Below are 131,176 nucleotides of genomic sequence, written 5' to 3' on the forward strand. Positions count from 1 at the left end.
AACTGAATGCATAAGTTGAATTAACTGAGCTTAGAATCGAAGATCATCACGAAGAAGGGGATGGGTATAAATAAATTTTTGAGCCTTTATCCTTTGTTTCTTAAACCGTGAACCAAGCCACGTTACAACCCTCGAAAGTCCTAACTGAAGCATGGTTAGTTCGAAAGCATACTGCCGCCAAAAAGGTATCCTGACTCCTTAAGGTTTACCAAAAATGCTGAGTTGATATTTCATTTTCTACAAACGTCACGCTGTTACAAATATCATGTTTTTACAAATATCGCACTTTTACACCTCCTGTGTAATGTTTTTCAAAAACTCAAGACAGACATATGCACTGCATCTCATGAATTCATTATTAAACATATTCTGCTACATAATTTCGAATGATAGCATCAGAAAGAACTTGCACAGGTTATAACTAATGACTAACAGTTATCCCGACAGACAAGATCACTCTAGAAGCAATGTCTCCTGCGTATACAAGGGGCATGACACGTTTTGCTCAATCAATCTGGGGCAATCCAGTCAAGATTCAAAGAATCTCTCAAAATGCCAAACAGTCAAAGGCCTACATCTCAAATGGGTTTCAAATATTTCCCAATCAATCTGGGGCAATCAAGTCAAGATTCCGAGAATCTTTCAAGGATGCCAAAAGCAGCCAGGGCCATGCATCCAAATAGATCTGAAACTACTTCCCAACCAACATGGGATAATGTCTTTGGCCTATGATTACTAGGGGCATGTCGCCCGTAGTGCACATCTCATAAAGTCCTCGCGAGGCGAATCTCTCCAAAGTCCCTACTAACTGGGGCAAATCTATGCAAGTCCAGTTTGACATCTTCATCAACATTCAGTGGCATCACTGGCATGTCCTAATTAAAATCCAGGAATGGTAGGTACTATAATACTGGGGGCAACATTCAAGACATCCACGTCTTCCCACAAAGCTGATTTCGCAAGAACATATCCCCACAGAGTAATCACTAAGAAGATACCTTCAAATGCTCCCGACAAGGACATGGCTCCCCAACAAAGTCTACATCTTCAACACTACCGGTTCTCCAAACTTTTCTCTTCTCCAAATCCCCAATCAGGGTGCATCAAGTTATTGATCATCCCCAAACAGAAATTATAAATCCCCAGCTGAGCATCTTCAAGACGAAATCAAACATCAAAATCACAGAGACCTGGAGATTTATTCTCTCGACTAAAATCATATTTGCATATCATATGACACAAACATATTCATACATCGCATACATCACTGCATAACAAATCCATAACATACAAAGTTTCTCATTTATTTTGAGATACTCATTACATAAACACATGCATCATAACATAAGAAAACTAACATCTACTTTTCAGGATACTACTATCTCTATTTACAAGAGTTAAGTCGACACCTTCGACGGTTCCTTAACAACACACTTCAGATATAAGTCGACACCTTTGACGGTTCCTTATACAATCTATCTACATATCTGAGTCGATACCTTTGACGGTGCCTCAATGATATGCTTCAAAGTTAAGTCGATACCTTTGACGGTTCCTTAACAACACACATCAAGAGTTAAGTCGACACCTTTGACGGTTCCTTAACAACACACATCAAGAGTTAAGTCGACACCTTTGACGGTTCCTTAACAACACACTTCAGATATAAGTCGATACCTTTGACGGTTCCTTATACAATCTATCTACATATCTGAGTCGATACCTTTGACGGTGCCTCAATGATATGCTTCAGAGTTAAGTCGACACCTTTGACGGTTCCTTAACAACCCACATCAAGAGTTAAGTCGACACCTTTGACGGTTCCTTAACGACATACTTCAGGTATGAGTCGACACCTTTGACGGTTCCTTATACAGTCTATCCGCATATCTGAGTCGATACCTTTGACGGTGCCTCAACCATATGCTTCAAATTTAAGTCGATACCTTTGACGGTTCCTTAAATAACCCAATACAGATTTGAGTCGATACCTTTGACGGTTCCTCAACATTCGAACAAAGGAAAACAGCAAAAGCAGAGATTTCGTAACAATCCATACTCCAACAACTACCAGATGGCATCTACAAGCCCATCTCCGACAAAAGTCCCTACTTCAAATAGGGCAAATTTCTTGGTATTCTTGTGTTCAATCATCTCCAACCTTCAGATACCGACTGGCATACAGACCACTCTACATCTTCAGGTTTAAGATAATTGAACAGGGGCAGCTGTCATACCCCAAAATTTGCCCATGTTATTTTCCATACATAAAATCAAAACAAAAGACAAAGCTCCAAAACACACTCTCCTAAACAACAACCCTCAAACCAGGGTTTTGATTTTTTCAAAGAGAAATCAACTTCTGATGCCTCAACTGGATTCCATGGTCTATCATATGATTCAAATAATCCTCATGCCAAATTTCAAACCTATAAGGAGCCCATTAGTCATATAAAATTTATTTCATGATTTTATATTATTTATGTTTGATTTTTATTTAAATTCAAATTAAATCATATAAAATCACATTTAAGTGAAATAATTTTTATAAGTTATGCTTAGTCAATCCAAACATATCCGTGACCACAAATCAAAACACCATTCTCATATTTTGGGACTTTAATTTATATTTATTTGGATTATTATTCAATTAAAATTTAAATAAGACAAATCAAGATATAAAAGAATGGTGCAAGGATTAAAGATTAAAGACTTGGATTCATGCCATATTGGGGGCCCACGAGAACACAAAGATGAATGGCAGATCATGCACACGGATGAAGAGGAAATTGGAGTCACTTTTAGAAGTTTTTGATATTGATTCCAATCAAGATCCCAATCATGGATTTAGTAGGATTCGATTAAGTTTTGTTGACCTAATACTCTGGACTATAAAGTGCAGAAGGCATTCATAAGGTTAGAGGAGGAATTCGGTGGCAGGACCCGATCTCAAAACTCAAACAAATCGTGAATATGGCATACAAAATTCTGGTTCGATTCACCTAAAACAAAGGATCCCAATCAATTTCCCGAGGCTTCACGGACGATTCCAACAACATTCATCAACCGAAGCACAAAGAAATTCATCCCCATCACAACGGTTTGCCAACGGTTTGCCAACGGTTTGCCATTAAAGTTTTTCATTCATTCATTCGCGGTTAATTAAATTTGACTGTGTATTCTGGTTTATAACAATGAATGGAATGTTTCTGGTATGTTTAATTTGAGATTTGGTTCGTATATAGAGAGATGCCATTGCTAGGTTTCAAGTTCTTCAGATAAGGGGTTCTCATGTAGAAGCAGTTACAGGCCAAATTAGCGGATCCATTAGGTTCGCGGGATGGCACATATTCGACCTGAACTGTTCGTTGGTATGGATCGGTTATGATTTGCAGGTTTTGTGATCGGAGGCCTATAGCCACGAGTAAAAACCGTGGCCTAAAAGGGTCCTGCGTTTCTTTTGACGAAGAGGAAGACGAAGCGTGATGGCGCGCGTTTGCCTCATTTAAAGATCCTATTTTTTGTTTTTTTTATATCTTGTTGGGTCACATTATCAGTTAACGCAGCTGGCACAGGTGGTAACGAGGTATTGAGACTTAGCAAGAGTTCCTGGGTTCGATACCCAGGAAAGACATCATATTTTTGAACTTTACTTCTACTGGATCCCATGTACGCAGTCAATGTGAATCCACGATGGATCTTCACGCGCCAGCCTTCAGATCAGGCAGATGCCATATCCAACGTACTCTAGGATTATGGCACACCATGGGCCTCACTAAAACATACCACACCATATTCCAGCTAAGTTCCTTTTCCTAAAATTTTTTATTCATTTATTCTATTCATAATTCTGTTGGTTATTTATTCATTTATTTATTTATTTAATTAATTAGTTTATTATTTACTCGACATTCCCTTTAATAATAGTAAAATTCTTTTTACAAAAAAAATGTTTTCATATTATCAAAGATTCGACTTTTCCTTCATAGCATTAAAAATAATTCTTTTATAAGAAAAAGTGCTTTTTTAGCTAATAATTATTTTAGCCTAATAATTTAATGTTAGGCTAATTTTCTTTTATGCCTTAAAATCTTTTAGCATGACAACTAATCACTGTGGTTGGTAGGCGTTATCCACTAACCATATTTTAGCCTTGCAAGCCTTGTAGGCCACAATAAGTTTTCTTTTTAGGGTTTATAGATCTTTGATCAATTGAGGTTTGTAGATCATTCATGCCCTAAAAACCTCTTCTCTTCTTTGTTCAAATTTTCAGGGTTAATCATGACCTTCCGCCCACGCGCTCCACTAATCAAAAGCTAAGTTTTTTTGTTCTTTTCTTATTTAAATATTATTTTATTTTATTATTTTCTGCCTTTTTGCCCAAATAAGGTTTGGCTCGAATAGTCAATACACTAACCGCTATTTATTTTCTGTTCAATTCTTCAATGGTCAGGGTCAATACTTCGTGCTTCAAGGCGAACCTCTGCCCATCAACCTTCATCAATCGAAGCTGAAGGTTTGTCAAGTCGCCAAAGCTACGAATGTTGGTAAACCTAAACCCTACTTTTATTACTTATGTCAAACCCTATTAAGGGATCCGCTGGTTTCATTGCCCCCTTCCCCATATTATTATGTAACTGTTTACTGGTGTATTGATTGGCCTTGAAGGCACTTAATCTGTGATATTATTTTTTTACTGCGTGGTTAGTAATTTAGGGAGTGCAAACCATGAACTGAACATAGATCACCTAACTACAAGATAAATGTAATCAAAGTTAACCACGTGAATGTTGCACCCACACACCTTTAGGGTAATCCCTCTGGATGCCTTTGTTGCCTGTTGCCTTGTTGCCTTTAATTGTATTAAATAGTCAAGTCCCTCGATTCCGAGGATACCTAAAGCAAAACAAACGTTGCCCTAAGTTCATTATCATTAATTCTGTCCCTCGAAGTTGCCTCGGTAAAAACATGATGATTGTCCCAATTGCTAAGGTATCCTCGCATGATGCCTTGAAAAGACTATTATATCCTTCCCTTAGATTACCTGCCCTCTTTATGGCATGGGACAATCTTATGGCGAACGATTACTCGATGACCCTTAAACATCCAATTGAAAGACTTCCTGCCCTTCATGGTATGGATAGATCCTTTCGCCCGAAAAGTTAAAAGAACAAATTTTCGAACTTAGGGTAGTTGCTATTAAATTGCTAGCTCTAATTCAAATTTCTTTTTACACCTCTTTTTCAAATCAAATTCAAAAAGACTACGCTTATTTACAAGCTAAAGTTCTTCTTCGAAAATCTTTTCAAACAATTCAGACATTTCAAACATTTCAAACAAAGTGAGCTAAGCAATTAAGAGCCCATGGATAACCATGGATGCAAAGGGTGCCTTACACCTTCCCTTTGTATAACTTACCCCCCGAACTCAAAATCTTTTCAAAAAGGTCTTTCCTGTTCTTTTAGCCTTTCCTAATTGGATAAAATAAAAGTCGGTGGCGACTCTTGCTATCCGCACATTTCAAATAAAAGTCAGTTCACCGTATTACAGAACTGGCGACTCTGCTGGGGACGCTTTCGATTAAAAGAGGGGTTACCTTAGAGCTAGGATCACTTTAAATTTGTTTGACTTGTTTGCTTTATCTTTAAAGGTTGTTTTGGGTATTCTGCTGTGAAAGATCCTACACCCGGATCTAGTGTACCTTAGGTATGTGGCATGAGACCAGGGAGGCTGTACGACATGTATCGTTATGGTTGAACTGGTGGCCACCGTTAGTGCGACGCTTTGGTTTGTCCTGATGGCCCTTGAATATGATCGAGGAGACATTTGGCTACCGCGTGGTGTCATAAGCACTAATTCGCCCTTAGAACCTTAGTTGAACTTGACTTTGGCCTATAGGAAGTAGCGAGATAACTGGCTTTGGGTTACTGACTGAAGCCGGTTGATACTCGATGCTACACTCATTGAGATTGGACTCTAGGGATGCTTTTGGCTGGCCGATCGAGTGCCATGTTGAGACAATGCCCGCGAGAAAGATCAAGGATATGAGCACCATAGAACCCGATTACTGTTCTAGGACAGGTTGAACCAACTTAACCTCAGTGGGAAGGGTATTTACCTACGAACTTCAAGCAAGCCTCTAAACCTAAGGGCACTTGTGTGACTTGTTTGTGTTTGCTACTAACCTCTGTTTCCTTGCAGGTTTTTGTTAAAGTACTTGTTTGCCCTCACCATTCTATGTCGTGCCTAATGAGCTACATTCACATAACATACTAATTGTTGTTTCCTTGCAGGTTTTGTTAAAGGACGGGTTTACCCTTACTATCTCACACTATGTCTAATGAACTGCATTCGCATAACATCATGACATCATAAGCATAACATGATTAACTAACCCTTTCAAGGATCTTAGGAATTTAGGAAGCACAATTTCAGGTGCCTTTATCAAGGACTGAATTCCTATCTAGGGGCAAGAGGATTTATTTTCCTCTGGCCACATACCTTCCAATTCAGAGACGCTGTACCTATCAAGGGGCAAGAGGATTTATTTTCCTCTAGCCATGTACCTTCAAATTCAGAAGTTCTCGAATCAGAGGCGATGACCCACTCGATATGGTAAGCTTGATTCTCAAAGAAAGACGTTCAAAGACAAAGTTCAGATTTCTTCAGACAAAGACACGACCAAATCATTTTCTAATGTTGCTAACTAAAAGCCTAAAGATCCTTGAAAAGATTGCATTTGCATTCATAACATCACATAAAAACTAATCTCACCTTTCAGGTCGACCAACCGGTCATGCAACTATCATCAACAAAATTAAATGCATCCTAAAGTATGGCTCTTTCAGATATGGTCTAATGTATGACTCGTTCTGACACTCCTCTACAGATATGGTCTAAAGCATGACCCGTTCTGGTCTTCTCAATCAGATACACATTCCGGAAGCTCGAACCCCGGATACTCTGAATCTCTACACCAAGTCCCACAACAACGAAGAAAGCCAGACGTACCTAAGCGTCAATTCACCGAGATCAATATGTCATTGGCTCAAGCATTACAACATCCATTGAAGATCGAATTGATTACTCTGAGGGACCCTCCTAAGAATGCTAACACCTCCACTCCCGACTATAAACTCAATGTGAGGTGCGCGTACCATTCCAACAAGTCTTGGACATTACACAAACAATTGCTAGACATTAAGGAATAAAGATTCAAGATCTAATCAATAACGGGGAAGTCAAATTCAACACTCCCGAAACTCCTGTGGTGATCACCGCTCCTATGCCTAGTCATGACAAGACTGATTGACGTCTAGACGGACGAACTTTGGATCATTAGATCTACTTGCATTTGCATGTTTCTTTTCTGTGTGTTTAAACAGTCGTCTTATGATAGACATTATCGGTTTTAATAATCATCATCAGTGCACTGCATATGTTTGTCTTGAATAAATTATTTCGCTATCACTCATTTTAAAATATGTCTTTACTTTGCATGTGTTCTGTGATATTCAACTCTTGCTAAGCTGTAAGCCTTTTGAGGGAGGATGACGAAAACGATACCGCAACCTCATACAGTATGCTTTTGAGCGGACTATGCTGACGATGTACAGGCATTGTTTCAATTCCTAAACAGTGGAGATATAAGGATGATAATCCCTCGTCAACCCCTTTGAGCCTAAGAAGTAGAAGTTTATTTCTTGTACTAATTCAAAACCCTCGATCATAACCTGGGGCAGGGTAGTTCTCAGTTAATCTAGCTGTGCATTCTGTTTTAAGAGAACCTTTCAACAAAAGTTTCAATCACAATCGTTCATCCGCACACATCAAAGAAGTGTTGGAGACATCAATCAAAAGCCAACGATGGCTCATCAATCATTAAGCAAGGCAGTCAGTATCTTTCAAAAAAAATGAAAAAACATATATACAAAGAAAAGCCTGCTAAGTCAAAAATCAATAGACGACTTAGGCAAAAATCAAGGCATCCCGCTGACTGTAATCTCAGAAATAAACAGTTCAGGCAAAAGTTAGGGATATAAAAAGATGAAAAAAGAAGTCAATAAATTCCTGAACAACACAGCGTTGTGACTACCAAAAGGAAGAAATGACTGCCGTCTCAAAAAGTCCTCTCTGCTTGTGAACCATCATCATTATCAAAGGTGCAAATTCAAAAGTCTTCTGGAAACTGAATGCATAAGTTGAATTAACTGAGCTTAGAATCGAAGATCATCACGAAGAAGGGGATGGGTATAAATAAATTTTTGAGCCTTTATCCTTTGTTTCTTAAACCGTGAACCAAGCCACGTTACAACCCTCGAAAGTCCTAACTGAAGCATGGTTAGTTCGAAAGCATACTGCCGCCAAAAAGGTATCCTGACTCCTTAAGGTTTACCAAAAATGCTGAGTTGATATTTCATTTTCTACAAACGTCACGCTGTTACAAATATCATGTTTTTACAAATATCGCACTTTTACACCTCCTGTGTAATGTTTTTCAAAAACTCAAGACAGACATATGCACTGCATCTCATGAATTCATTATTAAACATATTCTGCTACATAATTTCGAATGATAGCATCAGAAAGAACTTGCACAGGTTATAACTAATGACTAACAGTTATCCCGACAGACAAGATCACTCTAGAAGCAATGTCTCCTGCGTATACAAGGGGCATGACACGTTTTGCTCAATCAATCTGGGGCAATCCAGTCAAGATTCAAAGAATCTCTCAAAATGCCAAACAGTCAAAGGCCTACATCTCAAATGGGTTTCAAATATTTCCCAATCAATCTGGGGCAATCAAGTCAAGATTCCGAGAATCTTTCAAGGATGCCAAAAGCAACCAGGGCCATGCATCCAAATAGATCTGAAACTACTTCCCAACCAACATGGGATAATGTCTTTGGCCTATGATTACTAGGGGCATGTCGCCCGTAGTGCACATCTCATAAAGTCCTCGCGAGGCGAATCTCTCCAAAGTCCCTACTAACTGGGGCAAATCTATGCAAGTCCAGTTTGACATCTTCATCAACATTCAGTGGCATCACTGGCATGTCCTAATTAAAATCCAGGAATGGTAGGTACTATAATACTGGGGGCAACATTCAAGACATCCACGTCTTCCCACAAAGCTGTTTTCGCAAGAACATATCCCCACAGAGTAATCACTAAGAAGATACCTTCAAATGCTCCCGACAAGGACATGGCTCCCCAACAAAGTCTACATCTTCAACACTACCGGTTCTCCAAACTTTTCTCTTCTCCAAATCCCCAATCAGGGTGCATCAAGTTATTGATCATCCCCAAACAGAAATTATAAATCCCCAGCTGAGCATCTTCAAGACGAAATCAAACATCAAAATCACAGAGACCTGGAGATTTATTCTCTCGACTAAAATCATATTTGCATATCATATGACACAAACATATTCATACATCGCATACATCACTGCATAACAAATCCATAACATACAAAGTTTCTCATTTATTTTGAGATACTCATTACATAAACACATGCATCATAACATAAGAAAACTAACATCTACTTTTCAGGATACTACTATCTCTATTTATAAGAGTTAAGTCGACACCTTCGACGGTTCCTTAACAACACACTTCAGATATAAGTCGACACCTTTGACGGTTCCTTATACAATCTATCTACATATCTGAGTCGATACCTTTGACGGTGCCTCAATGATATGCTTCAAAGTTAAGTCGATACCTTTGACAGTTCCTTAACAACACACATCAAGAGTTAAGTCGACACCTTTGACGGTTCCTTAACAACACACATCAAGAGTTAAGTCGACACCTTTGACGGTTCCTTAACAACACACTTCAGATATAAGTCGATACCTTTGACGGTTCCTTATACAATCTATCTACATATCTGAGTCGATACCTTTGACGGCGCCTCAATGATATGCTTCAGAATTAAGTCGACACCTTTGACGGTTCCTTAACAACCCACATCAAGAGTTAAGTCGACACCTTTGACGGTTCCTTAACGACATACTTCAGGTATAAGTCGACACCTTTGACGGTTCCTTATACAGTCTATCCGCATATCTGAGTCGATACCTTTGACGGTGCCTCAACCATATGCTTCAAATTTAAGTCGATACCTTTGACGGTTCCTTAAATAACCCAATACAGATTTGAGTCGATACCTTGGACTATCATATGCAATTTCTGGAAATTCTTTCCCTTCTAAAAAAAATGTACTATCATATGCAATTTATGAAATTTCTTTCCCTTCTCCGAAAACGTGGACTATCATATGCAGTTTCTGAAATTTCTTTCTCTTTTCCAAAAACGTGGACTATCATATGCAATTTCTAGAATTTCTTTCTATTCTCCTAAAACATGGATTATCATAAGCGATTTCTGAAATTTCTTTCCCTTCTCCAAAAACGTGGACTATCGTATACAATTTCTGGAGTTTCTTACTCTTCTCCAAAAACGTGGACTATCATATGCAATTTCTAAAATTTCTTTATCTTCTCCAAAAACGTGGACGTTCATATACAATTTCTGGAATTTCTTTTTGTTCTCCAAAAACGTGGACTATCATATGCAGTTTATGGAATTTCTTTCTTTTCTCCAAAAACGTGGACTATCATATGCAGTTTATGGAATTTCTTTCTTTTCTCCAAAAACGTGGATTATCATATGCAATTTCTGGAATTTTTTCCCTTCTAAAAAAACGTGGACTATCATATGCAATTTATGAAATTTCTTTCCCTTCTCCAAAAACGTGGACTATCATATGCAATTTCTGGAATTTCTTTATCTTCTCCAAAAACGTGAACTATCATATGCAATTTCTAGAATTTCTTTCTCTTCTGCAAATATATAGACTATCATATGCATTTATTGGAATTTGTTTCTCTTCTCCAAAAACATGGACTTTCATATGCAATTTTGGAATTTCTTTCCATTTTCCAAAAACGTGGACTATTATATGTAATTTATGAAATTTCTTTCTCTTTTCCAAAAACGTGGACTATCAAGTGCAATTTTTGGAATTGCTTCCCTTCTCCAAAAACATGAACTATCATATTAAATTTCTAGAATTTCTTTATCTACCTCAAAAACATGGACTATTATATGCAATTTCTGAAATTTTATTCCCTTCTCCATAAACGTGGACTATCATATGCAATTTCTAGAATTTATTTCTCTTCTCCCAAAACATGGATTATCGTAAGCAATTTCTGAAATTTCTTTCCCTTCTCCAAAAACGTGGACTATCATATACAGTTTCTGGAATTTCTTTCTCTTCTCCAAAAACGTGGACCATCATATGCAATTTCTGGAATTTTTTTCTCTTCTCCAAAAACAAGGACTATCATATGCAATGTCTAAAATTTCTTTATCTTCTCCAAAAACGTGGACTTTCATATACAATTTCAGGAATTTCTTTATCTTCTCCAAAAACGTGGACTATCATATGCAGTGTCTAGAATTTCTTTCTTTTCTCCAAAAACATGGATTATCATATGCAATTTCTGGAATTTCTTTCCCTTCTCAAAAAACGTGGACTATCATATGCAATTTATGAAATTTCTTTCCCTTCTCCAAAAACATGGACTATCATATGCAATTTCTGGAATTTCTTTATCTTCCCCAAAAACGTGAACTATCATATGCAATTTCTAGAATTTCTTTCTTTTCTACAAAAACATAAACTATCATATGCATTTATTGGAATTTCTTTATCTTCTCCAAAAATGTGGATTATCATATGCAATTTCTAGAATTTGTTTCTCTTCTCCAAAAACATGGACTTTCATATGCAATTTTTGAATTTCTTTCCATTTCCCAAAACCGTGGACTATTGTATGTAATTTATGAAATTTCTTTCTCTTTTCCAAAAACGTGGACTATCAAGTGCAATTTTTGGAATTGTTTCCCTTCTCCAAAAACATGAACTATCATATTAAATTTCTAGAATTTCTTTCTCTACCTCAAAAACATGGACTATTATATGCAATTTCTGAATTTTCTTTCCCTTCTCCATAAACGTGGACTATCATATGCAATTTATGAAACTTCTTTCACTTCTCCTAAAACGTGCACTATCATATGCATTTTCTAAAAACAATTTCTTTTCTCCAAAAACGTGGACTATTTATATGCAATTTCTGGAATTTCTTTCTCTTCTCCAAATACGTGGACTATCATATGCAATTTCTGGAATTACTTTCGCTTCTCAAAAAACGTAGACTATCATATGCAATTTATGAAATTTCTTTCCCTTCTCCAACAACGTGTACTATCGTATGCAATTTCTGGAATTTCTTTCTATTTTACAAAAACATCGACTATCATATGCTATTTCTAGAATTTCTTTCTCTTCTCCAAAAACATGAATTATCATATGCAATTTCTGAAATTTCTTTCCCTTCTCCAAAAATGTGGACTATCATATGCAGTTTCTGGAATTTCTTTCGCTTCTCCAAAAACGTGGACTATCATATGCAATATCTATAATTTTGTTCTCATCTCCAAAAACGTGGAATATCATATGCAGTTTCTGGATTTTCTTTCTCTTCTCCAAATATGTGGACTATCATATGCAATTTCTGGAAATTCTTTCCCTTCTAAAAAAAATGGATGATCATATGCAATTTATGAAATTTCTTCCCCTTCTCCGAAAACGTGGACTATCATATGCAGTTTCTAGAATTTCATTCTCTTTTCCAAAAACGTGGACTATCATATGCAATTTGTAGAATTTCTTTCTCTTCTCCAAAAACATGGATTATCATAAGCAATTTCTAAAATTTCTTTCTGTTCTCCAAAAACGTGGACTATCATATACAGTTTCTGGAATTTCTTTCTCTTCTCCAAAAACGTGGACTTTCATATACAATTTCTGGAATTTCTTACTCTTCTCCAAAAACATGGACTATCAAATGCAATTTCCAAAATTTCTTTATCTTCTCCAAAAATGTGGAATTTCATATGCAATTTCTGGAATTTCTTTATCTTCTCCAAAAATGTGGACTATCATATGCAGTTTCTAGAATTTCTTTCTTTTCTCCAAAAATGTGGATTATCATATGCAATTTCTGGAATTTCTTTCCCTTCTCAAAAAACGTGGACTATCATATGCAATTTATGAAATTTCTTTCCTTTCTCCAAAAACGTGGACTATCATATGCAATTTCTGGAATTTCTTTATCTTCTCCAAAAACGTGGCCTACCATATGCAATTTCTAGAATTTCTTTCTCTTCTTCTAAAACATAAACTATCATATGAATTTAATGGAATTTCTTTATCTTCTCCGAAAATGTGGACTATTATATGCAATTTCTATGAATTGTTTCTCTTCTCCAAAAATATGGACTTTCATATGAAATTTCTGGAATTTCTTTCAATTTTCCAAAAACGTGGAATATCATATGCAATTTATGAAATTTATTTCTCTTCTCCGAAAACGTGGAGTATCATGTGAAATTTTTGGAATTGTTTCCCTTCTCCAAAAACATGGACTATCATATGAAATTTAAAGAATTTCTTTCTGTTCTCCAAAAACATGGACTATTATTTGCAATTTTTGAAATTTCTTTCCCTTCTCCAAAAACGTGGACTATCATATGCAATTTCTGGAATTACTTTCGCTTCTCAAAAAACGTGGACTATCATATGCAATTTATGAAATTTCTTTCCCTTCTCCAAAAACGTGGACTATCATATGCAATTTCTGGAATTTCTTTATCTTCTCCAAAAACGTGAACTATCATATGCAATTTCTAGAATTTCTTTCTCTTCTGCAAATATATAGACTATCATATGCATTTATTGGAATTTGTTTCTCTTCTCCAAAAACATGGACTTTCATATGCAATTTTGGAATTTCTTTCCATTTTCCAAAAACGTGGACTATTATATGTAATTTATGAAATTTCTTTCTCTTTTCCAAAAACGTGGACTATCAAGTGCAATTTTTGGAATTGCTTCCCTTCTCCAAAAACATGAACTATCATATTAAATTTCTAGAATTTCTTTATCTACCTCAAAAACATGGACTATTATATGCAATTTCTGAAATTTTATTCCCTTCTCCATAAACGTGGACTATCATATGCAATTTCTAGAATTTATTTCTCTTCTCCCAAAACATGGATTATCGTAAGCAATTTCTGAAATTTCTTTCCCTTCTCCAAAAACGTGGACTATCATATACAGTTTCTGGAATTTCTTTCTCTTCTCCAAAAACGTGGACCATCATATGCAATTTCTGGAATTTTTTTCTCTTCTCCAAAAACAAGGACTATCATATGCAATGTCTAAAATTTCTTTATCTTCTCCAAAAACGTGGACTTTCATATACAATTTCAGGAATTTCTTTATCTTCTCCAAAAACGTGGACTATCATATGCAGTGTCTAGAATTTCTTTCTTTTCTCCAAAAACATGGATTATCATATGCAATTTCTGGAATTTCTTTCCCTTCTCAAAAAACGTGGACTATCATATGCAATTTATGAAATTTCTTTCCCTTCTCCAAAAACATGGACTATCATATGCAATTTCTGGAATTTCTTTATCTTCCCCAAAAACGTGAACTATCATATGCAATTTCTAGAATTTCTTTCTTTTCTACAAAAACATAAACTATCATATGCATTTATTGGAATTTCTTTATCTTCTCCAAAAATGTGGATTATCATATGCAATTTCTAGAATTTGTTTCTCTTCTCCAAAAACATGGACTTTCATATGCAATTTTTGAATTTCTTTCCATTTCCCAAAACCGTGGACTATTGTATGTAATTTATGAAATTTCTTTCTCTTTTCCAAAAACGTGGACTATCAAGTGCAATTTTTGGAATTGTTTCCCTTCTCCAAAAACATGAACTATCATATTAAATTTCTAGAATTTCTTTCTCTACCTCAAAAACATGGACTATTATAAGCAATTTCTGAATTTTCTTTCCCTTCTCCATAAACGTGGACTATCATATGCAATTTATGAAACTTCTTTCACTTCTCCTAAAACGTGCACTATCATATGCATTTTCTAAAAACAATTTCTTTTCTCCAAAAACGTGGACTATTTATATGCAATTTCTGGAATTTCTTTCTCTTCTCCAAATACGTGGACTATCATATGCAATTTCTGGAATTACTTTCGCTTCTCAAAAAACGTAGACTATCATATGCAATTTATGAAATTTCTTTCCCTTCTCCAACAACGTGTACTATCGTATGCAATTTCTGGAATTTCTTTCTATTTTACAAAAACATCGACTATCATATGCTATTTCTAGAATTTCTTTCTCTTCTCCAAAAACATGAATTATCATATGCAATTTCTGAAATTTCTTTCCCTTCTCCAAAAATGTGGACTATCATATGCAGTTTCTGGAATTTCTTTCGCTTCTCCAAAAACGTGGACTATCATATGCAATATCTATAATTTTGTTCTCATCTCCAAAAACGTGGAATATCATATGCAGTTTCTGGATTTTCTTTCTCTTCTCCAAATATGTGGACTATCATATGCAATTTCTGGAAATTCTTTCCCTTCTAAAAAAAATGGATGATCATATGCAATTTATGAAATTTCTTCCCCTTCTACAAAAACGTGGACTATCATATGCAGTTTCTAGAATTTCATTCTCTTTTCCAAAAACGTGGACTATCATATGCAATTTGTAGAATTTCTTTCTCTTCTCCAAAAACATGGATTATCATAAGCAATTTCTAAAATTTCTTTCTGTTCTCCAAAAACGTGGACTATCATATACAGTTTCTGGAATTTCTTTCTCTTCTCCAAAAACGTGGACTTTCATATACAATTTCTGGAATTTCTTACTCTTCTCCAAAAACGTGGACTATCAAATGCAATTTCCAAAATTTCTTTATCTTCTCCAAAAATGTGGAATTTCATATGCAATTTCTGGAATTTCTTTATCTTCTCCAAAAATGTGGACTATCATATGCAGTTTCTAGAATTTCTTTCTTTTCTCCAAAAATGTGGATTATCATATGCAATTTCTGGAATTTCTTTCCCTTCTCAAAAAACGTGGACTATCATATGCAATTTATGAAATTTCTTTCCTTTCTCCAAAAACGTGGACTATCATATGCAATTTCTGGAATTTCTTTATCTTCTCCAAAAACGTGGCCTACCATATGCAATTTCTAGAATTTCTTTCTCTTCTTCTAAAACATAAACTATCATATGAATTTAATGGAATTTCTTTATCTTCTCCGAAAATGTGGACTATTATATGCAATTTCTATGAATTGTTTCTCTTCTCCAAAAATATGGACTTTCATATGCAATTTCTGGAATTTCTTTCAATTTTCCAAAAACGTGGAATATCATATGCAATTTATGAAATTTATTTCTCTTCTCCGAAAACGTGGAGTATCATGTGAAATTTTTGGAATTGTTTCCCTTCTCCAAAAACATGGACTATCATATGAAATTTAAAGAATTTCTTTCTGTTCTCCAAAAACATGGACTATTATATGCAATTTTTGAAATTTCTTTCCCTTCTCCAAAAACGTGGACTATCATATGCAATTTCTGGAATTACTTTCGCTTCTCAAAAAACGTGGACTATCATATGCAATTTATGAAATTTCTTTCCCTTCTCCAACAACGTGTACTATCGTATGCAATTTCTGGAATTTATTTCTATTTTCCAAAAACATGGACTATCATATGCAATTTCTAGAATTTCTTTCTCTTTCTTTAAAAAGATGAATTATCATATGCAATTTATGAAATTTCTTTCCGTTCTCCAAAAACGTGGACTATCATATGCAGTTTCTGGATTTTCTTTCTCTTCTCCAAAAACGTGGACTATCATATGCAATTTCTATAATTTTTTTCTCATCTCCAAAAATGTGGAATATCATATGCAGTTTCTGGAATTTCTTTCTCTTCTCCAAATATGTGGACTATCATATGCAATTTCTGGAAATTCTTTCCCTTCTAAAAAAAATGTACTATCATATGCAATTTATGAAATTTCTTTCCCTTCTCCGAAAACGTGGACTATCATATGCAGTTTCTGAAATTTCTTTCTCTTTTCCAAAAACGTGGACTATCATATGCAATTTCTAGAATTTCTTTCTTTTCTCCTAAAACATGGATTATCATAAGCGATTTCTGAAATTTCTTTCCCTTCTCCAAAAACGTGGACTATCGTATACAATTTCTGGAGTTTCTTACTCTTCTCCAAAAACGTGGACTATCATATGCAATTTCTAAAATTTCTTTATCTTCTCCAAAAACGTGGACGTTCATATACAATTTCTGGAATTTCTTTATCTTCTCCAAAAACGTGGACTATCATATGCAGTTTATGGAATTTCTTTCTTTTCTCCAAAAACGTGGACTATCATTTGCAGTTTATGGAATTTCTTTCTTTTCTCCAAAAACGTGGATTATCATATGCAATTTCTGGAATTTTTTCCCTTGTAAAAAAACGTGGACTATCATATGCAATTTATGAAATTTCTTTCCCTTCTCCAAAAACGTGGACTCTTTTATGCAATTTCTGGAATTTCTTTATCTTCTCCAAAAACGTGAACTATCATATGCAATTTCTAGAATTTCTTTCTCTTCTGCAAATATATAGACTATCATATGCATTTATTGGAATTTGTTTCTCTTCTCCAAAAACATGGACTTTCATATGCAATTTTGGAATTTCTTTCCATTTTCCAAAAACGTGGACTATTATATGTAATTTATGAAATTTCTTTCTCTTTTCCAAAAACGTGGACTATCAAGTGCAATTTTTGGAATTGCTTCCCTTCCCCAAAAACATGAACTATCATATGCAATTTCTAGAATTTCTTTATCTACCTCAAAAACATGGACTATTATATGCAATTTCTGAAATTTTATTCCCTTCTCCATAAACGTGGACTATCATATGCAATTTCTAGAATTTCTTTCTCTTCTCCAAAAACATGGATTATCATAAGCGATTTCTGAAATTTCTTTCCCTTCTCCAAAAACGTGGACTATCATATACAGTTTCTGGAATTTCTTTCTCTTCTCCAAAAACGTGGACTTTCATATATAATTTCTGGAATTGCTTACTCTTCTCCAATAACGTGGACTATCATATGCAATTTCCAAAATTTCTTTATCTTCTCCAAAAACGTGGAATTTCATATGCAATTTCTGGAATTTCTTTATCTTCTGCAAAAATGTGGACTATTATATGCAGTTTCTAGAAGTTCTTTCTTTTCTTCAAAAACGTGGATTATCATATGCAATTTTTGGAATTTCTTTCCCTTCTCAAAAAACGTGGACTATCATATGCAATTTATGAAATTTCTTTCCCTTCTCCAAAAACGTGGACTATCATATGCAATTTCTGGAAATTCTTTATCTTCTCCAAAAACGTGGGCTACCATATGCAATTTCTAGAATTTCTTTCTCTTCTCCAAAAACATAGACTATCATATAAATTTACTGGAATTTCTTTATCTTCTCCAAAAATGTGGACTATCTTATGCAATTTCTAGAATTTGTTTCTCTTCTCCAAAAATATGGACTTTCATATGCAATTTCTAGAATTTCTTTCAATATTCCAAAAACGTGGACTATCATATGCAATTTATGAAATTTAATCCTCTTCTCAGAAAACGTGGACTATCATGTGAAATTTTTGCAATAGTTTCCCTTCTCCAAAAACATGGACTATCATATGAAATTTCTAGAATTTCTTTCTCTTCTCCAAAAACATGGACTATTATATGCAATTTCTGAAATTTCTTTCCCTTCTCCAAAAACGTGGACTATCATATGCAATTTATGAAATTTTTTTCTCTTCATCAAAAACGTCGTCTATCATATGCATTTTCTGGGATTTCTTTCCCTTCTCCAAAAACATGGACTATCATATACATATTCTATAATTTTTCTCTTCTCCAAAAACGTGGACTATCATATGCAGTTTCTGGAATTTCTTTCTCTTCTCCAAATACATGGACTATCATATGCAATTTCTGGAAAATCTTTCCCTTCTCAAAAAAATTTGGACTATCATATGCAATTTAGGAAATTTCTTTCCTTTCTCCAAAAACGTGACTATCATATGTAATTTTTGGAATTTCTTTATCTTTTCAATAAACGTGGACTATCATATGCAATTTCTAGAATTTCTTTCTCTTCTCCAAAAACATGGATTATCATAAGCAATTTCTGAAATTTCTTTCCCTTCTCCAAAAACGTGGACTATCATATACAGTTTCTGGAATTTCTTTCTCTTCTCCAAAAACGTGGACTATTATATGCAATTTATGAAATTTCTTTCTCTTCTCCAAACATGTGGACAATCATGTGCAATTTTTGGTATTGTTTCCCTTCTCCTAAAACTAAACTATCATATGAAGTTTCTACAATTTTTTTCTCTTCTCCAAAAACATGGACTATTATATGCAATTTCTGAAATTTCTTTCCCTTCTCCAAAAACATGGACTATCATATGCAATTTATGAGATTTCTTTCTCTTCTATAAAAACATGGTCTATCATATTCAATTTTTGGGATTCCATTCCCTTCTCCAAAAACGTAGACTATCATATGCAATTTCTAGAATTTTTTTCTCTTCTCCAAAAACGTGGACTATCTTATGCAGTTTCTGGAATTTCTATCTCTTCTCTAAATACGAGGACTATCATATGCAATTTCAGGAATTTATTTCCCTTCTCAAAAAACGTCGACTATCATACGCAATTTATGAAATTTCTTTCCCTTCTCCAACAAATGTGGACTATCATATGCAATTTCAGGAATTTCTTTATCTTCTCCAAAAAGTTGGACTATCATATACAATTTCTAGAATTTCTTTCTCTTCTCCAAAAACATGGACTATCATATGCAATTTCTGAAATTTCTTTCCCTTCTCCTAAAATGTAGACTATCATATGTAATTTATGAAATTTCTTTATCTTCTTCAAAAATGTTGACTATCATATGGAAATTCTATAATTTGTTTCTCTTCTCTAAAAACATGGACTTTCATATGCAATTTCTGGAATTTCTTTCCATTTTCCAAAAACGTGGACTATCATATGCAATTTATGAAATTTCTTACTTTTCTCCAAAAATGTGGACTATCATGTGCAATTTCTGGATTTGTTTCCCTTCTCTAAAAACATTGACTATCATAGGAAATTTCTAGAATTTCTTTCTCTTCTCAGAAAATATGGGCTATTATATGCAGTTTTTAAAATTTATTTCCCTTCTCCAAAAACATGAACTATCATATTCAATTACTGGAATTTGTTTATCTTTTCCAAAAAGTTGGACTATCATATGCAATTTCTAGAATTTGTTTCTCTTCTCCAAAAACATGAACTTTTATATGCAGTTTATGGAATTCCTTTCCATTTTCCAAAAAACGCGGACTATCATATGCAATTTATGAATGCTATTTCTCTTCACCAAAAACGTGGACTATCGTGTGCACTTTCTAGAATTGTTTCTCTTTTTCAAAAACATGGACTATCATATGAAATGCAATTTCTGAAATTTATTTCCATTCTCCAAAAACCATATGTAATTTATGAAATTTCTTTCTCTTCTCCAAAAACGTGGACTATCATATGCAATTTATGAAATTTCTTACTTTTCTCCAAAAATGTGGACTATCATGTGCAATTTCTGGATTTGTTTCCCTTCTCTAAAAACATGGACTATCATAGGAAATTTCTAGAATTTATTTCTCTTCTCAGAAAACAAGGGCTATTTTATGCAGTTTTTGAAATTTATTTCCCTTCTCTAAAAATGTGGACTATCATATACAATTTATCAAATTTCTTTCTTAACTCCAAAAACATGGACTATCATATTCAATTGCTGGAATTTGTTTATCTTTTCCAAAAAGTTGGACTATCATATGCAATTTCTAGACTTTGTTTCTCATCTCCAAAAACATCGACTTTTATATGCAGTTTATGCAATTCCTTTCCATTTTCCAAAAAACGCGGACTATCATATGCAATTTATGAAAGTTATTTCTCTTCTCCAAAAACGTGGACTATCATGTGCAATTTCTAGAATTTTTTCCCTTTTCCAAAAACATGGACTATGATATGAAATGCAATTTCTGAAATTTATTTACCTTCTCCAAAAACCATATGCAATTTATGAAATTTCTTTCTCTTCTCCAAAAATGTGGTCTATCATATGCAATTTCCGGGATTTCTCTCCCTTCTCCAAAAACGTGGACTATCATATGCAATTTCTAGAATTTTTTTCTCATCTCCAAAAACATGGACTATCATGAGCAGTTTCTAGAATTTCTTTATCTTCTACAAAAATGTGGACTATAATATGGAAGTTCTGGAAATTCTTTCCCTTATCAAAAAACTTGGACTATCATATGTAATTTATGAAATTTCTTTCCCTTCTCCAAAAATGTGGACTATCGTATGCAATTTCCTAAATTTCGTTATCTTCTCCAAAAACGTGGACTATCATATACAATTTCAAGAATTTCTTTCTCTTCTCCAAAAACGTGGACTATCATATGCAATTTCTAGATTTTCTTTCTCTTCTCCAAAAGCATGGACGATCATATGCAATTTCTGGAATTTCTTTCCCTTCTCCAAAAACCTGGACTATCATATGTAGTTTCTAGAATTTCTTTTTCTTTTCCAAAAATATGGACTATCATATGCGATTTCTGAAATTTCATTCCCTTCTCAAAAAACGTGGACTATCATATGCAATTTTTTAAATTTCTTTTTCTTCTCGAAAAACATGGACTATCATATGCGATTTTTAGAATTACTTTCCCTTCTTTAAAACATGGACAATCATATGCAAGTTTTGGAATTTTTTTACCTTCTCAAAAAACGTGGACTATCTCTTTCCCTTCTCCAAAAACATGGACTATCATATGCAATTTCTAAAATTTCTTTATCTTCTCCAAAAACGTGGACTATCATATGCAATTTCTGGAATTTCTTTCTCTTCTCTAAAAACATGGGCTATTATATGGAAATTTTGAAATTTATTTCCCTTCTCCAAAAAAGTGGACTATCATATACAATTTATGAAATTTCTTTCTCATCTCCAAAAACATGGACTATCATATTCAATTTTTGGAATTGTTTCCCTTCTCCAAAAACATGGACTATCGTATAAAATTTCTAGAATTTCTTTCTCTTCTCCAAAAACAAGGACTATTATATGCAATTTCTGAAATTTCTTTCCCTTTTCAAAAAACGTGGACTATCATATGCAATTTATGAAAAACAACGTCTATCATAAGCAATTTCTAGGATTTCTTTCCTTCTCCAAAAACATGGACTATGACATACAAATTCTATAATTTTTTTCTTTTCTCCAAAAACATGGACTATCATATGCAATTTCTGGAATTTCTTTCCCTTCTCAAAAAACGTGGACTATCATATGCAATTTATGAAAATTCTTTCCCTTCTCCAAAAACGTGGACTATCATATGCAATTTTTGGAATTTCTTTATCTATTCCATAAACGTGGACTATCATATGCAATTTCTATAATTTCTTTCTCTTCTCCAAAAACATGGATTATCATAAGCAATTTCTGAAATTTCTTTCCCTTCTCCAAAAACGTGGACTATCATATACAGTTTCTGGAATTTCTTTCTCTTCTCCAAAAACGTGGACTATCATATGCAATTTCTGAAATTTTTTTCTCTTCTCCGAAAACATGGACTATCATAATCAATTTGTAGAATTTCTTTTTGTTCTCCAAAAACGTGGACTATCGTATACAATTTCTGGAGTTTCTTACTCTTCTCCAAAAACGTGGACTATCATATACAATTTCTAAAATTTCTTTATCTTCTCCAAAAACGTGGACTATCATATGCAGTTTCTGGAATTTCTTTCTTTTCTCCTAAAACGTGGATTATCAAATGCAATTTCTGGAATTTCTTTTCCTTCTCAAAAAACATGGACTATCTTATGCAGTTTATGAAATTTCTTTCCCTTCTCCAAAAACGTGGACTATCATATGCAATTTATGAAATTTCTTTATCTTCTCCAAAAACATGGACTATCATATGCAATTTCTGGATTTATTTCCCTTCTCCAAAAACATGGACTATCACCGGAATTTTCTAGAATTTCTTTCTCATCTCAAAAAACATGGGCTATTATATGCAAATTTTGAAATTTATTTCCCTTCTCCAAAAAAGTGGACTATCATATACAATTTATAAAATTTCTTTCCCTTCTCCAAAAACATGGACTATCATATGAAATTTCTAGAATTGTTTCCCTTCTCCGAAAACAAGGACTATTATAAGCAATTTCTAGAATTTCTTTCCCTTCTCCAAAAACGTGAACTATCATAAGCAATTTATGAAATTTTTTCTCTTCATCAAAAACGTCGTCTATCATATGCAATATAAGAAATTTTTTCTCTTCATTAAAAACGTCGTCTATCATATGCAATTTCTGGGATTTCTTTCCATTCTCCAAAAACATAGACTATCATATACAAATTCTATAATTTTTTTCTCTTCTCCAAAAACGTGAACTATCCTATGCAATTTCTGAAATTTCTTTCTCTTCTCCAAATACGTGGACTATCATATGCAATTTCTGGAATTTCTTTCTCTTCTCAAAAAACGTGGACTATCATATGCATTTTATGAAATTTCTTTCCCTTCTCCAAAAACGTGGACTATCATATTCAATTTTTGGAATTTCTTTATCTTTTTCATAAACATGGACTATCATAGGAATTTTCTAGAATTTCTTTCTCTTCCCAAAAAACATGGGCTATTATATGCAAATTTTGAAATTTATTTCCCTTCTCCAAAAAAGTGGACTATCATATAAAATTTATGAAATTTCTTTCTCATCTCCAAAAACATGGACTATCATATTCAATTTTTGGAATTGTTTCCCTTTTCCAATAACATGGACTATCATATGAAATTTCTAGAATTTCTTTCTCTTCTCCAAAAACAAGGACTATTATAAGCAATTTCTGATATTTCTTTCCCTTCTCAAAAAACGTGGACTATCATATGTAATTTATGAAATTTTTTCTCTTCATCAAAAACATCGTCTATCATATGCAATTTCTGGGGTTTCTTTCCCTTCTCAAAAAACATAGACTATCATATAAAAATTCTATAATTTTTTTCTTTTCTCCAAAAACATGGACTTTTATATGCAATTTTTTAAATTTCTTTTCATTTTCCAAAAACGTGGACTATCATATGTAATTTATGAAATTTCTTTTTCTTTTCCAAAATCGTGGAATCAAGTGCAATTTCTGGAATTGTTTCCCTTCTCCAAAAACATGAACTATCATATTAAATTTCTAGAATTTCTTTCTCTACTCCAAAAACATGGACTATCATATGTAATTTCTAAAACTTCGTTCCCTTCTTCATAAACGTGGACTATCATATGCAATTTATGAAACTTCTTTCTCTTTTCCGAAAACGTGCACTATCATATGCATTTTCTAAAAAAAAATTCTCTTCTCCAAAAACGTGGACTATTATATGCAATTCCTGGAATTTCTTTCTCAACTCCAAATATGTGGACTATCATATGCAATTTCTGGAATTACTTTCGCTTCTCAAAAAAGTGGACTATCATATGCAATTTATGAAATTTCTTTCCCTTCTCCAACAACGTGTACTATCGTATGCAATTTCTGGAATTTCTTTCTATTTTCCAAAAACATGGACTATCATATGCAATTTCTAGAATTTCTTTCTCTTCTCCAAAAACATGAATTATCATATGCAATTTCTTAAATTTCTTTCCCTTCTCCAAAAACGTGGACTATCATATGCAGTTTCTGGAATTTCTTTCTCTTCTCCAAAAACGTAGACTATCATATGCAATTTCTATAATTTTTTTCTCATCTCCAAAAACGTGGAATATCATATGCAGTTTCTGGAATTTCTTTCTCTTCTCCTAATATGTGGACTATCATATGCAATTTCTGGATATTTTTTCCCTTCTAAAAAAAAATGGACTATCATATGCAATTTATGAAATTTCTTTCCCTTCTCCGAAAACGTGGACTATCATATGCAGTTTATGGAATTTCTTTCTCTTTTCCAAAAATGTGGACTATCATATGCAATTTCTAGAATTTCTTTCTCTTCTCCAAAAACATGGATTATCATAAGCAATTTCTGAAATTTCTTTCCCTTCTCTAAAAACGTGGACTATCATATACAGTTTCTGGAATTTCTTTCTCTTCTCAAAAAACGTGGACTTTCATATACAATTTCTGGAATTTCTTACTCTTCTCCAAGAACATGGACTATCATATGCAATTTCCAAAATTTCTTTATCTTCTCCAAAAACGTGGAATTTCATTCGCAATTTCTGGAATTTCTTTATTTTCTCCAAAAATGTGAACTATCATATGCAGTTTCTAGAATTTCTTTCTTATCACCAAAAACGTGGATTATCATATGCAATTTCTGGAATTTCTTTTCCTTCTCAAAGAAGTGGACTATCATATGCAATTTATGAAATTTTTTTCCCATCTCTAAAAACGTGGACTATCATATGCAATTTATGGAATTTCTTTATCTTCTACAAAAACGTGGGCTACCATATGCAATTTCTAAAATTTCTTTCTCTTCTCCAAAAACATAGACTCTCATATGAATTTACTGGAATTTCTTTATCTTCTCCAAAAATGTGGACTATTATTTGCAATTTCTATAATTTGTTTCTCTTCTCCAAAAACATGGACTTTCATATGCAATTTCTGGAATTTCTTTCAATTTTCCAAAAACGTGGACTATCATATGCAATTTATGAAATTTATTTCTCTTCTCCAAAAACGTGGACTGTCATGTTAAATTTTTGGAATTGTTTCCCTTCTCCAAAAACATGGACCATCATATGAAGTTTTTGAAATTTTTTTCTCTTCATCAAAAACGTCGTCTATCATAAGCAATTTCTAGGATTTCCTTCCCTTCTCCAAAAACGTGGACTATGATATACAAATTCTTTAATTTTTTCTCTTCTCCAAAAACGTGGACTATCATATGCAGTTTCTGGAATTTCTTTCTCTTCTCCAAATGCGTGGACTATCATATGCAATTTCTGGAATTTCTTTCCCTTCTCCGAAAACGTGGACTATCATATGCAGTTTATGGAATTTCTTTCTCTTTTCCAAAAATGTGGACTATCATATGCAATTTCTAGAATTTCTTTCTCTTCTCCAAAAACATGGATTATCATAAGCAATTTCTGAAATTTCTTTCCCTTCTCTAAAAACGTGGACTATCATATACAGTTTCTGGAATTTCTTTCTCTTCTCAAAAAACGTGGACTTTCATATACAATTTCTGGAATTTCTTACTCTTCTCCAAGAACGTGGACTATCATATGCAATTTCCAAAATTTCTTTATCTTCTCCAAAAACGTGGAATTTCATTCGCAATTTCTGGAATTTCTTTATTTTCTCCAAAAATGTGAACTATCATATGCAGTTTCTAGAATTTCTTTCTTATCACCAAAAACGTGGATTATCATATGCAATTTCTGGAATTTCTTTTCCTTCTCAAAGAAGTGGACTATCATATGCAATTTATGAAATTTTTTTCCCATCTCTAAAAACGTGGACTATCATATGCAATTTATGGAATTTCTTTATCTTCTACAAAAACGTGGGCTACCATATGCAATTTCTAAAATTTCTTTCTCTTTTCCAAAACCATAGACTCTCATATGAATTTACTGGAATTTCTTTATCTTCTCCAAAAATGTGGACTATTATTTGCAATTTCTATAATTTGTTTCTCTTCTCCAAAAACATGGACTTTCATATGCAATTTCTGGAATTTCTTTCAATTTTTCAAAAACGTGGACTATCATATGCAATTTATGAAATTTATTTCTCTTCTCCAAAAACGTGGACTGTCATGTTAAATTTTTGGAATTGTTTCCCTTCTCCAAAAACATGAACCATCATATGAAGTTTTTGAAATTTTTTTCTCTTCATCAAAAACGTCGTCTATCATAAGAAATTTCTAGGATTTCCTTCCCTTCTCCAAAAACGTGGACTATGATATACAAATTCTTTAATTTTTTCTCTTCTCCAAAAACGTGGACTATCATATGCAGTTTCTGGAATTTCTTTCTCTTCTCCAAATGCGTGGACTATCATATGCAATTTCTGGAATTTCTTTCCCTTCTCAAAAAACGTGAACTATCATATGCAATTTATGAAATTTCTTTCCCTTCTCCAAAAACGTGGACTATCATATGCAATTTTTGGAATTTCTTTATCTTTTCCATAAACGTGGACTATCATATGTTATTTTTAGAATTTCTTTCTCTTCCCCAAAAACATGGACTATCATAAGAAATTCCTGAAATTTCTTCCCCATCTCCAAAAACGTGGACTATCATATACAATTTCTGGAGTTTCTTTCTCTTCTCCAAAAACGTGGACTATCATATGCAACTTCTGGAATTTTTTTCTCTTCTCCAAAAACATGGACTATCATATGCAATTTGTAGAATTTCTTTCTGTTCTCCAAAAACGTGGACAATCGTATACAATTTCTGGAATTTCTTACTATTCTCCAAAAACGTAGACTATTATCATATGCAATTTCTAAAATTTCTTTATCTTCTCCAAAAACGTGGACTTTCATATACAATTTTTGGAAATTCTTTATCTTCTCCAAAAACGTGGACTATCATATGCAGTTTCTGGAGTTTCTTTCTTTTCTTAAAAAACGTGGACTATCATATGCAATTTCTAGAATTTTTTTCTCATCTCCATAAACCTGGACTATCATGAGCAGTTTCTGAAATTTCTCTATCTTCTACAAAAATGTGGACTATCATATGGAAGTTCTGGAAATTCTTTCCCTTATCAAAAAACTTGGACTATCATATTTAATTTATGAAATTTCTTTCCCTTCTCAGGAAATGTGGATTATCGTATGCAATTTCCTGAGCAGTTTCTGAAACCTGGACTATCATGAGCAGCAGTTTCTGAAATTTCTCTATCTTCTACAAAAATGTGGACTATCATATGGAAGTTCTGGAAATTCTTTCCCTTATCAAAAAACTTGGACTATCATATGTAATTTATGAAATTTCTTTCCCTTCTCAGAAAATGTGGATTATCGTATGCAATTTCCTGAATTTCGTTATCTTCTCCAAAAACGTGGACTATCATATACAATTTCAAGAATTTCTTTCTCTTCTCCAAAAACGTGGACTATCATATGCAATTTCTAGAATTTCTTTTTCTTCTCCAAGAGCATGGACGATCATATGCAATTTCTGGAATTTCTTTCCCTTCTCAAAAAACGTGGACTATCATATGTAGTTTCTAGAATTTCTTTTTCTTTTCCAAAAATATGATCTATCCTATGCGATTTCTGGAATTTCTTTCCCTTCTCAAAAAACGTGGACTATCATATGCAATTTTTGAAATTTCTTTTTCTTCTCGAAAAACATGGATTATCATATGCGATTTTTGGAATTACTTTCCCTTCTCCAAAACATGGACTATCATATGCAATTTCTGGAATTTTTTTACCTTCTCAAAAAACGTGGACTATCATATGCAATTTATGAAATTTCTTTCCCTTTTCCAAAAACATGGACTATCATATGCAATTTCTAAAATTTCTTTATCTTCTGCAGAAACGTGGACTATCATATGCAATTTCTGAAATTTCTTTATATTCTCCAAAAACGTGGAATATCATATGCAGTTTTTGGAATTTCTTTCTCCTCTCCAAAAACGTGGACTATCATATGCAATTTCCGGAATTTCTTTCTCTTCTTAAAAAACGTGGACTATCATATGCAATTTCTGAAATTTCTTAATCTTTTCCAAAAACATGGACTATCATGTGCAATTTCTGGATTTATTTCCCTTCTCCGAAAACATGGACTATCATAGGAAATTTCTAGAATTTCTTTCTCTTCTCTAAAAACATGGGCTATTATATGCAAATTTTGAAATTTATTTCCCTTCTCCAAAAAAGTGGACTATCATATACAATTTATGAAATTTCTTTCTCATCTGCAAAAACATGTACTATCATATTCAATTTTTGGAATTGTTTCCATTCTCCAAAAACATGGACTATCATATGAAATTTCTAGAATTTCTTTCTCTTCTCCAAAAACAAGGACTATTATATGCAATTTCTGATATTTCTTTCCCTTTTCCAAAAACGTGGACTATCATATGCAATTTATGAAAAACAACGTCTATCATAAGCAATTTATGGGATTTCTTTCCCTTCTCCAAAAACATGGACTATGATATACAAATTCTATAATTTTTTTCTCTTCTCCAAAAACGTGGACTATCATATGCAGTTTCTGGAATTTCTTTCTCTTCTCCAAATACGTGGACAATCATATGCAATTTCTGGAATTTCTTTCCCTTCTCAAAAAACGTGGACTATCATATGCAATTTATGAAAATTCTTTCCCTTCTCCAAAAACGTGGACTATCATATGCAATTTTTGGAATTTCTTTATCTTTTCCATAAACGTGGACTATCATATGCAATTTCTAGAATTTCTTTCTCTTCTCCAAAAACATGGATTATCATAAGCAATTTTTGAAATTTCTTTCCCTTCTCCAAAAACGTGGACTATCATATACAGTTTCTGCAATTTCTTTCTCTTCTCCAAAAACATGGACTATCATATGCATTTTCTGGAATTTTTTTCTCTTCTCCAAAAACATGGACTATCATAATCAATTTGTAGAATTTCTTTCTGTTCTCCAAAAATGTGGACAATCGTATACAATTTCTGGAGTTTCTTACTCTTCTCCAAAAACGTGGACTATCATATACAATTTCTAAAATTTCTTTATCTTCTCCAAAAACGTGGACTATCATATGCAGTTTCTGGAATTTCTTTCTTTTCTCCTAAAACGTGGATTATTATATGCAATTTCTGGAATTTCTTTCCCTTCTCAAAAAACATGGACTATCATATGCAGTTTATGAAATTTCTTTCCCTTCTCCAAAAACGTGGACTATCATAAGCATTTTATGAAATTTCTTAATCTTCTCCAAAAACATGGACTATCATGTGCAATTTCTGGATTTATTTCCCTTCTCCAAAAACATGGACTATCCTCGGAATTTTCTAGAATTTCTTAATCTTCTCTAAAAACGTGGACTATCATATGCAATTTCTAAAATTTCTTTATCTTCTCCAAAAACGTGGAATTATATATGCAATTTCTAGAATTTCTTTCCCTTCTCCAAAAACATGGACTATCATATGAACTTTCTAGAATTGTTTACCTTCTCCAAAAACAAGGACTATTATAAGCAATTTCTAGAATTTCTTTCCATTCTCCAAAAACGTGAACTATCATAAGCAATTTATGAAATTTTTTCTCTTCCTCAAAAACGTCGTCTATCATATGCAATTTATGAAATTTTTTCTCTTCATCAAAAACGTCGTCTATCATATGCAATTTATGGGATTTCTTTCCCTTCTCCAAAAACATGGACTATCATATACAAATTCTATAATTTTTTTCTCTTCTCCAAAAACGTGGACTATCATATGCAGTTTCTGGAATTTCTTTCTCTTCTCCAAATACGTGGACTATCATATGCAATTTCTGGAGTTTCTTTCCCTTCTCAAAAAACGTGGACTATCCTATGGAATTTATGAAATTTCTTTCCCTTCTCCAAAAACGTGGACTATCATATGCAATTTTTGGAATTTCTTTATCTTTTTCATAAACATGGACTATCATAGGAATTTTCTAGAATTTCTTTCTCATCTCCAAAAACATGGGCTATTATATGCAACTTTTGAAATTTATTTCCTTTCTCCAAAAAAAGTGGACTATTATATAAAATTTATGAAATTTCTTTCTAATCACCAAAGGGATGTGCATCCAATCAATCCATTTTTATTTCAATTTGATTCAAAAAAGATTTAAAACAAAACTAGTTGTTATATTATATGATTTGATCATATCTTGAGTTTTGTAACTCCCGTTGAGCTATGATTAACGACAAATGAAAGCTAACAAAAATAGCTATCTAATTCCAATAAGAAATGAAACATAAAATATATATTATATCTCACGACATACATGACACACTCATCATACATACAACAATAGCACACTTACATCATGACACATGTTTGATAATTTGTTTAGATGTTTCGTAACTTCTATTGAGGTGGGATCATTGGAAAATGAAAGTTAAAAAAAGGAGCTACCTAGTTTCAATAATAAATGAAAAATAAAATATATATTATCTATTACCACGAACATAACACAACTATCATACATACAACAATAACTCACATATGTCATGCCATATGTTTGGTAATTTGACCATATCTTGAGTTTCATAGCCCCTATTGAGGTGGGACCAGTGGAAAATATAAGCTAACAAAAAGGTCAAGATAAAAAGAAAATTAAAAAAATGAAACAAAAAAGTTATGAAATTGATTTCCATAGACAATACACAGTGAGTTGTAGGAGTTGTGATCATTCAATGTCATTTGTTATCATCCTAAACATGTAGCTATTAAGTATTTAAAATTTTAACTCAAAACAACAACATATATGACAAAAGCACAAAATATTTAAGAGCATAGCAACATATAAGAACAAATACTCAATAACACATAAAAGAATAAAAATGCAAGATAAGGAAAAGAAGGTTACCAACAATGAAGCCTTTGGAAATGGAGAATGTTGATGTTATTTGTAAGAACAATCAATGGCTTCTTCCTCCTACTTTCACAATAAAAGAAAATCTCTTTCTCTTTCAAAATTTTTAACACTTCTTCACTCTAAAAAAACTCTCATATTTTCTCATAAAATGACCACTATTTATATTGAAATGCTAGGGTTTAGGGCGAGGATAATGACAAATTTTGCTAGGGTTTTGAGATAGTGATGGGAAGTGATAGTTGCAGGTTTGGGGGAGGTAAAATGTTTGACATAACTTCGTCCTTAAGCCATTCAAAATGCATCATGCAAGGCAATAAATGTATTTCCAAAATGGCAAGACAAAAAGACGGTAAATGTGAAAGTGAAAAATGACTAGCACCAAAGAGGAAGATTCCATGATTAATTTGTTAAAAATTAACCTTGGTAAATCCCTAATTAGTCTTTATCATAATTAAATTTTTTTTTCATCTAGCCTTTTCCTTTTCCTTTAAAGATTGTTTCTAAGTAAGCAGATTACACAAAATGAATACAATGAATAATACAAAAGTGTTTGAGGGCAAGTGTATGAACAAAAGTTCCTTGCATGATACTTTTCTTTTCTCACAGAAATATAATATTCACATCCAAGATCTTGAGTCAACGTTATAAACTTCTTGTGAAGAATTTTGTTTATTCCATTCTTCAAATGCTTCTTTATATAGGCATACAAAAGATCTGTTGGAGGGTAGAAGAGGAATTCCAAAATTTTAGTTGTATTCTTGCATAACGGCTTGTGAAGGTGAAAAACAAAATGGTACAATAGTATTGTGCTTAATCCACAAAATCAATGTAGTGAAGGAAATATTTGATCTTTTACTGTGTAAAACCTTTTTGATCTTATTTTCTAATCTTTAGAGGCTTCAGAAAGCGTGTTGGTGAAGCAACAAGAGAGTCTTTCAGAAGCTTGTCTTCAGAGTCTTCAAAACTTGGTCTTTAGAGTCTTTAGAACTTGGTCTTTGGAATCTTCAGAATTTGGTCAGTGCATAATATTAGAGCTTGAAAATCTTCAGAAGCTCCTTTATCATAGTCAAAATCAGAATCCATTTGATGAGATTTCTTTCAGAAGCATTGTCAAAAATCATTCTAGAACTTGAGTTTTCCTTGTAACGCGCACTTTGATATCTCTCCAGAGTCAGAGTTTGTTGAGTTCAAAAACACTTCACTTCTTCAGAGTAAGAACCTATTAGAATTCAACTACACACTAGAAAAACCATTAAGTTACATAATTTTTCTTTAAGAAACAATGTATTGCTATCATCAAAATTAAAGGTCAGATACATACCCAAATCTTCTTACAAATCATAGATATATTCATTTTGAAACGACAATAGAAAGGAATAAACCTCTTGCACAACACACCAAAGATAAAGAAATTTCTAGAATTTCTTTCTCTTCCCCAAAAAAATGAATTATCATATGCAATTTCTGAAATTTCTTTCTCTTCTCCAAAAACATAGACTATCATATGCATTTACTGGAATTTCTTTATCTTCTCCAAAAATTTGGACTATCATATGCAATTTCTAAAATTTGTTTCTCTTGTCCAAAAACATGGACTTTCATATGCAATTTCTGGAGTTTTTTTTAATTTTCCAAAAATGTGGACTATCATATGCAATTTATGAAATTTATTTCTCTTCTCCAAAAACATGGACTATCATGTGCAATTTTCGGAATTGTTTCCCTTCTCCAAAAACATGGACTATCATATGAAATTTCTAGAATTTCTTTCTCTTCTCCAAAAATATGGACTATTATATGCAATTTCTGAAATTTCACGCTTCTCCATCATTCCATATTCCGTCTAGCGTAGTTCTAGAGCTTAAATACAAAATGATAAGAACGGGAATGCATGTCCTCTTCTATTGACAAGGTATTCAAGCTTCGCCCATCCAATCACTGTCCGTACCAGCGTAATCAGAAAGGTCTGACTCCTCTGTCCGCGCTTCTAAAGGTTATTTCGTCCTATCAGCTCACCAGTCACACCTAACACCGGCAGCGTCATTAGTACTGAATCCTACTAATTCCTGGCTCAAAACCTTAGAGTGATCAGTGAGATCAGTAGACTCTAGAAGACTTAGAAGTTTCTGAGTGGTGTATTCCTAGAGTGATCAAGTTGTAATTAAAATACTCTAAAAGACTTAAAGGGTATCTAAGTGGAAAACCATTGTAATCAAGATTGATTAGTGGATTAAATCCTCAGTTTAGGTAAATCACTCTAAGGGGGTGGCCTGGAGAAGTTTCGTTACCAACGAACCAGGATAAAAATAATTGTGTTAATTGTTATTGTCTTAAGAGTTTTTTAAAGTCACACTTATTCAACCCCCCCCCCCCCCTTTCTAAGTGTTTTTCTATCCTTCAATTTCTAGATTTTTTTTCTCTTCTCCAAAATCATGGACTATAATATGCAGTTTCTGGAATTTCTTTCTCTTCTCCAAAAACGTGGACTTTCATATGCAATTTCTGGAATTTCTTTCTCTTCTACAAAAAGATGGACTATTATATGCAATTTCTGGAGTTTCTTTCTCTTTTCCAAATACGTGGACTATCATATGCAATTTCTAGAATTTCTTTCTCTTCTCTAAAAACATGGATTATCATATGCAATTTCTGAAATTTCTTTCCCTTCTCCAAAAACGTGGACAATCATATGCAGTTTCATGAATTTCTTTCTCTTCTCCAAAAACGTGGACTATCATATGCAATTTCGGGAATTTCTTTCCCTTCTCATAAAAACGTGGACTATCATATGCAATTTATGAAATTCCTTTCCCTTCTCCAAAAACGTGGACTATCGTATACAATTTCTGGAATTTCTTTATCTTCCCTAAAACCGTAGACTATCATATGCAATTTCTAGAATTTTTTTCTCTTCTCCAAAAACGTGGACTATCATATGCACCTTCTGGAATTTCTTTCTCTTCTCCAAAAACGTGGACTATCATATGCAATTTCTGGAATTTCTTTCCCTTCTTAAAAAACGTAGACTATCATATGCAATTTATGAAATTTCTTTATCTTCTCCAAAAACGTGGAATTTCATATGCAATTTCTGGAATTTCTTTATCTTCTCCAATAACGTGGACTATCATATACAATTTCTAGAATTTCTTTCTCTTCACCAAAAACATGGAATATCATATGCAATTTTTGAAATTTCTTTCCCTTCTCCAAAAACGTGGACTATCATATGTAATTTATGAAATTTCTTTCTCTTCGCCCAAAACGTGGACTATCATATGCAATTTCTAGAATTTCTTTCTGTTCTCCAAAAACATGGATTATCGTATACAATTTCTGGAATTTCTTACTCTTCTCCAAAAACGTGGACTATCATATGCAATTTCTGGAATTTCTTTATCTAATCCAAAAAAGTGGACTATCATATACAATTTCTAGAATTTGTTTCTCTTCTCCAAAAACATGGACTTTCATATGCAATTTTCGGAATTTCATTCCATTTTCCAAAAACATGGACTATCATATGCAATTTATTAAATTTCTCTCTCTTCTCCTAAAATGTGGACTATCATGTGCAATTTCTGGAATTGTTTCCCTTCTCCTAAACATGGACTATCATCTGAAAATTTGTAGAATTTCTTTCTCGTCTCCAAAAACATGGACTATCATATGCAATTTCTGAAATTTATTTTCTTTCTCCAAAAACGTGGACTATCATATGCAATTTATGAAATTCCTTTCTCTTCTCCAAAAACGTGGTCTATCGTATTCAATTTCTGGAATTTCTTTCCCTTCTCCGAAAACGTGGACTATCATATGCAATTTCTAGAATTTTTTTCTTTTCTCCAAAAACGTGGACTATCATATGCACTTTCTGGAATTTCTTTCTCATCTCCAAAAACGTGGACTATCATATGCAATTTCTGGAATTTCTTTCCCTTCTTAAAAAAAAAAGACTATCATATGCAATTTATGAAATTTCTTTCCCTTCTCCAAAAACATGGACTATCATATACAATTTCAGGAATTTCTTACTCTTCTCCAAAAATGTGGAATATCATATGCAATTTCTAGAATTTCTTTCTCTTCTCTAAAAACATTGACTATCATATGTTATTTCTAGAATTTCTTTCTGTTCTCCAAAAACGTGGACTATCGTATACAATTTAGGGAATTTGTTACTATTCTCCAAAAACGTGAACTATCATATGCAATTTCAACAATTTCTTTCTCTTCTCCAAAAACATGGACTATCATATGAAATTTCTAAAATTTCTTTCTATTCTCCAAAAACATGGACTATCATATGCAATTTCTGAAATTTCTTTCCCTTCTCCAAAATCCTGGGCTATCATGTAATTTATGAAATTTCTTTCTCTTCTCCAAAAACGTGGACTATCTGTAGCAACCTGCCTAAAAATTTATAACTTAGAGAGTCGCCACCTATTCTACTAAGGCGAATAGCAAACCTTACGTAGTTGAGAGATCGGGGTAAGATACTATATTCGGGTTAAGGGAAGGTGTTAGGCACCCAAAACCCTTTCCTAAAGGTTAACATTGCAAAGATGAAGGTTTATGGCAAGGTTTAATAGCTAAGGAATTGAATAGGGAGAAAATTGAGATTTTAGGGAGGGGGACTCGCCTTGTTGCCAAATGCCTACGTATCTCCTTAGGGAGAATCAGAGTCAACGTAGTTCGGGCACAGGGTTGTACGCCTTATAATTGAATTTGATGTGTTTTGAAGTTGTTTTGAAATGCGAAGTTCGAAGGTATTTTGAATTACCTTGTCGTAGTTGTGAACATCGCAATGTTTGAAGGGATGAAAATCCGTAGTATCGTGGTTTAGTGTGTTTGAAAAGGTTTGGGAAGTGTTTTAGGATTTGGGCGTACAACCCTGGTTTAATTTGTACTATTAATCGCAATGATCAATAGTTTTGATCACCATAATTAACAGATTTATAAAGGCATTGCTAATTATTCTAATCGATTGATTCGATTATCACCGTTAGCAAATTGATTGTATTTTAATTATTGATTTATTAATTTATCGTTATCCCTCATAATCAATAGCTTTGATTAAAAATAATAACGAATTTTTAAGGAGGAAATGCTAATCATCATAACCAATAGATTTGGTTAAAACCATTTAGCAAAATAAGTTTATTTTAATTTATAGGATTTGATTAATTAAATTAATCGATTATTAATCATTGCGACCAATAGGTTTAGTCGGAACGAGTAACAAATTAAATCCTAAAACTCCGGCCAAGTGGCCAATGGGATTGGGCGAACCCTAATGGACGAATAAACCTTTCTAGGTTTTTTATTATGATTTTTAATAATAATTAATTAAATAAATTAATCGACGTAATCGAATAATCGGGCAATAGTCCTAATGTTAATTGTATTATTAATCTAATCCTAATTTTAGTGTTATAATCATATTTAAAGAAAAATAAATAAATTATATATATATATATTAACATATTTATCATTAGACAATTATATAAATAATATGCAAATAATATAAAAAGTAAAAGAAACCTGGGATGCAATCCTGTGTGGCTGCTCTTGGAGGGAGTATGGTGAACCTCCAGATTTGTGTTCGTTGGATTTGGCTTGGGTATGATCCGGTGGTGATGATTGAAGAGTACATGGTGGGCGTACACTGATTGTATACACCGGATCCATGAGCAGATTACAACATAAGCTGTTATTAAAAAACTCCTGTCACGTGTGAGGTTCGAACCCCCGTCCTTTCCTTCACCAGCAAGAGCATCTAACCAATTCAACCACACACGTTCGCTCTTTACTAAACATGCCATATGCATAATATATAAACGAAACGTCATAAATTCAAATTGCCTGTAGCTTCTTCTTCCTCTTGTTTTTTCTGAAAACACAGTGACATTTTCAGCCACAGATTTCTTGCGTGGCCTTAGTCCTCCCCTTTAAAACCTGCAATTTTTCATCAAGTAATAACAAATAATAATCCAGAACAATAGTAAATAATCTCCCGAGTTCAATAATGTTCTTAATCTTGTCCAATTTCGCCCTTAATTTAATATCCCCAATTCATGAAACCAAAACCCCAGCCATGGTGAATTCTTCTACCTACAATAAAACTGCAATTAAATATTCCAGATGGGTTGCAAATAAAATTATAAACACGTTCATATACTCAAATACGATTTAGGATTCATTTATGGATGAATTCAGATTCAAAATAAATTTGACATAAACATGAACACATGAAGGTGTTTCGGTTGTTTGGTTGATGATGAAGATCGATTCTTGTTTCAGAAATTCCACCGAGTCAAATCTGATGCTTGGCTTCGTATGAATCAAAACCGTTTCTTCTCCTGTGTTTCACGATTTGTTGCTTTTTCCTTACAAGTTTTTTTTCGGCCAATTTCCTCTCCCCTAATGTCCAAAGTTATTTTATAATGTTAGGGTTTTTTTTTTTTGCCTAATGGGCCTATTGCCCAATTAACTAAAATATATATAAATAACATAATAATAATAAAAAATCCTAATAATTAAAATTAGTAGTAATAATAATAGTTAATAATAATATATACAAATTCTAAAATAATAATGTTTAAATTGATATAAATAATAGTGGTTAGTAATAGTATTAGTATTTGAAATAATAATAACAATAAACAAATAATAATAATATTTAATAAACCTAATAATATTAAATACTCATAGTTAGAAGTAATAAAAATTACTAATAATAATCCAAAAAAATGCAAATGTTAGTAAAAGAAAAATAATATTAACAAATGATGAAACCCTTGAAACACCTGTTAATCGCACCCCATTTTGTTCTCAGGATATTTTATAAGAGGGCGGATTTGACAATAGGAATGTCAAACCCCTTGACTCTTAATTTTAACCCTTGAAGAATTAAAAGATATAGATCTGATCGGGCAAATTTTGGGGGTATGACACTATCATATGCAATTTTTGGAATTTCTTTCTCTACTACAAAAACATGGACTATCATATGCAATTTCTAGAATTTCTTTCTGTTCTCCAAAAACATGGACTATCGTATACAATTTCAGGAATTTCTTACTCTTCTCCAAAAACGTGGACTATCATATGCAATTTCTAGAATTTATTTCTCTTCTACAAAAACATTGACTATCATATGCTATTTCTAGAATTTCTTTCTGTTCTCCAAAAACGTGGACTATCGTATACAATTTATGGAATTTGTTACTATTCTCCAAAAACGTGAACTATCATATGCAATTTCTAGAATTTGTTTCTCTTCTCCAAAAACATGGGCTATCATATGCAATTTCTGGAATTTATTTCCCTTCTCCAAAAACGTGGTCTATCATATGCAATTTATGAAATTTCTTTCACTTCTCCAAAAACATGGATTATCATATGCAATTTCTGAAATTTCATTCCCTTCTCCAAAAACGTGGACTATCATATGCAATTTCTAGAATTTTTTTCTCTTTTCTAAAATCGTGGACTATCATATGCAGTTTCTGGAATTTCTTTCTCTTCTCCAAAAACGTGGACTATCATATGCAATTTCTGGAATTTCTTTCTCTTCTACTAAAAGATGGACTATTATATGCAATTTCTGGAGTTTCTTTCTCTTTTCCAAAAAAGTGGACTATCATATGTAATTTCTAGAATTTCTTTCTCTTCTCTAAAAACATGGATTATCATATGCAATTTCTGAAATTTCTTTCACTTCTCCAAAAACGTGGACAATCATATGCAGTTTCTGGAATTTCTTTCTCTTCTCCAAAAACGTGGACTATCATATGCAATTTCGGGAATTTCTTTCCCTTCTCATAAAAACGTGGACTATCATATGCAATTTATGAAATTTCTTTCCCTTCTCCAAAAACATGGACTATCGTATACAATTTCTGGAATTTCTTTATCTTCCCCAAAAACGTGTACTATCATATGCAATATCTATAATTTGTTTCTCTTCTCCAAAAACATGGACTATCATATGCAATTTTTGGAGTTTCTTTCATTTTCAAAAACGTGGACTATCATATGCAATTTATGAAATTTATTTCTCTTCTCCTAAAACGTGGACTAGCATGTGCAATTTCTGGAATTGTTTTCCTTCTCCAAAAACATGGACTATCATATGAAAATTCTAGAAATTCTTTCTATTCTCCAAAAACATGGACTATCATATGCAATTTCTGAAATTTCTTTCCTTTCTCCAAAAACTTGGACTATTATATGTAATTTATGAAATTTCTTTCTCTTCTCCAAAAACATGGACTATCATATGCAATTTTTGGAATTTCTTTCTCTTCTCCAAAAACATGGACTATCATATGCAATTTCTAGAATTTCTTTCTGTTCTCCTGTAATATCCCACATTAATCTAAGCATAATTAAGAGATACTAAGAAGAAATGTGTATTATTATAGTGGATTAGTTAGAATCCAACTAAGTGGCATATTGGTAATTACCACTTAGTTGGAGGGCATTATGGACATTTAACTCTATTGCATGGGCTTAAGGGCATGTTTGGTTAGTTAGTTGTTACAAATCAGATTTTTGGAAAGAGGGACTTAGTAGCAAGTGGGATAAAGAAGAAAATCATGTTCATCCTTTGCATTTTCGCAACTCTTGATACAGCTCCACTAAATCAGGTATATCTCTCAACTCGTAACTCCGATCGTAACGATTCTGGTCCCATTGGAAAGCTAACGAATTTCTCTTCGATTTGCACCTATGGTTCGCGTTTATAGCTTCTGTTTTGAAGGAGAAAAACGAGTTTGAAGTTGGGACATGCATGCTGAATGTGATGAAGAATGGGCTACGGGTTTGATGAGTTTGGAGTTGGAGTTTTGGTCAAGATAGGAACTGAATTGCAGCATGTTCATCATCTAAAGCTCTACTAATTCAATGTGAGTCCTTAGATAGTAACTTGGGGTTTTTGCATGTGGGGTTTCAATTGGGGTTTAGGGATTGTGAATGAACCTATGAATCAATGATGCTAAATCTGTTTATTTTGCTCTAATCTTTGCATGCTGATGTTTCTGATTGCATTTGTGTGATACAATTTCCTCTGGACTGTTATACAAATGTAAGGGATCAATTTTAGGGTGTTTGGGACTGGTTTAGAAGCTTTAAAAGGCAGAATTGTGGGTTCTGCAGGTGAAGTAACTGGTTACTTGGATGAGGTAACCGGTTACCTGGGAGCGAAAAGTGAAAAAAATAGATTCTGGGCTGAAGTAACCGGTTACTTGAAATGAAGTAACCGGTTACTTGAAATGAAGTAACCCGTTACTCTGCATGCTGAGCAGAATTTTCAGAATTTCGAAAATTCATATCTCTCGTTTCGTGTGTCCGTTTGACGCGTACCATATATCGTTGGAAAGCTAGTAACATGTACTATCTAATAAAATTTATCCCCAAATCAGATTGTGTGATTTAATAATATTGGAACCCTACTTAGTGAACCTCGTCGGGCGAGATTTTATATTACTAATTCCCCCGAGAGCAGTTCCGTTCCGAGTAGAGAACCGAACGCCTCCTTAGTCGTGTGACACTTGTTTAAATTATATTTGAACATGTTAATGCTGTTAATGATCATGGATGTGTTGATTCTCAATATGCGGATCATTAATTAATGCATTATATTGAAATGCTTTATGATGATCATATTATGTTTATCCGTCCGTTCGATTGACGTTCGGAGATGGTTGCTTGTTTGTGGCATGATGCTTTGTGTGATAATGATCATTGGTTCCCGTTGTTTCGGTTAAACATTCGGGATTGATTGTATTGTGTGATTGACGCTTGTTATGCGTGTGGTATGCTAGAATCGAAGTGGGCCACTACTAGGTGGTAAGGCACCATTGTATATGGACTAGTTTCCAAATACCATTGCGATGTGCTCGTGAGAGTCTATGAGGCGTGTCTCACTTGCGGTTAACACATTGGCGTTCTTGGTATGATTAACACACCTGAACTACCGTTGCAGTGTGCTTGTGAGGGTCTGGAGGCATTTTACTCACTTGCTGTATACACACTCGCGTGCTCGGTATGATGGCGTTATGCGGCTAAGTAAGCCTACGCATAACAGGTAAACCATCTCTAGTGATGCCATGTAGGCTACATCATTAGGTTCCTACCCGGATGGGCTCATGCGTCGAGACGGCGTGTTGCACTTGCTGTTAACACCACGTGCGTACAGATGGTTAATGGGACGGTGTCGCCTCTTAGGCAAGGTCATCTCGCAGCCAAGTAGGCTTGTGCGAACCCATTTAATCACTCTTGCAGGGTGCTTGTGCAAGTCTCTTGACAAATAGGCATGGGTGAACCCACCGAGGGTGTGCGTGCAGCCTTGGTAGTTTGGTTGTTACCACTTCTGGATTCCCCGTACATGGGTATGGGTCTGCATACGTGTTTGTTGTACTGTTTGTGTACTGTGATGCGATGACTCCTATGGTGGACGATTCATGTGTTTGCTCCGTACTTGTACCGGATGTGAGGATAAACCCCGGATCAATGGTGGATTCGGTTTGTGATGCATGTACCCTGTAGAGCCGAGTGGACCCATAGGATAGGAGGACTCACTGAGATTTAGTAATCTCATCCCAATCAACTTATATTTTTTTCAGGTGCAGTTTAGTAGCGTTTGGTCAGAAGCAGGTTCGGACTAAAGACATTGGAAGTGGTGTTGGCTCGAAGACCTCGTTGGTTTTGACATTCCGCTGTGCATGATCCATTGAAGACTCATGTATTATGCTTCTTAGTAGAATATCATGTTGTATTTTATATGGATCTTTCTATAACTATAGCTTTTGTATGTACTCAATATCAATTTTAACGTTTCATGCATAATATACTAGTCAGTTATGTATGGGGTGTTACAGTTGGTATCAGAGCTGGTCGATTCTCGGCCGAGCCATGAGACATCACTAGCAATTCCTTTCCTCCTCTCAAGTGTGCGTTGCTAGCCTGATTTTACTGAAACCTCACTCAGTTGTTGAACTTGATCAACTCATCGACCGAGTGTGAGACAGTAGAATTACGACAGAGCCGCCACGAGGACTCGTAAAACCTGCAAGGTTGTGAACCCAAGTAGTTGGAGTGGGATGAGTAATGGATTGTTGGACGTTTTAAGTGGATGATATTGGAGTCGTCAAGCTTAAGGAGAGCGTTTGACGCAAAGGAGTAATACCCGAACTGTCAAAGTGTGGATCGAGACAACTAGAACCCCTAGGATTTTGATTGGACGAAGTAAACTTTCTCTAAGTCTTGGTAATAGCAAGAGAAATCCAAATAGGATTGAGTAGGAGCCTTGTGAGTGGGATTCCCCGAAGGTGTTGAGCTGAGAATTATTAGGATTCAGTACTGATAATGCTGTCGGTGTTAAGTATGACTGGTGAGCTGATAGGAGAGAATGACCTTTGTAAGTGCGGACACAGAAGTCAGACCTTTCTGATTGCGCTGGTACGAACAGTAATTGGATGGGTGAAGTATTAGATCTTGATTTAACTCGAAATACCCTAAGCGAGAGTAGTTACCTAGTAAATGTTGGTGGAATGTACGAGCGTGGTAGCTTACGATTGGGTGAGGCTTGAATACCCGGTCGATGGAAGAGGATATGTATTTCTGTTCTTATCGTTTTATATTTAAGTTCTATAACTACGCTAGATGGGATATGAAATGATGTAGAAGCGTGAAATGCAATAACTTAAGTTCTTGTTAGTTGTTGTTCGTCTGACCCCGAGTGAAGCCATAGAACTACGCTTGGCGTTGGGCGTTCAGGCGAGTAAGAACTAAGATCTATCTGGAACGTCAGTAGGATGATCGTTGTTGAGTCGGATGTTAGGAACTATAATATTCCTATCTGGACTGAATTATCCTTGGAATCTCATGCATGCGTGGGAAGAGTGGGTACGCGCACTGCATGGTAATCCGAAGTTGAACTTCAAATCTTCGTGCTTGCCGTTTTGGCTTTTCGAGTAAGTAAACCTTGATGTGTAGCACTCTCAGGTTTTAGCATCCTGAGGAGTGTGATTCGAAGGACTTGAGGAACGATGAACCTGTTGGAGGCCTGTTCAGACACTTGTCGGTTGCAACTATAGGATACGCGTGGGGATCATTATACGCCACTAAGGTAGGTTACCTGAATACATGGCCTCGGAGTTAGACCACCATGTTGGTACTACCAGACGGGTATAATGTCACAGTATCGCTATCGTGCACAAGATGCGTGAGTCATCCTTTTTCCGACATGTGTGGGACAAAGGTGATCTGAAGCTCAAGGTAGAATTCTGATTTGGCACTCGTGAGACACAGATCCAAACTCTCATAAGGTATGTGGGATAAGGATCCATATGTCGTTCTCGATAGTAGAGGAATAACTAGACAGTCGATGGTGAAATGGATCAAGATCCAATACTATACTTATGGAGACCCTGAGTGATCGTGATCGCATGAGTTAGTATCAGATTGTACCTTGGGGACGTTCTCGTTTCATGAAGTGTTAAGTTGGAAATTTTGCATGAGTGCCTAGGGAGGGACTCATGTGCGGTCATGATATCCTGGTCAGCATGGTGAGTGGCTATCATGTACCATTGGCGATCGGTGATGGAATATGCAGGTTGTATCTTGGATCGGCTCGATGTGTGGTGTGTCCGGTAAGGTATTGCTAGATACTCTGAATGGAGAAGTGTTAATCTTGGTAAAGCATGGACATTTTGGTTTGAGAACTGCTAAGGAGTTTATAAAGAGATGTTCGAAGTGCAAAGTGCAAAGTGCAAAGTGCAATTTCTTGCATTGTGGCTACACTCAGACCGTTGGAAGCACTGCAATGAAGGATGCAGCCGCTGAGGAAGTCAGTTCAGTGTCTGATTCAGAGGTGGAACATACGTTAGATGACTGTGTGAATAGAGTGTGGCTATGGGAGGATCGTTATATCATAAGTCACACGAGTTATCAGAGGTGATACTACGCTAAGAGAATGAAGGTGTATGGTTGGGTAGAAGTTGTGTAAAACTGTTAGAGTTATCATGAACTGCAGAATGTCGTGAAGGATTCGATATACCGGTTGAGCAACAAAGATTTGTTGGAATGAAAAACATAGCAGATGTACACTGTGGAAATCAGTGACAAGGATGAACCTCTAAGTCAGTGAGTGTTTGGGTTTCAATGTCCTGGGGATGAAACATGTATCTAAGTTGTGGTAGATGAACTATATGGAATGGCAGAGTAAGTAGAACCTTGATTCTGGAGAGTACGCAACTTCAAAGAGTAGTAGTCGATGATGGATGTATATAGAGTTCTGGCACGTGTTGTAATTGGACGACTGTAGATAAGGAATTATTGTGTATTAATGGGAACTAAGTGAATTATGGATATAATGTGACTCAGAGGATTTCAAGGTGTGTGACTTGTTGGGATCAGAGTAGCGCAACGGATCAAGGAAGAATCAAATAAGTCTGAGGTAGGAACGAACGGACTATTTGTAGGATTTTATGTTGGGATGAAAGTATCTTCCTAAGGGAAACTGTCAAAGCAGCGTTTCGTTCATTCTAGTCTCTCAAGGATCGCCATAACTCGAGAGGTGTTGTCAATGGACCAGCTTGGGAATACATTTTTGTGGATGGCATGCGGTTCGATGTTCGTTGGTCATCAGTTTAGCTTGCAAGTCACAAGGGTTGGACTGAGTATCAAACCGTCGAAATGCTGAAGGCTAGAGAGGACATTCAGTTGGCGCAAGTTCTTCGTGGTTATGTCTTGTGCACTGTGAGAGTGCATGAAGAGATGGACAATGGTCGTGGGTTAATCGATGGAGTCCACCTTTGTGGGCAAAGCCTTATGCAAAGTTGTTGGACATCAATGCTATGGTTGTGGAAGGCTACACCATCGTGGATTGCGGTAACAACTGATACATCTTGGACCGAGGTGAGAATCAAGTAAGGAGATTCAGTTGTATAAGTAAAGGTAAATTTGGGACAATCATCCTAAGACTTTGGGAACCAGGGGTTAAGACCGAGGAATTTGGAGATCACCTAATGACATTGTATGGACTCGAGTGGAGAATAATTTGAAGTGTTATCGCAGAAGCGACGTTGTGGCGGTAATTCTCAAGTGGGAAATAATTCAAGGAGCTGAGTGAATCAGTAATGTTTGTTGAACGAGGGTGAACACACCAGAGAATGAAACGAAGGATATCCGACATGAGTGGATTATTGGAGTTTTTGAAGTTTTGGAGATTCAGTGCAGAGCAGTAAAGGTCAAGGACCCTGGAAGGACCCTTTCCCCAAGTGTGTCAAGACGAAGTATCAGATTAGACGTGTTGCTTGAGAGTTAAGGTTTCTAACCATGCATAGTGGGACGCAGGTGTTTTGGCAGATTATGTTTCTTCGTATGGAATGACCCTCAGACAGAGTAGTGAGATTATCTGAAGAGGAATGTGAGTAACATTCTTTCCCTTGGTTGGATAGATATGAAGAGTTGGTTTTTCGCGATGATTGAAAGGAATTCGAGGACGAATTCAATTTAAGGGGGGGAGAATGTAATATCCCACATTAATCTAAGCATAATTAAGAGATACTAAGAAGAAATGTGTATTATTATAGTGGATTAGTTAGAATCCAACTAAGTGGCATATTGGTAATTACCACTTAGTTGGAGGGCATTATGGACATTTAACTCTATTGCATGGGCTTAAGGGCATGTTTGGTTGGTTAGTTGTTACAAATCAGATTTTTGGAAAGAGGGACTTAGTAGCAAGTGGGATAAAGAAGAAAATCATGTTCATCCTTTGCATTTTCGCAACTCTTGATACAACTCCACTAAATCAGGTATATCTCTCAACTCGTAACTCCAATCGTAACGATTCTGGTCCCATTGGAAAGCTAACGAATTTATCTTCGATTTGTACCTATGGTTCGCGTTTATGTCTTCTGTTTTGAAGGAGAAAAACGAGTTTGAAGTTGGGACATGCATGCTGAATGTGATGAAGAATGGGCTACGGGTTTGATGAGTTTGGAGTTGGAGTTTTGGTCAAGATAGGAACTCAATTGCAGCATGTTCATCATCTAAAGCTCTACTAATCCAATGTGAGTCCTTAGATAGTAACTTGGGGTTTTTGCATGTGGGGTTTCAATTGGGGTTTAGGGATTGTGAATGAACCTATGAATCAATGATGCTAAATCTGTTTATTTTGCTCTAATCTTTGCATGTTGATGTTTCTGATTGCATTTTTGTGATACAATTTCGTCTGGACTGTTATACAAATGTAAGGGATCAATTTTAGGGTGTTTGGGACTGGTTTAGAAGCTTTAAAAGGCAGAATTGTGGGTTCTGCAGGTGAAGTAACCGGTTACTTGGATGAGGTAACCGGTTACCTGGGAGCGAAAAGTGAAAAAAATAGATTCTGGGCTGAAGTAACCGGTTACTTGAAATGAAGTAACCGGTTACTTGAAATGAAGTAACCCGTTACTCTGCATGCTGAGCAGAATTTTCAGAATTTCAAAAATTCATATCTCCCGTTTCGTGTGTCCGTTTGACGCGTACCATATATCGTTGGAAAGCTAGTAACATGTACTATCTAATAAAATTTATCCCCAAATCAGATTGTGTGATTTAATAATATTGGAACCCTACTTAGTGAACCTCGTCGGGCGAGATTTTATATTACTAATTCCCCCGAGAGCAGTTCCGTTCCGAATAGAGAAACGAACGCCTCCTTAGTCGTGTGAGACTTGTTTAAATTATATTTGAACATGTTAATGCTGTTAATGATCATGGATGTGTTGATTCTCAATATGCGGATCATTAATTAATGCATTATATTGAAATGCTTTATGATGATCATATTATGTTTATCCGTCCGTTCGATTGACGTTCGGAGATGGTTGCTTGTTTGTGGCATGATGCTTTGTGTGATAATGATCATTGGTTCCCGTTGTTTCGGTTAAACATTCGGGATTGATTGTATTGTGTGATTGACGCTTGTTATACGTGTGGTATGCTAGAATCGAAGTGGGCCACTACTAGGTGGTAAGGCACCATTGTATATGGACTAGTTTCCAAATACCATTGCGATGTGCTCGTGAGAGTCTATGAGGCGTGTCTCACTTGCGGTTAACACATTGGCGTTCTTGGTATGATTAACACACCTGAACTACCGTTGCAGTGTGCTTGTGAGGGTCTGGAGGCATTTTACTCACTTGCTGTATACACACTCGCGTGCTCGGTATGATGGCGTTATGCGGCTAAGTAAGCCTACGCATAACAGGTAAACCATCTCTAGTGATGCCATGTAGGCTACATCATTAGGTTCCTACCCGGATGGGCTCATGCGTCGAGACGGCGTGTTGCACTTGTTGTTAACACCACGTGCGTACAGATGGTTAATGGGACGGTGTCGCCTCTTAGGCAAGGTCATCTCGCAGCCAAGTAGGCTTGTGCGAACCCATTTAATCACTCTTGCAGGGTGCTTGTGCAAGTCTCTTGACAAATAGGCATGGGTGAACCCACCGAGGGTGTGCGTGCAGCCTTGGTAGTTTGGTTGTTACCACTTCTGGATTCCCCGTACATGGGTATGGGTCTGCATACGTGTTTGTTGTACTGTTTGTGTACTGTGATGCGATGACTCCTATGGTGGACGATTCATGTGTTTGCTCCGTACTTGTACCGGATGTGAGGATAAACCCCGGATCAATGGTGGATTCGGTTTGTGATGCATGTACCCTGTAAAGCCGAGTGGACCCATAGGATAGGAGGACTCACTGAGATTTAGTAATCTCACCCCAATCAACTTATATTTTTTTCAGGTGCAGTTTAGTAGCGTTTGGTCAGAAGCAGGTTCGGACTAAAGACATTGGAAGTGGTGTTGGCTTGAAGACCTCGTTGGTTTTGACATTCCGCTGTGCATGATCCATTGAAGACTCATGTATTATGCTTCTTAGTAGAATATCATGTTGTATTTTATATGGATCTTTCTATAACTATAGCTTTTGTATGTACTCAATATCAATTTTAACGTTTCATGCATAATATACTAGTCAGTTATGTATGGGGTGTTACATCTCCAAAAACATGGACTATCGTATACAATTTCTGGAATTTCTTACTCTTCTCCAAAAACGTGGACTATCGTATACAATTTATGCAATTTCTTACTATTCTCCAAAAACGTGAACTATCATATGCAATTTCTAGAATTTCTTTCTCTTCTCCAAAAACAAGGACTATCATATGCAATTTCTGGAATTTCTTTATCTTCTCCAAAAACGTGGACTATCATATGCAATTTCTAGAATTTGTTTCTCTTCTCCAAAAACATGGACTTTCATATGAAATTTCTTGAATTTCCTTCCATTTTCCAAAAACATGGACTATTGAAAATTCTAGTAACACACGCTCGATATCAAACTGGATGTTATGACATCCACAATTACGCAACACAGACAGTAATAACAAAACAGCATAAAACAGTAAAGAACACACAAAATTATTTACCCAGTTCGGTTCAAACAACCTACTCTGGGGGCTACCAAGCCAGGGATGAAGTCCACTATCAGTAGTATCAATTCAAAGCTAAACTCCCTCGTTTACAACTTATCACTTAATTACTACCCAATGATCCTTCTACTTAGGTTCTACCTAGATATGGAATATCTCCATTCCACTCCCCCTCAATCACAGCAGTGATTACACATACACAATAAACAATTACAGATAGAAGACACACTTCAAAAACACACCTTGATCTGCTTAAAAGCTCCAAAAACATGGACTATCATATGCAATTTCTGAAATTTTTTCCCTTCTCCAAGCACATGGACTATCATACGAAATTTATGAAATTTCTTTATCCTCTCAAAAAATGTGGACTATCATATGCAATTTCTGGAATTTCTTTCTCTTCTCCAAAAACATGGACTATCATATGCAATTTCTAGAATTTTTTCTGTTCTCCAAGAATGTGGACTATCGTATACAATTTCTGGAATTTCTTACTCTTCTCCAAAAACGTGGACTATCATATGCAATTTCTATAATTTCTTTCTCTTCTCCATAAACATGGACTATCAAATGCAATTTCTAGAATTTTTTATCTTCTCAAAAAATGTGGACTATCATATGCAATTTCTAGAATTTGTTTCTCTTCTCCAAAAACATGGACTTTCATATGCAGTATCTAGAGTTTCTTTCCATTTTCCAAAAACATGGACTATCATATGCAATTTATGAAATTTCTTTCTCTTCTCCTAAAACATGGACTATCATGTGCAATTTCTGTAATGGTTTCCCTTCTCCAAAAACATGGACTAAAATATGAAATTTCTTGAATTTCATTCTCTTCTCCAAAAACAGGGGCTATTATATGCAATTTCTGAAATTTATTTCCCTTCTCCAAAAACGTGGACTATCATATGCAATTTAAGAACTTTCTTTCGCTTCTCCAAAAACGTGGTCTATCATATGTAATTTCTAGAATTTTTTTCTCTTCTCCAAAAATGTGGACTATCAAATGCAGTTTCTGGAATTTCTTTCTCTTCTCCAAAAACTTGGACTATCATATGCAATTTATGAAATTTCTTTCTCTTCTCCAAAAACGTGGTCTATCATATGCAATTTATGAAATTTCTTTCTCTTCTCCAAAAACGTGCTCTATCATATGCAATTTCTGGGATTTCTTTTCGTTCTCCAAAAACGTGGACTATCGTATGCAATTTCTGGAATTTCTTAATCTTCTCCAAAAACGTGGACAATTATATGCAATTTCTATAATTTCTTTCTCTTCACCAAAAGCATGGACTATCATATGCAATTTTTGAAATTTCTTTCCCTTCTCCAAAAACGTGAACTATCATATGTAATTTATGAAATTTCTTTCTCTTCTCCAAAAACGTGGACTATCATATGCAATTTCTGGAATTTCTATCTCTTTTCCAAATACGTGGATTATCATATGCAATTTCTGGAATTTCTTTCTCTTTTCCAAATACGTGGATTATCATATGCAATTTCTGGAATTTCTTTCTCTTCTCTAAAAACATGGATTCTCATATGCAATTTCTGAAATTTCTTTCCCTTCTCCAAAAACGTGGAATATCATATGTAGTTTCTGGAATCTCTTTTTCTTCTCCAAAAATGAGGACTATCATATGCAATTTCAGGAATTTCTTTCCCTTCTCATAAATACGTGGACTATCATATGCAATTTATGTAATTTCTTTCCCTTCTCCAAAAACATGGACTATCATATGCAATTTATGGAATTTCTTTATCTTCTCCAAAAATGTGGACTATCATATGCAATTTCTAGAATTTCTATCTGTTCTCCAAAAACATGGACAATCATATGCAATTTCTGAAATTTATTTCCCTTCTCCAAGAACGTGGACTATCATATGTAATTTATGAAATTTCTTTCTCTTCTCCAAAAACGTGGACTATCATATGCAATTTCTGAAATTTCTTTCACTTCTCCAAAAATGTGGTCTATCATATGCAATTTCTAGAATTTATTTCTCTTCTCAAAAAACATGGACTTTCATATGCAATTTCTGGAATTTCTTTTCATTTTCCAAAAACATGGACTATTATATGCAATTTATGAAATTTCTTTCTCTTCTCCTAACACGTGGACTATCATATGTAATTTCTGTAATTGTTTCCTTTCTCCAAAAACATGGACTATCATATAAAATTTCTAGAATTTCTTTATTTTCTCCAAAAACGTGGACTATCATATGCAATTTCTGGAATTTCTTTCCCTTCTCAAAAAACGTAGACTATCATATGCAATTTATAAAATATCTTTCCCTTCTCCAAGAACGTGGACTACCGTATGCAATTTCTGGAATTTCTTTATCTTCTCCAAAAACGTGGACTATCATATGCAATTTCTAGAATTTCTTTCCCTTCTCAAAAAACGTGGACTATCATATGCAATTTCTGAAATTTTTTTCCCTTCTCCAAGAACGTGGACTATCATATGAAATTTATGAAATTTAATTCTCTTCTCCAAAAACGTGGACTATCATATGCAATTTCTGGAATTTCTTTATCTTCTCCAAAAACATGGACTATCATATGCAATTTCTAGAATTTTTTCTGTTCTCCAAGAATATGGACTATCTTATACAATTCTGGAATTTCTTACTCTACTCCAAAAACGTGGACTATCATATGCAATTTCTATAATTTCTTTCTCTTCCCCATAAACATGGACTATCAAATGCAATTTCTAGAATTTCTTTATCTTCTCCAAAAATGTGGACTATCATATGCAATTTCTAGAATTTGTTTCTCTTCTCCAAAAACATGGACTTTCATATGCAGTATCTGGAGTTTCTTTCCATTTTCCAAAAACATGGACTATCATATGCAATTTATGAAATTTCTTTCTCTTCTCCTAAAACATGGACTATCATGTGGAATTTTTGTAATGGTTTCCCTTCTCCAAAAACATGGACTATCATATGAAATTTCTCGAATTTCATTATCTTCTCCAAAAACAGGGACTATTATATGCAATTTCTGAAATTTATTTCCTTTCTCCAAAAACGTTGACTATCATATGCAATTTAAGAACTTTCTTTTGCTTCTCCAAAAACGTGGTCTATCATATGTTATTTCTAGAATTTTTTTCTCTTCTCCAAAAACGTGGACCATCATATGCAGTTTCTGGAATTTCTTTCTCTTCTCCAAAAACGTGGACTATCATATGCAATTTATGAAATTTCTCTCTCTTCTCCAAAAACGTGGTCTATCATATGCAATTTCTGGGATTTCTTTTTGTTCTCTAAAAACGTGGACTATCATATGTAGTTTCTAGAATTTCTTTTTCTTTTCCAAAAATATGCACTATCATATGCGATTTCTGGAATTTCTTTCCCTTCTCAAAAAACGTGGACTGTCATATGCAATTTTTGAAATTTCTTTTTCTTCTCGAAAAACATGGACTATCATATGTAATTTATTAAATTTCTTTCTCTTCTCCAAAAACGTGGAATATCATATGCAATTTCTGGAATTTCTATCTCTTCCCCAAAAACATGGACTATCATATGCAATTTCTAGAATTTCTTTCTCTTTTCCAAATACGTGGACTATCTTATGCAATTTCTGGAATTTCTTTCTCTTCTCTAAAAACATGGATTATCATATGCAATTTCTGAAATTTCTCTCCCTTCTCCAAAAACGTGGAATATCATATGTAATTTCTGGAATCTCTTTTTCTTCTCCAAAAACGAGGACTATCATATGCAATTTCAGGAATTTCTTTTTCTTCTCATAAAAATATGGACTATTATATGCAATTTATGTAATTTCTTTCCATTCTCCAAAAACATGGACTATCATATGCAATTTATGGAATTTCTTTATCTTCTCCAAAAACAGGATTATCATATGCAATTTCTAGAATTACTATCTTTTCTCCAAAAACATGGACAATCATATGCAATTTCTAAAATTTATTTCCCTTCTCCAAGAACGTGGACTATCATATGTAATTTATAAAATTTCTTTCTCTTCTCCAAAAACGTGGACTATCATATGCAATTTGTGAAATTTCTTTCTCTTCTCCAAAAACATGGTCTATCATATGCAATTTCTAGAATTTCTTTCTGTTCTCCAAAAACGTGCACTATCGTATACAATTTTTGGAATTCTTACACTTCTCCAAAAACGTGGACTATTATATGCAATTTCTAGAATTTCTTTCTCTTCTCAAAAAACATGGACTTTCATATGCAATTTCTGGAATTTCTTTTTATTTTCCAAAAACATGGACTATCATATGCAATTTATGAAATTTCTTTCTCTTCTCCTAAAATATGGACTATCATATGCAATTTCGGGAATTGTTTCCCTTCTCCCAAAACATGGACTATCATATGAAATTTTTAGAATTTCTTTCTTTTCAGCAAAAACGTGGACTATCATATGCAATTTCTGGAATTTCTTTCCCTTCTAAAAAAACATGGACTATCATATACAATTTCTGGAAAAAAATTCACTTCTCCAAGAACATGGATTATCATATGTAATTTATGAAATTTCTTTCTCTTCTCCAAATACGTGAACTATCTTATGCAATTTCTGGAATTTTTTCTCTTTTCCAAAATCATGGACTATCATATGCAATGTCTAGAATTTCTTTCTGTTCTCCAAGAACGTGGACTATCGTATAAAATTTCTTGAATTTCTAACTCTTCTCCAAAAACGTGGACTATCAAATGCAATTTCTAGAATTTCTTTATCTTCTCCAAAAATGTGGACTATCATATGCAAATTCTAGAATTTGTTTCTATTCTCCATAAACATGGACTATCATATGCAATTTCTGATATTTATTTCATTTCTCCAAAAACGTGGACTATCATATTTAATTTATGTAATTTATTTCTCTTCTCCTAAAACGTGGACTATCATGTGCAATTTCTGGAATTGTTTTCCTTCTCCAAAAACATGGACTATCATATGAAATTTCTAAAAGTTCTTTCTCTTCTACAAAAACATGGGCTATTATATGCAGTTTCTGAAATTTATTTCCCTTCTCCGGAAATGTGGACTATCATATACAATTTATGAAATTTCTTTCTCTTCATCCAAAACGTGGTCTATCATATACAATTTCTAGGATTTCTTTCCCTTCTTCAAAAACGTGGACTATCATATGCAATTTCTAGAATTTTTTCTCTTCTCCCAAAACATGGACTATCAGATGCAGTTTTTGGAATTTCTTTCTTTTCTCCAAAAACGTGGACTATCATATGCAATTTTTGGAATTTCTTTCCATTCTCAAAAAACGTAGAGTATTATATGCAATTTATGAAATTTCTTTCCCTTCTCCAAAAATGTCGACTATCGTATGAAATTTCTGGAATTTTTTTATCTTCTCCGAAAACGTGGACTATCATATGCAATTTCTAAAATTTATTTCTCTTCACCAAAAACATGGACTATCATATGCAATATCTGGAATTTCTTTCCCTTCTACCAAAACGTGGACTATCATATGAAATTTCTGAAATTTTTTTCTCTTCTCCAAAAACGTGGATTATCATATGCAATTTCTGGAATTTCTTTCTCTTCTCCAAAAACGTGGACTATCATATGCAATTTCTGGAATTTCTTTCTCTTTTCCAAATACGTGGACTATCATATGCAATTTCTAGAATTTCTTTCGCTTCTCCAAAAACGTGGACTATCATGTGCAATTTCTGGAATTGTTTCCCTTCTCCAAAAACATGGACTATCATACGAAATTTCTAGAATTTCTTTCTATTCTCAAAAAACATGGACTATCATATGAAATTTATAGAATTTCTTTCTCATCTCCAAAAACATGGACTATTATATGCAATTTCTGTAATTTATTTCCCTTCTCAAAAAATGTGGGCTATCATATGTAATTTATGAAATTTCTTTCTCTTCTCCAAAAACGTGGTCTATCATATGCAATTTCTAGAATTTTTTCTCTTCTCAAAAAACGTGGACTATCATATGCAATTTATGAAATTTCTTTCACTTCTCCAAAAACGTGGACTATCATATGCAATTTCTGGAATTTCTTTATCTTCTCCAAAAACATGGACTATCATATGCAATTTCTAGAATTTCTTTCTCTTCTCCAAATACATGGACTATCATATGCAATTTCTGAAATTTCTTTCCCATCTCCAAAAATGTGGACTATCATATGTAATTTATGAAATTTCTTTCTCTTCTCCAAAAACCTGGACTATCATATGCAATTTCTGAAATTTCTTTCCCATCTCCAAAAACGTGGACTATCATATGTAATTTTTTGAATTTCTTTCTCTTCTCCAAAAACGTGAATTGTCATATGCAATTTCTGGAATTTCTTTCTCTTTTCCAAAAACATGGACTATCATATGCAGTTTCTAGAATTTCTTTCTCTTCTCGAAAAACATGGATTATCTTATGCAATTTCTAAAATTTCTTTCCCTTCTCCAAAAACGTGAACTATCTTTTGCAGTTTCTGGAATTTCTTTCTCTTCTCCAAAATGACGACTATCATATGCAATTTCTGGAATTTGTTTCTCTTCTCCAAATACATGGACTTTCATATGCAATTTCTGGAATTACTTTCCCTTCTCCAAAAACGTGGACTATATGATATGCAAGAAGAAGAAGAAGAAGAAGAAGAAGAAGAAGAAGAAGAAGGAGAAGAAGAAAAAAGAAGATAAAATTCACTTGAATAATGAGATAGAAAAAGTGAAAATAATGAAATAAAAAAAGTAAAAAGATGTCTTTTAAACTTTGACGAATGTACTATAGAGTATGTTAGTAGAGAAAATAACATGACTCATTATTTGGTCCAATTTACTATCTAGGTTTCTAACAACATTTGAATAGACAAAATCCAAAGAAATTTATATTGTGAAAGAAAATGAATGTATATAAAAGTTATATTTTTTTTAGAAAAAAATCTGATCAACATGCACTTAGTTATTTAAAAATAGAGAAATCTGTAATTCTTAGCCCTAAAGAATTACAAATTTCGGTAGGCGCTAAAAGCTAAAAGGTTGAAGGTGTTTTTGTTTTCATAATTTTTTTTGTGATTTAAGCCTTGTCTTTTTATTATGGCAGTTAACTTCTTTTTTTTCTTGTCTTTTCACTCTAGACATTCCTTGTCCTTAGTATATGACTTGTTATATTAATATATATTTTGGCTTCTAAAAAAATTTAATGGAAATCTTTTGATAGTGTAAAAAATATCTAATGGAAACATACTATTTTAATATGTCATACAAATAATTTAAAAATTCTAATTTAATTTAATAGGACACATGGTTGATTGATTGTCAATATAAAATTAATATAAATGCATCACTCATGCATACAAAAATAAAATTATAAAATAATATTTAATTTAATTATAATCAGTATTTTTTTTTAATTTAAAAAAATGTAATAATCCTTATGGTAACTAATCGTGTGATGTAATTTTAGGTTGGGTATCGATAAAAACGGAATAATAAGTAATTAATTAATTTTAAAAAAAATAAAAAAGAAAAAGAAAAGAAACCGTCGATTGAAAGGAATAGGAAGTTGAAGTAACCGCTTGAGACTGGGGTGTGTAGATAAGTGGAATGCATGAATTGGGGGAAAACTTTTGGTTAGTTGGTTCAGAAACATAAACACAAGTATGAAATATGAGAGAACAAGATAATTCCGATTTCATCATGAAAGAACCTCCATCTTCTCTTTCCGGTAAGAAGAGAAAAGAAACCGAATCATCATCCTCAGGCATACACAACAACAACAACGACAACACTCCTCGTGCTTGTACTGAATGCGGCAAGAAATTCTGGTCATGGAAGGCTCTTTTCGGTCACATGCGTTGCCATCCTGAACGCCAATGGCGCGGTATCAATCCTCCTCCAAATTTCCGACGACATCAACATCATCAACAATATCAACAACAACCGCATACTTATACTCCCAGTCACGGTACTAGTTCTTCTCAGTATTCTATCATGACGCCGGAAGATCACGAAGTTGCTGCATGTTTGCTTTTACTTGCAAATTCAAGTTCGAAGCCGAACAACAAAACGGGGAAGCTTAAGGCGGTTGCTGCTACGGTGGATGATTCAACTTCGGTTATGGATCAAGAGATTCATAACAGTAATAGTAATAGTAATACTCATTTTGTGTGTTCGTGTTGTAACAAGGTGTTTGGATCGCATCAGGCTCTTGGAGGACACAGAGCAAGTCACAAGAATGTCAAGGGCTGTTTCGCCAATACAACAGCAACTTCTTCACCAACAACAACAACAACAGTAACCGCTTCCGGTAGTAGGATGATGACGTGGACACAACAAACTCAAGGCGGAGTAATCGGAGGAGATCATGCTTTTGTTGGTGGTGGTGGTGGTGGAGATCAGCATCATGATGATTATAACCACCACCACGCGATGATGAATTTGATGACGGTGCCGCGTGACGGTTACAATGCTGACGTGGAAGGGGAAACGGTTATTGAGAATAGTGGAGGAGGGGGAGGACATAAGTGTGGAATATGTTTGAGGGTATTTACAACTGGACAAGCACTTGGTGGACATAAGAGGTGTCATTTTGATTCATCTAATTCTGTTGCAACAACAACTTCTAACAAATCATCATCATCATCTCTTAATGTTGATTTGAATTTCCCTTTTCCTCCTCTCCCTCCTCCACCTCCTTCTCCTCCAGATGATGATGATCCTCCTCTCACTCTTGATTTGAAGTTAGGACTTTGATTTTACTAATTACTACTCAAACTATTAATATTGTTTTAGTTAATTAGTGTTATTGTTAGTGAGTGTTTGTGTTCATTCAACAATTATAATACTACTTATTGATTGACTTTTAATGTATGTTTATGTTTTGTTTATTTCATGTTCCCGCTATTCTTGTATCTCTTATAGATGATGTATGCTTAGCTACAATTTTTACTACTATTTTCAAAAGCTACGGAGTAATTTAAGAATTCAACAAATAAAAACACGTTTTGTTTATGGAATTAATGCGGAGTTTTCTTTTAATTTTGCTTCCATCTTTCACTATAATTATCTTCATTCTAGCTAACAGTACCATCTCACTATTATTGAGAATGAGGATCTCTTACTATAGGGATCTCAAAAGTAGAGTTCCACCATTTTTATGAAAATATTTGATTTTATAAAATTAAACTATTTTTCATTACCTCTCCACTTCTTCTCAATATAGGGAAAATGTAGTCTTTCTAAATAGAAAAATATAGATATAGTAATAAATGTACTACAAACACTTTTTTTTTGGTTGAAAAAGTACATCTTAATGCATATAGGAAACCAGACATAGAAACTTGATTATTCACTTAAAATTATTTATAGTATATTCACTAGTTAATGTTTTTTTAGCTGGAGCGCTTAATACCACTTCATAGTTCTCAAATAGTATTATCTAATATCTCCCATCAAATTCGCGATGCATTAACAATAAACATCAAGAGTTTGTTAATTAAAAAGCAAAAATGTTTAATGGAATGTGTCTTCGCAAATAAATCAACAATCTACAAAGAGAAAGAGATGAACGGTAGAGTAATTGTTCTATGTTGAAGATGGCGACGAGTGAAGTGACTATCAATCTCAATGTACTTGGTACGTTCATGAAATACTGAGTTGTGAGTCATTGAATGACACTTTTGTCATCACAATATATGGGAGTTGGTTCAAAAACAATGACACTCATATGCAAAAGTAACCAACGCAACCAAAATACTTCAGTAGCAGTGGATGTCATAGCACGGTATGCAACTTCTATAGAAGAGTGTGATACAATTTTTTGTTTATTATTTTTTCAAGAAATAAGAGAGCCTTCAAGAAAGATACAAAAATATGTGGTAGAATTATGATATATGGAGTCACCAGCTCAATTAACGCCAGAATAAGCACGTAACTCCAATTAAGGGAAATAAAAGGGTTTGAAACTGGATTTCTCGAAGATAACGAAGAATGTGAAATACAATTTCCCAATGTACTGTAATGGGAGAGACAACACACTGCCTGACAACTTAGACATCATAAGCAATATCAGGTATGGTAATCCAAGGTACATTAGACTGCCAACTAAAGTGTGATACAAAATAGGACCTGGTAGAGTAACACCATCAGACGGAGTAGATTTCACATTTAATTCAAGAGGATTATTTGCTTTTGTAGTATCAAAAAGTCGAGCTTGGTCATGGATGTTGGAAATATACTTAGATCGAGAGAAAAAAGGTAACTTTTAGGTGAGTAGAAAACTTCGATCCTCAATAAATAGTGAAGAGTACATTAATCATTCATCTCAAATTGTTTGGCTAATTGTAATTTCAGATCATGAATCTTATTAATATCATCACATATAATCATCACATCATCAACATATAATGAAAGTAAAATAAGACCATGAGAGGTGGTCCTGACAAATAAAGATGAATCATGATCACTAGAGTGGAAACCAAAAGATGTACCAAAAGATCTAATAATAGTTGTAAACCTATCGCCAATAAACAGTGGAGGTGTGTTTAGAAAAAAATTCTTGTTAAAAGAATTGCAAGATGTCATCTTTCTGTTGAGATGATTAGTCTATAAATAGGAGTTAGGCTCTGAATCCACTTGGTGAACATGCGACTCAATACACAAGAGAGAAGTGACTTGTGAGGTTTGAAAAACTTTGATTGAAAACAAAATCATTTGAAAAATCAGAGTTTGAAATCATTTTGTAAAGCAAACAAGTAAATATGTAGCAGAATAAAAATATAGACGAAAATCAAAGGAAAGACAATAAAGTAAAGAGATAATGGAAAGAGAAAAACACCGTGTATTTATAGAGATTCGACCTAAATTGACATACTCATGTCCTAGAGAATTATTATTACTAAGAGTATCTGATAATCTTTGGAGCTTTCAGAAGGATGTGCCCATGAACCTCCTTATACAAGGAAATGAAGTTTTAAGGCTAACTTCCAACCAACACCAAACATGATTTTAGAGTGGTTATCCTTTAAACCAAACAGAAATTTTTCGCGGACTTATCTCGAACCAGATGGAGTTTTACAATGGCTATCCTCCTAATTGAGATGGAACTTTGAGTTGTTTATCCTTTGAAGGTTTTACACGGGCTGGCCTCGAACCAAGTTGAAGATTTACAATGGCTAATCTCGAACCAATTGAGATTTTATACCATGTTGAACTCATGAATCGATGTGAAATTTTACATATGTTAATCTCGAACCAATAAAGTTTTTTACTGAGATGAGCTCAAGAACCAATATGCATATTTTATTGGTCACTAAGACAGACACGACCAAGCAAACTTTCACACTTCTTCTATTTCACAACTCGGACGCTTCAAGTCTTGGCATCATTATCTTTGAGTTTATTATCACACAAGAATCTCAAGTCTTCTAGCTTTATGAGGCTTGAGATATCTTCAATTTGATTACCATAATCAAAGAAGTAAGAATATAAACAATCGTTAAACCTTAAAACTAAAGTCTTCACTTCAATGTGATTTAACCATAGGGTTGACTTCAAAGAGATGGCTAGATCTTGAAGAGTAAAACTTGATTCAAGAGGATAGCTGGGTAAAACATCTTAAGCATACTTGACTACTTGAGTTATCTTCAATAAGTAACTACTTCACTAGATATCGTTTAATATCAAGTGTTTTCATCATCATAATCAAATAACTAAACAATTGACTGCATCTTTAGTATCAACAAACTTCACCACCTTGGATCACCTTGATAGTACCTACAAGTACATAGATCCACATTTTAACCATGGCATGTAAAGCTATCTTATTTGAAATCATTATTCATGATATGATTACACAATCCATATTTTTCTACTCTTGACCTTCATCCCTCCTTAGATCCATTGAAAGACCCATTAGAAATTTCATCTAGAGTGGTGAAGTCCATAAAAGAAATTTTTTTCAACTTCTTGGAAAAAGGTGTGCAGACCTAAACACAAGGATGGTTTGGGCTTAAGATCTCTTATGTGCCTCAATGAAGCTGTCAATCTAAAACTGGGATGGGAGCTTGAATCTAGTAAAGAGGATTGTCCTTTTTTGTTGCGGGACAGGGTTCTCAGATCTTCCTATACAATAAAATACCGCATTTTTCTTCAACTCGTATGGTGTGAAAGCTGAATACAACATTATCCAACAAAATTCAAATTTTAGAAAAAATACTTGATATCGCGAGTCTCTTATCAACTCCATCAAACTTTCTTTATTTTCATCGATCAATTTCAATTCCAAAGTCTCTGATTTTAATTTTGACAATTGCTTGTCCTTGTGACTTGGTTCAATCTTTTTCCATTTTTAGATGACAAAATGCGGGAAACTAACTTGAATACCGCTAATGCATTTGATCAATTAGTTTGGCCTATTGATGGAACAAGAAAATCATCCCTTAGAGAAGCCTAGAAGTATAAAGCTTTTGATTCTCCTAGGCTTTTGTAGGCTAAAGCCATTTGGGACTCTTGACATTCCTCCTTCAAAATCTTTCACTGTTTGGAGATTAATGCACAACAAGATGCCTATTGAGAAGATGCCACTCTGATTCCAGTCAACACCTTTTTTTCCAATTGTCTGTATGCCATCAAAATTTGGATGTGGTTTAGCAAAACCATCAAGGCCAAGCTTCATTTCAACTTTACTTATGACATCTGGAATTTCTGTAGCAGGGGAGATCATCTCAGTGTTCTTTAGTCCTAAAATCTGTTATAGTGTTTATGATAAATTCTAGTTGGAATGCTAGGAATTTACCTATTTTCCAAAATCAAGTTATTCCAATCAACTCTACTTGTTCAGATACTTTGGCTCAAGTCAAACTATTTGGTTTCAAGACTAACCTTACATCTAGATCCTCAATGGAGAATTTTCCATCCTTAAAGCTCTTAATGTTAACATTTATCCTCCCAAGGCTCCATCAATTAAAAAAGTTCTTTGGTATCCTTTTTATTTAGGTTGGATCAGATGCAATGTCAATGAAGCTTATTCTACTAATCCTTCTTCTCCAGGGTATGAAGGTATCTTCTTCATATAGCTAATATGGGTTAGTTTTTATCTGCTGTAATATCCCACATTAATCCAAGCAAGATTATATATGAAGTCCAAGAGGAATTATGAATTTAATCCTTAATTGAGAAGTGGTTAGTTAAAGTGGAAAGAGTTTGGTTAGAAACCAACTAGATGGCAAACTAGTAATTTTGGCATGGTTAGAGGGCACATTGGTCATTAAACATGGGTGCATGAACTTAAGACATTGTTTGGCTTAAAGATTAGTTTTTGATAGTGGAAGAAGGAAGAGATAAAGAAGAGAAGTTTATGTTCTCTCTCACAAACTCCATTTTCGTACTCCAATGGCAGCATCCACTAAATCAGGTATATCTCTCTACTCGTAAATCCGATTGAGCTGATTCTGGTCCCATTGGAAAGCTAACGAATTTCTCTTCGATTTGCACCTATGGTTCGCGTTTATAGCTTCTGTTTTGGAGGAGAAAACTGACCTTGAAGTTGTGTTAGTCATGCTGAAAGTATGAAGAGAGTAGATACGGGTTTGATGAAGATGAAGTGAAACTTTGGCTATGGTGGGAGTTCAATGGCAGCAAGAACATGATCTTAACCTCCATTAAATCCAAGGTGAGTCCTTAGATAGTAACTTGGGGATTTGCATGTAAGGGTTAGTGATTGGGGTTTAGGGATTGTGAGAAATAATCATAAATCCATGACACTAACATGATAATTGTGTTAATTGTTGGTTGCTCTTGTTATTTGTTGGCTGGATGTGTCTTTATTTGTCGCATGCAGGTGGATTCTAGGGGTTAAGGTACCCCATTGCAGAACTGGTTAGCTCTGCGTTTTTCTGCATCTGTGATGGTCCGCTAAGCGGACTAAGGTCGCTTAGCGGATACTGGTTGTTTTTCCAGAAAATCGCGAGTCCGCTAAGCGGACGTGAGGCCGCTCAGCGGAAGATGCTGTTTGTGGAAAAATAAAATATCGCGAACCCGCTAAGCGGACAGGAGCCGCTAAGCGGAAGATGCTGATTGCAGAATTCTGTTTCTTACCCCTTGAGTGCAGTTCTGGTTTTCATTCGTAACCGGACTCCTCCCTTATTGTTTATGCGTACCTGTTGGTAGTATGTGACGCTGTTAAGTATTTAATTTCAATACTTCCATTTGATTATTTGGAAATTGTGAATTATGCATGATTTGAATGTGATGGAACATGAATAATTGCTAAAGCCCGTTGTTTCGGTTAAACATTGGGTTTGTGTGCATTGTGTGACCTTGCGCTTGTTATGTGTGTGTATGCTTGAATCGAAGCGGGCCAGGGGCTAGGTTGATTTATGACTCGGGCTTTGTGATCAATGAGTCGTCCCGGGCTTTGTGATCAATGGGACAGCCCCGATCATGTGATCTTGGGCTCACACCTGAGCTACCGTTGCAGTGTGCTTGTGAGGGTCTGGAGGCTTTCCCACTTGGAGTTAACACACTTGCGTGCTCGGTATGGTGGGGTTATGTAACCACGTAGGTTAACACATAATCGGTAACTCACCTCTAGTGAAGTCATGTAGACTACTACTAGGCTTTCGCCCGATGGGCTCATGCGTCAAGATGGCGGTTCGGTACTTGGTGTGAACACACGTGCGTACAGGTAGTTACCGGGACAATGACGCCATTTCGGCTAATGTCATCTCGCGGCCAAATAGGCTTGTGCGAACCCGCTTATCTACTCTTGCAGTGTGCTTGTACGAGTCTCTTGACAATAGGCATGGGTGTAACTCATCGAGGGTGTGTTTTATAACCTAGTCGAGGCATTAACGCGCTTCTGGATTCCCCATACACGGGTATGGGTTTTGGCATACGTGTTTGTTGTACTATTTGTGTACTTGTGATATGATGACTCCTATGGTGGACGATTCATGTGTTTGCTCTGTGCTTGTACCGGATGTGAGGATAACCCCGAACCAATGGTGGATTCGGTTTGTTGATGCATGTACCCTGTAGAACCGAGTGGACCCATAGGATAGGAGGACTCACTGAGATTTAGTAATCTCACCCCAATCAACTTATATTTTTTTCAGGTACAGTTTAGTAGTGGTTGGTCAGTAGCGGGTTTGGATTGAAGATTTGGAAGTGGTGATGGCTCGGAGACCTCGTCAGATCTTATTTTCCGCTGTGCAGATCCATTGAAGACACATGTTTTGTAATTATTAATATTATTTCATGTTGTATTTATATGGATCATCTTGTATCTTTGGCTTTTGTATGTACTCAAATACCAATTTTTAACGTTTCATGCATAATATACTAGTCAATTATGTATGGGGTGTTACAGTTGGTATCAGAGCAGGTCGATTCTCGGCCGAGCCATGAGACATCACTAGCAATTCCTTTCCTCCTCACATGTGTGCATTGCCAGCCTGATTTTACTGATATCTCATTCAGTTGTTGAACTTGATCAACTCATCGACTGAGTGTGGGACGGTAGAATTACGGCAGAGCCGCCACGAGGACTTGTAACCTGTAAGTGTCGTGAACCCAAGTAGTAAGGATTAGTTGGGTGGTGAATTATATATGGAAGCTGGATTTATTGGACGACGTAAGTAGAAGGGATGTTGGAGTTGTCAGACTTAAGGAGAGCGTTTGATGCGAAGTGGTGATACCCAAACTGTCAAAGTATGGATCGAGATAACTAGAACTCACAAGATTTTGATTGGACGGAGTGAAACTTTCTTTAAGTCTTGGTAATAGCAAGGGAAATCCAGTAAGGATTGAGATAGGGCCTTGTAAGTGAGATTCTCCGAAGGTGTTGAGCTGGGATTTATTAGGATTCAGTACTGATGATGCTGCCAGTGTTAGGTGTGGCTGGTGAGCTGATAGGACAGAATAACCTTTGGAAGCGCGGATAGAGGAGTCTGACCTTTCTGATTACGCTGGTACAGACAGTGATTGGATGGGCGAAGTATTAAATTCTGAATTTGCTTGGTGTACCTAAGAGGGAGTGGTTACCTGGTAAAGGTTGGTGGAATGTATGAATATGGTAACTTACGATTGGGTGAATCTTGGATACCTGATTGATGGTATAGGGCATGCATTTCTATTCTTATCATTTTATATTTAGGTTCTAGAACTACGCTTGGCGTTAGGAGTTCAGCCGAGTAAGAACTAAGATCTATCTGGAACGTCAATAGGATGATCGCAGTTGTGTTGGTTGTTAGGAACCATAGTATTCCTATCTGGACTGAATTATCCTTGGAATCTCATGCATGCGTGGGACGAGTGGGTACGCGCATTGCATGGTAACCCGAAGTTGAACTTCAATCTTCGTGCTTAGCATTTTGGCTTTCCGAGTAAGTAAACCTTGGTGTGTAGCACTCTCAGGTTTTAGCATCCTGAGGAGTGTGATTCGAAGGACTTGAGGAACGATGAGCCTATTGGAAGCCTGTTCAGACACTTGTCGGTTGTGACTTTAGGATACGCGTGGAGATCGTTATACGCCACTGAGGTAGTTTACCTGGATACATGGCCTTGGAGTTAGACCACCATGTTGGTACTACCAGACGGGTATAATGCCACAGTATCGTTATTGTGCACAAAGATGCGTGAGTCATCTTTTTCCGACATGTGTGGGACAAAGGTGACCTGAAGCTCAAGGTAGAATTCTGATTTGGCACTTGTGAGATGCAGATCCAGACTCTCATAAGGTATGTGGGATAAGGATCCATACGTTGCGCTCGATAGTAGAGGAATGACTAGACAGGCGATGGTGTAATGGATCAAGATCCAATACTATACTTATGGAGACCCTGAGTGATCGTGATCGCGTGAGTTAGTATCAGATTGTACCTTGGGATGTTCTCGTTTCATGAAGTGTTAAGTTGGCAATTTTGCATGAGTGTCTAGGGTGGAACTCATGTGCGGTCATGATATCCTGGTCAGCATGGTGAGTGGCTATCATATACCATTGGCGACCAGTGATAGACTAGGCGAAATGTATCTTGGATCGGCTCGATGTGATGTGTCTGGTAGAGTATTGGTAGATGCTCAGAGTAAAGAAGTGTGAATCTAGGTAAAGCATAGACATTTTGTTTGAGAACTGCTGAGGAGTCTATGAAAGAGACGTTCGAGGTGCAAAGTGCAATTTCTTGCATTGTGGCTACACTCTGACTGTTAGAAGCACCGCAATGAAGGATGCAGCCTCCGAGGAAGTCAGTTCAGTGTCTGATTTAGAGGTGGAACATACATTAAATGACTGTGTGAATGGAGTGTGGCTATGGGAGGATTGTTATATCAGTAAGTCGCACGAGTTATCATAGGTGATACTACGCTAAGAGAATGAAGGTGTCTGGTTGGGTAGAAGTTGCGTAAAACTGCTAGAGTTATCATGAGTTGGAGTACATTCTTGAAGGGTTTATTATACCAGTTAAGCAACAAGAATTGTTGGAAGGGAAAAACGTAGCAGTTGTACACTGTGGAAATCAGTGACAAGGACGAACCTCTAAGTCAGTGAGTATTTGGGTTTCAATATCCTGAGATCGAAACGTGTGCCTAAGTTGTGATAGATGGATCTAATATGAAATGATAGATTAACTAGAGACTTGGTTCTGGGAATACGCAACTTCGAGGAGTTGTAGTCGGCGATGGATGTATATGGATTCCTGGCACATGTTGTATTTGGACAGCTGTAGATAAGGAATTATTGTGTATTAATGGAAACTAACTGAAATATGGACATAGCGTAACTCAGAGGATTTCAAGGTGTGTGAATTGTTGGAATCAGAGTAGCGCAGCGGATCGAGGAAGAACCAAATAAGTCTGAGGTAGGAATGAACGGACTAATTGTAGGATCTTATCTTGGGATGGAAGTATCTTCCCAAGAGGAACTCGTCGAAGCAGCATTTCGTTTTGTCAGTCTCTCTCGGGGATCCACCATAACCACGAGAGATACCGATAGTGGGCCAGATTGGGGAATAGACCTTGTGGATGACATGTGATCCGATGTTTGTAGATCATCAGTTGAACTTGTAAGCATCAAGGGTTGGACATAGTATCGTGATCGCCGAAATGCTGGAGGCTAGTGGAGACATTCAGCTGGCACCAGTTCTTTGTGGTTAAGCCTTGTGCACTATGATCGTGCAGGAAGACTCGGGCAGTGGTTACAGATCAGCTATTGAATTTCACCTCTCATCAGTAGAATCTTGTGTGAGGTTGTCGAATGTCAAGGCTATAGTTGCAAGATGCTACGCTATCATGGATTGCGGTGATGACTGATACATCTAGCACTGAGGCGAGAGTTAAGTAAGGAGATTCAGTTGTATAAGTAAGGGGTAAACTTTAGACAACCATCCTAACATTTTGGAAACCAGAAGTTAGGACCAAGATATTTGGCTAACGCCTAATGTCATTATATGGACTTTGGTAGGGAATAATTTGAAGCGTCGTCATAGAACGGAATGTTATGACAAGAATGCTTGGATGGGAAGTAATTCAAGGGGCCTGAGTGAATCAATAGGTGTGTTGGACAAGGGTGAACACAATAGAGTTTGAACAGCAGATATCCAATATGAGTGGATTACTAGGGTTTCTGAAGTTCTAGGGATTCGGTGCAGAGCAGTAAAGGTCAAGGACCCTGGAAGGATATTTCCCAAGGTATGTCAAGACGAAGTATCTGAATAGATGTGTTGCTTGACGGTTAAGGTTTCTAATCATGTATAGTGGGACGCAAGTATTTTGGCAGATTGTGTTTCTTCGTATAGGATGATCCTCAGACAGAGTAGTGAGATTATCTAAAGACGAATGTGAGTAACATTCTTTCCCTGGATTGGATAGATAAGAAGGGTTGGTCTCCGTGGTAACCGGAAAGAATTCGAGGACGAATTCAATTTAAGGGGGGGAGAATGTAATATCCCACATTAATCCAAGCAAGATTATATATGAAGTCCAAGAGGAATTATGAATTTAATCCTTAATTGAGAAGTGGTTAGTTAAAGTGGAAAGAGTTTGGTTGGAAACCAACTAGATGGCAAACTAGTAATTTTGGCATGGTTAGAGGGCACATTGGTCATTAAACATGGGTGCATGAACTTAAGACATTGTTTGGCTTAAAGATTAGTTTTTGATAGTGGAAGAAGGAAGAGATAAAGAAGAGAAGTTTATGTTCTCTCTCACAAACTCCATTTTCGTACTCCAATGGCAGCATCCACTAAATCAGGTATATCTCTCTACTCGTAAATCCGATTGAGCTGATTCTGGTCCCATTGGAAAGCTAACGAATTTCTCTTCGATTTGCACCTATGGTTCGCGTTTATAGCTTCTGTTTTGGAGGAGAAAACTGACCTTGAAGTTGTGTTAGTCATGCTGAAAGTATGAAGAGAGTAGATACGGGTTTGATGAAGATGAAGTGAAACTTTGGCTATGGTGGGAGTTCAATGGCAGCAAGAACATGATCTTAACCTCCATTAAATCCAAGGTGAGTCCTTAGATAGTAACTTGGGGATTTGCATGTAAGGGTTAGTGATTGGGGTTTAGGGATTGTGAGAAATAATCATAAATCCATGACACTAACATGATAATTGTGTTAATTGTTGGTTGCTCTTGTTATTTGTTGGCTGGATGTGTCTTTATTTGTCGCATGCAGGTGGATTCTAGGGGTTAAGGTACCCCATTGCAGAACTGGTTAGCTCTGCGTTTTTCTGCATCTGTGATGGTCCGCTAAGCGGACTAAGGTCGCTTAGCGGATACTGGTTGTTTTTCCAGAAAATCGCGAGTCCGCTAAGCGGACGTGAGGCCGCTCAGCGGAAGATGCTGTTTGTGGAAAAATAAAATATCGCGAACCCGCTAAGCGGACAGGAGCCGCTAAGCGGAAGATGCTGATTGCAGAATTCTGTTTCTTACCCCTTGAGTGCAGTTCTGGTTTTCATTCGTAACCGGACTCCTCCCTTATTGTTTATGCGTACCTGTTGGTAGTATGTGACGCTGTTAAGTATTTAATTTCAATACTTCCATTTGATTATTTGGAAATTGTGAATTATGCATGATTTGAATGTGATGGAACATGAATAATTGCTAAAGCCCGTTGTTTCGGTTAAACATTGGGTTTGTGTGCATTGTGTGACCTTGCGCTTGTTATGTGTGTGTATGCTTGAATCGAAGCGGGCCAGGGGCTAGGTTGATTTATGACTCGGGCTTTGTGATCAATGAGTCGTCCCGGGCTTTGTGATCAATGGGACAGCCCCGATCATGTGATCTTGGGCTCACACCTGAGCTACCGTTGCAGTGTGCTTGTGAGGGTCTGGAGGCTTTCCCACTTGGAGTTAACACACTTGCGTGCTCGGTATGGTGGGGTTATGTAACCACGTAGGTTAACACATAATCGGTAACTCACCTCTAGTGAAGTCATGTAGACTACTACTAGGCTTTCGCCCGATGGGCTCATGCGTCAAGATGGCGGTTCGGTACTTGGTGTGAACACACGTGCGTACAGGTAGTTACCGGGACAATGACGCCATTTCGGCTAATGTCATCTCGCGGCCAAATAGGCTTGTGCGAACCCGCTTATCTACTCTTGCAGTGTGCTTGTACGAGTCTCTTGACAATAGGCATGGGTGTAACTCATCGAGGGTGTGTTTTATAACCTAGTCGAGGCATTAACGCGCTTCTGGATTCCCCATACACGGGTATGGGTTTTGGCATACGTGTTTGTTGTACTATTTGTGTACTTGTGATATGATGACTCCTATGGTGGACGATTCATGTGTTTGCTCTGTGCTTGTACCGGATGTGAGGATAACCCCGAACCAATGGTGGATTCGGTTTGTTGATGCATGTACCCTGTAGAACCGAGTGGACCCATAGGATAGGAGGACTCACTGAGATTTAGTAATCTCACCCCAATCAACTTATATTTTTTTCAGGTACAGTTTAGTAGTGGTTGGTCAGTAGCGGGTTTGGATTGAAGATTTGGAAGTGGTGATGGCTCGGAGACCTCGTCAGATCTTATTTTCTGCTGTGCAGATCCATTGAAGACACATGTTTTGTAATTATTAATATTATTTCATGTTGTATTTATATGGATCATCTTGTATCTTTGGCTTTTGTATGTACTCAAATACCAATTTTTAACGTTTCATGCATAATATACTAGTCAATTATGTATGGGGTGTTACATCTGCTTTTTGTTGAACTGTCATCATGGGATAGTTCTCTTATTGCAGAATTTTGTGGGGTTTTTAGATCAATTGAAATAGCTAGAGACATTAGTAGAATTAAAATCCAATTTAGTTGTCAAGGCTTTTTGTTAATGCCAATACATATATGGTGCCTTGATAACTAGGAATAGATGACATTCTTCAGTTAGAATTACCCTTAACATGTCATTTACAATTTCACACCTAACTAGAATAGAGACTATGTGAAAAATTGGGTAAGTTTACCTTTTTCTTCCACTCTCACCATTTCTCTTTTTTGGATCTCATTACCTAAACAAATCACTCATATTATTTCTTCCACTCTCACCATTTCATTTGGGATAGAGTTGAAAAAGTACTTAGGAAAAACTTTGTGACCATTTGTAGAGAGAAGACAACCAAAAACAAAGATACAATGGCAGCAACGGTGGAGTAACAGTGGCAATGTGGCTGAGAGGCGTAAATTGAAGTTACTTCTAATCCTATATTTTTATTTGTTTTTTATTAAATAAATGTTGAGTTGTTTGGACTGGATGAGTAAATGAGAATCGAAAGAGAACAAGTGTTTTTTTTTTAATAAACAGTGTACTGTGTTGTTTTAAAATACTGAATTTTATGTATTTCAAGAAAAGAAAAAAAAACTCTGGAATCAAATTCAAAATCATCACTCAGAAAATAATCTTACTTTGGTTCTGCATATAATGTAAGTGATTCATTTTATAGAGCAGAATAGAATGTAGTTGAATTTTTCACAGGGAATGCGAACCCAAGTGATTTATCTTATATACAACAAGAAAAGTTTAATTGGAAAAATTATTGTAACCTCCTCTTTCACACCAAATCCAATTTATATAATTAACTATGACAATCTGCAAACTAATTTCCTGAAGAAAAGTCATCATCTTCAGAAACAAACATTATTGGATAATCCTTCAAAAAGTTTTGGATATGATCATAAATTAAATAATGGCATAGGGGATCTAAATCCAACCAAAACAGTTAATTGTATTTATGCTATAGACCTCAAATTTCAAACAACTCTCCTGAGCTCTCCGGTATTCAGTGCGTATTGGCGGTGCTGGGACAAGATTGGTGCCACCTGAACTGCCGCTAATATTGAAGCTAAGTCATCAGGAGTCGGTTCCTTATGTTTATTAGCTGCGTGCAGAACTGTTTGCAAGATTTGCAGAGGATCCCCGTGGCTGACAACCAAAATTGCACATCTGTAGGATATGAAACATACCAAAATAACATTAATGGAATAAATATACCAAAGCATACTTACAGAAATAAGAACAATCTCGATGTTGAATAATATATTTCTTTTCTAGCACAGAAATAAGATCACAAGTCAAAATAATAAGTTAACTATTTGAAATTTTGGATAGTATTTGCATGTCAAAGTGTATATTTTCTAAGCTTGAACTAACTACATGTGCTAGAAAAGACAAGAATACTACAAGACTTCCAAATGATATTTCAGGCAGATATCAGACATCAGTACCCTTCAAATTCTGATTCAATAACGGCTATTGTTCTTGCAAGTCTTCCGGCAACATCCTTAACACTTTCTCCTCCTTCTGGCCCAGCAAAAGGATCTTTCGCATCTAATTCCCAAATCTCTGCATACTGTCAATGAATGGAAGAAGAAAATCAGTAAGTTTCTCAATACCACAGTCGGCTTTAGCATATTTTAATAAAGAGGAAGTTGGTGTTAGAAAGTTTCTGCCACGGCAGGTCCAATAAAGGGTTTGTCAAACCAGTATTAACTTTCATTTGCAAAATACTGATTCTCAAAACTATGTAGGTATATAGAAGCAACTCCAACTGTTGCATTATGGCTAACCTTACAAAATATGTAAGTAGCTGCACTAATACTCTCTTTGGCAAAAAATATGGCGGATAAGTGATAAACTAACTTATTGTAGATGAGCTTATAAACTAGTTGATGACTAAGAATGAATAAATTAGCAGTTGAATTTGTAGTATTTAGTAAAATTAGTGGTTGAACTAACTTATAAATGTAAAATGACATAAAAAAATATATATGTTAGATCAATATTTAATTTTCTTCAATTATGATAACAAGGGTTAAATTGAGAGAATAAATAAAAAGTTATAAGCCTTAAGCTATAAGCTACTTAGATTAGCTTATAAAAAAAACTATAAATCAATAAAAATAAACTATAAGCTCGTGAAAAAAATACAGTTACAGATGGATTTTTTTAAACATATGAACTTATAAGCTATAAGCCACAAGCTCAAAATCTAACCTTGTCAAACAAAAGCCTAAATGGAGTTGATTAGAATCTGACTAAGGTTATGAATCTCGAAGGCGGTCACGTCATGAGTTCGTGATGATTGATATTACAGATAATTAAGGTCAAAAGTGGCCTCATTTGTGGCTAATAAGGACATGAAAAACCTTAATGCCATGGCAAATCATTACATTTCCAATTATAATTTTCTAATTTTGGTGAAGTGCCCGTACAGTTAAATCAAAACATAGTGTTATTTACCATGACTTACTTTATCATGAGACAAAAGCTCAAAGGAAGGACCGAAATAGCGCTCTCGAAGATCATCGATCACCTGCGTAAACAATAACAAACAAGTAGTCAAGTTTTATTCTATTACAACGAACAAGGGTATTTCTGTAAATTTTGTATGGTCTCTGACCTTACACTGAGAGGCATCAAAAGGAATGTTCAATTGAGTTGCAACAACTTTTGCAGTGTGACTTGTTCTTGAAAAAGGAGAGTAACAAATGCGCACATTAGTAAGAGGTATATTATTAGCCTCTAGTTCCTGCCCAATGTGAAATTGTTAGGTTACAATTGAAAACAGTAACAAGAAACAAATAAAATGAAAAGTACCTTTTGAAATGAATTTCCAGCGACTTGTGCTTGATTAACTCCGTCGGGGGCTAATTGAAATTCAGGACGCGTGCCATTTTCCTTGAAATTGGAATTGAATCTTATAAACATGATTATGATTAATAAGGTGATTAATTACAGTAATGAAATTTGAAAAGATGGGTTAGTTAGTTAGTTACCATGGAGGAGACAACGATGCCTCGTTCGTTGGGAATGCTCTTGCCATGCCTCAGAATCCAATATTTGTTTTTTAATACCAAAGACATTTTTCTTGTTTTCAATTATTTCTCCCTTTCCCGTTCTCCTCTTCTATTCTACTACTATGAACTCTATAGGTGACAATTCACTACAACTATATAAAATACTTCATTTTCTTTAATCAACTAAAAACTTTAGACTTTATTTGTAATATATGACATCTTACATTAGCCTTAATTTGGAGTATAATAGAATGGAGCGGAGCGGAATGACATGGAATAAAATAATATTATATTATTTGAATAATTTAAAAATGGATGGAGCGGAACGGAATAGAGTAGTATGGATTTCATTCCATTTCATAACTTATCACTATATTTCTTCCCCTCCGATTTGGACAGAATGAACAATTTGCTTGTTCCGTCATAAAATTTTCAAACAATAGAATGATATTTTCATTTTGCTCTGCTCCGCTCCGTTCATTTGATGATATCCAAACATAGCCTTAATATTCTTTATCTACCAAGAAATAAGTATCATTCTTTCGGATATCATGTCTCATATTCTAATTTTAAGAATGTGTTGGAAGAGGTAATTGAAAATTTTAAAGGAATTTAAAATTTAAAATAATTCAAATGATAATCATTCATTTTTAAATTATTTTGTTTGGATGGAGTATTAAGATAACTCATTGTTAAATTTTTGGGGTCATTTTTTTTTAAATTTAAATTTTTTGGACCAAATTAAAAATTGTAAAGTAGAGACCAATTAGCAATTTTTAAAAATTTGAAAGATCAAATTGTAGATTTAAAAAATTATTAAGGACCAATTTGCAATTTTTTTAAAATTTTGGGGTCAATTTTGTAATTTTAGAAAACATGAGGACCAATTTGCAAAATTTGAAAAAATAATAGTAACAAATACATTTTATGGAGTGTGAGAGGGATTTCAAATTTTTTTTAATTTTTAGTGTCATTTCAAAATGATTAAATTTAACTTAAATAAAATACTCCATAAATTTCCATCATTTTAATTCTTATTTTTGTATTCAAACAATAAATTTTGTGCAAATCATTTTAAATTTTCTCGATACATTACATTGTCTCATTAAAATGTTTCATCCAAAAACACACTTTAAGATTTTATAATGAACTTTTATATAACGTTAATTTTGATATAATTCAACATCATAGTAAATCATTATAGATTAATCTCAAACTTTATAGATATGATAGTATGTTTCAATTCAACGGTCGATTTCAAAAATATTTATTCAAAATGAAGTTATGAACGAGTATAACTTGTGGTGTAACTCTTCTAGTATAACTCTTCTGGTGAAAAGGATCAAATTACATCCTTACAAAGACTCATAATTTTAACAATCACATCCTTATAAAAAAGTGTCTCATATTTATATAGATTCATAAATAACTTAATAAAAAACAGTTTGTTTGACAAAGAGGAACAAAAATAGAGCAAAATTGTGCTCCGAAAGTAAGGGTCAAATAAATTCTGAAAAGCTTACAGAAATCACCTGAGCTCAACTTCAAATTAAGGCTAATGTAAGATGTCATATATTTTGGATAACGTTCACATAAATTTCCTACCCATGCATTTTCATTCTTAAAACGAGTCGCCCGTAACTTCTCAAGTAATAGTTGTGACTACAACGATACAATCATGTAATGTAATTTGGCCGAGGATTACATACCCAAAATTGTCTGCTTATCTCTACAATACTTGACTGTTCTACACCGCATTTGATTACAGAAGTGCTTCTAAAAACTATTTCTTACAATAAGCACTACTGAAAAATCAAAATTCCAATATATCCTCTAAATATGGTATCCTGTGCAGAGTAAAATGTCAGGTTCATAGTTTCATCCATATCTCTGTCTTAAGAATTAAGAGACTATCTGCAAACATAGAATTACAAGATTAGGTGCCAGATTTATGGTAGATATTAGTAATATATGAACTGCAGATTATGAAGAGCATAACTATAAATCAACACAGAATTTATAGAATAGCAATGCTGTTTTCCTCGCTAACATGGAGAAGTAAATTCCAAGAATGACATTTACTTTATTTTAGTCATTCATAAAGCCTAGATATGTTTGAAATTAAACAAATACACACTGACCTTTGTAATCTGAAAATCCTTGTGTAGGAACCACCACGGACCATTCTTTGATAGTAATCTGAAAATGCAAAAGCATGACTTGTTTAATAACAAAAAAAGGGTACAACTAGAAGATGTAATAATGGAGCCATGCTATCTTTCGTCACTAAATCTATGAAATTATCATTTCCCATACCGTATACTTTCTCCACATAAATTCTTTACAATCTTGCTTCAAGATTTGACAATCAGCCTAACCGGTATTAATTATGGACTAATAATTTCAAACAGACCATCTAATAAAATAGGATTAAAATCAAGGTGCTATTACAATTTCAAATGAAATTACTCTAGTATAGTATGCATATCATTCATACTTTATCATTTAAATACGATTAACGGAGTTGAGTTGTCATGCGCCCAACATGCATAAAATAATTGTTCCAGTATAAGATGGACAAATCTGTGCATTAAAATAGCCACCATAAATGGGATAGATTGCGTATTTACTATTTAGACAGGAAAGAAACAACATGAAACATTTATTCGTGATGCTCTCGTGCATGGATGCAGCATTAATTTGTCAATTTACCTGACAGAACCAGCTACTGCTCGAAGTGCCATGAAGAGAGTCAATCCCATCCATACACCGCGAAGGCCAAAACGTGGAGAGGCAAATACCAAAAATGCTGAGGAGAATGCTCCCACAATCATCTATGAAGAAGTTATCATATAAGTTAACCTCGTAAAACATATTACCAGGACAGGAACATTGTAACAATTTCAACAAAAAAACTTACCATGGAGAAAGCAGCATATGGGAAATCAGAAACACCATAATGGAGACCATCAAAAATATAAGCCAGTGCATTAAAAGGTTGAGAAGCACTGACAAACTGGCAACAATCACACATAAGTTATAACAGTGTAAGCCAATATCTGAGGCAAACACAGAAGTGATAACCAAAAAAAAAAAGCAAGACCATACATACCAACACTCCAGTTCTGACAACCTGTAAAACTTCTAAGTCCTGGGTGAAAAGGGTAGCTAAAGATCCAAAAGATGCACCCAGAATTGCAGTCAGGCAGAAGCTTGTCAGCAGTCCAATCTGGAAAGAGGCATCATCAGGTTCACAAACAAATTCACAAAATTTTGTATTTAACACAGTTAAAACAGCCATAGATTTCCAAAATTGTAAGAATAAATAATGAAAGCACTTGCCATTAATACGAAATGCACAAAAAGGAAAACACTTACCATTAATACAAAATGAGTAATTTCCTTCACAGCTTTGTATTCATGTCTTGATATAGAACTTGCAATTAGGGCCTATCAATAGTAAGAGAGAAGTATGAGGAAATAAAGGCATATGCAAACAAGATAGTAATGAAGAAGTAATTGCCAAGCTTTAAAGAAACTAGGATGTTAAATTTTTAAAATGTGACTCAAACAGGCTGAAATAAACAATCACTGATGCCTGTCTAAATAAATGGTCACTATGACAGAACTTTGCTGTATGCCATTATTGTCAGCCTTTTGTTGGCTTAACTTGCTTTATTGTAAGACACCTTGTAACTATTACCAGTTTAAGAAAGGAAAAGAAAAACATCGCACAGGGCAGGGAGGGACTAAAACGAAAGAAAAGTAAAAAAAATGAACTTGTTTTTAGATAAAGGATGATTTAATACCTGAGCAGATGTAGCCAATGAATCTGTAAGAAGGGAAACGGCTAACCACATTTGCATGCATATTTGATGTGCAGCCATAGCTACTGGACCATGACGAGCAGCCAGTGATGTCCCCAATGTCAAGGTTGAAAGAACAGCAAGTGTTCTTCCAATAACAAAACCACCTATAGCAGCCCACAAATCATAACTGAAACAACTACATTAACCTAACAGAAAACTATATAATGTACACACTAAAGTGAAAATGAGAAATGTTCATGTGAAAAATTTGTTTACTATTCCCTCCGTCCAAAGTATAAGTCAATGAAACATCAATGTTTATTTTCCTATTATACCCTTTACTATTTACTATTATTTCTTTTTTCAATACCTTTAATTTATCTCTCTCATACCATGAATGAATGATAATTTTTTGTAAAGTAACTTATAATTTCTCTTCTTCATACAACATTAACTACATTTATTAATTTGTGTGAAAACGAAAAAAGTGACTTGAAATTTGAGATGGAGGGAGTATCAAAGGGAAAGATAATGCAAGACAGGTAACAATATGTTAGATTTCTTATTCAAAATGTGTATAAGATGAAAGGACAAAACTGATTATATCAGTTAAGGGAAAATTACTGCCACTTATACTTTATGGGATAGTGTCTGCTCGTTAAGGGGTGTTGCTGTGGGCAGTAATTAATTATACAATTATTTATGTCTATTCAATTCTAGGTGGTATGTAATTATAAAAGGGAGAGACACTGAACAGGGGGAGTTTATCTTGGAATTATTGAGTGGTTAATGGGAGAGACCCAATTCTCGAACATTTGGAAAGGGAAGAGAACCAAGCTATCGAAACTTGGTAGGAGGAACTGTGTCCTCTGCACTGTTTCTTTGTAACTTATCAATTCTGCACATTACAATTGTGTGATTGAAAAAGTAGCACTTTTTAGATGGATATGGTTGTTGAGAACTCATTTAGCATCTAATTGTGATCTTCCCTTTCTTTTCCTATTATTCTATGGGAGAGAAAATCAGTTTAGGAGGAGAACCAAATGCACTTTTGAACTCAGGTCTTAGCAACACATAACAAGTAAACAGAAACCCCACAATAACACATGATGTAAACACCAAAAGCACACTTTAAACTCAGGTCTTAGCAACACATCACATATAAACAGAAACAACCAAGAGAAGGATAACTCCTTACCAGACTTAATATAACCGCCAAATTGCAAGTTTCCCATTTTTGGAGGTAGTAACACAGCTCTCTTATTTAGACACCAGATCATCAACAAGGTCCCAATATATCTGAGGCATGAAAGCTCCATCATAGTTAGAGTAAAATTAAGTCAAGAAATAGAGAAAGAAAATAATGTAACTGAAAAGATCATACTGAGAGAGAACGGTGGAAATGGCTGCACCGGCTACACCCAACTTAAAGTGATACATAAGTAAGGGAAATAAAAAGACCGCTGAAAGATTACCAATGCCTGCAATTTCATAAATGTATTAGGAAGACACGTGCATACAATATCTAAAAATCATGAATATGATTTTAAACTTTTACCAATCATTGAAACACAGTAAAACAACAAGCACCCTTAAGATATCGGAAAAAAAATTATTCTCCCTTTTTAAATGTAAATTCCAACAAATTAAAACATCATTAATATACCTTGTTCACTCTTCAGAGAACATACCATGGATAATTTTATCCTTATGAGATGCATTCAGCCATGCTAAATGTTGGATGAGAAAAAAATACCACAATAACAAAAACATTTCCTATCTCAAAGGTTGTACATGTAACTTTCCATTTACATCATATAGCAAACATAATGCATTGTTTTCTAAAGAAATTCTGTGATCAGTATAAACATATTCCAATGTGATTAACAAAGTAGTCTTTGTTTCCCGTCTTTACATATCAATCATGTACAGACAATTTATAGACAGAAGCTTTCTCAAACACATACAATTAAGCACTTAGAAAAAAACACTTTTGTGCTAGCACTCGCTACTTACTACTACATACATGCTCGCAACATGAAACATTAGGCAGTAAGGCCACAATAATAGACAACGAAATTTTCACATGATTTATGCGAGCTTGGTAGGAAATCCAAATTATTTAATGTCACAGGAATCATGATTAAAAGAAAGGCATTCAAAAGGCAAGCAATGAAACAAGAATCAAAGTTTTAAAGCAGAATATTACCAAAACAAGGAAATGATGTAGTGATCGGTACTATAGTATTTATTTTATAGATTTTTGTAATCTCGTTAAATAATAATAATAACAAAAACTACTACTATAGGAGCTTAATAAGAGCTTTCAAAAGGATGAGAAAATGTTGAATAGTTTGAAGCATATAATGGCAAGGTATTAGGGCATATGCAGAAGATAGACCCCAAAAAAACAGAAAAGATGTTCAAAAACACAAAATTATCAAATAAATACACATTAAACCAAACACTTGCCTAGACATATAACAGGTGTTTTAGTATCCTTAAAACCACGAAAAATTCCTTGAAGAGCCAAAGAAAGCACAACCGCAGGAGCACCAAATGCTCTTAACGAGAGAAATTTTTGTGCCGGACCAAGTGTTGGATTTCCCTGATAAAAAGTAGAATTATTCAAAGATGAGATTACAATCCATGTTATAGACTATAGTCTTCTAATTCACAATCAAAAGAATTAAGCCTTCAAAGTACTACAGATAGACATGAAAACGAATAGCAAAGACAGCGTTGAGGTGAAAACATACCACTGATACACCAATCAAACGAAGAAATGTTCGAGATCCCAAATACATAGCCAAAGCCTCAAAAATGCCAATCCCCATGGCTAATAGCAAAGCAGTGGAAACAGAGGAGAGTTGCTTTCTTTCATAAACTGCTGTGAAAGGGTTACCATTACCACTAATTTCTGTACTACCACCCTGATCTGCAAGGAAATCAAAGTCATTGTTAGAAAATGATGCAAATGTAGTAGTAGTGATACGACATGTCAACCGCAGATCGCAATACCTATGTAGCACTGACCGTGTCCCTGTCGGATACCCGCGACGATACTTGTGAGTTGTGATTACATTCAATTTATTAATTTTTTCAAATTATTACCAGTGTAGACGTGTCAGTGCCGTGTCCGGTGTGTATGTGCTTCATAGCGCAAAACATAGTGGTTTTTTCAAAAATCCACTAGGCGCAATAATATAGTCGTCGACAACACTTTATACTAAATACTGTATCACCTAACAATATCTATTTATTCAAATTGCGCCGCTATTTGACAACAATGCAATACTAAAACAAATAAAAAGGTAAGAGGTGATAAATTAATTAACCTGAAGCAGAATCAGAATTTTTAGCAACATTTGCCATATCTTCAGCAACAAAAGATGTAGCAACACTAAGAAGTGGAATATTAAACAGCTTTGAAATGATGTTAAAGATGGAAACAGAAACACCAGCAGAAGCCAATTCCACAGTACCTATAAACAAATCAAATAAGAAAAAACAATAAGTTAAAATATGAATAGCAAAAATCAAAGCAAAATTGAAGAAGTTTTAGTTCTAATTACTAACCAAGTCGACCAATGTACGCAGTTTCCATCAACTGTGCCATTGGATCAATAGCTTGTCCAGCAAGTGCAGGCAAAGAAAGCGATATAATCTCACGTTTCACATCCGAAATTGAAAAACGTTTTCCATTTTCAATCTGATTTTGATTAACCGGTAACTCACTGTCAAATTTGAAAGAAAAAAATGAGAAACATTCAATGAAAATTGAAAGATTGAAAATGAAAACAGAGACTTACGGTGTGGTTTCGGCATCGCCGTCGTCATCGCGATGAGATTCATCATCGTCGAGAAGAGACTGTTGTTGTTGATTGAGGTGAGAATGATGAGAAGAAGCGAAACAAGGTTTTGGTGAGGGTTTAGAGGAACGAAGCGTTACGAAGCGGGAATTTCTAAGTCGAAGTAAGTGTGGGCCACTACTGAGACCAATTACAAATTTATCAGAAGAGAAAGAAGCTCTACGCCTGTGGTTGAATGATGTGAAACGGTTATAGTGAGAAGAGACGTAGGGGGACGAAGAAGAAGCGTTGTTCAAATTGCTAGCAACCTTCATGTTCATGATTTCTTGTTCGAATTAATCAATACATGAGGTGATAAGATTAGATTTTTAAATAGATAGATAATAACAATGATAATTATTTATGTTTAGGTTGGGTGAGTAAAGAAATGGAAAATTTATTTGGTTATGATATCATGATTATTGAATTCAGATTTAAACAGAGAAGTGAAAAATCATTTTAATAGTGATACTATTAAAATTTCCAATCGAAAGCACACAGACTCAACTTTTCTGGGTTTGCAAATTAGGTTTGGCCACTCTTTCATTTTTTATTTATTGAAATGAACTATATTTCATTTTTGTCACTCTTTACGGCTCTCTTTTATGGTTTTATGACCGATATTATTTTGATAGAATTGCAGTTATTCTTAAATATAATTGTTATCTTTTTAAATGAGTCTTGACTTTATTCTAGCACTTCGACTATTGATTTTATTGTTGAGTTATTTACTCTCTATGTCGATTGTTTTGGATAGGTTTACGCTGCATCTCAAAATTCGCCCACATATTTTTTAACCTTAAAGAGGTTCCACATCACATTCATATACATATTTCATTTAGATCATTCATCCAATACATTCATTCATATCATTGATTTTTTGTTTTCTTGAACCCTCAACCATGATTTTTTGTATGAATTCTTACCTTGCCTTAGAAAGTAGGGAATATTCACATGATGATGTGGTTGAATTCAAGTTGGGGAGAAAAATGATTGTGCACTTATTTGGTTGTTGCTATGAAATTGAAAAGAAAAGAAAAAAAATGTGAAAAGAAAAGAAAAGAAAAAGAAAGAAAAAAAATGAAAAAATTTTGAAAAACAAAAAGGAAAGAGAAGCTAATAATTGTGCTAATAAGTATTGTGATTGGTTTGAGAAACTTGTGGTTAAGGAAGAAGTTTAATCGAGATTTTGTTGCTTAGGACTTTGGTGGATTGATCACTCCCTTAGGTTTAGGCAAGTTTTTGTTTCGATTAGCCTTAGGACATATCCTTTGTTTGTTAACCAAGCCACATTACAACCTTGAAAAGTCCTTGTGATTCTTGCTTTTGTATCTTCAATGTGATTTTTGGATGAATGCATAATTTAATCTTTTGTTTGCAAGATTGTTGGATGAGTGTTAAAAGTCCCTCACCTTTGTGTGTTCTTCATCCATTGATGAAATTTTGCTAGGTGTGATTCATGAGATAGCATGTATTGGTTTAGAATGTTTTGCATGATTTTTGTACTTAGGATTAGTTTCATTTATATGTTGTCGTTGTAGTATAGTGGTAAGTATTTACTATGTTTATACGTTTTTGTATTGAGCCATACATTTGTTTCTGGTTTTCAAAACTTGTTGATTCAAAATTCTTTGGTTTATTACTTTTGATTCTTTGATTTATTTGACATTGTTTGAGGACAAACAAAGTTTCAAGTTGGGGAGAGTTTGATAAGTGTCAAAATGTCGATATTTTGAGTATATATTTGTGGCACTTATCGATTCTATTCTTATGATTTTTGTAATAAAATCCTAACTTTTGTGTAAAGATGTGCATACTTGTGTTTTTGATTCATTTTTATACCAATTAATAGTTTTCCATTCATTTTATAGGTATTCATGCATCTTTGGAGCATTGAGTAACAAAGACCAAAGGCTAAGCTTCAAGAATGCAAATTCTACCAATTCATCAAAGAATAAGGCTCAAAATAAGGATGATAAAAATTATCGTTTTTGTTTCCATTCATTCATTATTGGATAGAGCATTGAATAAGCTTTCCAACGCTTCGAACCGGGCGCAATTCGGAGTTACGGTTCTCAACTTATGGCGAAAACAATATTTCACTTTTGCTGTCAGTCCGCTGAGCGGAGCTCCAGCGGAGTAAATCAGAGTCTGGATACAATTTTAAGTCCGCTGAGCGGACCTGCTAAGACAGCAGCTCGTTAAAAGGGGCAAAAATCACATTTTTAGATTATGGGTTGGGTATTTTTGAGTCCTAACACCACCAACTTCATTCTTAGATCAAAATTAGCTTAGAAAACAACTTCGGAGGTTGCATACGGATGATCGGGGGTGGATTGAGCGTCGAACGAAGCTGACAAACCGAGAGATTTTCGGTTCATTTCTCTTCTTCTTTGTGTATTTCTCTTTGGTTGGGTTTTGTTTGTATATTTACTTGAATCTTATGTATATTTACCGATTATAATGTTATGTTTAACTTGCTTTACAAATCTGTGTTGATATTATCCTGGATTTTTGCTCTATGCTGGGGATTTGGGGTGCTTTAGAGATAAACTTCTTGAATCCTTATCTAGGATGATAATCTGTTGGTTCTGAACTCTAGAGATAGATTTAGAGCTAGCATTCACTGTGGGTATCTGTACGTAATGCTTTCGTGTTTGAGCGGCGCACGAGAGATCGCCGACGCGAGAACACAGATGTTCTCGTGACTTTGCATTAGAGATAACCTTAGTTGTGAGATGATCTCGTTTATGCTCCAGAGATGGACGTTTATGTGAGAGATACGTGATAACATAGATGAGTATCGTAGGTTGAGTATAACGGGTTGGTAAATGTATGTTTGTGAAGAGTGAATATATTTACTTTCCTGATAAGTTATTTCTCTTCTAAGAATGTGTTTATTCTTTTCTTGTCTATATCTTTGTTTACTTTTTGCTCATTCAAACCCAAGCTCGAAACCGTAGAAACTGTTGAATGGCATCTCTCCATCTCTGAGGACGATAATTCCCGGATCAATATTTCCAAATCTTTTTTGTTGCTTGCCCTATACTGCATTCAACATCCACCTAATCTTAACCCATATTCATCCTATTCATCATCTCCTTATTCATATCCCTACAATAATTATCATCAACAACTCCAACCAACAAACACCTCTTCCACAAATTGTCATCAATATCAAACCCATTCTAAAATTAGAAGAGATTCTGATAAGTCTCTCCAAGTGACTCATCCCTCTTTTAAAAAAAACTCAAAAAACAAATATGCTTATATCGTTTCCGGCAGCTCACTCTACAATGAGAATTGGCGAAACCCTCTCCCCAAACCTCAAACCCCATCCTCAAACGCAGTGGTTTATCCCTAAACCCATCGTCTCTCCTGAATTCACTTTCAATCAAAATAGAAACAAATCAGATCTCAAATATTTGCTTCTCATTTAAATATATAAGCTAAAAGGTATCCCCAATTCGGAGCGACGGCGGAATCTCTGAGCAAAGCATCAACGGCAATATTTTGGATCGGCACCGATGTTCACCTATACAACGACCTTGACGACGTCAACATCGTCCCTCTCCTTCGCAGCAGGTTTGATTTTAAGATTAAAAATATTGAGAACTCTCTCCTTATACCAGAAGATGAAAAGGATTTTAAAAACAACCAAGCCACTTACCTCACTGTAAACGACGACGCCGATGACGTTTTTGACGAAGCTTCCTCTATTGAATCCTCTCAAGACGATTTGTTTGGTGAAATTGACAGAGCAATCTCCCTCAAACGCAAAGAGTTTTTTAAACAAGGTCTTCTCAAACCTAATTCCTCTAAGGAGGATATTGCCAAAGTCATTCACGAAGACCTTCAACCATTGGAAGTGGATGATACCGAAGAAATCGAGCGACTCAAGGGACTTGCAGTTGAAGTTGTTGATGGACCAGAAGGATCAAGCCGCCCTCTCTTCGACGGTGCTCAATATTATTCTGTGATTAATGTGGCTATTGGGGATGGTATACCTATCAGGAAGTTGACGTACAACCAGTCAAATAGTGCATATAGTGTTGCTGATAAATGGCTCCTCAAGGAGGGTCTTCCTCTTTCCTTTCGTGAACAAGTCGAACAGTTCATACTTCACAGTAATGGACAAAAGGATACCACTTTTGATGCTTCATTTCGTGATTCATACACCGGCTCCAATGCTTATGTACCAGGTCATCATTCACGCACAACCGACATCTCTGTGAAGCCTAAATTCAAGCATATTCCTAAGAAAGGGATGCTTGCTTTTGATACTGCTCATTTTGACGGGATCTTTAAAAAGGTTGCCGAGTTCAATAATGCCTTATTATCTGACCAGGAAAAGCAGAAGTTATCGTTGGCTGAGTTGGACGTTTCCAGACTAGATGGCATTGACAATACACTGAAAGATACTTCACATTACCATGTTAGTAAATTTGCAGATTCTGAAATAGCCTTGCTACTAAAAATGTTATCTTCGTGGCCAATCACAATGCTATTTCCTCTCATTGATATCATAAGGATGTTAGTTCTTCACCCAGAAGGGGTGGTTGCACTTCACATCATGCATCTTGAATTCCTTCAAACTCTATATGTTTTCTATTACCGTTTTATAAACATTCGTGGAGTTTTTCTCTTCATTGTGTGGGATCCGGGAAAGATTAGTGTAGCAACAAAGAGGACTGGTATTCAAACTTTCTGCAGGGAACATGACCGATCTTGGATTCTTTCAATGCATCCTAAAATGAATCTTTTGGAAGCTGGTCATGACTGTAGCATGATAGTCTTCAAGCTGGAGAGAGAAAGGCCCGCCTTCGCAGTTCGTGGTGATTCTTTGTTCGACACGAAAGACCATTTTTTGCGATTCTATGAATTTTCAACACAGAGAGAGACACAAGTACTTACTTTTCTAAGACGTGGTTCTTTAAGCTTGAATCAAAGTCCTAAGACTATTTCCTACAGTCCTAATGAAAATTCAATTCTTCTCTATTCAGATGTGGATGGTGGAATTCCTACTAAATTTGTGATAATTAATGATGGATGGCAATCTGTTAGTATGGATCTCAATGGTGTAGGAAATGAGTGCAGTATTGTTCCTGTTTATAAACAAAAAAAATTGCTCTTTTTGAAAATGGAAGTCCATGACACTTCACAAGGAAAAGAACCTCATTGAAATGTTATTTTTTTCTCCTCAAAGTTATATGGCACAAGTGTTATCTTTTGCAAATTCCAATACCAAACTTGCTATTAAACTTTTAAATGGCCTTGTAGCAGCTTGTGACATGAAATCAATTTTGGGTTTGTTTTTTACTGATGATGTACCTAGATTGAGTTCAAAATTACTTCAACCGTTTGGAAACAACAAGCATGCTTTAAAAGTTCCTTAAGCCAAACTTTAAGTAAAGGAGTCAAGTGTAATTTCAATGTATGCTCTAGATGAAATGACAAGCAGCACAAGCATAAGGAAGAAATTGAAAGCCATTTTGGTCATTAATTTAGAGATTTATCTCAATTACAACCTTGAGGACAAGGTTGTTTTGAAGAGGGAAGTAATGATAGAAGGGTATAATAGTTATTATTTATTATTATTGTTATTGGATTCTAGTTGTATTTGGGCCTTTAATAGTTGTTGGGCTTTTAGGTTTAATATCCATTTAGAGTAGTATATATTGTAGTCTCATAGAGACATTTGGAATCAATTAATAAAATGAAAATGTCATCTTTATTCTAATCTCTTAGATAGTTTTGTATTGTTCTTCCCCTTTTCAATTACAAACCCTAGTTCATAGTTTTGGTAGGAATAACTTCCTATCAGATTCACTTTTTTTCCAGTTTTCAAAAACCCTATTCACTCTCTCTCTCTTCACTCCCACCTTCAACCTCTCAACAAAACCTCTCTAACAACCATAACAAAAGCTTCTTGCTCCTCCTTCACTCAAAGAGAGATTAGCTCTCATTCTTCACCTCCTCTATTTTTCTCCTTCAAGAAAATCCTCACAATAACAGTGTCAACCACCATAGAGAATCGCCAGCGAAAATGGTTATGCGTCTATATATGGAAGTGTAACGATCTCTTCCATCTCTGCTTACAAGAACCAGGATCCTCTATTTCATCTCACAATCATCATACGCATTTGAAATCTTCTTCGAAGATCTTTATCCACATCATTTTGTTCCATGTAATGTTCAAGTAATCTCTGAGTTTATTTCTCAGAGATTTGTATCGGTTGGAATTGCAACTATTCGCATCAAGATCCAAGGGAGGCGGTAGAGTTTTTCTTTCACGTGTTCTTGCAAGATTCGTCAGGTAAGTCACTGAAACCTTTTCAGCATGTTTAGTGGATATTCGTATGGCATTTGCATATATCGTACTCCGCCACCAGAGGCTAGAGCTTAGCTCACATGTATTTGGCGAATGCTTGCTGCATTTGGTTTGTTGTAGATTCCATTGGCATGGTATGATGTATGAATGTGTGTCGTCTTGAATATGATTATTGTAGTTGGATTCTATAAGTTAAGATGAGTCGTTTAAATTTGTCTGTCTCAGTTTATTGGAATTTTTAGAGATTAGGGCATAGGTTCTAGCTTGCGTTCATGGTGATTGAGGTATTGAATGAAATAACTAAGGCTAGATCCGTGACCTATGCACGACTCCTATTTCTGGGGAGTTTGTGTCGCGCTCCGACGAGATTTAAGTCGGAGAAGACGACTGGGATTACCTCCGGTGTCTACTTGTTTTAATTGTCTTAGTTTCGTTTTTTACGTGGCTTGGTGGTATTGGTGTGTACGTATTGCTTTCCTTGTTTTGTTTTATCTAATTCAACGTTTTGGGTGAGGGAATATTGTGTGTCAGATGGTGAGTGGCTGAAACAATTTTTGTCATGTAGTGATTTATAAAAAGCTGACCCATTGATGTATTGTCCATTTATTTTCATGTCACATCTGCATGTATTGAACCATATAATAAAAATAATTATTGGTAAAAATCTGAGGCATGCTACTTAATTGATGGTATTGGTTTATAAAAGCTAGGTTATGGGCCACGAATTTTGAATGTTACTTGGGTTTGTACTTGTTTTTGCTTGTTCACCATCCTCTTACTGATGAGGCGTGCGTTTAGGATAGATTGGGCCTAGCAGTTTCGTTTTTCACACCAGTAGAAATCTGGCCCATACGCTTACAACATAAGTGGTAGTCCATTTTCAATTGCTAGTTCACCCCATACCTAGGCAGACTTACAGTTTTGCTTAATTTTCTTTTCTTCTTAACTTCTGATTGATTTTTCATTTTTGAGTCAAATAAAAAATTTGAAAAAATATGTTTAGAGCCCTATAACATGTTAGGGTATTTTTCATTATTTTTGTGGAATTTTATAATTGGTTTTGGTATTCTTAATGACCCATTTTCTTCAACATATTCATGATAGCTTAGATTTTGACCTTTTGTGCGTTTTTCCTTGTTTGAGTGACTTATAAATTAAATTTGGTCCCTATATTTTGTGTGAATTCAGTATACATCTATAGGATATCATGTGTAAAAATCCAAGTGCAAATTTTATTTTTTGATTAGGTTTTAGATTGATTCTTTAAGTCTCGACTCACTAGTGTTTGTAAATGCCTTTTGTTTGTATGATGCTCATAATTAGAAGTAAACTTGTGAAATGTTTTGGATCCTTTTTTGTACATAATAAGGAACCTTTAGAGGTTTTTGGACCTATAATTTGAGATTTTTAAATTACTTCTTATAGCTTTAATTGAAGCCTTCTTTTAACATGATACAATTTGCTTTTAGTTGTTACTTGTGACACAAACTTTGTCACTTTGACTTGTAAAGTTGTTAATTCACTTTGACTTAATCTCATAGATGTTTGGGAACCTCTTAGAAGCCTATTACCTTCTGAATTTTTGGTTCCTTTCATAACATGTATGCTTCTAAACTTCATTCACACTTTGACATGTGTTTGACCTAATTTAATTTGTTCTTGTAAGACATTTACTTTGTTTCAAACTTGTTGATTAACATGTATTGATGAGAGGTCCTTGACCTATAATATGATTTTTAGTGGCTGCCTTTATTTGATTTCTTTTAGGTTCCACCTTTTCGAAACTTCATTTCTTTTCAAGCTAACTTAGTTAGGTTTCCTTTTGAAGTATGTTCATTGCTTGCGGATAGAACTTGTTGTTACTTCTTCCATTTGATTCAAACTTCTTTGTGTGACATAAGAGGTTGTAAATATGTGTTATGATACTGAATTGTGAGATATTTTCACGCATCAATATGCTTTGGTTGTTACCTAATTGCCACATACTCATTACTTGAACTATTGTTGTTTCTTATACTACTTTGACCTAAAACTTGGGAGATTTTTGTGTGATGCCATGAGACTTTGGTACTTATTTTGAGATACTTAAATACATGTTATACTTCTGTCCTAACTCATTTCTCATTTATTCACTTGTATATTCATACATGTTTGAGTTTATTTGAGTTATCTTTTGCTAGTAAGCATGTTAGGTTGTAGCCTAAATATAAAAATGTTTGTTAATTGTTGGATACATGTGAGTTGTTACTCAAAAGTATGTTTGTTGTGATGCTACTTTGTTAAGTGCATTTTGTTTTGAGTTTTGTTAAACTTAAATGCACAATTGTAATTGTTTTGCTTGTAAAGCATATGTCTTGTCTTGAGTTCTTGTTAGTTATTGAGATGTGTGCATGATAGGTTGTAACCTTAAGTCTTGTACACTTGTTTGTTTCCTTGCCTTGTTATGTATGGTTTTCTTTGATGCTTGTAAGTATACAAAGTAGAATAGTAATCCTTAAGCCAGGGTAGTAACCTTTAGCTTGTATCTTGCCTTATTATGTAGAGATATTTTCTTTGATACTTGTAAGTATTCAAAGTAGGATAGTAATCCTTTAGTTAGGGTAGTAACCTTTAACTTTGTTGTCTTGCCTTGTTAGGTGGGGACTTCTTGGGGACTTGTGAATTATTCTAAGTGGGGTAGTAACCTTTGGCTAGGAGATGAAGATGAAGATGATGGAAGAGAGGGAAAAGAGAGAAACCTGTAACCAAATTTTACGTTATTGAAAAACGGTTACAACAAATGATTCTACATACTTTTTTATTACAAAATAAAAAACAACATATACTAAACTCATATTTGGGCAAACTAATTAAAGCCCAACAGAAGGTCCAAAACATCTAACAACAAACATTCTGAATGTGCAATTACACTTCAACACAAAGTACTCTACATTTGATCGATAACATTGGAATTGAACAACATTGAATTAGTGGAGTAAACAAACGTAGACTACATGCAGTGAATAGGTTGATTTTGAACATCATAGGTTGGTTGAGCAATTTACTACACTTAGTGCACTATGTTTCAGGTGTACATTGAAAGATTTTTCAATGAAAAGTCATTCACTACATGACATAATTCTTACGGTCTGTATTGGAATTGAAAGAAATGCAGGTGTGGATTGAAAATATTAAAATAAATTAGGTACTTTAATAATGTGTTTGATTGCACGTTTCGATGCCCTTATACAAATTTGATATGAAAATGGTGAAGGTTCAAAACATAGCTTATGTTCAACATGAAAATCCATTGCAATTCATAAAATCTAACGCTAAACCAACCAAATCCTTAGTGTGTGTTTGGAAACGCGTCCACATAACCTTTACATATGTATATAGTCTATTTCGTCGGAACCTCTTTTGGGAAAAATTATGAGAATTCCAATATCGATTCCATCCTTATGTCTAGAACCATTGAAGTATTCACTTACATAATTTTGGGTCATTTCGACCAATGAATGGTCGACAATGAAATCTGCCACAATCTGGCCTTTGACGGCCCTCAATGGTGCATAAGTTAATGAATATTCGGTAAGGGCTAACACCTATTTTCTGATTCGACTATGAAGGATAAGTTTAAACAACATATGTTTAATTATGTCGAAATGAGAGTAAACATAAACTGGCTTTATATAATGCTCGCGTTTGGCTCATGAAAAGTACAAGCATTTGTGCATTTGTTAACAAAAATAATTGGAGAAGTCTTTGGTTAGAAATTGAATCAATGTTGGTCATTTGTGCATTTTCTAATGTGAATATTGTCCATTGACACTTTTTAATTAAATAGAAGAATACTTTACACAATATAATATCTTTTAGATTCAAGATATTTCACATTTTCTTATGGAAAAATATATATGTGGATAGATTAGGCAATATAGCCTTCTTTGTTGATGAAGATACTCCATGAAATTCACTCTTTATTTTTTCTTTTGAATACTATCAATTTTTCTAACTTCTTAATGTTAGGTTTGAGAAAAACTTGCATGGATGAACATAAATCCTTAGTGTTAAAAACAACCGATAAGAAGAGAAAAAATACTAAACTTATTTAAAATTTAATTTATTTTTTAATTGAATTCGTGTGACTGATTGTATTGAGTAGGAGAGAGAAAAATTTATTTATATTTTTTAATAATAAAAAATTGTGATGGGCTTTTTTGCAAAGCCACATCTTTAGTCTTATAGAAACTTCCAATTTAATATTAAATTTGAAGAAAAAAAATGTATTATACGTTTTTCAGTTTTTCAAGAATAAGGGAAAGAAAAAGATTAAGTCCAAAGAATCAAAGCTGTAAGTTGTAACAAAGTTTAAGAGTGAGAAATAAGAAATTGCAAAAGCAAGGTAAGCATATATAATAGTAACTAACCATACTCTAACCAACCTTGACTTCCAAATTTAGCTACAGAATCTTCTAGTTAATTTGTCAGAGTCAAGCATCCAACAAAACTTGCTATGCACTCCATATTTAGAGTGAGAAAAAAATATCATATTTAGAATTAAAAAAAACAGTTTTGCAGTGATAAATATTTGATTGTAAATACAGGGTGAGTTTGACTAGAATCAAACGTTGACAATTATAACCATTTGTTGGATGCACGTCCAACGGCAAAATAGATGCACCCAAATACACACTAACTATTTATTTCATATAAACAGAAAATGACAAGTATTTGATGTGTTCACAAAAATAAAATAAAAAAAGTCAAATTAAAAAAATATTTTATCTAAAAGAATAGTATGTTTTATTTTATAAAGAATTTTTTTCCTTTTTATAATGAAACTCAATCTCATCTTATAGTAATAGAAGTTTTTTTTATTGACAGAGTAAAATTTTACTGTAGGACAAACACTTTTTAAAATTGTTTGAAATAAAGTGCTTAAATATAACAAATATATATTCATTCGATCAATTTTTTTTTTAGTTCATGTGTCTACATTTGATGTCCTAGTAACACAAACAAGACAATCTTTTATATATAGTCCAAACATTTATGTATAATAATATTGTATAATAATATTGTATCTTTTATATTGATAAATCTTATTTTTAAAATGATTGTATTTGTGTGTAAACTTTTTATATGTATTATATTAGAGTTTAGAGTTTATTTTTAAAAAAATGTAAATGAAATCTCCGTTCCTTTTTATTGAAGAGAAGTTATTTTTCAGATTTATCGAATAATTAATGTATTTAGTCTATTTATAGACTAGATTTATTAATTATTTAATGAACTTAAAAATTGAACGGTCTCTTATGGCTCAGTTTAGCAAGTCACATTTTGAGTTTATAGCATATAGCTTATAAGCTCGTATGAAAATAAAAGACTTGTTTGATAATAGTCTTTTCATCATGAGTTTAAAGTTTATTTTACTAGCTTATAGCTTATTTCTCAGACGTTATTTTAAATAGCGTTTTAACTTATAGTTTATAACTTATCATTTTTTCTTCCATTAATACTCTTATAAATTTTAATTATTTTAAATGTACATTTAATTATTAATTAGAAAATATCTTTTTATGTCATTTTACATTTATTACTAGTTAAATCGTTAATTTTATCAAACATTTTAATTAGCTTATCAATTATCAGTCATTAACCATCAATTATAAATTATAAGCTATCGGTCATCAGCCATAAGCTATAAGCTATAAGTTAGCTTATCACTCAACCGTTAATTTTACCAAACAGAGCTTAAATAAGACCGGAGATAGTAATATTTAATTCATTTATATTTTTTAAAAAATAAACTGTAATATAATAAATATAAAAAGTTATAAGTACTAGTAGTGTCTAATATTGGTTGAACAACTTTTATAATAAAAAAATTCGGTTGAGTAATTTTCCAAAAAAATAAAAAAGAAGAAAGAATCTTATCAAATTGAATAATTAATTAATTTATATTTTATATAGTGCAAAAAGTATAATAGTCCTATAAGTAATGTGAGCTCAAAGCAGTTAGAGGCAGAATTAGTTACTTGTTATTAGAAGCTGTTGCTGATGCATGATTGACAGAGGATTAGATAAGGATCGAGGACTAACATGACTTCGATCAAATCAAAATCAACGGCCCAAAACGAGTCTCGTTTTATTACTTCATCGTCAACATTAACACCTCAGCGTAATTACGGTTACGTTCGTTTTTCTTTCTGTTCACAAGTCTTCTTCTAAACTAAACCCTCTCTCTGCTTCATATTTCACACGCAAAAACTTCACATTTTCGAAATGGAAATTCCAACAACAACACAATTTCATCATTTTCTTCATCTTCTTCGTAATTGTTGTAGTTGCAATTGCAAATTCAATCAATAACAAATAGTTCATTCATAATAATAATAATAATACCCAAAACGAATCGAAACGAAAACGAAACGCAGTAACTGTAATTAATCTGTAAAATTCATAAACGAAAATGCATATAGCTACATTGAAGAGAAAGAAGAATCATACTTACACAGACAAGTCCAGAGTCATCGGAGTTTTTCTCACCGGTGTCCTTCGCCGCCGGCTTATCCACCGTTTTCTCATTTCCGCTATCTCTGTTTGCGTTCTTTTGCTGTTCTCGATGCTCTCTCTATTCGCTCCTTCTTCTGCTATGGTAAATGCGCTTTATTATCTTTTAACTTCAATTACGTTCTATGTGTTGTATTGTGCTGTGTGTGACTTTGATTGTGTATCTGTTTTAGGAGAATAGCCTGGTTAGGTCTCGAATGCTTTTGAACCATCAATCAGAGTTTTCCGTTCCGGTAATCTATTATTCAATCAAACGTGATTCTCAGTTTCTTTCTGCTTTTTTTTTTAATTTATTTTACTCAATTTTTCTTTTTGTTCGTTGAATTTTGAAGGCTAGTGGAGATAGTTACAGGCATGATTTATGGAATTCGACGAACTCGCAGCTTTTTGCTGGCTGTAGTAATGCCGGTGTCAACTTCGCAAGTAAAGTTCATTCTAGTCCTTTTTTTCTTCTTGAATTCAGTTCTGGACTTGTATTTCCTATATTGAATTGTTTTTTTTATTAATTGATATGCAATTTGATTGAGTATCTCTAATTCTTGCAGAGACCAATAGCAAAACTCATGCAGATCGATATGTGTTAATTGTAACAAGTGGAGGGTTAAATCAACAAAGAACAGGGGTAAGCTAAGCTTCTTTCTTAATGAACTGTGGTATTAGTTTGTTTATGCAATTATTTTGATCAAGTATATAGAAGTTCAATGAAATTAACTTATTAATTACATTATGTACCTCTTTCTGCACTTAACCAGTTTTTTGTTTTTAAGCATGAATAGTTCTTTCACTTTTTCCATTACTAAACATAATTGCACTCAAAGTATTATTACAAGATGTTTTTTCTTTATTTATACTACTATCTGAAATATACAAATATGCTTTAACTTTATTATACCATAAACATGCTTCGTGGTTATTTGCAAAATAAGAAAGGGTTGAATTTTTTTGTGTGAAACGTAAGTCTTGAAATGTCTCTTAACAAAAACTCAATAATCATGATTTGGCATGGGAGTTTGTTGAATAGAAAAATTGGTAATTTGATGGATATACAAATTTTGTGTGTGCCGTTCTGCTAAAAAAAACTCAATTAGGATTTTCTCGATCGGATTTAAACGGTATATTATGTGGCTGCAGATAATTGATGCTGTTGTGGCTGCCTATATTTTGAATGCTACTCTTGTTGTTCCGGAGTTGGATCATGCATCTTTCTGGAAAGACAACAGGTTTTGTCTTTACATTTTACTTCTATCCTATCATATTAGGATGTCTTTTAAATCAAACATGAATATATGATTTATTTATTTTTTGCAGCAATTTTTCTTAAATCATACATTATTCTAAGTAATATATGATTTTTTTTGCAGCAATTTTTCTGAACTATTTGATACTGATTGGTTTATAAAATTCCTCCGGAATGATATAAGAGTTATAAAACAACTTCCAAATATGGGAGAGAAAATTTTGGCCCCACATACGGTGCGTGTTCCAAGGAAATGTACCCCCAAATGTTATGAGGACCGTGTTTTACCCGTGCTGGTCAAGAAACGTGTAAGTTTTTAATTAAAAAGTCCTTAATTGGAACTTTTTATGAAAAATATTTTCATGTAATAAAATGAGGTTCTAAGTTCTAACATTGAAATTTTGGAATCTGACAAAAAAACCAAGAATAGATTATTAGGTTCCACCACGTAAGTATCATTTATTAGATAATACCATGTATGTTAAGTATCATTTTGTCAACCAAAAAAAAACTATGTTAAGTCCAACAAGATTTTTAAAATTTAAACTAATTCCAACAGTCTAGTTATCATAGCAAGTATTCCATGATTGAATGACATTTAAGTTGCATTATGCAGGCTGTTCGGCTCACGAAGTTTGACTACAGACTTTCTAATATGTTAGATGATGGTCTGCAAAAGCTGAGGTGCAGGGTAAACTACCATGCTCTCAAATTTACGGATTCGATTCAGGGAATGGGAAATTTGTTAGTGGAGCGGATGAGAGTGAAAAGCAAGCATTTCATTGCTCTACATTTAAGGTATGATTAATAATTATAGCTACGTATTTGTCCCTGGTTCCTTTGCTATGTGTATGCCTTTCCTCAATATGTGATTAGCTTATTATTATTTATGTAATTGAGACAAACGGTTCTAGGACAATTTGGAAATTATTTTTCTTTGCAGAGTTCAATGTTATAACTTGTTGATCTGAACTGGTTGTTCTGTGTCATATGTATAGGTTTGAACCAGATATGCTTGCATTCTCTGGTTGCTATTATGGCGGGGGAGAAAAAGAAAGATCAGAACTTGGTGAGATTAGGAAGCGGTGGAAAAATTTACATGTAAGGTTTAATGGCAATATGGCAACCAAGATATTTTTATTAACTGTATGAAAATTGGCTTATTTTTACAATTTGCTAATTGATGTGACTGACAGGCAAGTAATCCTGACAAAGAAAGAAGACATGGAAGGTGCCCACTTACCCCAGAAGAAGTTGGTCTTATGCTTAGAGCACTAGGTTTTGGAATTGACACTCATATGTATGTGGCTTCTGGAGAAATATATGGAGGTGAGGAAACATTAGCACCCCTCAGAGCTCTTTTCCCTAACTTCCATTCAAAGGATACCTTAGTTACCAAGGAAGAGTTGGCACCATTTGTTTCATTCTCTTCTCGCATGGCTGCACTTGATTACATAGTTTGTGATGAGAGCGATGTTTTCGTCACAAACAACAACGGGAACATGGCTAAAATTTTAGCTGGAAGAAGGTAAGCTAGTTTATTAACGCCTGAGATTCTTTTAGCTAGTGTCATGTGCTTAATTTATTCTAACTAGTTGGTTTCTATTTGGACACAGTACATTTTCTAGGCATATTGATATTTATACTTTGTCTGTTGCAGGAGGTACTTTGGTCATAAACCTACCATCCGTCCAAATGGAAAAAAGTTGAACCCCTTATTCATGAACAAACATAACATGACATGGGAAGAATTTGCACCTCGAGTTCGAAAATTCCAGGTAGGGTTCATGGGGGAGCCTAATGAGTTGAGGCCAGGCAGTGGGGAATTTCACGAGAATCCAACATCTTGCATATGTCAAAAATCTGGGTCGCCGGTAAAAGCTGAGGGATTTGGACTGATTAAGGTAGAAAACAGGACAGAAAAGCCGTCTTCCGAGGAAGACCGGGAGTGGTCTGAATTAGATTATGATTTGGACAATATTAAAAAGCAGGTTCAGCTAAAAGGAACTAAAATTGATTCAATCCCTCTTCAAATGGGAACAGACCAAGTTGAAGTGCAAGAATTCTTCTCAGATTAGATGTTTCAATTCTTGCACTAATAAGAATAAGATCTTCAAACTATTTTTTTCTTAGACTGTACTGAAAAGCCTTAGTACATAATTTTGTAAATTTTGATGGGAAGCAGCTTCAAAATGTATATTGTAGCTTTGTAGCAAGTGTAAATAATGCTTTTAATATGTTGAAAGTTCTGAAGCTGAAATTTGTGGGAAGGTTTAATAAGGCACTCTTTTTATTCATATTGTATAGTAGGTCAGGATAGCCTAGGAGAAGCAGAAGCAGCATATTCCAAACAATGTGGTTCCATTTCAATGTGATTTTTTAGTGTATTTAGATGTACATGGATAAAAAGTTATTAAAATTCAAGAATCATTGTCCATCATTTTTTCAATTTTTTTTCTCTATGCTTTGATATCCATAAATGAACTTCAAGGTTTGTTCTTTAACCAGAGAACACATGTACAAGTAGAGAGTATTTGCAGAGTATGTAAAGGTAGTTTATATATTTTTGACATTTTATTGGAATATACAATATATAATCAAATTTAGTAGTCAATAGTTTGCCTTATTGTCCTCGTTGATGGACTTTCATTTTGTTAAATGGTAAGGAGGATGCAACTAAGAAATTCAGTCATTCATTCATATACTTTCCTCACTTTACATATATGTAGAACATCAAACTATTTTGGTAGAGATTGATGATGTACTTACTGTCTACACTCTTGAATTATCTTATATACAAAAAGAACTTGAAATTCTACCCCCAATCAATCAATTGACAAAAGAAAGGAGAAATAATATTTGCGCACACAAATTTGATATTAAATACTGTTAAGAGACTCCAATCATGAAGCCATCAAATGAGTCATGAGACCCCAATTATGAAGCCCATCAAAACAGAATCCTATGAAGGGAATTGCTTATTCCATCCTAAAGTGGTGGAAACACACTATAAAATTCGAAAATACTTCTCTGATTTCGGAAATATATTTTCGGACGCACCCTGAGTCCCACCAAAATACGCCCCAACCGAGTCTCATTCTAATTTTTTTCCCCAAAACTTAATCTGAAAATGCATCTTGAGACTCATCCTATTAATGTATTTTAAATTTAACAATTCAGTGACAAATTCGAAAGTACATTTTTGAATTTGTGAAGTGAGAATTTGAAAACATGTCACTGTTGCATTCAGTCACATTTTTGGAAGTGCATGCTTTCATTCCTCATGAACAAACACCATGTTGACTCAAAAGCTGTTACAAAACTTTATTCTTGTTTCATCACATCAAAAGAAGCTAAAATTTAAAGTAAAGACAATTTATTCCATTCCTCATTACTCACATTAATTTGGTTTCTATAAGATCAAGATAGGGTGGTTTCGAAAATGCGTCTTCGAAATTTCCCCTAGTACATGATTGAATTCTAAGATACATATTGACCTAGAACTTGTATAAATATGAGCCTCTCATCTCGGATTTTTTTTACAAAATCACATTATACCAGAATGAACATCAATTGACATGTCGCATTTGTCTACTTCAACGGTGCAGAGTGTAAGTATGAAGTGCGCCTAAGAGGGGGTGAGTTAGGTGTAATAATTTTTTTCTTGTTTTTAGAGAAGTGTTTCTTTCCTTTCTTGTTATGACATGTTAAGAAAGCGGTAAATGTAGAAAAGTAAAGAACACTGGAAATTTTTACTAGTTTCCCCCACAGTCTGAGAGTAAAATCTAGTCCCCTTACCACATGTAAGAGATTTTAATAATGTTAGATCTGTATGGACAAGACAATCATAGTCTTCCTATGTAAGATTTTAACAAAATCACCAAGAGCAACCCTCTTGTAATTTTACACGCTTATTTTCAACAATCCTGGACAATAAGCAAAGACTCCTACAAGAATATACAACCCAGCTTCTTATAGAATCATCCAAGTACCAAACAATCTTTGATACTTAGGTATTTGTAACAAATACAATGATTTGAATAAGATAAAGTTTTTGTGATAAGTTGTTGTTATACCAATTTATGTATAGAAACTTGGTATTCTCTTCCAATCGATAATTCAAGTATAACACAAATAGATTGTTCAGAAGCTTTTGATAATGATATGAAATTATGCAGAAAAAGTTTTAAGGAAAAGTGCTTGAATTAGGAATGAATGGAAGAGGTGAAAAATAAAATCTTATTTGAAATGCTTATATACATTTATAAAATCCCTATGAATAGGTGTATATGAAAGGAGATGATTCATGAAAATTTCTCATCCAAAACAGATCCATTGAATGTTGAAAAGCTGTAACTTTTTCATGTGATAATCAATTACTGATAAGTGGTAATTGATTACCATGATCCAATAACTATATTTTTTGAATTTTTCTTGCTGGTAATCGATTACCAATATTTTTTAATCTGTAAGCAATATATGTTACCACAGAACCATGGTAAAAAAATTGATTTAGAAAAAGATAGTTTTTTGAAGAATGCACTTTCAAATGAAAATGATAATTTTTTAAATACTTTCAAAGTGAATGCATGAGATTTAGTTAATATGATTCAGAAACATAGTTTTCTGAGCATTCTAAGAGTAACACACATTGAATTGAAACTTTATATCTTTAGTTGATCTTGATCCTTGGTTTTCAACAATACTCTTAAGAACTCTTATGAAGCTTTTAAGATGCTTTTTTCTTATTCTTTTATATGCATTGTCTTCATCAAAACTAAGATGTATGGTGTCATACCCCAAAAATTTGCCCATGCTATTTTTCATACATAAAACCAAATCAAAAGACAAAGCTCCAAAACACACTCTCCTATACAAAAGCTCTGAACTAGGGTTTGATTAATTCGATGGAAAATCATTGAATCAATGGCTCAAGGTGGTTCCATAGGGTCACTAACATCCCAAAGTATCTCCATATAAAGTTTCAAGTCAAACAGAGCAAATTTAGTCCCTCAAATCCTGATTAGGTCAACAGTCGACTCTCAAGGGCAAAACAGTCATTTCAAGTCAATATATAGTCAAAACTCAAGATATTTGGTCAACAACATCCTCATAACCCTAAAATCATCATTTGATCAAGGGTTGATCATGATGATGCAAGGAAAGATCAGAGAAGTCAAAAGTCAAAAGTTACTATTTTGGGCATGAACTGAAAAAGTCAACCAAACTTTGAAAATTCACCAAATATTCATACTTCATCAGAAAAATTCCCACCAAAGCTCATTTTGAAGGGAATTCATTCCTCTATCCAATGGTCCAAGAATCAGAGCCCATAGGTCAATGGTTTAAGAGATATGGCTTCATACATTATAGGTCCTTTCCAAAAGTCCACAAAAAGACACTTTTTTCAAAAGGTCATAAAATGAGAATGGAAGATGATTTTGATACGAGACCAAAGACACTAGTTAGAGGACTCTCTAAGGTTTCCAGAATGTCTTAGAACACCTCCATACCTCAAAAATTGAGGGAGATAGGCCTTGTCAAAGTTGAGCCATTTTGGAGGGAAAAATGTGAAGAAATCCAAATATTTTTGCAAATGGGCCTAAGTAACTTTGATTCAATCTTGATCCATAATTCATTTAGAGCCCAAAATCTATTTGCCACGAAAATATGATAAATATTTGATTTTATTTGAATTTTTATTCATTTAAAATCATATATTTAATCAATTAAATGAAAAGTTGGGAAGATTGGTTTTCTCTTCAAAATTCAATCATCATTAATCACCAAGATATTCCAACTTTCATTTAAAAATTCGTGCAAGGCAATTTGTGAAGAAAAATATTGAGTTTAGGCCAAAATTGGAAACTTTAAGAAAGAAATTTTCAATCAAATTTTCTCTAATGGCAATCTTTGATTCAATTGGATTTTCTCCACAATTGTTAACCTAAAATCAACCAATATATATACATAAACCATTCAGATGCCAAGGGGACGAAAAATCTGCAGAGAAAGAACCCTAGTGCCATTCAAAAAGTTTCAAGAAGGAGCAACTTCGATTTTGAGGATTGAGAGCAATTCAACCCGTTCTGAGCATCGCTACTCACTCCCTGAGGATTATTGAAGGTGTTTGAACAGTCATACGGCATCAGCAACCCCAGAACTATCTCCATTAAGGCCAGGTTTGTCGTGAATTTTCTTGACTCGTATTGCATAATTCATCGCATATAAACATGATTCGGATGCATATTATGATTTGTTATGATGCATAGAGTGATTCTGGATAATTTATTAGATGAATGCGTGACTGTATTGAGGTATGCCATTGGTAGGAGATTAGGGTTTCGTTTTAGGGTTTCTTGTTACAGGAACCTTTAAGCCAAATTGAAGCTATGTTCGTATTCGTGAGGCCCTGACGAATCCATGGGTGACCTCGCGAAGAATTTCTACGTCTGTTTGCTTGCATTCGTAACACACAGGGCTATGGCTACGGAGACTTCCGTCGGTAAAAGCTTGAACCAGGGCTAAAACGACGGTTGGGGGGAAGAAGATGACTGCGTGTCATCATCTGGTTGGCCCAAAAGCGCGCGCGAGGATATTTCAAACTTCAAGAATCTGGCGCATTAAGACACACGTGGTACAATGCTCCCTCGTCATCCAGGCCATCCATTCCATCTCCAGATTGATCCAACGTGCCCAAGGCTGCAGGCGCACCATGAACTTCATGTAGGCGCAACACTGGATCGAAAGTTAAGAATTTCTCAAATTTTTTTAATTTTAATTACGTAACCTTTTATTTTTTTTGTTTTTTTATATGGATATATATGTTTTTTTAAATTAACTTATTTTATATATAAACTACATATAAAATATATAAAAACTTTATAAAACACATTTTAACACATATTATTTAGTTGTTTTATATATAATTTTATTTGCAAATAAATGAATTTAAATGATTTGAATTATTAAAAAACCTCTAAAATCATAATTGTTTTATTTAAACTCCAAAAAATTCCAAAAAAATATTTTCATATTCGTTTTAATTTTCTAATTTAATTAATTAGGTCGCGAGACCAATAATTAATTAAATCATCTATTTTCTTTTATTTAATTTCGTACCCTAATCAGGGTTCACGAAGATCATGCCCCACACTGAATGTTTTCTTTTCTGTGCTTTTTCAGGGTTAGCAACATGATTTCTCCCGACTACGCGCCTGAGCCAAAATACGAAGTTAAGTATTCTGTTTAATTTAATTTAAATTCTATTTGGTTTATTTTTAGAATTAGGGTTTGTTCCGCTTTCATCTTTTTCTACCTTGTTTCTTTTCAGGGTTAACCTTGAAGGCGCCCTATCAACCATATCAGATCAAATGCAAAAAGCTAAGTGCCCTTCATTTAATTACTTATTTCAAATTATTGTCTCGACCTTCTTATTTTAGGGTTAGAAATGTTCGCCTCTGAATTAGCCATACACTCACCCTATTTTTGGTTTGTTTGCCTTTTCAGGATTCGTTGATTGCCAAAGCTAGTTTGGTATCCCTAAACTCTAATCTTTTATTCTTTCTGTTTAATTATTACTTATGTCAAACCCTATTAAGGGATCCGCTGGTTTCATTGTCCCCTCCCCCATATTACTGTTTCTTGCCTTATATTATCTGCGTGGTTAGTAAAATAGGGAGTGACAACTATTAAATTAAATTAGCCTCATTAATTTATAAGATAAATAACTGAATTGAACCACATGATTGTTGCACACACACACTCTTTTGGGGTAACCTCTCTGTTGCCTTGTTGCCTGTTGCCTTGTTGCCTGTTGCCTTTGTGTTTTTTTGCAGAATAAGCCATGTCCCTCGAATACGAGGATACCTCAGCCATGCTGCCTCGATAAAAAGGTCATGACCCTAATGATGCTGCCTTCGATACACAAATGACCTCGACCCTCGGATGTTGCCTACGGAAAAGGCTGAGGTATCTTCTGGTTGCCTACGAAATGGCTTATTCTGATCCTTGCCTTAGACTACCTGTCCCTCTATGGCATGGGACAGTCTTATGGCAAAGGATGCTTCGATGACCCTTCAACCTCCAAACGAAAGGCTTCCTGCCCTCTTATGGCAAGGATAGACCCTTTCATTCTGAAAGGCAAAAAGAGACCTATTATCTGAGTTTAAGGTAATTGCCCCTAATTGCCTTGCAATGCTCAATTTTCATATTCTTTTTCACAATTCTTCAAAAAACTGGCTACGCTCATTTACGAGCTAAAGTCCACTTTTTTTCTTTCATCTACTTTTTCTAAAGACAAACGAGCAAGCAAAGCAATTAAGAGCCCATGGAAAACCATGGATGCAAAGGGTGCCTTACACCTTCCCTTTGCATAAATTACCCCCCGAACTTAGATTTCTTTAAAAAGGTTTTTTTCTGTTTCTTTTTGCCTTTCCGAATTTGTTTGGATAAAATAAAAGTCGGTGGCGACTCATGCTTAACCGCGACATTTCGATCGATTAAAAAGTCAGTTCACCGTATTACAGAACTGGCGACTCTGCTGGGGATTAATTTTCTTATAAAAGAGGGGTTACCTTAAAAGTTTAGGATTCACTTAAATGTTTTCTATTGTTTGCTTTGTTTGTTTTATTTTTCAGGGGGGCGTTTTGGGAATTAACTGAAGGACGAATCCTATTCCCGGATTCAAGAACCCTTAAGATTAGGAGTGGCATAGTCATAAGGACCTCTTTCACATATGTGGGAGATGAGTCAGTATGAAGTTCACGCTTGAGTTAGGACTCCATAGCATATGCACACCTTTCTCAAATGAGGGAGGTCTATGTATGTGTCTGTGGGTGCGCCGGAGCTCAAGGACCTTTAGTTACCCTTAACCCATCCCGACCTTTAGGAACGTAGTGGGGGGACTACCCTTGACAAATGTTAAGGACTAGTCGCTACCCGATGCTACAATTCAGATAGGTTCTTTCTCAAAGTATCATTGCATGGTGCAAATGCATCATGTCCGAGGGTGCTTTAGAAGGGCTTACAATTCTGGATAACTTGTAGAACCTGTTGCTGAAATCTCCTTATCCATAGAAATGCCCTTGGGAAGGACACCTGATCTAAAACTCCATGCAAGCCTTAAACCAAAAATTGTGTGATTTGTGTGGATTTGTTTTTCTGTGATGCATCATGCATACATGCATTCATGACATGGCTAACTCATCTCAAGGAGAAAAAGGTCTTTTAACCATAATTTGTTTTGTAGGTTATTTGAATAATGGGAATCCTAATCAGAAAACCTTTCTTCCTCAACTTCAAGAAAGTACCTACTGCATTAAGACTCTTATGTGATGATATTACTGGTTCTCTTGTTCTTTCTGAATCTCTCAACAAACTGATGAGTTTAATGCGAACCAAAGTGGATGAAGCTCTCCTCAATTCTATGATGCAATTTTATGACCCTCTTCTCCATTGCTTCACTTATAGAGATTTTCAACTGGTACCTACATTGGAAGAATTCTCTTACATAATGGACATGCCCATACCTGATCAAATCCCTTACACTGGTGAGGAAGGAGGTCCTAAGTTGGAAGACATTGCTGCTGCTCTACACCTACCAAGATCAGAAATTAACAAAGTTTGGATTAACAAAAGAGACTACTCTGGGATACCTGTGGATTTCTTGATCGAGAAAGCTAAGATCTTTGCTAAAGCTTTAAGCATGGACGCCTTGGAAAGTGTTCTAACCCTGTTGATATATGGACAAGTTCTTTTTCACCGCTGCGACAAAGTTGTTGATAGGGCTGCTATCAAAATCTTCCTTAGCAAGAATCCTGTTCCTACTCTACTTGGTGATTTATTGCATTCCATCAACGCTAGAGTGACAAAGAGACGAGGTTGTGTTCTAGGGTGTATCCCTCTCTTACATAGGTGGTTTATTTCTCACTTACCCCGATCCTCAATAAAGAATGAAGAAGGTTTGACTTGGATTCAAAGGATTATGGAGCTTTCATACGACGACATCATTTGGTATCCAAAGAAATTCGAAGGAGTTCAGTTATATGACCGCTGTGGAGAGTTCCCTAATATGCCTCTTCTTGGCATCCATGGAGGAATTACCTATAACCCTATACTTGCTCGACATCAGTTTGGTTTTGCTTTAAAAGATAAGCCCCGCTCCATATATCTTAGTGCGGAAAATTTTGACTATGGTTCAGATACAACTGAAAAAAAGAACCGCTTCATTAAAGCTTGGTATGAAGTAAAAAAGGTGGGTGTAAGAGAATTGGGAATGAGGATCGATACTCCTTCAGATCTTTACTTTAAATGGATTTATGACCGAGTCGTCGAGTTCGGCATACCACATCCATCCGACACACCTGTTGTTCCAAGGATCACTCCTCCCGAGGTCCACGTAGAATTGGAGCCTTATGTACCCGCTCCAAACGAAGACCTTGCTGCCACCGTGGCTCATTTAAGACAAGAAAAGGCTGATCTTGAGAAGCGTCTACAAAAGGTTGAAGCAGAAAAGGCAGTATTAGTGGCTAATGCTAAAGAACGAGATAGTATGCTTGACTATTTCTCTCGCAAGTGGAAGATTGAGGATTTTATCTCTCCTGAACAAATACAATCATGGGAGTTAGAGATTGATAGGCTTATTCAAGAAAAGAACGAGATGGTCAAAGCCCATAAAGAGGAAATCAGAGGATTGAAGAGGAAGCGTCGACTTGAAGATTGACTTTTCTTATTTTATATTTATTATATAGTATTTCTTCGATGTAACTTCAAAAATAATAAACAATACATTGGTTTTTATTTTTAATTAATTTATTTTGCTTTTATTTTCTTTTCTTTTAAATGTGTTAAAAGGCCTTTAACTCCTTGAGATCATTGCATATGCATAATCATGCATTCATAAACATCGCATCACAGGTTTCATAAAAACAAATGCCTCATCTTTCCGCTGTTTATTTCAGTAAGAAAGATGGATCTCGAACAATCTGTCAAAGCTCTCCAAACTCAGAATGCTGAATTTCAAGCTCTGATTCTGAATCTGGCCAATGGGCAAAATGAACTGAAAGCCCTTCTGACTAAGAAGGAAAAGAAGACTCAGAAGCCCAAAGGAGTGATCAATCTGGGAAGAAGGTTCAAAGGTCGTCCCAGGAGGGCCGAAGATGCTGAAATCCCTAAGAATGAGGAAGATGAAGAGAGAGATGATCTCAGTGTCAAGAACAATCAGGGAAGCCATGTAGGTTCTGATGGTGAAGAAGAAGAAGAAGAAGAGTATCCTGAGGACGAGGATGAATCTGATGAGAGGTATAGGCAGTTAGAAGAGCGTCTGAGAAGCATGGAAATTCAAAAGGTACCTGGGCTGGATTTCGAAGAACTGGGACTCGTTCCTGGAGTCGTTATTCCGCAGAAATTCAAGACACCCGCTTTTGCTAAGTATGATGGAATCTCTTGTCCTAAGATGCATCTGAGGTCTTATGTGAGAAAGATTCAGCCTCACACTGCTGATAAGAGGCTCTGGATCCATTTCTTTCAAGAAAGTCTATCTGGAACTCAACTCGAATGGTATTATAAGCTGGAAAGTACTAGTATCCGCACTTGGGAAGATTTGGTTGTGGCTTTCTACAAGCAATACCAATATAACTCTGATCTTGCACCGACTCGCATGCAACTTCAAAGCATGTCCATGGGTCCTAAAGAAAGTTTCAAGGAGTATGCTCAAAAATGGAGAGATTTGGCTGGAAGAGTCCAACCCTCTTTGAATGATAGGGAGTTGGTAGACATGTTCATGGGCACGCTAACTGGGTCGTTCTATAGTCACCTGCTGGGTAGTTCTTCTTCTGGGTTTACTGAACTCATTTTAACTGGAGAACGTGTGGAAAATGGTATTCGAAGTGGGAAGATTCAAGTGGGTTCTGCCTCTGGCACTACGAGGAAGCCATATCAAGGAAGAAATGAGTCTAATGCTATCCATAGTCAAAAGAGCCGTGGGAAGGAGGATCAGAATCAATCTGTTGGTGCCGTCCTTATCTCCGCACCAATATCTCAACAAGCTCCTAGACAAGACTACCAACGCAAGACTGATAAACCAAGGAGAAAATATACCCCGATCAACATGCCTTTGTCTCAAGTCCTACAACATCTACTGAAGGCAAAACTGATCACACTGAGAGACCCTCCGAAGTTTACCAACACTGCTAGTCCAACTTATGATCCCAAGGCTACGTGTGCTTACCATTCCAACGCCCCTGGACACAATGAGAATAATTGCTGGGCCTTGAAAAACAAAGTCCAAGACTTGCTAGAGGCTGGAGAAATTGAGTTTGACGCGCCTGAGACTCCTAATGTCATCACTGCTCCGATGCCAAAACACGACCACGCTGTTAATGCCATCATGGATACCATTCATGTCTATGATGTGAGAGATCTGTCGACTCCTCTCCCCGATATCAAGAGAAAGTTGTTGCGAGCTGGTTTATTTCCAGGTTGCGACCCTGACTGTTATTACTGTGCACTCATACCCGAGGGTTGTGAGAACCTGAAAAGAGGCATCCAAGGCTGGATGGATCGTGGCACTATCAGATTTGAGAAGACTCCCACTGTCGAAGAGTTGTGTGAGGGCTTCTCCCGTGGTTTGAAGTTCGAAGATGTATCTGTGATCTCTAAAGTACCACTAAAGATCCCTACCAAGGCTCCTCTCAAGATTTCTGCTGAACCCCGTGTGGCTCCGATTGTTATCACCCAACCTGGTCCAATACCATATTCTTCCGACAAGGCTATCCCTTGGAGTTATGGCGCTGAGGTTTTTGTTCAAGGAGTCAAGCAAGAGCTTGAATATGATAAAGTTTCTGAAGATGTCAACACTGGTATAGGAAACATTGCTGGAACTAGTAAGGTGACGAGAAGTGGAAGGGTGTTTTCTCCAGAGATCTCCCCAAATGTTACTTCGCCTACCGTTACTATCACCCCGAATACTGACACACATGGTAAAGGACTGCTGCCTGAACCTGAAACTGTCACTAGAAATGCGCCTTCCGAAGAAACAAATGAGTTCCTGAAATACATCCGCAAGAGTGATTATGATATTGTTGAACAAATGGGGCATACTCCTTCCAAAATCTCTATGCTATCGCTCCTAAGTTGTTCAAAGACCCATGCCAAGGCTATGATGAAATTTCTAGAGGCTGCCCATGTGCCACAAGGGATTTCTGTCACTCAACTCGAGAACTGTATTGCGAACTTGACAACTGATAACTACCTTGGGTTTTCTGATGCTGATTTAAGTCCTAGTGGAAAGAATCATAACAAGGCACTGCATATCTCCATCGAATGTGGTGGTACTACCCTGGCTCATGTACTAGTTGATGATGGCTCGTCTCTGAATGTGTTACCCAAGGTGGTGTTGGACAGACTCAAGGTCGATGGAATTGAGCTGAAATCTAGTAATGTGATAGTCAAGGCTTATGATGGCACTATGAGTACTGTGTATGGCGAAGTAGAGCTTCCCATCAGAGTAGGCGCCCAAACTTTTAGTACTGTGTTCTATGTGATGGATATTCGCCCCGCCTATTCCTGTCTACTTGGGCGTCCCTGGATACATAAAGCAAATGCCGTGACTTCAACTCTCCATCAGAAGTTGAGATACCCAATGGAAGGCAAGATTGTCACTGTGCATGGTGAAGATGAATATTTGGTAAGTTTCGTAGATGAGACCAAGTATCTTGAGTTCACTGGAGAGGCATTTGAATCACCCCGCATAGCACATGAATGGAAGCTTGAACCAGTTCCAGAAACTAAATATGTCTACACTCCTCCTAAAATCCCTGGAGATGTTCCTACGATGGCTTCCCTGAAAGACGCTAGGGCTGTGGTAGAAGAAGGTGGCTGCACTATCTGGGGGCAACTACCTGACATTCCATATAAATCCAACAAATGGGGTTTAGGCTGCACTGCTAAGGATCAGAAGGGAACACCACCTCCTCGTACAGAAGACTTGAAACATCACTTCGTCAGCAAGGGAGTTAATGCCATTGAAGAAGACGAAGATAATCACAACCTGGACAAATGGATCTCCCCTACATCAGACAAAGGGCTGGACAACTGGAAGACCGAGGACATTGTTTCTATCTCCTATAGTCAGGAGTAATTGCCATTCTTAGTTTATTTCCTGCTTTTCTTTTTATTTCTTCTTGTATTTCAATAAAGACAATAAAACGCTAAAGCCATGTGTCCTGCCCGAGGCACAGTGGTCCATTTGTTAGGGCTTGTCATTTCATAAGCATATTTTCATTCAATAAAGCATCGGACGTTTCGTATTCAAATTGTGTGTTTGTTTTTTTTCTTTTATTTTACCTTTTATAGCTATGCGTTCTCACACACACCCACATAATGCACTGCAGATCCACATCCACGCTGGATCCTGTTGATAACGATTCTGCTATTGCTAAATATGACTTTGAAAATCCGATCTATCAAGCTGAGGATGAAGGTGAGGATGGTTGTGAAGTGCCTAGAGAACTTGCCCGTTTATTAGAGCAAGAAGAAAAGACTATACAACCGCACGAAGAGCCAATTGAAGTTGTGAACATAGGTACCGAGGAAGAAAAGAAAGAAATCAAGATAGGGGCTGAATTAGAGGATGCTGTCAAGCAAAGGCTGATTCAGATGTTACGAGACAATGTTGAGATCTTCGCTTGGTCATACGAAGACATGCCTGGGCTCGATACTGATATTGTGGTTCATCGTTTACCTATCAAAGAGAATAGTCCTCCAGTTAAACAGAAGTTACGAAGAAGCAGACCAGACATGGCTCAGAAAATCAAAGAAGAAGTCGAAAAACAATTCAATGCTGGGTTCCTGAAAGTAGTGAGTTATCCGCCATGGATCGCCAATATAGTGCCCGTACCGAAGAAAGATGGAAAAGTCAGAATGTGTGTAGACTATAGAGATTTGAATCGAGCAAGTCCTAAAGATGATTTCCCATTACCACATATTGACATCCTGGTTGATAGTACTGCACAATGCAAGGTTTTTTCTTTTATGGATGGTTTCTCAGGATACAATCAGATTAAGATGGCACCCGAAGATATGGAGAAGACAACTTTCACTACGCCTTGGGGCACTTTCTGTTACAAAGTCATGCCATTTGGGTTGAAGAATGCTGGGGCAACCTACCAACGTGCAATGGTGGCCTTATTCCACGACATGATCCACAAAGAAATAGAGGTCTATGTTGACGATATGATTGCAAAGTCCAATACTGAAGAAGAACATCTGGTCCATTTACAGAAGTTGTTTGATAGGTTGAAGAAATACAAGTTGAGATTGAATCCAAACAAGTGCACCTTTGGCGTAAGGTCTGGTAAGCTGCTGGGTTTTGTTGTTAGTAGCAAAGGTATCGAAGTTGATCCTGCAAAAGTGAAAGCCATACAAGAAATGCCCGCTCCACGAAACGAGAAAGAAGTTAGAGGATTCCTGGGTCGACTAAATTACATTGCTAGATTTATCTCCCATCTGACCGCTACTTGTGAGCCAATCTTCAAATTACTAAAGAAAGATCAAGTAGTGAAATGGAACGACCAATGTCAAGAAGCCTTTGACAAAATAAAGAAGTACCTGCAAGAACCTCCGATCATGATACCACCTGCAGAAGGAAGACCTCTAATTATGTACTTAACAGTGTTAGAGAACTCAATGGGGTGCGTACTGGGGCAACATGACGAGTCTGGTCGAAAAGAGCATGCAATATACTACCTTAGCAAAAAGTTTACCGACTGTGAAACAAGATACTCACTGCTCGAGAAAACTTGCTGTGCTCTGGCTTGGGCTGCTCGCCGACTAAGACAGTATATGTTGAACCATACCACCTTGTTGATTTCCCGAATGGATCCCATCAAGTATGTATTCGAGAAACCTGCTCTCTCTGGACGAATAGCAAGATGGCAAATGACACTAACAGAGTATGACATCCAATACACAACACAGAAGGCAATCAAAGGTAGTGTGGTAGCAGATCATTTGGCGCAACAAGCGGTAGATGACTACCAATCGATGAATTTTGAATTTCCAGATGAAGATGTGATGCTTGTTACTGACTATAAGCAACCTGGCCCGGATGAAGGACCTGAACCAGGATCCCGATGGACTATGGTTTTCGATGGAGCTTCGAATGCACTTGGTAATGGCATTGGCGCTATAATTGTCTCTCCTGCTGGTGGACACACCCCATTCACCGCAAGATTATGTTTTGACTGCACCAACAATATGGCGGAGTATGAAGCGTGTATCTTGGGGCTCAGAGCTGCTATCGATTTAAGGATCAAATTCTTGGAAGTGTATGGGGATTCAGCCCTAGTAATCAGTCAAATCAGAGGGGAATGGGATACAAAACATCCTAATCTCATACCCTATAAGGAGTTTGTACTATCTCTAATTCCATATTTTGAAGAGATTACCTTCGAACATATTCCCCGAGAAGAGAATCAGCTGGCCGATGCGTTAGCTACTATGTCATCTATGTTCAAAGTCAATTGGGACAATGAGGCTCCTATAGTTATCATTGAAAGACACGACGAACCCGCATATTGTTATGAGATAGTTGACGACGAGGCTGAAGAGAAACCATGGTTTTACGAAGTAAAAAGGTACCTCGAGACTCAAGAATACCCTGAAGGGGCATCCATTAATGACAAGAAGTTCTTAAGAAGATTCGCATCCAAATTCTTTCTGAGCAATGGGACTTTATACAAGCGCAACCATGATTCAACCCTGCTTCGTTGTGTGAACAAGAAAGAAGCTGAAAAGATCATGGAAGACATGCATGATGGTACTTTTGGGACCCACTCTAGTGGACATACTATGGCCAAGAAGATTCTAAGAGCAGGTTACTACTGGTCTACTATGGAAACTGACTGTCACCACCATTCAAGAACTTGTCACAAGTGCCAGATATACGCCGACAAAGTACACGTGCCTCCCGTTCCTCTAAATGTACTAACTGCTCCCTGGCCTTTTGCAATGTGGGGCATTGATATGATTGGAGAAATTAAGCCCACTGCTTCCAATGGACACCGTTTCATTTTAGTAGCCATCGATTATTTCACTAAATGGGTAGAAGCTGCTTCATTTGCCTCCGTAACCAAGAATGTGGTGGCTCGATTCATTAAACATAACCTCATCTGTCGGTATGGCATTCCCGAAAGGATCATCACTGATAATGGTACCAATCTAAACAACAAGATGATTACTGAGCTTTGCACCCAATTCAATATCAAACATCACAATTCTTCGCCTTATAGACCAAAGATGAATGGCGCTGTGGAGGCCGCCAACAAAAACATTAAGAAGATCGTGCAGAAAATGACCGTAACTTACAAGGATTGGCATGAAATGTTACCATTTGCTCTTCATGGTTACCGTACCTCCGCACGTACATCAACTGGAGCAACCCCGTTCTCATTAGTCTATGGTATGGAAGCGGTATTACCAATTGAAGTTCAGATACCGTCATTAAGGATCATGAAAGAAGCAGAGCTAGATGAAGATGAATGGATCCAGACTCGACTAGATCAGATAAACTTGATTGACGAAAAGAGGCTCGCGGCTGTTTGTCATGGACAACTGTATCAGAAACGTATGATCAAGGCGTTTAACAAAAGAGTCAAACAACAAGTTTATCGAGTTGGTGACTTGGTCATAAAGAGAATCATTCTGCCACAAGGTGATCCTAGGGGCAAGTGGACTCCCACCTATGAAGGACCATTCGTCATCAAGAAAATCTTCTCTGGAGGAGCAATGATACTCACTACTATGGATGGAGAGGACTTCCCGCAACCTGCGAACGCAGACATAGTCAAAAAATACTACGCATAACGTGACCCGCTAGGCCGACGTGCCTAGGCAAAAGTAAGGGCATCCCGGCAAACCAAAAGGGTTTGGGCAAAAATTAGGGATATATATATAAAAAATGTGTACACCCGTCAAGTTGAAAACCCAAAAGGGCGACTTGGGCAAAAAAGGGTATCCTGCTAGACTGAAAACCTGAAAGGGCGGTCTAGGCAAAAGTTAAGGATTAAGCGTACGACTATGTCTCGCTCCTATCATTCATCAATCAGATACATCTACAACAACAAGTTCAAAGGGTTCAGATCAACTCAATCACTTTTCTCCAACAAGCATGGGATGAGATGCTCGAAGACATAATAGCAATAGCAGAGTGGAAACTCAATAGGATTATTTTTTACATAGCTATGTTTCTTTTGTTTTTCTATCTTTTCAAAAACACACAATATGTTTCATCTTGCCTATTTATGGCTTTTCTCAATACAATTTACTTCTCTCTTTCAAATTTCTTCTTCTTTTTCGAATACGCAAACGTCCAATGATAATTTTGAATGAACATATGCATATGAATGAGATTATCATTTATTTTCTTCCATAAGAATATCAATTAGATTGTTAGTAGGAAAGGCAAAGAGACAATGTCAGAGGTAGTCAAAGAATCCTCCTGCAAATCAATTGACATGGATGTATCCCCACAGAGCAATCATTAAGAAGATGTCTTCCAACAATAAAGGCATGGCTCCCCAACACGGTTTGCATCCCTATTTTCTCTGTATCCCAATCAGGGAACATCAAATTACTGATCATCCCCAAGCAGAAACCGTAAATCCCCAGCTGAACATCTTCAAAGATACAGAGATTTATTTTCTCAATCAAGACAACATGAATCATATTCACATATCACATGTCATAAACATATTCAGACAATTGCATACACGTTCATACATAATACATAAAACAGCGCGACATTTGCATACATAACATACGAGGTCCTCATTTATTTTAAGAATCCCGTCACACGAACACATTGCATGCATCATGTCATGACATAAGAAAACTAACCTCTACTTTTCAGGATATTACTATCTGTTTACAAAAGAGTTAAGTCGACACCTTTGACGGTTCCTTAACAATCTATTCTCAAGTATTAAGTCGACACCTTTGACGGTTCCTTAATACATCAAGAGTTAAGTCGACACCTTTGACGGTTCCTTAACAACACACTTCAGATATAAGTCGACACCTTTGACGGTTCCTTATACAATCTATCTGCATATCTGAGTCGATACCTTTGACGGTGCCTCAATAATATGGTTCAAAGTTAAGTCGACACCTTTGACGGTTCCTTAACAACCCACATCAAGAGTTAAGTCGACACCTTTGACGGTTCCTTAACAACACCCCCTCAGTTAAGTCGACACCTTGGACGGTTCCTTAACGACGTATTTCAAATTTAAGTCGATACCTTTGACGGTTCCTTAAATAACCCAACACAGACTTGAGTCGACACCTTTGACGGTTCCTCAACATTCAAACAAAAAAAGAGAAGACGGCAAAAGCAGAAATTTCGCAACAATCCACACTCCAACAACTATCAGATGGCATCTACAAGCCCATCTCCGACAAAAGTCCTTACTTCAGCTAGGGCAAATTTCTTGGTATTCTAGTGTTCAATCATCTTCCACCTTCAGATACCGACTGGCATACAGACCACTCTACATCTTCAGGTTTAAGATAATTGAACAGGGGCAGCTGTCATACCCCAAAAATTTGCCCATGCTATTTTTCATACATAAAACCAAATCAAAAGACAAAGCTCCAAAACACACTCTCCTATACAAAAGCTCTGAACTAGGGTTTGATTAATTCGATGGAAAATCATTGAATCAATGGCTCAAGGTGGTTCCATAGGGTCACTAACATCCCAAAGTATCTCCATATAAAGTTTCAAGTCAAACAGAGCAAATTTAGTCCCTCAAATCCTGATTAGGTCAACAGTCGACTCTCAAGGGCAAAACAGTCATTTCAAGTCAATATATAGTCAAAACTCAAGATATTTGGTCAACAACATCCTCATAACCCTAAAATCATCATTTGATCAAGGGTTGATCATGATGATGCAAGGAAAGATCAGAGAAGTCAAAAGTCAAAAGTTACTATTTTGGGCATGAACTGAAAAAGTCAACCAAACTTTGAAAATTCACCAAATATTCATACTTCATCAGAAAAATTCCCACCAAAGCTCATTTTGAAGGGAATTCATTCCTCTATCCAATGGTCCAAGAATCAGAGCCCATAGGTCAATGGTTTAAGAGATATGGCTTCATACATTATAGGTCCTTTCCAAAAGTCCACAAAAAGACACTTTTTTCAAAAGGTCATAAAATGAGAATGGAAGATGATTTTGATACGAGACCAAAGACACTAGTTAGAGGACTCTCTAAGGTTTCCAGAATGTCTTAGAACACCTCCATACCTCAAAAATTGAGGGAGATAGGCCTTGTCAAAGTTGAGCCATTTTGGAGGGAAAAATGTGAAGAAATCCAAATATTTTTGCAAATGGGCCTAAGTAACTTTGATTCAATCTTGATCCATAATTCATTTAGAGCCCAAAATCTATTTGCCACGAAAATATGATAAATATTTGATTTTATTTGAATTTTTATTCATTTAAAATCATATATTTAATCAATTAAATGAAAAGTTGGGAAGATTGGTTTTCTCTTCAAAATTCAATCATCATTAATCACCAAGATATTCCAACTTTCATTTAAAAATTCGTGCAAGGCAATTTGTGAAGAAAAATATTGAGTTTAGGCCAAAATTGGAAACTTTAAGAAAGAAATTTTCAATCAAATTTTCTCTAATGGCAATCTTTGATTCAATTGGATTTTCTCCACAATTGTTAACCTAAAATCAACCAATATATATACATAAACCATTCAGATGCCAAGGGGACGAAAAATCTGCAGAGAAAGAACCCTAGTGCCATTCAAAAAGTTTCAAGAAGGAGCAACTTCGATTTTGAGGATTGAGAGCAATTCAACCCGTTCTGAGCATCGCTACTCACTCCCTGAGGATTATTGAAGGTGTTTGAACAGTCATACGGCATCAGCAACCCCAGAACTATCTCCATTAAGGCCAGGTTTGTCGTGAATTTTCTTGACTCGTATTGCATAATTCATCGCATATAAACATGATTCGGATGCATATTATGATTTGTTATGATGCATAGAGTGATTCTGGATAATTTATTAGATGAATGCGTGACTGTATTGAGGTATGCCATTGGTAGGAGATTAGGGTTTCGTTTTAGGGTTTCTTGTTACAGGAACCTTTAAGCCAAATTGAAGCTATGTTCGTATTCGTGAGGCCCTGACGAATCCATGGGTGACCTCGCGAAGAATTTCTACGTCTGTTTGCTTGCATTCGTAACACACAGGGCTATGGCTACGGAGACTTCCGTCGGTAAAAGCTTGAACCAGGGCTAAAACGACGGTTGGGGGGAAGAAGATGACTGCGTGTCATCATCTGGTTGGCCCAAAAGCGCGCGCGAGGATATTTCAAACTTCAAGAATCTGGCGCATTAAGACACACGTGGTACAATGCTCCCTCGTCATCCAGGCCATCCATTCCATCTCCAGATTGATCCAACGTGCCCAAGGCTGCAGGCGCACCATGAACTTCATGTAGGCGCAACACTGGATCGAAAGTTAAGAATTTCTCAAATTTTTTTAATTTTAATTACGTAACCTTTTATTTTTTTGTTTTTTTATATGGATATATATGTTTTTTTAAATTAACTTATTTTATATATAAACTACATATAAAATATATAAAAACTTTATAAAACACATTTTAACACATATTATTTAGTTGTTTTATATATAATTTTATTTGCAAATAAATGAATTTAAATGATTTGAATTATTAAAAAACCTCTAAAATCATAATTGTTTTATTTAAACTCCAAAAAATTCCAAAAAAATATTTTCATATTCGTTTTAATTTTCTAATTTAATTAATTAGGTCGCGAGACCAATAATTAATTAAATCATCTATTTTCTTTTATTTAATTTCGTACCCTAATCAGGGTTCACGAAGATCATGCCCCACACTGAATGTTTTCTTTTCTGTGCTTTTTCAGGGTTAGCAACATGATTTCTCCCGACTACGCGCCTGAGCCAAAATACGAAGTTAAGTATTCTGTTTAATTTAATTTAAATTCTATTTGGTTTATTTTTAGAATTAGGGTTTGTTCCGCTTTCATCTTTTTCTACCTTGTTTCTTTTCAGGGTTAACCTTGAAGGCGCCCTATCAACCATATCAGATCAAATGCAAAAAGCTAAGTGCCCTTCATTTAATTACTTATTTCAAATTATTGTCTCGACCTTCTTATTTTAGGGTTAGAAATGTTCGCCTCTGAATTAGCCATACACTCACCCTATTTTTGGTTTGTTTGCCTTTTCAGGATTCGTTGATTGCCAAAGCTAGTTTGGTATCCCTAAACTCTAATCTTTTATTCTTTCTGTTTAATTATTACTTATGTCAAACCCTATTAAGGGATCCGCTGGTTTCATTGTCCCCTCCCCCATATTACTGTTTCTTGCCTTATATTATCTGCGTGGTTAGTAAAATAGGGAGTGACAACTATTAAATTAAATTAGCCTCATTAATTTATAAGATAAATAACTGAATTGAACCACATGATTGTTGCACACACACACTCTTTTGGGGTAACCTCTCTGTTGCCTTGTTGCCTGTTGCCTTGTTGCCTGTTGCCTTTGTGTTTTTTTGCAGAATAAGCCATGTCCCTCGAATACGAGGATACCTCAGCCATGCTGCCTCGATAAAAAGGTCATGACCCTAATGATGCTGCCTTCGATACACAAATGACCTCGACCCTCGGATGTTGCCTACGGAAAAGGCTGAGGTATCTTCTGGTTGCCTACGAAATGGCTTATTCTGATCCTTGCCTTAGACTACCTGTCCCTCTATGGCATGGGACAGTCTTATGGCAAAGGATGCTTCGATGACCCTTCAACCTCCAAACGAAAGGCTCCCTGCCCTCTTATGGCAAGGATAGACCCTTTCATTCTGAAAGGCAAAAAGAGACCTATTATCTGAGTTTAAGGTAATTGCCCCTAATTGCCTTGCAATGCTCAATTTTCATATTCTTTTTCACAATTCTTCAAAAAACTGGCTACGCTCATTTACGAGCTAAAGTCCACTTTTTTTCTTTCATCTACTTTTTCTAAAGACAAACGAGCAAGCAAAGCAATTAAGAGCCCATGGAAAACCATGGATGCAAAGGGTGCCTTACACCTTCCCTTTGCATAAATTACCCCCCGAACTTAGATTTCTTTAAAAAGGTTTTTTTCTGTTTCTTTTTGCCTTTCCGAATTTGTTTGGATAAAATAAAAGTCGGTGGCGACTCATGCTTAACCGCGACATTTCGATCGATTAAAAAGTCAGTTCACCGTATTACAGAACTGGCGACTCTGCTGGGGATTAATTTTCTTATAAAAGAGGGGTTACCTTAAAAGTTTAGGATTCACTTAAATGTTTTCTATTGTTTGCTTTGTTTGTTTTATTTTTCAGGGGGGCGTTTTGGGAATTAACTGAAGGACGAATCCTATTCCCGGATTCAAGAACCCTTAAGATTAGGAGTGGCATAGTCATAAGGACCTCTTTCACATATGTGGGAGATGAGTCAGTATGAAGTTCACGCTTGAGTTAGGACTCCATAGCATATGCACACCTTTCTCAAATGAGGGAGGTCTATGTATGTGTCTGTGGGTGCGCCGGAGCTCAAGGACCTTTAGTTACCCTTAACCCATCCCGACCTTTAGGAACGTAGTGGGGGGACTACCCTTGACAAATGTTAAGGACTAGTCGCTACCCGATGCTACAATTCAGATAGGTTCTTTCTCAAAGTATCATTGCATGGTGCAAATGCATCATGTCCGAGGGTGCTTTAGAAGGGCTTACAATTCTGGATAACTTGTAGAACCTGTTGCTGAAATCTCCTTATCCATAGAAATGCCCTTGGGAAGGACACCTGATCTAAAACTCCATGCAAGCCTTAAACCAAAAATTGTGTGATTTGTGTGGATTTGTTTTTCTGTGATGCATCATGCATACATGCATTCATGACATGGCTAACTCATCTCAAGGAGAAAAAGGTCTTTTAACCATAATTTGTTTTGTAGGTTATTTGAATAATGGGAATCCTAATCAGAAAACCTTTCTTCCTCAACTTCAAGAAAGTACCTACTGCATTAAGACTCTTATGTGATGATATTACTGGTTCTCTTGTTCTTTCTGAATCTCTCAACAAACTGATGAGTTTAATGCGAACCAAAGTGGATGAAGCTCTCCTCAATTCTATGATGCAATTTTATGACCCTCTTCTCCATTGCTTCACTTATAGAGATTTTCAACTGGTACCTACATTGGAAGAATTCTCTTACATAATGGACATGCCCATACCTGATCAAATCCCTTACACTGGTGAGGAAGGAGGTCCTAAGTTGGAAGACATTGCTGCTGCTCTACACCTACCAAGATCAGAAATTAACAAAGTTTGGATTAACAAAAGAGACTACTCTGGGATACCTGTGGATTTCTTGATCGAGAAAGCTAAGATCTTTGCTAAAGCTTTAAGCATGGACGCCTTGGAAAGTGTTCTAACCCTGTTGATATATGGACAAGTTCTTTTTCACCGCTGCGACAAAGTTGTTGATAGGGCTGCTATCAAAATCTTCCTTAGCAAGAATCCTGTTCCTACTCTACTTGGTGATTTATTGCATTCCATCAACGCTAGAGTGACAAAGAGACGAGGTTGTGTTCTAGGGTGTATCCCTCTCTTACATAGGTGGTTTATTTCTCACTTACCCCGATCCTCAATAAAGAATGAAGAAGGTTTGACTTGGATTCAAAGGATTATGGAGCTTTCATACGACGACATCATTTGGTATCCAAAGAAATTCGAAGGAGTTCAGTTATATGACCGCTGTGGAGAGTTCCCTAATATGCCTCTTCTTGGCATCCATGGAGGAATTACCTATAACCCTATACTTGCTCGACATCAGTTTGGTTTTGCTTTAAAAGATAAGCCCCGCTCCATATATCTTAGTGCGGAAAATTTTGACTATGGTTCAGATACAACTGAAAAAAAGAACCGCTTCATTAAAGCTTGGTATGAAGTAAAAAAGGTGGGTGTAAGAGAATTGGGAATGAGGATCGATACTCCTTCAGATCTTTACTTTAAATGGATTTATGACCGAGTCGTCGAGTTCGGCATACCACATCCATCCGACACACCTGTTGTTCCAAGGATCACTCCTCCCGAGGTCCACGTAGAATTGGAGCCTTATGTACCCGCTCCAAACGAAGACCTTGCTGCCACCGTGGCTCATTTAAGACAAGAAAAGGCTGATCTTGAGAAGCGTCTACAAAAGGTTGAAGCAGAAAAGGCAGTATTAGTGGCTAATGCTAAAGAACGAGATAGTATGCTTGACTATTTCTCTCGCAAGTGGAAGATTGAGGATTTTATCTCTCCTGAACAAATACAATCATGGGAGTTAGAGATTGATAGGCTTATTCAAGAAAAGAACGAGATGGTCAAAGCCCATAAAGAGGAAATCAGAGGATTGAAGAGGAAGCGTCGACTTGAAGATTGACTTTTCTTATTTTATATTTATTATATAGTATTTCTTCGATGTAACTTCAAAAATAATAAACAATACATTGGTTTTTATTTTTAATTAATTTATTTTGCTTTTATTTTCTTTTCTTTTAAATGTGTTAAAAGGCCTTTAACTCCTTGAGATCATTGCATATGCATAATCATGCATTCATAAACATCGCATCACAGGTTTCATAAAAACAAATGCCTCATCTTTCCGCTGTTTATTTCAGTAAGAAAGATGGATCTCGAACAATCTGTCAAAGCTCTCCAAACTCAGAATGCTGAATTTCAAGCTCTGATTCTGAATCTGGCCAATGGGCAAAATGAACTGAAAGCCCTTCTGACTAAGAAGGAAAAGAAGACTCAGAAGCCCAAAGGAGTGATCAATCTGGGAAGAAGGTTCAAAGGTCGTCCCAGGAGGGCCGAAGATGCTGAAATCCCTAAGAATGAGGAAGATGAAGAGAGAGATGATCTCAGTGTCAAGAACAATCAGGGAAGCCATGTAGGTTCTGATGGTGAAGAAGAAGAAGAAGAAGAGTATCCTGAGGACGAGGATGAATCTGATGAGAGGTATAGGCAGTTAGAAGAGCGTCTGAGAAGCATGGAAATTCAAAAGGTACCTGGGCTGGATTTCGAAGAACTGGGACTCGTTCCTGGAGTCGTTATTCCGCAGAAATTCAAGACACCCGCTTTTGCTAAGTATGATGGAATCTCTTGTCCTAAGATGCATCTGAGGTCTTATGTGAGAAAGATTCAGCCTCACACTGCTGATAAGAGGCTCTGGATCCATTTCTTTCAAGAAAGTCTATCTGGAACTCAACTCGAATGGTATTATAAGCTGGAAAGTACTAGTATCCGCACTTGGGAAGATTTGGTTGTGGCTTTCTACAAGCAATACCAATATAACTCTGATCTTGCACCGACTCGCATGCAACTTCAAAGCATGTCCATGGGTCCTAAAGAAAGTTTCAAGGAGTATGCTCAAAAATGGAGAGATTTGGCTGGAAGAGTCCAACCCTCTTTGAATGATAGGGAGTTGGTAGACATGTTCATGGGCACGCTAACTGGGCCGTTCTATAGTCACCTGCTGGGTAGTTCTTCTTCTGGGTTTACTGAACTCATTTTAACTGGAGAACGTGTGGAAAATGGTATTCGAAGTGGGAAGATTCAAGTGGGTTCTGCCTCTGGCACTACGAGGAAGCCATATCAAGGAAGAAATGAGTCTAATGCTATCCATAGTCAAAAGAGCCGTGGGAAGGAGGATCAGAATCAATCTGTTGGTGCCGTCCTTATCTCCGCACCAATATCTCAACAAGCTCCTAGACAAGACTACCAACGCAAGACTGATAAACCAAGGAGAAAATATACCCCGATCAACATGCCTTTGTCTCAAGTCCTACAACATCTACTGAAGGCAAAACTGATCACACTGAGAGACCCTCCGAAGTTTACCAACACTGCTAGTCCAACTTATGATCCCAAGGCTACGTGTGCTTACCATTCCAACGCCCCTGGACACAATGAGAATAATTGCTGGGCCTTGAAAAACAAAGTCCAAGACTTGCTAGAGGCTGGAGAAATTGAGTTTGACGCGCCTGAGACTCCTAATGTCATCACTGCTCCGATGCCAAAACACGACCACGCTGTTAATGCCATCATGGATACCATTCATGTCTATGATGTGAGAGATCTGTCGACTCCTCTCCCCGATATCAAGAGAAAGTTGTTGCGAGCTGGTTTATTTCCAGGTTGCGACCCTGACTGTTATTACTGTGCACTCATACCCGAGGGTTGTGAGAACCTGAAAAGAGGCATCCAAGGCTGGATGGATCGTGGCACTATCAGATTTGAGAAGACTCCCACTGTCGAAGAGTTGTGTGAGGGCTTCTCCCGTGGTTTGAAGTTCGAAGATGTATCTGTGATTTGGGGTAACCTCTCTGTTGCCTTGTTGCCTGTTGCCTTGTTGCCTGTTGCCTTTGTGTTTTTTTGCAGAATAAGCCATGTCCCTCGAATACGAGGATACCTCAGCCATGCTGCCTCGATAAAAAGGTCATGACCCTAATGATGCTGCCTTCGATACACAAATGACCTCGACCCTCGGATGTTGCCTACGGAAAAGGCTGAGGTATCTTCTGGTTGCCTACGAAATGGCTTATTCTGATCCTTGCCTTAGACTACCTGTCCCTCTATGGCATGGGACAGTCTTATGGCAAAGGATGCTTCGATGACCCTTCAACCTCCAAACGAAAGGCTCCCTGCCCTCTTATGGCAAGGATAGACCCTTTCATTCTGAAAGGCAAAAAGAGACCTATTATCTGAGTTTAAGGTAATTGCCCCTAATTGCCTTGCAATGCTCAATTTTCATATTCTTTTTCACAATTCTTCAAAAAACTGGCTACGCTCATTTACGAGCTAAAGTCCACTTTTTTTCTTTCATCTACTTTTTCTAAAGACAAACGAGCAAGCAAAGCAATTAAGAGCCCATGGAAAACCATGGATGCAAAGGGTGCCTTACACCTTCCCTTTGCATAAATTACCCCCCGAACTTAGATTTCTTTAAAAAGGTTTTTTTCTGTTTCTTTTTGCCTTTCCGAATTTGTTTGGATAAAATAAAAGTCGGTGGCGACTCATGCTTAACCGCGACATTTCGATCGATTAAAAAGTCAGTTCACCGTATTACATATGGAGAAGCATTTCTTCACACCCCAACTTGAATTTAAGTTCACATAGTACATCCATTTTGAAGATCTGACATTCATATTGGAGATGCTCCTAAAATACTTCGACGGAAATCGAATAATTATGAAGCTCGAGTACCGTTCACCATCAATTGATAACGAATGGAAGATCCAATTCAACAACTTTGAGCTGAAGAGCGGATGCAAATTTAAGGGTTATGTGGAATACATTTAATTGTTATGAAACAAAAGGTCTGATTGAGCTTGCGGGATTGATCGAAAATATTATGAAAATGTTGAAACGTTCATCTTGATGCTGAAATGTAATGTTCGATTTATGTTAACAATTATCTATGTAATGTTTCGTTTTTTATGTTATCAATGTTAATTTATCTCCGTTTTTGCATCTGTTTCGTTTATGCATTTGTTTTTGGTTTAGTAGGTTCCGGAAATAGACTTTTGTAAGATACACAGAGATAATTGAGTCATATAATTGAGATGTAGCTCATGTGTTTAGGGTGTGTCCGAAAATGTATTTTTTAAATTTTTAGGGTAGTTTTAATTTTTCACTAGTGTGAGGAAGGAATTCTTAGGGTGCGTTAAGCAATTCCTTCCTATAAGAATTGCTTAATGCACCCCCACCATCCAAAACTCAAACAATCAAAGTGCAATCCTTAATAACATAATACTCGTGCCAAACAAGGGCCATATATTTTATTTTAATGCTTCTTACAAGGTAGTAAAATAGGCACGGTCTGCCGGACATATTTTACCCACGTTTTTTTCGTGGCAGGTCAATGTTTTAAGCATGCATCTTCAAATATGTTCGTCTTGATCTGTATTTTGTGTGCTTTTGCACGCACAAGTATTAACAAGATTTTTTTTAATAATTTTTAACCTATAGAGGTGCAAAACTCGCATATCCGCTCCATCCTATTTTTTTATGAGACGGTCTCATATTTTAAGTTCGAACTATCAACTTAACCCTGCGCGTCTCACTCTGACCCATTACTTAAAAAGAAAATATTCTTTTTATTTTTGGTCAATGGAATGTGTATTATGTATCTTTTTTATCCAATCAATAGTATAGTTTTTTTCATAGACAAAATGATAATAATACTATAAATATGAAAAACTCATCCATTACGAACTCTTAGAATGAAATTAATCTGAAAGAAGTATGTTAGTACTTGTTCATGAAACTAAATTTTATGGAGAATCAATAGTACTAGTATATTTTAATTTTAGTGCTGACTGGATGAGTTGACAGTACATTTCTTTTTGTTAATCCAGTCACATTGCATACATGGTGGGGTGGAGTGGAGTGGACTGTGTAAGAGTAACAATTTAAGTGCTGAAAATGAACAATCACATTCACATGTGCTCTGCATGTGATTCCTCAAAAGTGCTTATACATTTCTTTTCCCTTGCGTATTTGTCCCATGTTTGCTTTGATTATTGACTTTAAAACCAAATCCGCTCCTCACTACACCATTCAAAAAGCTACAACAATCACTAACTTTATTGATTTTGATGCTTTATTTGTCTTCTTACAATAAAGATCCCATGGAGGTTAAATAGAACATATTATTTTAATAAATAAATTGAGAAGAAAGCAAAGATGGAGTTTAACGAGGATGAGGATGAGGAAGACTGGCATATGGGATGATTGCTGATTATGTTGGACTCTAATAATTTACCTAAATATTAGTTATTGGTTGCAACTATTAACTGTTTGGTTTTCTGTTAAATAGGCTACTCAACTGTTAGTTTTGTTCTCAATTTTTGTTAATGATGTTAGTAGGATATTCTGAAATTTTAATTAAGTTAGTTGTAATTGAGTTATGAGGGTTTAGAATGGAAATGAGTGAGCTATTAGTTAAGAATCTTCTAAAGCCTAATAGTCAGTTCAATTTAGGGTTTGTTAATTTAATACGATGATGCCAGGAATTGTTAACGAGCCAATTTGAATTCTTCTTGCAAGAGTTAATGCTTTGGTCTGAGTTGTTTGTATATCAAGATATATGCCTTTTTTGTTTTTGAATCAATGTGAGTATTGTATGGTACATGTTCTGGACGATGATGATATATGTAGCAACATTATTTGGGTTTTTCTATGTATGCATAAGCCTTGTATGCGTGAATTTATGGACAGTAAGTTATGGTTGGCAGATGGGTTGATTGCTGATCAATATGAATGAAATCAGGTTTGTGTTGTGGATCTGTTAATGATTTGGTTGAAGTGATGTTAACATGTCATGATGAATGTTCATGTAATATAGTATGATTGTGATGACTTGCATTAACTGTTATGACATTTCATGGTCATGTTTTGGATTGAATTTGGATGTGGATGCCTTTGCAATCTAAAATTTTCTTTTTATTTTAATGATAAACTAATATACAGTGGTTGTAGAAAAGATTTATTTTTTATTTTATCTTTGTATAATTTATCTGTTATAAAAAATTTAAGTAAATTGAGTTTATAGTTCCTTTGGCACGCGTGATAAAATAAAGTCGGAATATAATAAAAATCTGGATGGAAGTGATTAGTGCACATATTTTATTTTATATAATATTATTATAAGTTACACAGTCGCTGAAACTAGTCTCGAATCTTAAATATATGCGGCGTCCTTTTCTTCTCTTTCTCGATGGTGACTGCAAGAAGAAAGCTACATATTTTTTGGATTACGAAAACATGTTCGTTCCGACCACCACAAATCCAAATAAGTTGAAAGATATATTCATATCGGCACTCAGTAAGATAGGTTTTACGGGAGATGTTGAGGTCCATTTTTATGGAAACATGAGGATCGTCGCCTAAAAAAATGTCAGGAAAGTTTTCAAACATTCCAAACTGTGTATAGGTTTTGAGGTTGATAATATGAGCCCTGATGCTAGTGATTTTTAACTATTTTTTTGGATGATGGAATATGCTTTAAATAACCCACCTGTTTCTCCTAATATTATGTTAATGACTGGAGATAAGCATTTTAGCCATCTCCTTAACAAATTAAGTAGATACGTATACAATGTCATGCTTGTCCATCCAGACACAATGTCATGCTTCTCCATCCAGAAAAATACTCCAAGTTGTTAGTTCATACAGAGATTTTTTTTTTGCCGTAATAAGGTTATTAAACCTTTCACAAATATCACCTACCCCCAACCCCAAATGTGTATCGTGGACAACCCGGTTCCCGAGGGTGTTCAGTTGGACTCGGTGTCGAGCATGACTGGAGGGACATAATTGGGTCCATTGATTTCATTTGTTACGGAGATAGCACTCAATTGAATGAGATGTATTCAAAACGGTCGTGGAGGGATCCTTTTTATCTGTTTCGGTCAAAGATTATCACAGGAGGATTAGACCTGGTGGCATTGGTGCATCTAATCATGTGTGATATAAAACGTCCCCACCATCATCATGGACATGCTTATAAAGAATAAGTTAAAAGTCATGGGCTATAAAGTTAAAATGGCTTCCTTAGAACAACTTTTGAACAGAAAAATCGCAAACCCTCTCTCAATGGTAACTTTTGAACGGAAAAATTGCAAACTCTGTCTCAATTGCAATTTTTGGATGGAAAAACTGCAAACCCTCTCTATAAACTATTTTTGAACAGAAAAATGGAAAATCCTCTCAACAAACTATATTTTTGAACGAAAAATAGAAAACCCTCTCAACAAACTATTTTACTCTCACCTTTAGAAACACTACTACCCAAATCTCCAATACACCCAAAAGACTACATTTTGCTGTTCTGTAGAAAACTTAAACTAACTATCTCTATTTATATTATTACTCCAATTCTATTTTCTTCCTACTATCCGATGTGGGATTTGGATGAATATACCATTTAACCCAACAAGAGGAACCCTGGAAGGAACCCTTATGGAGTTTGAACAAACCCTTAAAGGGTATCCAAAAAAGAAAAAACGGAAAAGACAAGAAGAGGACGAAGACAAGACGGGATTGAGTTTGAGAAGGCTGAAAGTTAAGATGGAGTTTGACGAGGATGAGGAAGATTGGCATATGGGGTGATTGCTGATTATGTTGGACTCTAATAATTTACCTAAGTATTAGTTATTGGTTGCAACTATTAACTGTTTGGTTTTCTATTAAATAGGCTACTCAACTGTTAGTTTTGTTCTCAATTTTTGTTAATGATGTTAGTAGGATATTCTGAAATTTTAATTAAGTTAGTTGTAATTGAGTTGTGAGGGTTTGAAATGGAAATAAGTGAGCTATTAGTTAAGAATCTACTGAAGCCTAATAGTCAGTTCAACTTAGGGTTTGTTAACTTAATATGATGATGCCAGGAAATATTAACGAACCAATTTGCATTCTTCTAGAAAGAGTTAATGCTTTGGTCTGAGCTATTTGTATATCAAGATATCTGCCTTTTGTTGTTTTTGTATCAATGTGAGTATTGTATGGTACATGTTCTGCGTGATGATGATATATGTGGCAACATTATTTGGGTTTTTCTATGTATGCATAAGCCTTGTATGCGTGAATTTATGGACTGCAAGTTATGGTTGGCAGATGGGCTGATTGCTGATCAATATGAATGAAATCAGGTTTGTGTGTGTTATGGATCTGTTAATGATTTGGTTGAAGTGATGTTAACATGTTATAATGAATGTTCAAGTCATATAGTATGATTGTGATGACTTGCATTAAATGTTATGACATTTCATGGTAATGTTTTGGATTGAATTTGGATGTGGATGCTTTTGCAATCTAAAATTTTCTTTTTATTTTAATGATAAACTATTATACAGTGGCTGTAGAAAGGACTTATTTTTTATTTTTTCTTTGTATAATTTATCTGTTATAAAAAATTTATGTAAATTGAGTTTTGAAAACTCGAGTTCCTTTGGCACGAGTGATAAAATAAAGTCGGAATATAATAAAAATATGGACAGAAGTGATTAGTGCACATATTATATTTTATATAATATTATTATATGTTTCACAGTCGCTTAAACTAGTCTCAAACCATAAATATATGCGGCGTCCTTTTCTTCTCTTTCTCGATGGTGGTTGCAAGAAGAAAGCTACGCATTTTTTGGGATTACAAAAACATGTTCGTACCGACGACCACAAATACATGTAAGTGGAAAGATATATTCATATCGGTACTCAATAAGAGAGGTTTTACGGGAGATGTTGAGGTCCATTTTTAAGGAAACATGAGGTTGATAATATAAACCCTGATGCGAGTTATTTTTAACTATATTTTTGGATGATGGAAAATGTTTTTAATAACCCACCTGCTTCTTCTAATATTATGTTAATGACTGGAGATAAGTATTTTAGCCATCTCTTTAACAAATTAAGTAGATACGGATACAGTGCCCTGCGTGTCCATCTAGACAAATACTCCAAGTCGTTAGTTCATACAGATATCTTTTAAAGCAAAAAATCACGTATATAAGTGGCCATAATAAGGTTATTAAACCTTTCACAATTGACTGAGATGTATTCAAAACGGTTGAAGAGGGATCCTTTTTATCTGTTACAGTCAAAGATTATCACAGGAGGATTAGACCTATTGGATATTTTAGATAAGTTTAATTTAATTAATTTCTTTAATTTGTTATATTAATTTATGTTTTGTTTGAATTTAGGAGCAAAAAAAATTCTAACAAAGTGGCATTGGTGCATCTAATCATGTGGGATATAAAACATCCCCCACCATCATCATGGACATGCTTATAAAGAATTAAGTTAAAAGTCATGGGCTATAAAGTTAAAATGTGTGCCTTGGAACCCCTAGAGGTATTGGGAAAATAATAAAAATAAATTTCTAAGCTTGCGGAAGCATATCTATCAAAAAAAAAAGAAGCAAAAAAATTCAATAATAGAACACAAAAATTATAATTCAACTTATTATTTTACAATGATAAAATTACTCATCCTCTCATATAATTTCAAGTTTTAAGGAGAAAAATGCAAACCCTCCAAACTGCAATTTTTAAGGAGAAAATTCCAAACCCTACCTCAATTCCAACTTTTGAACGGAAAAATCGCAAACTCTCTCTCAATGGCAACTTTTGAACGGAAAAATTGCAAACTCTCTCTCAATTGCAATTTTTGGACGAAAAACCTGCAAACTCTCTCAACAAACTATTTTTGAACAAAAAAATAGAAAATCCTCTCAACAAACTATTTTTGAACGGAAAAATAGAAAACCTTCTCACCTTTAGAAATACAACTACCTAAATCTCCAATACACCCAATAGACTATATTTTGTTGTTGTGTAGAAAACTTAGAATAACTATCTCTATTTATATTATTACTCCAATTCTATTTTCTTCATACTATCTAATGTGGGACTCGGATGAATATACTATTTAACACAACAAGAGGAACCCTTATGGGGTTTGAACAAACTCTTAAAGGGTATCCAAAAAAGAAAAAACGAAAAAGAAAGGACGAGGACGAAGACAAGACATGATTGAGTTTGAGAAGGCTGAAGAAGAAAGCTAAGATGGAGTTTGACGAGGATGAGGAAGATGGGCAGATGGGATGATTGTTGATTATGCTGGACTCTATTAATTTACCTAAGTATTTGTTATTGGTTTCAACTATTAACTGTTTGGTATTTTGTTAAATAGGATACTCAACTGTTAGTTTTGTTCTCAATTATTATTATTGTTTATTAGGATATTCTGAAATGTTAATTAAGTTATTTGTAATTGAGTTATGAGGGTTTGAAATGGAAATGAGTGAGCTATTAGTTAAGAATATACTGAAGCCTAATAGTCTGTTCATTTTGGGTTTGTTAATTTAATATGATGATGCCAGGAACTTTTAACAAGCCAGTTTGAATTCTTCTTGCAAGAGTTAATGCTTTAGTCTGATCTGTTTGTATATCAAGATATATGTCTCTTTTTGTTTTTGTATCAATGTGAGTATTCTATGGTACATGTTCTGCATGATAATGATATATGTGGCAATATTATTTGGGTTTTTCTATGTATGCATAAGCCTTGTATGCGTGAATTTATGGACTGCAAGTTATGGTTGGCAGATGGGCTGATTGCTGATCAATATGAATGAAATCAGGTGTGTGTGTGTTGTGGATCTGTTAATGATTTGGTTAAAGTGATGTTAACATGTTATGATGAATGTTCATGTAATATAGTATTATTGTGATAACTTGCTAACTGTTAAGACATTTCATGGTCATGTTTTGGATTGAATTTGGATGTGGATGTCTTTGCAATCTAAAATTTTCTTTTTATTTTAATGATAAACTAATATACAGTGGCTGTAGAAAGGATTTATTTTTATTTTATCTTTGTATAATTTATCTATCATAAAAAATTTAAGTAAATTGAGTTTTGAAAACTCTAGTTCCTTTGGCACGCGTGATAAAATAAAGTCGGAATATAATAAAAATATGGATAGAAGTGATTAGTGCACATATTATATTTTATATAATATTATTATATATGTTAGGTTACATAGTCGCTGAAACTAATCTCAAACCCTAAATATGTGCGGCGTCCTTCTCTTCTCTTTCTCGATTGTGGTTGCAAGAAGAAAGGTACGCAATTTTTTGGATTACGAAAACATGTTCGTTCGGACGACCATAGATCCAAGTAAGTTGAAAGATATATTCATGTCAGCACTCTGTGAGATAGGTTTTATGGGAGATGTTGAGGTCCATATTTA

At 35.3% G+C, this 131,176-nt stretch overlaps 4 protein-coding genes and 1 long non-coding RNA gene across 7 annotated transcripts; 3 read left to right on the forward strand and 2 right to left on the reverse strand.

Moving 5' to 3' along the window:
• The first annotated feature begins 56,864 nt into the window (after positions 1–56,864).
• On the forward strand, positions 56,865–57,950 carry LOC131619608 (zinc finger protein ZAT3). The gene has a single exon (XM_058890687.1). The coding sequence runs from the start codon at positions 56,865–56,867 to the stop codon at positions 57,948–57,950; it is 1,086 nt and encodes a 361-aa protein (XP_058746670.1).
• Positions 57,951–62,466: 4,516 nt separating this feature from the next.
• Positions 62,467–70,487, forward strand: LOC131615614 (uncharacterized). Of its 3 annotated transcripts, none has more exons than XR_009287894.1 (4): positions 62,467–62,868; positions 64,313–68,442; positions 68,542–68,700; positions 70,145–70,487. It is a non-coding gene; the product is annotated as an uncharacterized LOC131615614 (long non-coding RNA). The 3 variants fall into 3 exon arrangements; XR_009287893.1 differs by having other exon boundaries at positions 62,467–62,610; positions 62,710–62,868; positions 64,313–68,700; XR_009287892.1 differs by having other exon boundaries at positions 64,313–68,700.
• An 833-nt stretch (positions 70,488–71,320) lies between these two features.
• Positions 71,321–73,629, reverse strand: LOC131615613 (uncharacterized). Its single transcript, XM_058886752.1, has 6 exons — positions 73,473–73,629; positions 73,294–73,374; positions 73,097–73,225; positions 72,947–73,009; positions 71,922–72,046; positions 71,321–71,640 (listed from the first exon to the last, which is right to left on the reverse strand). Exons 1-6 carry the CDS (start codon positions 73,557–73,559, stop codon positions 71,448–71,450), a joined length of 678 nt encoding a protein of 225 aa, XP_058742735.1. The 5' UTR covers positions 73,560–73,629; the 3' UTR covers positions 71,321–71,447.
• Positions 73,630–75,031: 1,402 nt separating this feature from the next.
• Positions 75,032–81,685, reverse strand: LOC131615615 (protein DETOXIFICATION 45, chloroplastic). The gene is made up of 14 exons (XM_058886753.1): positions 81,115–81,685; positions 80,882–81,039; positions 80,641–80,787; positions 80,062–80,240; positions 79,775–79,910; positions 78,687–78,783; positions 78,501–78,601; positions 77,303–77,466; positions 76,872–76,943; positions 76,606–76,722; positions 76,414–76,509; positions 76,206–76,327; positions 75,635–75,692; positions 75,032–75,407 (listed from the first exon to the last, which is right to left on the reverse strand). Exons 1-14 carry the CDS (start codon positions 81,432–81,434, stop codon positions 75,396–75,398), a joined length of 1,779 nt encoding a protein of 592 aa, XP_058742736.1. The 5' UTR covers positions 81,435–81,685; the 3' UTR covers positions 75,032–75,395.
• An 11,826-nt stretch (positions 81,686–93,511) lies between these two features.
• LOC131617727 (protein ROOT HAIR SPECIFIC 17) lies at positions 93,512–97,695 on the forward strand. Its single transcript, XM_058888982.1, has 10 exons — positions 93,512–94,124; positions 94,213–94,272; positions 94,372–94,462; positions 94,585–94,661; positions 95,171–95,259; positions 95,401–95,584; positions 95,893–96,074; positions 96,275–96,377; positions 96,473–96,804; positions 96,937–97,695. The coding sequence occupies exons 1-10, from the start codon at positions 93,939–93,941 to the stop codon at positions 97,352–97,354; spliced, it is 1,722 nt and encodes a 573-aa protein (XP_058744965.1). The 5' UTR covers positions 93,512–93,938; the 3' UTR covers positions 97,355–97,695.
• Positions 97,696–131,176: the final 33,481 nt, after the last annotated feature.

This window comes from Vicia villosa, linkage group LG7 (genome assembly GCF_029867415.1).
Source record: "Vicia villosa cultivar HV-30 ecotype Madison, WI linkage group LG7, Vvil1.0, whole genome shotgun sequence".
Taxonomy (NCBI): domain Eukaryota; kingdom Viridiplantae; phylum Streptophyta; class Magnoliopsida; order Fabales; family Fabaceae; genus Vicia; species Vicia villosa.

Bases quoted from the DNA above. Each gene is read 5' to 3' on its own strand.
- LOC131619608 (XM_058890687.1), top strand. From the start codon at position 56,865: ATGAGAGAACAAGATAATTCCGATTTCATCATGAAAGAACCTCCATCT.
- LOC131615613 (XM_058886752.1), bottom strand. From the start codon at position 73,559: ATGTCTTTGGTATTAAAAAACAAATATTGGATTCTGAGGCATGGCAAG. The intron at 72,047-72,946 runs GTAAGTCATGGT...ATTCATTGACAG, and splicing joins AGCTTTTGTCTCATGATAAA to TATGCAGAGATTTGGGAATT. The intron at 71,641-71,921 runs GTACTGATGTCT...CATATCCTACAG, and splicing joins ATTGAATCAGAATTTGAAGG to ATGTGCAATTTTGGTTGTCA.
- LOC131615615 (XM_058886753.1), bottom strand. From the start codon at position 81,434: ATGAACATGAAGGTTGCTAGCAATTTGAACAACGCTTCTTCTTCGTCC. The intron at 76,723-76,871 runs GTAAGTGTTTTC...GCCTCTTTCCAG, and splicing joins TTACTCATTTTGTATTAATG to ATTGGACTGCTGACAAGCTT. The intron at 76,510-76,605 runs GTATGTATGGTC...GATTGTTGCCAG, and splicing joins TTGTCAGAACTGGAGTGTTG to TTTGTCAGTGCTTCTCAACC.
- LOC131617727 (XM_058888982.1), top strand. From the start codon at position 93,939: ATGCATATAGCTACATTGAAGAGAAAGAAGAATCATACTTACACAGAC. The intron at 94,273-94,371 runs GTAATCTATTAT...TGAATTTTGAAG, and splicing joins AATCAGAGTTTTCCGTTCCG to GCTAGTGGAGATAGTTACAG. The intron at 96,378-96,472 runs GTAAGGTTTAAT...TGTGACTGACAG, and splicing joins AGCGGTGGAAAAATTTACAT to GCAAGTAATCCTGACAAAGA.